General features: G+C 34.0%; 1 protein-coding gene and 1 long non-coding RNA gene across 2 annotated transcripts; one reads left to right on the top strand and one right to left on the bottom strand.

Annotated features, from left to right (window-relative positions):
* Positions 1 to 42,479: 42,479 nt before the first annotated feature.
* LOC141456130 (hemocyte protein-glutamine gamma-glutamyltransferase-like) lies at positions 42,480 to 133,596 on the bottom strand. Its single transcript, XM_074131806.1, has 15 exons — positions 133,341 to 133,596; positions 124,831 to 124,940; positions 106,430 to 106,639; positions 96,672 to 96,805; positions 95,041 to 95,176; positions 85,885 to 86,111; positions 59,781 to 59,958; positions 59,426 to 59,680; positions 49,654 to 49,822; positions 47,447 to 47,544; positions 47,159 to 47,325; positions 46,581 to 46,704; positions 46,143 to 46,303; positions 44,756 to 44,892; positions 42,480 to 42,983 (listed from the first exon to the last, which is right to left on the bottom strand). Coding segments are annotated over exons 1-15 (2,250 nt in total). The 5' UTR covers positions 133,343 to 133,596; the 3' UTR covers positions 42,480 to 42,841.
* LOC141456131 (uncharacterized) lies at positions 95,301 to 98,123 on the top strand. Its single transcript, XR_012459620.1, has 2 exons — positions 95,301 to 95,441; positions 97,939 to 98,123. It is a non-coding gene; the product is annotated as an uncharacterized lncRNA (long non-coding RNA).
* Positions 133,597 to 144,179: the final 10,583 nt, after the last annotated feature.

Below are 144,179 nucleotides of genomic sequence, written 5' to 3'. Positions count from 1 at the left end.
GACCATTATTTGATTAGACTCCTCCGTTAACTGACAAGAAATACACCATAAGTGTTGTATCATTTCTTCTTCATCCTGACAAAACCTTCTCAGGCTACCCGTTCACTGATCCATACGTTGGGTTTCCTCATCCTGCGGTGCCGATTGCTTTCCAAATTGATTCCTTGCCTTTATTCTGTTGGTAAAGAGTAACTGCAACATAGACCTCCCATTAGACAACGTAACAGTCCACACGTGAGCCTCAAGACTTGTAAAACCAAAGGAATCTTCCTTTAAAGAAACATACAGATAATTTATTTTTAAATGCTGAGACTTTATAAATAAACATTTTCAGAACTACATTCATACAGCTAGTGCAAAAAGATGTTTACAGAAAATCACAGGAGCAGTTTTCGAAAATATCGTCAACAATAAATGGGAAATTGTTGCAGTAGAACGGCACTTCTGGCTTACCAAAAATTTATTGTAAGCATCCTCTGTTGGCACTTCAGCGAAATATAAAATTTGAATTTTGGGGATTTTTTTTTTGTTTTTGGGTTACCTTGGTTACCTTACATGCTCACATATCAATTTGTAAAAACTTCTTTTTTGAACTCAGCGAATCTTAAATTAGATATTTCTGGTGTAATCTTAAAATTAATAAAAGCATGATTACAAAATGTATTCGCCTAGAAAATAAAAAATTAAAACTTAAAAAAAAAATCAAATTTAGACAAACGGTTGACATGGAATCCCCATACTAGACTGAAAAGACAAGAAACTAACCAACGCTACAAACTTCTCGCCAGACTACTTGACAAACGATCGAAACTCAACTTAAGTAACAAAAGACTCTTACACCTTCTGTTACTGCGACCTATTTGGTCATACGGCATCGAAGTATGGGGATCGACTAAGCGTTCCAACTCACTACGCCTCCAGACATTACAGTCCAAAAATACTTCAAAAACTTCTTAACGCTCCGTTCTATGTATCTAACCTCACTATTCATAATGACCTCAAAATCCCTTTCATTACAGATCTTACTAACACTAGTTTTCTCAAATTTCATTCCACTCTACAGCAGCTCATCCTAACCCTCTCATAGAACACCTATTTTCCTCCACATTGAGATCACGTCTACAGTGTGTTGTATTAAAAGAATTTGGAAATACTTCGAAGGAAGTCATTTCCTCTTTATTATACATAAATATACATAACATAAAGCATTAATAACATTAGCTAATTAATGTCATAATATATTATTAGTAACTATTTATAAAATATAATCTAAATAGAATGTAGAATCTGAAGAGAAAATCTAATCCCGGTATTTAGCGGCACAAACGAAAATGATTGGTAAAAAATGTCCTAGTAACAAAGAGATGCCACATCCTAAGCCATTATTGTCCACTCTATCCGTGCCGAAGTGTACACATATTGCACTCGCACACTCAGGGCCGCATGCTCCAACGGAATATCTTTTGTCACTCGCTCTCAACTGTTTCTATCTACCTTCTAAAACTGGCTTGACTAAATTCTTTTCAACTTTTAGTTAGAAAATATTATATATATACACGATAATTCTTTACGTATTTTAATTAGGTTTTTGTTTTTATTGCGGAAGATTACTCTGTCCGCTTCAGCAATTACTATAATTAAACATTTTAATGGTTTCTAAATTAATTACAGCACTCGCTTTAAAATTTTAATCGTTTATAAAATACAAAGAAGACAGACAAATACAATATTTACTTTTATAAAACCTAATATAACCTAAAAGCGGTCTCTTTTGTCTCCTAATTTAAATATCTCTTTTTTTGCTACATGAAATTAATTTTATTTCTCAAACATAAAATCTGTTCCGCTGCCACTTTTCCAATTAGTTAATTCTCTTTCTTCTGAAGAAATTTTAAGTCTACCATTTGGGTAAAATTTTCAATTGTGTTGAAAGCTTCTAAATAGGAAAGAGAAAATTATTCGTCAAATATTCACCAGCTCTTCTGCATATCGTGCATTTTTACTTTTTTGCAACACTATAAGCATTTTAATAGTTTTATCGCCCAGTTCATATAAAGTTTTTTTTTATTTATTAATTTATTTGCTAATCACAATCTTCAGAATGTACACGAGGTGTGGCTATTAAATAACGAGACTATTGCTGTAAAACATTTTATTTTAAATTTATACATATTTAGTTATTATCACCTTTAATATACACCCCTCCCCTATCCCTACAACGCTCCATGCGAATTTACCATTGTTCAGAAACAGTGCTGGAAGTCTTTTTCTGTCAGCTCCTGCATGACGCGTACCGCTTTTTCTTTCACAGATTCAATGGACTGAAATCGTGTTCCTTTTAATGCAGATTTGACTTTGGGAAACAGATAAAAGTCACATGGGGCCAGGTCAGGCGAATAATAAGGGGTTGGCCTAAAACTGGGATGTTGTACTTGGCTAGAAATGCAGTGTTAGCCGGCGCGCTGTCTTGATGGAAAACCCATGACTTGTTCTTCCACCAATGTCGTTTTTTCCTTACTCTTTCACTGAATTGAGCAAACACCTCACGGTAGTAATGTTGATTAATTATAATCGATATTTTCATCTGTTTTGGACGTGGAAGGGCGACCCAGGCGGCAATCATCTCCGACTTCTTCTCGGCCATCTTGGAAACGCTTGAATCACTCAAAAACTTCCGCATTTGATAAACATTCATCGCCATAAACTTCTTTTAATAAAAGATAAGTTTTAGTAGCGGTTTTACCTAGCTTCATGTGAAATTTCACGACAATTCGTTGCTCTACTACATGTGTAGTATCATGTTTTCGGCAAAACGAAACTAACACCTCTTATTACACAAACGACGGTTCCGGTCAGACAGATTTCTCTACAAACACGTGAGATGCTGCAATCGAAAGAGAAGGCTTTACGCTGCACAGCTGTCGGTCGTTAGGATTTGGCGCATGCATAGTTTTTCTGTAGCAGCATCAGTCACGTTATTTAATAGCCACACCTCATATTTGCACAATTTCCTTATCTCTTATTTATTTTGTTTGTTGTACTCGTACATTTTACAGTCGCAAAATAAATAATCAAGTGAAGATTAAAAAGTCTAACCTCGAAACCTACCTGAGATAAAACTTTGCACAGGAACTGAAGAGGAGTATAGGTTAATACAGTTGGAAAGCAATTAGTTTCGTTTTGTATCAATTATGATATAAAACAACGCAAGTTAGCCATCGGGCAATCGGTAGCTTTGGCCAAAATATTAAGGAAATGCGCAAAACACATCATTTGCGCTGGAACACGTATTTGTGTTTACCACTTTTCTAGAGATTAAGTAACATAATTGTTTTATCCTAATTTAACCTTTACAAACTCATATTGCAGGCCAATGTTATTTTTGTAAGCAAAAGTGCCACTAGCAAATTTTCTGAAATGTTAGCGGGGCTTCATCATTGGTGAGTCAGAAAAATTACTTATTATACATTATATTAAGTATATTACATTATAACACGAACGAATACGAAATTGCTTCATTTTTTTTTTCAATACCTTCCTAAATGTATGATACAGTCGGAAGTTTTAGGTTAAAACTGTATTATATAATTATTTCTATTAAAGAAATCATTTTATGAAAGAGAATAATTCAATTAACTTGGTTTTAATAGGATTTTAATTTAATTTCGTTCCACAGGCTGCGGGTTACAGAAACTTGCTATTCTGTTGTTAATTCGTTTTCTTTAAATTCACTTATTCTGTAATTTCTAAATTTTAAGCACTATTATTATTTTTTTTAATTACATTATTATTTTATATTTATTGTGATTACTTTATTTTTATTATATTATTGTTTTATTTTGATTATTTTTGATGAGGTAGAGGAACAATCAGATGATAGCATTAATAGAAATATTAAATCTGTTTAATAAAACATCCAGAGCAATTGAATGAAATTCAACATTATTTGATGTGCAAAAATAGCTCTTTGATGAGAAATTGGTGGTCCAATTGATAACAATAACTGATCGAAAACACTGAGATGATGTAATATTGGGAAGGTTTTTTACAGGCAAAAGGCAAAAGTGTGTTAATTAACTTAAACCGCTGTTCTGTTCTCTTCTCAAATATAATTTTGGCGTCCATCAATAAAGTGGCTTATTTTTATTATTTTGTAAGGAATAATGAAATAGCAAGACTGTGGTGTGCTCATGGCTGATGGTTTTTTTGAACATGATTCTGGCAAAAAGACGTGTATCGCATAGGACTTTGCACTGCCGTATCAAGCAAAATAGTTCATTATACATGAGAAATCTAATAAATGGAGACTAACGGCCTTCAGTTTTATCATGGGAATGATGTGATACGGTGATATCCACCTAACAAGTGGCTTTTGATAAAGACTTGAAACAGGCCAGTTCATTCCGGTTGCGGCTGGCAAGAAACCAAAACATTTCTCTTTCTGCAGCCTGATGGCCCGTAATGTAAGGTTTTCATGCATCCAATAATCCGTCCAAATTTTTAGAAAACTTGTGAGATATAATTGTGATGAGATTAAAATGATTTAAAAGTTCAACTTCAGTTATTGTTTTATTATAAATTGTATTTTGCTTTAATGCAATACAGTGGGGCTGGAATTAATTCAGAACGTCATTGTTTGTGTTGTGGAAATTATATTATGATTAGAAGAGTGAAAATAAATTAAGTACACCGCAGATTTAATTCTAAAAATCGTTGATTAAATGAAAACAAAGAATTAATAGATTAATGAAAAACAATTGCGAAAATAATAAGGTGTCGGCAGTAATGTTGGTTATACTGTGTGAAGGCAGTTTGAAGTGGAGACCCGTGGACGAGTAATTGGACAGTTGTACAGCCAGCAAAGTAGACAAAGATAGACTGATGTGGAATGCAAAGTGCTACGGAGGTGACCCAGAATGGAGGCGCTTGTCACTACAACTATAATTACATTCAACTTTACTCATTAATAGTTGCAGCCATCAACCTCGTCCTCGCAGACTATTGTGTGAATTCTCGGCACTCTCTCTGGAGTCTTCAAACTGCTTCAAACATTTCTTATTTGCACCTGAGCCACTAACAGATCTTCCTTAGCAATCAAACTGTTTTCTAGCCAAACTCATTTAACCAATAAAAAAAAAAAGTAATATTATTAGAGAATAATTAATTTAGAATTTTAACATCAATACTTTGTAGTAATTGAGTAAAAATAGTAATTATTTTTCGATATATTTTATATTTCGACCTAGTCGAAACCTAGGTGTAGGCGCGCTAATACGTCTACACCCAGAAGCGGAAAACGCGAGAGTTTTAGAGAGGGTTAATCTCTAGTGCCCTTAGTGCGTAAGCCCCACCACTTCGACAAGGTTGGACACCAAGTGGGGTCAAGGCCTGAAGAGCCAGGGCCGTAAAGAGGGCAAACAAAAGACACCGAGACACCTCTGCAGATGAAGATGGAGAAAAACTGATGCTGGAGAGAAGTATATGTAATGTAAAGGATACAGGAAGGCGGTTGTTGCTCCTTCTTCTTGCCGATGAACGAGGTGCACTGGTAGCCTGGAAAGAAGAGAATGTGAAAACACAATGGAGGTTATAATATGCGAGGCCACAGAAGTTTGGCGGGAACCAAAACGCGGGAAAAGCATGGCGGGAAATTTAAAAAGAGGGGGCGCCGAAAAAAAATGGTGTTCGACTTAGTCATTTTCAGGATTATGGAAATTATTTGTCAGAAAAGATTACAGTTTACATAATTTGATGATGTAAATCAGAGCATAATTTTTGTTTAACGTTATACCGACTATCGATTTCACACTTCTTTCATGATGACTGTGTTTTACCCTCAAAGATTAACTGTTCGATGATCTTTTGGGAGCGACAGCTTCTGCGTATCAGCGCGGGTAGCTAGAAGAGATTCAAGTCTGAGTTTCTATATGCAAAGGAGACTGGGGCTTTCGCTGGTGAATACCTCTAAACACCATTTCAGTTTTTACGAATGATTTATTAATGGAAAGGTCAGAGACACTATGGTGTAATGTTAATTGTCACTTTCAGCTCTAAAGATGGCCCGAGGTAGTTTCTGCAAATAAAGACAGATTAATTTCATTTTTTAAAAGCAATAACTTCTTTTTTTTCTCGAATGAATCTGCTAGTTACCAAAAAAATATGAGTAGTTTACTCTATTTTATAGTTATTAAGTAAAGTAATCGCCTATTTTTTCAGGCGGGGCTTAGCGTCCAACTACCAATTAGGTGTCGTGGACGGAGGCGACTAGCAAACATACTTTACTGTAAATTTATTTTATTAACCATTAAATAAAATCCAAGCCCTAAGACCGGGAATCGAACCCAGTACCACAATACATATTAGCTTCGCAGGTCTCTTATAGTTATTAGTTATGAAACTAGTTGAGATATAGTTGAAGCAGATCTGAAGTAATTCAGTTTTAAAGTTGTTACTTGACTTTTACTTTATTTCTCTCTCTTCATTTGAAATGATGACTCCAATAGTTTTTTTATTTTCAATTTAATTTTAGTGAAAAAAGAAGTATAAATTATCAAAGGAGGAATTTATTTAAATTTGAAGGTATGTGTTGGAGGCTAATATCGGTGAAAGATAAGTAGCACTGAAAGAATAAAATAAAAAAGAAGATTACAAACCGCAGTGTGGAACCACAGACTGTGGTGGCAACGGGAGCTGTAATCCGACAAACGAGCGGCAAATGAGTCAAAGAAGGGGGGTTGAGTTTTGTAGAATTGGCTCAGAAGCTTCTAGTATTATTGATTCTGACATTGTGTGTTGTAGAGAGGATTGTGATGGCAGAGGGAGGTTAGAGGGAGGTGATTCTGTTCTTTTGGTGAAAGCAGAATATATATAGTGAGAGAGGAGATGGCAACCACAGCAATACACGAGGAAAAGTGGAGAAAACGTTTGGAATGAGCGTGAACACTGTAATGGAGGAAGATTACCAGAGGTATGAGGTGCCGGAAGAAGTATGGCAGTTTAGAAATAGGTTCAGCCTCACTCCACCAGAGGTCTTCTTCGCTCGTACAGAACTAAGTTTGGCTAGAGTTTGATTGAGTTTTTGTATGCTAATGAGTGAAAGACGAACAGCGCTGGCCCATCCACCACCAAGATAGAGTCTTCAAAAAGTTTAATCTCTATAAACACTTCTTACGTCATTCATATGGATGCGTTCCACATTTCCTTATATTCCAGTAGCGCTAAACCAGGTGTTACTCATTTTCCAAACTACTGTTGCACAATAGGAAATTTTCTCACTAATTGTTGAATTAGAAAAACGTTCTACTTGGCAATACAAAGTAATTCTGCAAAATTTCACAGTTCGTAATATTGGAATAGAGTAAATATATTTTTGTATATACAGGGTGTATGCGGAGAAGTGGTCGAAACTTCGGGAGGTGATTCAGCAGCTCAAATTAAACAAAAAATATTCCCTTCTCTTTGGCCTGATTCTCAAAAGTGTCCAAGATATTTGCATTTTTAACTTTTCCGACCATACTCGCGTTTTTCACCATAAAAACTGCCGTAACTTTTCTATCCTTTATCCTACAACAAATCTGCTTATTCCAAACGAAAGAGCATTAAATTTCCTATAAACCTGCTTAATCCAGAGCCTCAAAACGTTTCTCATAACAATGAAATTTTTACTTTAATGTCTAAAAAATTCGTTCTCGATGATTTTTGTTAAAATTTTCAACTGTATTTTTTCAATGATTACTGAATCAAGGAGTCACATAATTTCAGAAAAAGTTGCGCATTTATTGAGCTTCAAGACCATATGGATTTTTTTGGGGGTTTTAATAAAACCCTACCCCGAACAGAGGGTTGTAAATGCAGAAAACTGGGATTTTGCGTAACCGACTTTTCACTACTAATCTAATCAAATGTCAATTTTTGGTGAAGGAACAAAAAGCAAAGTAACCATTTCTGTTTTTAACTATCATTATTTGATATTTGGGACTTGGAATTAAAAAATAAAGTAGCAATAAAACGCAGTAGTTGAACACAATTGTTTGTGCAACTTATTTTAATGTCATGGGAAGGTATTTCCACGTTATTAAAATAACGTGGAAATACCTTCGAGCCTAAAGCCAACTTGCTATGGTGTCTAATTTTTGGGCAGTGTTGATTTAATCATTTCCTGAACCTCATTTAGCAAATATCTATCCCATTGTGGGTAATAAACTGGCAGGTCTGCAGTTAAAAATAATTGTTGAGCTATTTTTTTTTATGGAAGAGAATCTTTTCTTGAACGATAATGCTGATGAAAAGACAATCTGAATTGGTGTGATAATGTAAATTGGCAATTTTGATAATGCATTTGAGGTTTGATGCCATCTTGGTGCTTTCTCATTCATTAAATTACTTATTACTTGTCTGACTTTCCTCTTTTAGGAATGACGCAAAAACTTGTTAATTTCCAACTTCTTGGTATACCTTAAATTCTTTATCGTTTTTAATATATTCATTAGTTGCTGTACGAGTTGCTCGTATAAAGCTGTTCATAGCATTCAGTGGCAATATTTTTAATTTCGATAACTCTCCCAGTCAATACTTATTTTTCACCCAATCCAAGCAAAATACCTTTTTTTGTATTTTCTTTACAAAATAATACACCTTTGCCACTTGTTCTTTGGATTCTGTTTCCACTTTTACAATTGTTTGGAGTAAAAGTGTTTGTTACTTTATAAGTTTGTTCTTGAATATCATTCTTCATTTCACTTCTAAACTAAACTACCTAATCGTTCTGACTCCTTAAGATCGGTTCGAATTTTCTGTTTTAAAGCTGAAAGGTCCAGAAATTGATTTTCCTTGAGGGTTCCACACAATTGCCAGAATTTTCAATTTTAGAAGAAAATTCAGAATTCAAAGGTTTCACAATGAAAAATATATTTCAATACTATTATCTAAAATTTTGTTTTTAATAATTTTTTGAATCGGTTCTGCTTTTTTTTTCTTATTTCTCGATTTTCGAGTGTCGATTAAGAGGTCACTGGTGCCCGAAACACTAGAAATTATAAAACCACACTAATTAATCGTAAAGGTAATCGTTAAATTTTCGGGCCAAAGATTTATTGATTGAGTTGCATGGTGAAAAAGCGTACTCTATCCTGTCCAACCCTAGCTTAACTTGTTGAACAAGTTAAAAGTTTTTTAAACGTCATTTTAAATCGTTAGAAGCTTTAGGGATGGTTTGGTTGGATGATGCTGCGATCCCCCATTAATTGTTTCGGGTTTTATTTGGATGTTTAATATGTTTTGGATTGCGAAGAATATCTGAAATAAACAGTGTCTAGGAGTAGCCTGGCTAAGAACATGCACATAGTGTACTGTTACTGGTGATTATTTAAACTTAAAAGTTACCAATTACTTGTTACACTAATATTATGATAAAACTAGTAACTAAATTAACATAAAACTATTTAAACAGTTAAACTAAGCAAAAGGCTTAATAAAGATCTAACACGTGACTAAACAAAAATAAACAAATCATGAAATCAGTACAGAAAAAGAGGCAATACATTGTACTATTGCCCGACTTCAACTGATCTTTTAATGTCTGTTCTATCTGTAATACTAATACATTCCACACTAGTGGAATGGTGTGACATCTGCTATGACGTATTGACATCTATTCTGACCTGGAGATGTGCCTTTACATTTCTCTCGCCTATTTTCTGCACATTTATCTACATCCCAATATGTATCTTAGCTTATCTGATGATATGTATTTGGCACACTTATTTTTATTTAAGGCGGCGCGTCAACATCTGAGGTTATTGGTGCCCAGAGATTTTTTTCAGTGCATAGCCGACTGCTAGACGGTGAGCTATAAGAAACTCCTGGGAAGAGAAAATCTGAAGGCCAACAGCTGGATTCGAACCCGTGAGCTTCACTTTGGAATTCAATATTCGCCAACCACCTCAGCTAATTCCTTCCTTCACACAACTTATTACTAACATTTTTGAGGCTGAAAGAAATGTCAAGTCTAAAAATTTGCTAGTTGGTGACTAAACAAAAGGAACTTCACGACCCATGTGTGCTTTAAAAGAATTCAGATGTCAGTAGGTGTTGTGGCACAAGATCTAGATTGAACAAGATAAGAAATCCTATCTAGAAAATATAAGCCAAATTAATTTTAAGGCCACAATTTAATATATCTTCTTTATATTTTAGTATACAAAATATATTAAGTTTTATGCTTACATTAATTCTAGTTCACTTACAAAAAGGTTGTGGTAAGGACGTTACTGATAAACCATGTAATTTTAGAATTTATTGCTTGACATTGCTTCTTCGCTAGCTGTCTGCAATACTGTGAGAATTTTCGAAAAGTACATTACTAAAGCATAAGAGGTTGCTGAAACTAATTCGGAAGTTCTTGGTTATAAGATTTGCCAACTTAGACTGACCTTACTATGTTTCTATCTTAAGTTCCATTTTGTAATATTTATTTTCAAATTCTTACAACTAGGTAGCTTACCCTATCTGTTGAGTGAAGAAAAATAGTATTTCGTGTAACAGCACTCGACTGAGTCGTTAGGCAGCGATTTCTGTAGGGACACTTCCCCAATCCCAGTAAAAGAAGAAGGTTCCCGTCTCTAAATTGAATGAGCAAAGCAATTGTGTACGTATTGGAAACTTAATATAGAGATTGCAATTTAGAGTAAATTTAATCGCTTCCGCTTCTTAGAACAGTCTTAAAATTAATTTCCTACAGCTAAAAGGTTTTTTGAAAGAGATATTTAGCATTTGAAATATAAGACTATTCATTCACAAAAATGTAGAAATATAGGTTTATGATAGAATGTAAGAACATCTGAAGAAAACGTGTTTGCTTAGACTGACTAAATATGAATTTAGGACCTCTAAAAAAAAAAAAAAAAAAAAAAAACCTATGAAAGTATGCCCGTTAACGCTATAAAGAAAATGAGGAATCGGAATCTTTCGTCCACAGCAGCAATAGCCACGGCACTGGATTGCTGTTATTGATTCAATTACTCTTCTTCTTACAGAATGAAGATCATTGACCGGCTGGTGGTCCAGTTATAGAGCTTACTTCTCTCTACAATTTGGTAATGGAATCGTTGAAATCGGAACAATACAAACGGAGATAGAAAGGATTGAAATTTGAAGGAATTTGAAAACCACCAAAATTTAACCTTTTCTATCTCAAGAAGTATTATAACCATTTATTCCAGTTACAGAGCTAACCTTTCTCTTGATTTGATTAAAGTATTCATTCAATTCTCATCAATGCATTATTTGCTGCAAACAAAAACCTAACCTAATCTTAATTAACTTACCCATTACTTAATCCATCCTAACCTAACCTAGCCTAACATAATCTAATCTAATCTAACCTATCATAACATAACCAAGCCTCACCTAACCAATCCAAACCTAATCTAATCTAACCTAACCTAACCTAACTAACCAAACCTAACCTAACCCAACCCAACCAAACCTAATACAACCTAACCTAACCTAACCTAACCCAACCTAAATTAACATAACCCAACCTAACCTAACCTAACCCAACCCAACCTAACCTAACCTAATCTAATCTAACCCAACCTAACCTAGCCTAACCTAACCTAACTCAACCCAACCTAACCAAACCTAACCTGACCCAACCTAACCTAACCCAACCTAACCTAACCTAACCTAATCCAACCTAACCTAATTCAACCTAACCTAACCTAATCTAACCTAACCTAACCCAACCCAACCCAACCTAACCTTAACCCTAAACTAATCTAAGCTAACATAACTTAATCTACCCTAAGCTAAAACAACTTATCTTACCTTACATAGTTTAACCTAACTGAAGTACACATATATTTAATAAAAAAAAGTACTGTAGGGTGTTATGCTGCCCGAAGATATTCATGTTAGTTGTGGTAAAGGAAGCTACGCTGCCCGAAATGGTAGCATATTTTAGTATTGTGGAGCAGAAATGCTGTGTCTATATGAAATGGCTCTTCGGACAGACGAAGAGTGCAATCTTTAGATGCAACTTTATCTAAGTGTTTTCATGTGAAATAAGTTCTCCTATAATAGTTGACAAAAATCAAATTTTCTCCTAAAATCATTGACAAAAATGATTATATTTTTAATGAATCATTATTTCAAAATATATTTACATTTACTTCTTGATATGCTTTTCAATTATTTCATCTCTTTTCAATGAACGCACACCTCACGATGCTTCTTTCGAGAAGTCTTCAGTAATGCAATAATTAATTATTGAAAATTAATTACTTTTAATATTTTATAGGACTACACACCTCAAAATTACATTGCCTCTTTCACAAAGAGATTTTAGAATTTTGTGCGATAATAATAAACCGGTAATCAGAAAGTCCATTTGTTTAATCAAGTACTATTCAAACCGTCACATTGAATTTTCAAAAATGAAACAATAATTTTTTTTTTGCCATTAACCAAAGGAGAATAATTTAAGCAATTATTCAAACTAGCTAGTTGGTCATTTCTTAAAAAAAAAAATTAATAAATTAATCATTCCTAAATACCTATACTAATTAATTTTGCAATTCTCCGTAAATGTAGTTTATGTGTTTGGGACCAGCAAATGAAAAGGACCATCATAACAGTGGATATACAAGCAAATAAACTGTAGTTTGAGAGGTTATTGCATTATTTCTATGTCCTTCAATTTGTGTTTCTACTCTGAAAGGCAAGATCCTCTTTGAACTGTGACAACATTAATTACTGTACACGGCTTTAATATCGGTCCTCTATTGCCCTTTTTGAGGGGATTTAATTGTGTAGAATAGTATGTAAAGTAATATAATGCCTATTTTTTGTAAGGCAGGTTTTACGTTGAACTATCGAATTGTTGTGGCGGACGGAGGCAACTAGTAAACATAATTTATTATAAATTCCTATTATTAAGCATTAAATAAAATCCAAAAGCTAGACCGGTAATCGAACCGAATACCTGTAATACATCTTAGCTTTGAGGACCTCTTCTAACCGCTCGGCTACATGGCGTCTCAGAATGTTGAGTAAATTTCGAATTTGTACAGAAATTAAGAAGTAGAGTGCTTTTACAAGTACACTTAGTAATGCCCAGCTACCTATACAAGTGTCATGGGCAATGGAATAAGCAGATACCATTAAGACATCGTTAACAAATAAAAATAACTTCTAGAGGTTTCCGAGTTTGGGATTTATATAAGTTGAAGAAAAGTTTTGGCAAAAACGTCATAAATTGTGCTATAATCACTTATTGCTTCAACCTGCGAATTTAGACATGTAGATAAGCCTTACAACTTCGTTGAAGTCATCCCCAAATAGACAAATACATTGCATTATTTGAAACCAGAGATCCAGTTGCTGAATTAATAGATAACTGTTAAAAGTTTTCTTGTTAATATTTTAATTGTGAGGTTTCTGCTGCAGCTGCTACGAACAAACAACACTTATATGTTTTATAGTTTTTATTTTAATTGTACTTTATTACACAAGGTACTATATACACTTGACGCTAACTCACAGTACACAACAACAATGACGCAGTACAGGCGCTACAAGGCGCATTACTGACGCTCCAATGCCGCCAACCCACAAAGACAAAATTATCAATGTATTAATTAAACATTATTTAACAATAACTACTGTCTGTATGTTCCTTGCGGTCTACTGTTTTATTTCTCGGACTTTTTCCTATCAAAATTAAGATTAAATCAGATTTCAATCAAAAGATATCTAATCTATCTTATTTACTTCTGTCTAACAGGTTCGAACAAGTAATCGCAAACTGCAGTTTGCAGGTTATTCATTGTATTATTGAAGATGTTTTATTCATTTCAATTTAATATAGTTTCTTATTTCTGGAAGGTAAAGTTTTATTTACTGTTTACCTTTTTGTTTTGAATTTAATGAATTATTTTCTCTATTCTTTTGTGAATTTATTATTGTACACTTTTAACTTATAAATGATGTGTTTTTTTTTCTATCTTATGTGTCAAACTTTAGTTTGATTTTGTTTATTTAATACTTTAGCTTTTTCCACTTTGTTCACATTGGAGAATAGCTTATTTTCCTTAGATTCAAGTTTATATTATTTGATTATTCCCATTGCCTCCGGCAGACGGATATTGTATACACTTTCATTTGTAAATAAATTAATCTTAGTTTTACTACTGCATTAATAGTTAATAATAATATTGCTATGTAACAAAGTTATTAGTTTTTGTTTTAACAAAATTCCTCTGTTGGGATTGACGGAAGTTCATTTTTGAGTGAAGTAAACAAAAAGATACTCCTGAATTTTTGTGTAAGTTACATGAACCAATCCCTTGTCTCTTATTTTTCTGTAATCTGTTAAAAAAGTATTTCCATTTGGATATTAGGAAAAGGCACTAATGAAAAAGAGACTTTACCAAAAGAACATCAGTTGGAAAGAATCGAAGGAGAAGAAGCTTTTCTTGCTGGCCTTAGGCAGGAGGGTGAACATAGCCGACCCAGGACGTTTTCTCTCTTTTTTCTACTCTTTATATCGAAATGGAAATCGCCTTTGAATAAAAAAGGAAAGAAGGATGGTCATGGTGAGAAATTGTTACGGACAGGATGGTAAGTAGCGGAGTACCTAGCTGGCAAGTCCCTTTGTACAACAGAATGGAAAAGGCAGTAGAACGTCTCCACCCTTCTGCCGCAGTAGACTTCTCTAATCCGTTATGAAAGTCAATAAGTTATAAAGAGAAAGGTGGGTCGTGCCAACTGTACAAAGGGGAGTCCCACGAACCATGGTATAGTGCGCACAGTTAGGCCAGTCGCACAGATAAGGTGAGTCCATTCAGTGGAGCTAGATCTCCTTTGGACCAAGTCCAGGTCCGGGGGTCGCTAATGTACTATGACTAAAGTGATGACTAACGAGTCCTGCCACTGTCACCCCCTAAGCAACCGGCATCCCCTGCGTTCTCTCCATAATCCTCTTTTACTGTTGGGATGTCTCCACTACCCTTCTAAATGCACAGGACCACCACCAGCTCAGTCTACAACACAATCCGTATACATATATTATAATGGAGAGGCGTTAAGGTGGAATAACCTGGCTAACCTCAAACCTCTTGTTTATCGCACCGTTTACTGTATTGTGACCGTCTCACCCTCATAGATCTTCCTTTGGTTCCATTTATTATCTCAGCTTCCTTCTAATATTTTCACAGTTTCCTATTCAAATAAAATATATATCTCAGGAAAAAAAAATGACCACTAATTAAATGCCTCGTACACTATCTGATCAGTTCTCACTCGCGCATGTCGACGTATGAATTACTTAAATGATAGACGGATACGATCGTTATGGCAAAACACACTTTAAATATTGAATTACAAACGCGAAATATTAAATTCCCACATTAAAGGAATTATATTTTTACTGCTTAAAATTAAAGGTTTACTGGGAGTAAGAGAACATTTAAAGGCAGAGCAACAGTTTCATTGCAAGAAATGAGATTTAGTAAAACAGCACTATCAATTAGCTGGTAATTGTAGATGATAATAATTTTATCTAAAGAATTTAGTTTTGTTTGAACTCTGTAATTTTCAATACTGTAAGTAATTATTAATAAAAGTTATTTAATAATTATGAAACGATTGTGTTTCAGACAGTAATATTTTGCTCTCAGAAATAATTTAACATTATTTTCTTTATTTGATTTCTATTGTATTTTATCAAATAATATTCCTTTTGTAAATTCTCTTGTCCTATGTCGGTTTTATTCCAGGCTGACTTTATTAGTGCATTCAGGTAAATAATTCGTTGAGAGAATTTTATTAATAAAGACAGATTAATTTCTACTGTTGTTACAAATATTAAAGATATGGATGTATTCGCAATACTGGACAATGTTCATCGATTTACGAATTTACGAATAAAATCATTGATATCATCAAACCATTGATTGATTCGAATTATATATATTTTAATTAAGGCTGCACTGTCGGTCTTATCGGTGCTCTGATGAAAACAGGACAGTTTTTGTTCGTGATATCTTTTTTACAGACAACACTGTCACCTCTAAGTTGATCAGTATGAAAATATCAAAAAAATTAATCAATTTTGCTTGCCAGGCAACGAATAACTTGTAGTACAAACAACATTATACCACTTTCCCAAACCAGAATATATTTGCAAATATTTAAAGTACAAACAAGTACACTCTATTTAACTTAGAAGTTTATATTGCTATAAGTTTCAACTGATTCTTCTCTCTAAGTTCGATCGATATAAGAAGAGTGGCCAGATTCGTTGCCCAGATAGTCCAGAAATATATATATATAGTCAACCATTTCTAATCATAGGTTTAACAAGTGTATGCATTTCTCGACTTACAATTAAAAATCTTTTGTTTACTTCTCTATTAAGGTTACTCCTCAAACTTGTTTATTGCCAGAAACCATATTTGCAGCTACAATTCGATGCCTTTCTTAAACAGTATTTAATTTTGGAGGAAAAACTGCAAAACTACTCACCTTATCTAATATGAATTTGTTATCCTGTAAAACGTGAGGCCGTGAAGCAAAAAAAGTGATCATAAAAGAGTGTCAAAATCAGGCTGCTGATTCGGTGAGGGTAATGAACAAGATTCAAATATTTATTTATTTTTTAAGATGAGTGAATATGCGACATACATTCTTGACTTGTGGCTTAACATTCTTTTACGATGAGTGTACGCCCACTGAGCAGATTAAACTAACAGTGAATAGTGCATAAAAGCAATGATGGCCTCTTACAGTCTACGAATTGAAAAATCATGCATCCATAAATAGCAGCAAGTGAATGAACATATGATTGATTATTCAGTTCCCGAATTGATCAGTTCTAATCATTGAATAAATCGCGAGTATTAGAAAGAAAACATAACAGTCTCGAATAATAAACAAAGCGCTAATAAAATACTCGAAGGCAGAGACTCCATTTTAATGAACTTCCATCTGCACTATAACTTACGTTCTACCATCTTTCATCAGCTGAAAACAAATTTCCGACCAAACAAGCACCCGACGATCCTTTTATCTTGTTAAAGAAGGTCTCAAAACAACATGTACAGTCCTGTGAAAAAGTATAACTCAAGACGAAAAAATCTTCTCTAACTGTTTTTAAGCTTCTATTCTGAATGTATTTAACAAAATATACTTTGAAATATAGTTTGCATGATTTGTGACAATTTTATTTTTAGTCAGAATACATTGCCTGGATTAGCTAGAAAATGTAACAGCCTTCTGGGAACACTTATTACTAACTTTATCAAAATGTTCTATGGGATGTTTTCCCAAGCTTTTGTGATCCTTTCTTTGAGTTCTTTGACATTTTGGATCTCTGGTTTCTGAAAGTCATAGACCTCGCTTGCCATGAGCCCTCACAAATTTCCAATAGGGTTAAGATCTGGAATAACAGCCGACCACTTCAAAATATTGGGCCCGAAATCCTCAAACCACTGTTTTGTGGTCCTTGCTTTGTGAATCGGTGCATTATCTTGTTGGAAAATTATCTCTTATTCTTCTAATAATGTAATATAAGGCAAAAGGAATTCTTCCAACACTTTTTGATAACTTACTGCATTCATTTTGCCTGTGATGAATGCAATTTGAGACTTGCCCTTTTCATTGAAAGCAGCCCAAACCATCACTCCACCAACCCAATGTGACCTTCGAGAAAATTTTTTTTTTCCTTTCTTATGTCGTGCCAGTAACAGTTGAAACCGTAGTGGCCATCAAGATTAAACATTTCTTCGTCACTGAAAATCACCCTGGACCAAATTTCGGTTTCCTGGATCTGTTTTTCAGCAAAGTGCAAGCGCCGTTTTAAATTATGTTTTTTGAGCGGCAGTTTTCTTGTAATTTTACGATATTTTAAATACCTGGTTTAAGTTATCCACTTCCGTGTTAAGCTGGCATCGCACCCTAGGTTGAATCGCTTCACAATTGGAGCAGAAGAAGCACCAGTTTTTGAAATTTCTCTTAAAACGGCGCGTTTCACATAACTGGAAAATCTTGGAGGCCTTCCAGTTCTTTTATATTTTCCCACAATTTTCTTGGCCTAACTTTAAAAAGTTTTAATCACACATTGGGAGCGGTTTAGATCACTAGCGATTTGCCTTTGTGTCATGCCGACTCTTTTTAAGACGATTATTCTTTGTTGCTCAGTTTCACATAATTGAATCCCGCCCGGCATATTTTAAATTAAGAAAATCAACACGAATACTTTCTTTTTTATATAAAAAGGTGGACTGAATTGATATTCTTTCAAAAACATAAAATTAAGTTAAAAATAAACCTTGATCAAAACATTGAGTTTATATTTATTCACAGCTTCAGCGTACATAAAATATGTTTTCATGATACGGTTTTCTTATTGTTAGATTATCAACTAGAATAATGATCTTTGAGTGCTTTCTGACATACGAGGGTTGTTTGAAAAGTCCGTGCAAAGTCAGAGAGATAGCACCACTGGCGCGTGTCGAGGTTATGTTTAGTTAGTAGCATCTCTTGGAAGAACACACACCAAGTTTCAGCCAGATCGGTCTATTTCTTTGTGTTTGGCATTCGTTTGAATCGAGGAAGTCGAGTGATTTTCAAAAAATGGACGAAAAAGAATTTCGTGTGTTGATTAAACACTACTTTATGAAAGGCAAAACGCCTCAGGAGACTAAAGAGAAGCTTGATAAACATTATGGTGACTGTGCACCTTCGATTAGAACAGTTTATAAGTGGTTTCAAAATTTTCGGAGTGACGCTGAACGTTCTGGAAGCCCTGTTGAGGTTACTACTCCAGAAATCATTGATAAAATCCATGATATGGTGATGGATGACAGAAGAGTGAAGGTGCGTGAGATTGCTAGTGCTGTGGGCATCTCGAATGAACGGGTACATAATATTTTGCATTTTTATATATGCTATTTAAAAAAGGAGATAGAAATTTGCCGGATAATTATAGATCAATAGGTTTAGTTAATTGTATTACAAAAATTTTCACAAAAGTAATTTTATTTAGATTGGAAGAGTTGGATCAAATTTACAATATTATCCCACAGAGCCAAAGTGGCTTTAGGAAAAATAGGGGTTATATTGACAACATTTTTATATTAAATTCAGTTATACAAATTCACTTTGGAATAAAAAATAAGCAATTCTACTGTCTTTTTATTGATTTTGAAAAGGCTTTTGACTCCATACCTCACGATCTACTTTGGAAAAAATTACGTTCCATAGGCTTATATGGGAAAATGTTTAGAATAATGCAGTGTCTTTATGAAAATATGAGGGTAAGCATAAGGGGCAATACGTTCAGAACTGGAGAGATGGTCCTTTCCAGAGGTGTCATACAGGGCGAGATATTAAGTCCGATGCTTTTCAACTTATATTTGGTGGATATTGAGACTTTTTTCAGAGAAAAGAACGTTGGTGGAATTAGAATAAATAACCAATCGGATGTAATATTGTTATCATACGCAGATGATTTGGTAATTTTTGGTGATAGTTTCACTGACTTACAACAAAAAATTAAGATTTTAGAGGAATATTGTTCTATTAATAGGCTTGTTGTGAATGTAAATAAATCGAAAATATTAAAGTTTGGTAAAGGTAGAAGTCCGGCCAGACATAGACAGTTTTATTATAATAATACTAAAATAGAATTGGTAAATCGGTTTACATATCTTGGTATACCATTTTTTAAATCTGCTTTGTACAATCAAACTTCTCAGGCGTTTATTTGTAAGTGTAACGCAGTAACCAGTGTAGTAATGCAAATATTATGTAGAGGTAAATGCAAATCGTGGGATTCCCAGGTGTATCTGTTTGACTCTCTGGTGAGAAATACATTGATATATTGTTCACCGGTATGGGCACTCAGGCATTTAGAGGACTTGGAAAGGGTGCAATTAAATTTTTATAAAAGACTATTCCAAATTCCTCGTAACACACCAGGTTATCTTGTTCGTTTGGAGACTGGACGGTTAAAGATTAATTATGCTATAGTTAAATCTGCTCTTAATCTGTTGTTAAAAATTGTAAACCTTAATACTCAGAACTATTCTAAATTGTGTCTTTCTCAGTTAGTTTTATTTAACGATAAATCTAATAATAAACTAAAGTATAATTGGTATTCGCAACTGTCAAATTTATTGCTGAATGTACTCGTAAATCTAGAAAATGTAAACGATTTGGTATCCTTTATAAAAGATAAGTCCCATGTTCGCACGCTGTTAGAGAAGTATAAAGAAAGTTTAATTTCCATGGACTATGACAAAATGATAAATTCTAGTTTTCTTACTTTTACTAAAAACTCTTATCTTAATAAACAAATAATACAACCATATCTTAATAACAAATTATCATTTCATATTATTAAATTATTCTTTCAATTCAGAATGTCAGGACCTTATGTACTGAAGTTTACTGTCAAAAATATTATATATACAATAGATTCAAATAAATTTTGTATGGTTTGTAATGGAGGTCAGCGTGAAAATATCGCTCATTTGTTTTTAGAATGTCCTGCATATAGCATTTATAGGCAAAGTTTAAACCTTGATAACAACAATTTAGCGAGAGAAATGGAAATATTAGCGAATGATTATTCTCAATCAAACATTCACAACGTGTACAAATATGTTAAAAATATACTAATGTTACGGTCATTTCTGTTGAATGAGTAAAGTTTGAATTTGGTTGTATGTTAGATTCTTATTATTTTGTTTGTATTTTTTGTACCAAGTTGTATTCATTGTTGTTAAGGATAAAACCAACTCCTTTTGTTACAGGTTTATAACCTATAAAACAAATAAAATAAAATAATAATAATAAATAAAATATTTTGCATCAACATTTGGACATGACAAAGCTATCCACAAGATGGGTGCCGCGATTGCTCACGCTTGACCAAAAACGAAATCGTGTGAAGTGTTGCAAGGACGGTTTGCAGCTGTTCCAGAAGAATCCGCAGGACTTTAAGCGTCGTTTCGTCACTGTGGATGAAACATGGATACATCACTACACTCCTGAGACCAAAGAACAATCTAAACAATGGGTTACCAAGGGGGAATCTGCGCCAAAAAAGGCGAAGACCGTTCCTTCGGCCGGTTCCTTGGGATTCGCAAGGAATAATCCTCATCGACTTTCTGGAAAAGGGCAAAACTATTACAGGTGCATATTATTCATCGTTATTGGACCGTTTGAAAACCGAGCTGCAAGAAAAACGCTCACGATTGGCCCACAAAAAAAGTCCTTTTCCATCACGACAACGCACCAGCTCACACCTCAGCAGTTGTGGTCGCAAAATTAATGGAAATAGGGTTCCAACTCGTTTCACATCTTCCCTATTCTCCAGACTTGGCTCCCTCGGACTACTATTTGTTCCCCAATATGAAGAAATGGCTGGCGGGAAAAAGATTTTATTCAAACGAGGAGGTGATTGCAGAAACGAATGGCTATTTTTCAGACTTGGACAAATCCTATTATTCGGAAGGGATCAACAAACTAGAGCAGCGTTGGACGAAGTGTATAAGCCTAAAAGGAGACTATGTTGAAAAATAAAAAAGGTTCACCCCAAAAAATTAAGTAGTTTTTATTTTTGCACGGACTTTTCAAACGACCCTCGTAGTATTAATATGAAATACAGTTTAAATAATAGTATTGTTGTACATTTAAAAATATTTCAATTTTATCTAGTGAGTTTATACTTTTTCACAGGACTGTATAAGCCATAGACGGAGAACTCAGGGCGCTACGACTATGTTGCCAAACTGAAACTCTACAAAAGAGAGAATCCCGAATAAGATGTTACGACTTTCAAACACTCTATTTCCTAGTGAGAACCCGAACACTTGGACAAGTTATTACGACAAGGGCTTTCCAAGGCTCATCTTTTTTAACAAAAGTCAATATTTTCCGAAAAAACCGCTAGATAGCATAGGATTTACCATTTTATTATATATAATTTGTCAAATTTTTAAAAGAGGTGTCATCACTAACTCGAGGTTGAAGATTTACTGTATCAAAAAAGCAACAGATTTCTGACTTGCTCTGTTGGTTAATTTTACCAGCTTCTTTCTGACGGAAATGCAACATATAGAAAAATATATTCAGCTTAACCTCATAAGATTTATCGAAATCAAAAGATAGGAATTTACCAGGAATTGAAAGATATTGTATCCTTCTAGATTTCTGGAACATCTCATCGTAAATGGAAGTTTGCAGTAAGCAGTGCCTATCTCAAATGTTTACTTAATGTTGCTTGTGTTAGTAAATTTCAATACGAGTAACAGGCAAAAAAGTTTCTGAAATAAATTGATGCTGCTTATGAAAGCTTTTTACCTTTAGCTTTTATTCAAATATTGATTAAATTTGCTTTGATATATTGATAATGATGCCAATTAAAAAACTTTCTTATACTTTATTGCCAGTTTTGAATTTACTTTCATTCTGGGACAGTTACAAGTTTCAGTGTTTCATTTTATAAATTAAACAAACATTTTCAAAGTTTGTTTTTTTTTTTTTTGAAAATTCACTAATGATTTCCTCTTCATCACGCATTCGCAATCATGACAATGTATCAAATAAAGCTAATCAAATCATGGTTTAGAAAATATGCCTGTCATTTGGTAATTAATTCTGGAATAAACCTTTATTTAATCTGACGCACATTAGCTGGCTGTAAATTGTAACTGCAACGTAATCAACTGAATTAAATTCATAAACTCTCCAATTTCCAAAGTTCAGTTGGCCCCTGTTAATTTTCAGTTGCATTGTTGATCAAAGCGTAAAAATTGCCGGAAATATGTCTTCTTCTTTTTTTATCTAAGCATGTTTTGTTGCCAACATAAGAAAGAATCCCACAAATTGACAATCATAGTATTGACAACCATTAATTGCGTTACAGGTGAATTGTATTATTTTCAATGGGATTGAAAAAAATAACTGCCATTTCAGTCGAGTAAAATTTATTTTGCCGAGCTTTCGACCTAGGGACTAGGTCATCTTCAGGGCTAGTTTAGAAAGTAAATACTATTACATTTCAGGGTTGGTGTGTCGTTTTACTCAGTATCTCGGGATCTTTTAAAGAAACAGACGTCACTTGTATTTGGGCGTCTTTGGGGACAGAAAAGGTCCCCAAACCTCGCCTAAACCATGTTGTTGATGATGACAACTGGAAGCTTTATATTGAGCAAAGAGCTGGGTAGTATGGCTTTACAACAATTACCCTTCCGCACCACTTGTATTTATTATGCAGGATGGATTCGAGGATCTTTGCTCAGTCTGTTCATGGACTGAGTGATATTCAGTTACTAGACTGAAATGGCAGTTATTTTTTCAATCCCATTGAAACTATGAATCAGTCACCAAAAAGAATGAAGAACAATTATATTATTTTCCACATTCATCAGAATTGCTTTTAATTATCTGGAAAATGATTCAATTCGATGTTTAGAGTGGCCAGCAAGTAGCCTAGATCTAATCCATGTTAAACTTCCATAGGACGAGCTGTCCCACATTAATAAGAGACGACCTGCTTTTTCAAAAACGCTCCAAGACTTGAAGTTTCCAAAGAGATCGTGAGAAAGAAGTTTAGTCTGAGTGAGGAATTTGAAAACATTGTTCTGGAATATATTCAAAAGCATTTGATGACAGAAAATACCGTTCAATTTGAAGAATGCGTGCTCCACATTCACAAAAACGATTCCTAAATTTTGGGGGCCGTCAACCAGAGACTAGGATTTAAGTTTTTGCTCACCTTTGCGTTTTGGGGGCTAATGTGAGTGATGTAATGTAATTTTAGTACGCTATTCTCTATTTAACTTATACCTTTTGAAATAAGTATTTTAAACCCTGTTATTGTTACTTTATATAAATGTAACTCTCTAGTTATAAAATCGATGACCTTTAAAAAGCTTAACTAAAATGGTAGATGTTTATATAAATGAAATTATTAATAAACGGATATTATATATAATAAACTCCATACAAATATAAATAATATTTGATCGATCTGACGCATAGTTTAGCGTGAACTTTACTAATTACTTAGGAGATATAAAATAGGACATTACTGGGTTAAATAATCTCGCTGCAAGTTATAACAATCTCATTTCTAAACTTAGCTCCTCTCTTGAGCATAACTTATATATATATATATATATATCTTTCTCTGCCTTCATTGGGTTAATTCACTTGAATTTAAATGTTTAATTAAATATAAATAAATAAATGTATACATTTAATAAATTTTAATTAATTCAAAATCTTCAATAAGTATGAGGTAACGTTTAATATTATTTAAAAAATATGATCGATTGTGTTGCAAGTTTGTAGAGATATTTTAGGTGTTTTTTATGTGTCCGTTTGTGAAGGATTTTTTTGCTATGAATATAAATAATGTGGCGATTCTACATTCTCAATGACTCCTTTACGTTTATAAACCTAGTTGACTGTCAAAACTAGGGTATTAAGAAATTAATACTATTTGGGCTAGTGCTATTATACTATTTTTTTAAGTTCGCAGCCCTTGGTACACTTTGGGAACTGATCTTCCCATACTGACTGTGAGATCTAATCGGGTGGCAGTTATTAGGATAACCGCTTTCTGAATCAGAATTATGGATCCCATAGAGAGAGTTAGATGTGGTGGTTAAAGTTGAGACTAGTTAGTGACAAATCCTCAATTCGAGTCCAGCATTAAAATCCAGTAATAAAATGGAAAAAGTAAAGTATGAGCTTGCACTCTCTGCACACGATACCTAATTGTTCATAACCCTTCCTGAAAAAATTTGGCGATTACTACAATTACTTTTATAATTACGGGTCTACTCCAAGCACTGATAGTATCATCTAATGTATACAACTAATCTTCCACTTGTCTCAGCTATTTCCTTTACTGAGTTCCCGGTACTTTCATTTTAGATAAACAGTTAACAGAATAAAAGTGTCGGACACCGCAATATTCATGATGCACACAAATTAGGCTGCATTGTTATGAGAAATGATTCCTGGCTAGTACTATGATCCTAATGGTTAATGCTGTGATTTTACTGTAAGAGCTGGAAAACGTGACTCAGTCGACTGTAGAGTTAATCCGTTGTTGGGACTACCACCTCACGGCTTATGAACTTGCCTCACCCTAGTACTATGCTCCCGAGAGCATGCTCCCTGCTGGACCACGGGCTATCCTGTACACTCGAACCAATTCTCCATAGCTGGAGGACTTTCTCTATCCACCATCTTAGAGACGTTTTACTCTGTGTCTCGGGATCTTTTAAAGAAACAGACGTCACTTGTATTTGGGCGTCTTTAGGGACAGAAAAGGCTACCTTGCCTAAACCATGTTGTAGGGCTTACAATACCGAAGTAAAATCTGAATGCCGGTATTTGATATTTGAAATTTGAAATATCGGGATACCGGTATTAAAACCGGTATTATTAATAAAAAATTTACTAGTTATATTTTTACTTACATCAGATATTATATTGACTTGTTAACAAATAATTGCTGAAATCTAATAAATATTGTTCTGAAATGAGTAGATATTATTAATTTTATTACATAGAGAGTAGGAATAGATAGATAAAAAAATCGTGCAAATAAAAAAAGTACATATTAAATTTTATGTTATATTTTACATATAATAGGCTCGCATGGCATTATGTAATTAAAGAAGCGAAAAATATAATTAATTGAAAGTATTTATGAAACAATATTAATATCTTGCGTTTTGTTTATTAAAGTATGCTCTTAAAAAACATAAACAATCAATCGTTTCATCATCAAGCGAGGACCGAATTTTCGTACAAATATAACCAGCCGCTGAAAAAGCTCTTTCTGATTCTACACTTGTCGGCACTATTGTCATTAAGAAATCATACACATTTTGTAAATACGTTCCTTTGGTTCCTGTTTTTTCAAAAAAAGTAATTTCATCTTTTTTGTTCCAGACGGAATTTTTTTAAACGCAGGCACGGGTGAAGTATTTAGTGTTTCGTCTATTGCTGCCTGTAGTTTTCTCTTTAATGCGTTTACGTTTACCTTGTCAGATTCTAATATTGTTTCGTTACTAATTTGAAAAGATATTGGAAGGGATGTTTCTTGCACAACTTCCATATCTTCTGTATCTTCTAGATTTTCATGTGTGAGCCGTTTTGTTAAGCTTACAATTTTTTTAATGATTGTAAATTTGGATATGCGTTTAAATACTTCTACAACATCTTGTGAGCCTTTTTGCAGATACTGAAGGATTTGTGATAATTCAGTTCGTCGCAGTAAAATTCGAGATTTTAATGCTTCCAATAATTCTAATGCAATTGTAGATTTTTGCTGGAAAGAGTATTTAACATAAATGTCAAAGAAGCGTCAGCCGTCAAAAGATTTGCATCTTTTCGGCATAATGCATCTACTGTTAATTTTACAGGAGTAAGAGCAGCAATAATTGAAGATAATAAATTAAATTCTTTATCTGAAAAATGATAAATTGTGTATAAATTCAATTTTTATCAACCAATGTAATACAAAAATACCGGTATTTTTACATAAATACCGGTTTTTAAATACAGACAAAAATCGTCCGGGATTCCGGTATTCGGGATCCCGAGATCCTGGTATTGTAAGGCCTACCATGTTGTTGATGATGATGACAACTGGAAGCCTTATATTGAACAAAGAGCAGGGTGGTATAGTTTTACAACAATTACCCTTCCGCATCACTTGTCCTTATTATGCAGGATGGATTCGAGGATCTTTGCTCAGAAATGACTCATTTTCATCGGGATCCATGACTTTCATACGGTCTTTCTTGCGCAACTATCAAACGGGCTGCTCAATTCCCTTAGACTCAAAAAAGAGCCTGGCCTATTACAGCTACTCGTCTAGTCTGGCTTAGTTTTCGATTTCATCGCGAAAGTTTCTAAACAGTAAGTCCCATGGAACTGTTTAGCCTTCCATATCCTGCAGACCCTTTGCATCTTACAATTACTGTTTTATGAGGTTCAACCAGTTTTACTTGTGTAATTGTAGCATTGTATCAAAAAAATAATTATATTTGGCAACTTCCAATACAAATTAACTATTCTACAACCCAAATACTCTTTCTCAAAATTTAAATAACTACCAAATAATGCTAAATTTGTGCAGTCCTCCAACAGTAAACTGTGGACTACTATAAAGGGTTCCAATTTGCAACGACTCTAAATTATTCAATGAAAAAGTCTTTCACCGGGCTGATCAATGCCCTAAACAATGTTTTTCATCATTTCAATATTCCGTTTGTTCTGAAATCCCTTTACTTTAAATTCCACATCAACTGGTTCGTCTACTAATCTGATTTGCTGATCACCTATCCACTGTTCTCCAATATCTAACAATCCTGAAGTTCGAAATGGCCTAGTTATTTGACCGATTTAAAGCTAAGTAATTAGAGCATTTCGGGATATGGGCTGAGCATTGCATCTCTTCTATCAATGCAATAAACTAATTTGTTTTCATTCGACATTTTTCTCAGAATATGTATTGCACAGATTTGAATCAAAAAATATAAAAGGCAACATCTGAGCTTTTTGTTAAATTTATTTTTAATTTGCTAAGATATGATTTACGTTTTGTTTTTTTTTTTTTACATGTATTTCCATTTATTTATTTATTTTGTTTTAAAATGATATTAACGTAAAAAAGCCATATGTATGAGATCTCTATGGCAGGGACTTTTGCGAAAAGTGTATATCTGGCAACTTTTCAACAATAAGGTTATGGACAAATTCGGTGAACCGATAGAACCATTTAAAAGAACCAATTTGTTCAGTATTTTGGAATTTTTCCCAAAACAGTTCTTTCAATTTTCTTTTAATTAGTTGCATATAGCTCTGTAACTTTTATTCAAACCATTTTTCTATGAAAATTGATTAATGATACTTCTAAGACAGGGATGGCGAACCTCTTTTTGAGATGTGGGTCAAATTTTGTTCACTTTTTTATTTTAGTACTAGCTCTTGGGTTACTAATGTCCATTTGGACAAGAGTTAAGTTTAAAAATGTTAAACTGAATATTTGCAAAACTAAACATCTTTAAAATTCAGTTGGCTTAACGGGTAAAACGGGACGAAACAAGTGCTATGGAAGTCTCTTTTTACAAACATAACTGAACAAAACCTTACAAAAGTGTGTTTTATCTGAAGAAAAATCTAAATATGGTTATTTGCTTTGGGTTGTCGATTTTTTTTAACAAACAAAATATGAGTAAAATTATACATTTTATTTGATATTTTGTAAACATTTTTGCTTTATTTCAAATACTACAAAAGCATTTGTCGTCATTTGCGTTTTAGAACTATAATGATCAAACTAAAGGTTATAGATAGCATTTAAATTGCTTTTGTATCAATGTGTGATTGAAAAAAATACAAATAGAATATAAATTATCCACACAATTAGAAAATCTAAATCAACCCGCTTAAAAAAACAAATGGTTGCCTAGCAATTGTGGGTCAGTGAAAAAGCTTGCGCGGGTCAGTGTGTGACCCGCGGGTCATAGGTTCGCCATCACTGTTCTTAGAGAAAAAATTATAATATTTCTTCTAAGGTTATTAGAAATCAAAATGACTCAAACTTCATGGAGTTGAAAGAAAATTTGGTTTAATACTTTGAGAATAGTAAGTGAGAGAAAGTCTTGCGAGTCTTCAATCCCGATCAATTTTTTAGAAAATAAAAACAGATAGAAACCTACTCAAATTAATTAAATTAAAGGACTTCTTCGTGGTGGAGATTTGAGGAGTCGCATGTTTATTTCTTCTAATTTCCATACTTATTGACTGAGTCTCTTATTCACTTTGATTTTATTAAGAAAGTTTTCGGTAATAGATAATAATAATCTATGGATGGATATAAATTATTGTTTCCATCACTTTATCTGTTGGTGGAGTAATTAATTATTATGTTGGATAAGAGCTTTAAATATGGAGAACAGAAGTGCAGTAAGGGTGGAGAGAGTAAAACATTAATGGTTGACGTAGTTAGACGAGATGTAGAGGGTGGCAAAACTTAGACGATGAAGAAGACAATGTCTGCTTTGGTCGGACTGGATGGGGTCGCACTATATTCTGGGCGCTCCATTACAGAATCAACTACAGTCTGTCCCCTACTACTATACTACTCTAATTGATATTAAGAGAAGCCAGCGAAAAGACATAAAACACTGCTATCTATAGTGCAAGTACCGTATACTAAAAACCAAATCAAACAATCTTTTTGTTATTATTTGCTTCCATCTGTAAGAAGAATGATTATTTTTGTGCGCATATTTCGAAATTATGTTCTAACCAAAAAAGTTGGTGACGTTTTAAAACCTCTTTGGTACAAAAAAAAAAAAAAAGAATGATATTAGGAAATCTTGTGAGGATTTTAATATAGTAACTGCGATAAACCAGGTGAAAGCATTGTGGATCATATTTGTCAGAAACATAGGTCAGGAATGGCACGAAATGTAAAGTTGGGGAAAAATTCAACCATTAACAGTTTCTGCAGGAATTCTTAAGAATTACGAGTTGGCGTAAGTTAAGTTTATTAAGTTATGTATTAAATTATTTATTAGGCATTAGCGTGTTTTTTTTAAAAATTATATTAATTACTTCCTTAACAAAAACGTCCAGTTCAAAAAGTCAAGGACAAGGGCTGATTAAGCGAAGAGGTACACATATCAGCAAGTACCCAACATTTATTTCATAAATCAGTCCGTTATTTCAGCCATTTAGAAATCATTTAGTATTGTTTAGTACTTATTTCATGAGACAGGCCCTTATGTTGGCCATTTTCGTCTATAAAATATTTGTTCATTAAAGTGTAGCACCCATTTAATTATCTTAGATTGATTATAACAGGGGTTTAAGTTCATACTTCGATTAAGCTGATTTGAATTTCACTTTATTTAGTAAATAATAATAATAATAATAATAATAATAAACTTTATTGCTTATAAGGGAATTCCTTGTAGCAAGGAGTAGGGTACAATTTCAAATAACATATAACATAATTTGTTTAAAAACAAAATATAAAATTAATTGAACTCAAATTAGTTATACAAAGCCAATTAAATATCACCAGTCGAAACTAGATTGAACATAATTTTAATATTTTAAATAATAATACAAATACTTTAATTAAATAATATTTAAATCAAATATTTCAATGTTTTAAATTTAATAGCAATTCAATAAACCCAAAATAACCTGTAGTCAATTAAGAGGTTCAGTGAAAAATAGTCTGCCTCAGTCAACCCCTAAACGGAAAATCTAGCCAGAGGGCAGCTCCCAAAGTCAAAAGACACCCCACAACAGCGGCGCCAAGAAGGCAAGATCGTTCGCACCCAACGAATAACCAAAAATTAAAGTAATAAAAAATATGGAACATAAAAATAACTTCATTCGTCGAGCGCGAAGGACCTCAGCCTCATGACGCCCGCAATGCAACAGAAGATGTCATTCAACTTCCGAAGACTGTCCACCTGCAAAACATCAATTAGTGTATTACAATCAACTTCGCCTTGGATATACTTGGATAGGTAATGGCTCCTAACAGGTGCATAAATAGGGCATTTCAAGAGGATGTGTTCTAACGTCTCCAGCTCATGTAGGTTGCAGACAGTGCACAATAATGTGGCATCGATGAAGTAAGAATGACCATTTATATAAAAATGTATTCTCTCAGTCCCGCTTAGTCGTAACTGCAAGATCACCCTAATTTTTTGAATGGGGCCATTTAATTTAAGATAATATTCCCCGGCACCCAGGTTACTAAGACTTTATTTAGTAAAGCTTTAAAAATAAAGGTAATAAAGGTAATAATATGAAAAATTAATGCCAGTTTCAGTCATGATGTATTTTTATTATGCCGAGCTTTCGACCTAGGGACTAGGTCATCTTCACGGCCAATCTCTTCCCACTTCCAACTTCTCCCCACAATGTTATATATATGTAATAAAAAAATATAAATATATCTATTATATTATTATTTATAGATAGTTTCTAATAGAATTGTACATGGAGTGTATAACATGTATTTATTGTATTATGAATATGGTTCATAGAATATTAGGCTTAGGTTTGGGTCTCTAAAGATGCTACAATTAGCAAGTAGTTTACCTTATTTAGTACATAAATTGTGCGATTGGTATTGATAAGATGTATGAAGTTTGTATATGTAAGTACGAATGAGAAGTTTGGGATAGTTTGTAAGAGCACATTTAAGTCTGTAACATCTTGAGTCAAATTACTAGAAAGATGTTAGCTGAATGACTTATAAGGAGTAGTTCAAGGAGTAGTTTTGGCAATCGAGAATCTTTATAAGTGGGTTTATACTGAAAACTGGAACTGAATGTCATCCAGTTCTTATGGCCCAAGGTGAAGTAATGCCTATTTTTACAGGGTACTAGCGAGCATACTTTTTTTATATGTTTCTCCTATTTACCATTAAATGAAATACGAGGCCTGGATCTGCAATCGAACCTAGTACCAGAATACTTCTTAGCTTTGCGGAAGATAGCAGCTCGACTATCTTGGGACCACTTTAATAAGGAGATAGGATTTTGCAATAATAAGACAAGGAATAGTTGTGTTTTTATTAAAGTAAAACTTGTATTGGGCAGGAATGTATTTACTTAGATAATATAATACTTGGATTTGGGTCCAGATGTTGATGCTAAGTAGAAATGTGTGGTTTATTAACAGCATTTTTAAAAATTCGTTCAGGAATAATTTTCTCTTCACCACTGCCCTGACTATGCACCTATTAGTGAAAATGCAAACTCTGAATAAAATTAAAACATAAAAGAGTGCACAATTTGAAGAGATGGGAGGTAGCCACCATATTTGGCGTTGGTTTGCTAAGTCGTGGTCAATTTGAATTACATTGGTTTCAGCAATGTTGTAACATTTTTAAGAGAATTTTTGAGTTACTTTGGATTTTGAATTGTTCCAATAACGCGTTCTAAAATCCTAAAATTTCAATTTTATCAGCTTTTAAGCATGTATAATTTGACTTCTTTTTTTTTTATTAAATAATATGGGCATAAAGATTCATTGGATTGTACTTTCGATAAGGGATGTTCTTGTTCAAAATGGGACGAATTTAACTACTCATGGCTCAATAACATGAGTTAATATTTAAATTTTATTTATGTTAAAATTTAAATTATGTGCCCTTTGTAAATTAATTTAAGACTCTTTTTCAAAGAAGTAACAAAGTAACAAAGAAATTTTGTTATGATTAACTCACTTAGTGAAAAGAGATGTGAAAGGTTGTTAGCATGAATACTCCAGAATGTACCGCTTTCAGAGAAGAGAATTCCCTCAAGATAGGATTAGCGACAGAAATACGGCACAGGAAACCAAATGAACCTTTCTACTAATTAATACACTTAACGTAAATTGTCCCGTTAATCGCGTCTTCTCAACAGTAACACAGTTATCCTGGGTCACGAGAATGCAGGACAGAATTACAAAATAACCTCTTTGTACAAATGTTGCATTTTGTTTATACAAGAAATTTTGAAGTGAAATTAATTTAAACAAATCTGCTTCCAGCTAGCCCCGTTGGATCTTTTTATTTTTAACTGAGTTAAGATTAGCTACTACATCAGAGACTATTTGACTGCAGTGTTTACTTCTTTGCTCTATACCCTTCCGTCTTTCCGGACTTGACGTAAGTAATTGTCCAGCAATTGTGTATTGGGTTTAGAGTAACCTTAACAAATAATTTGTTCCTCATTCAAGTTATCAATTTTTTGTCTAAAGTTTGAGAATATATTAGAGCTCTAAGTTAAGGTAAATAAAATAAGTTGCATAGTAACCGCGGTGAATCGTCCATGGTTCTCAATGGCTATCTCTTTGTAAACACCACTGGGTTTTGATTGTTTGGGTATTAACTATTTCATCAGCGACGATAGAGTCCCTGCGGGTATACCAGTCTAACAATACTTGCTCTGACACTTCCAACAATGCAACAATACTTTAAGAGAGGTTCAGTTGGTGCAATTTTTTAGGTTTAAAAATACTTTTTCTTAGAGGAATTCCCTCATATTTTAATGTTCAAATAATAAGTTCTTGAAAGGCTGATTTTAAAAAAGTGATAACGCACTTCTTCTGACCATCATTCTAACCAAAACCAGTGAATCTTGTAATTTCTAATAGTAAAAAAAATAGCCCCACATTTATTTCTAGCTACTCTGCTTTCTTCATCAAGCTATGACATCAAGTCTTGTGGTCTCCATGATAACAAGGACCAACACTGAGTCTTTAACCTGACGAACCTTCTTGTTCATATGGATTTATCGCCCAACACCTGTTTTTTTGGGGAGCAGATAAGGTTTGCAACTATTCGTTGCGAATGACCATCTTCCCGTTGTTCAATTTATTGGAATGTAATTCATTAAAGAAATCCTTATATTTCCTGTAATGCTCTTTCGCATATCTTGCCAAATACCACTCTATTCCACAGATCTCAACAATCTTCGCAATGTTTCTCTTTCCCGTCCAAGACACCGAAAGTTAGACGAAATGCTCGCCTAAAAAAAGACAGACATTACTTTACTTTCAACCATATTCTGATCCATAAGCCAGGACTGGCCTAACCAGAGTTTTACATAAACTGGCTTTTGTTTCTGTAGTAATTAAATTTGTCTTAAAATGTTCAGTTGTACCATAACGTCCTAGCTTCTAATTACGGCCTAGATTCACTTTTCAAACACTCGGAAGGAGTTAAAACACAATTATTACTTAAGAAGAATAATAATTACTACTTGGGAGCGGGTATTTTTACTGTTACTAACTAGGAACAGACATTGGCTCCTTGAACGTGAAGGTTCGAATCTTGTACAATCTTTAAGTGTAATTCTATAACTGATTGTAAACAACTGTTTGCGTGTGAGTATGCTCAATCCTTAGACAAAGCACCATCAACTGTTTCGGCCCTAAGTAAGAACAAGTTGGCTTGAACAATGGATTCAAAGCCAGTGATATTGCTTTACGTACATTGTAATTCACTTTGTTTTTGTGTTCTAAGATAGAGTTCTAGGATATTTGAGAAGTGTGTATTTTTTCTTGTATTTATTTATTTTTTTTAAAATCTTTTATTGTAATTTACCGCTGCAACAGTTGTTGCAACAAGCAAATTTGGTAAAAGAAAAAAGAAATAGAAGAAAATCATGAGTGGAGAAGGCACCCAGTAACGTGCTTTGCTCTCACGATAAGAGAAGATCACGAGGCCATCTTCTCTTCAATCTCCATAGAGGATTACCTGGTAATGTGGAGGAAGATAGGTGTTCTATGAGAGGGTTAGGATGAGCTGCTGTAGAGGAATGAAATTTGAGAAAACGAGTGTTAGCAGGATCTGTAATGAAAGGGATTTTGAGGTCATTATGGATAGTGAGGTTAGATACATAGTTAAGAAGTTTTCGAAATATTTTTGACTGTAATTCCTGGAGGCGTAGTGAGTTGAAACGCTCAGTCGATCCCCATACTTCGATGCCGTATGTCCAAATAGGTCGCAGTAACAGTAATTATAAGAGTCTTTTGTTATCTAGGTTAAGTTTCGAACGTTTGTCAAGTAGTCTGGCGAAAAGTTTGTAGCGTTGGTTAATTTCTTGTCTTTTTAAAACTTATTTTTTGTCTGTTTGTTTTTTTTTAAAAAAAAAAAAATAAAGAATAATTGAAAGAATTTTAATTAGTTGAACATATAAAAATTGTACTAAAATTTAACCGTTTTAATAAAATACTTGGCTATGTAGTAAAAAGCATAATGTTGAAATGTAATTACTTAAGAAGGCAGTGGTTATTATGAAGAATACAGTTTGGGGGGTTGGAGAGTTGGCTGGTGAGGGGCCGCGGGAGTTTACTGAACGTAGAAACAACAGAATAATAGCTAGGTTATTAAATATGAATCTGCTCTGGTTGGAACAACTATAGAGAAGAAAACAGAGAACGATTAAGGTCTCTGGTTGTTCTCTGTGTCCACATCATTGCTGTCCGCTCCCTTACACTCTTTTTACCCCCGTTTAAACTCTCAGTCTATATCCTTTTTATTTCCACTTTAAATCAGAGTTTTATAATTAAAAAAGAAACACTGCTGGTTTCATCTTCCGCTATATGTCTGTTGATAGTGTTATCATAATTCTTTTATAAATTTGAACTTGAGCTTTTATTTTACAAGTTTTATTGTTTCAAAAAATTATAGAGCGGAATCAAGTCTAGAAGAAAGTAATAAGGACTTGCTGTTCTAACTAGAAAAAGAACGGGTAATCGTAAGGTTTAGCAAGTCCAGAAATCTTCCTCGCACTTTGTAGCTGAAGAGAATTAGGAGTTTCTAGAACTCTATCCACTTGGACAAAGGATCTTGAATGAAATCTTTCTCAGCAGATTGCGAAGTAGCCCCAACATCGTACACATTGATTGAAAAACTAGAAGATCTCTCTCTAGTTTATGATATACAAAATTATCAGATACAATTTAATTGAACTGAGCGATAATCGTTTTGATTGTAGCGGCTGGATTCATCCAATTAACTGAATTGAAGATCCAACTCAGAAGCATCTATCGTTGTTCTGAATGGACACAGAAGAAACAATGTACTGGATATTTACTGATGACAGCAAGGGTAGTAAAAAGAGAGGGTATTGCGTTGTTGACTACAAAAATATAGACAAGATTTATTTCAGTAAATATAGGTTAGGCAATGTCTGCAGCAACTACCAATCAGAAAAGCTTAAGGTGCTCGATTAACCTAATGAAAGGCGCTTCCAGGCAAAAGTAAATTCACAGCAGACTATGCAATGGAATGAGGAAGAAAGTTAACAATCTGAAAGAAAGGATAGTGGAAGAGTTTCTGGTGTCGGTTAAAGCACAGGTAGGTTTGGAGAGAAATTGCTAGAGGATTGGTAAAGAAGGCGGTGGCAAAGGATAAATAATCTGCCTATCATTTATCAAGGGTCCTTAAAACAGAAATTACTGTTTGCAAACTGAAATTACTCTATAGGCAAATAGAGTTATTGAATGCGTAGAACAATGGTAGAATACACCAAACGGAATGAAAACGTAACATTATTGTCCACTAGTGCAAAACCAAATCAAATTAAGTCTACCCAACAACCCTCAGCCTTAACCCAATTTTTTACCAAACATGAGCCTAACGTTAAATATTTTCATAGGTTGCACTTCAACCCTCTACAGTACCTGCATCTAAAATACCGTACAGGATATATTCCATTGAATAGAATCCAGGTGAATTAGTACAGCATCTGACTTAACTTAATAGTCTAATATATTAAGCATCAGTAGTTAACTTGAAATAGTAATTTTAATATATCACTCAGCGAACAGTTTTAGCTCTAAGGTTACTACCAAAGGGGATAAAAAAAAAGGTCTAATTCATGCAAATGGGCGAATCGTATCACTGTTGCTATTATATCAATGGGCAAGCAAACGTTCTTGGTTGTAATCAAAATATCAAGCAACGCAACTCCACGCTAACAGTCGGCTAATCTCCACTCACCTAATGGATATCGCTGTCTTAATGAAGAGTCATTAATGTAATCACATTCACGGGCAAATACCCTAACTTAATATCATCGCTTGTTTGCTTCTGAGCAGTGAGACCGAATTGCGTTAGAACAATCTTAAATTACTATATTAAGTTTTTAATCATTAAAAGTTATGGCATATAAAATGTAATTTATTATTCAATTTCGATTTCATTTTTAACAATGTATTCCTCAGAAAAGAAATAATAATAAAACTTGGATATCTTTCATTGGAAGCACAATGTCGTCTATTGGCGCATTGGATGTTTTACTTACACAGGATCCTTTCATTTTAAGAAAAGAAAAGAAAAACATTATGAGCAAACTGATAAATAAGTTCCTATCAGAGGGCATAGATAAGGTTTTGAAAAGTAAATTTAATGTACTTTACAGACATGTATCTAATTTAGGAAACAGCGAATTGTATTTGGATTTAGGTTGCAATGTAATAAAACTTAGGGTGATTTCTCAAATACGTCTTTGCAGAATAAAATGCACGAAATTTTATTTAAACGGATCCACATATATATTTGACTGTAATGATATTTGCTTAATTTGCTCCTGTTCTTGTGAAGATTCACTAATGCATTTTCTTTTCCAATGTAAAACTCTCCAACAGCTCAGATCTTACTTCCTTTCAAATATTTTATCAACCAATTTTCATGCTCCAAAAGAAATTTGGTTTGAAAAATTATTATCTATAAATTCTAAAGACCAGGTAAATGCTATATATAATTATTGTAAACAGTCGCTTAGAATAAGAAGTTTTGTTTTGGGAGAATAGTTTCCTTTTGTTTATGTTGATTTATCTGCTCATAAGTGCTTTATTTTGAACTTAATATTTTAATTGCAAGAATGTCTGTTTTGGTTCTCATATTTCAAGATATAGGTATGTAGTTATTTTTTAAGAAGTTTTATTACTCTTATTTTATTTTATTTCTTTTGTATCATTTATTTTATTTTATTTTTATATTTTGTCTTTAATACTATTATAATTACTTATGTACTTTTATGGCTGATTCACTTGCTCAAAAGCGTATGTAAGCTTAATAGCAATAAATAAATAAATAAATAAATAAAATAACAATATATTGTCAGTATGTTTTAACTAAACTCTTTCTAATTGTAAAACTATTTCCATCCAACATTCTCTTGTAGCAGTCATTAGGAAAACTTCTTCTTTTGATGTCGAATCCTGATGTACGTATAACTTAAGCAATAAAGCTTAATATAATATATTACTATAATTTGCATTGAGATATTGCTAAATAGAATCAGAGCTGAACACTGAAACCTTGAGTCTCATTGCATTTTATCAAAACTTGGCAGTGATAACCACACTAGGTATTACGTGAAGTTGTTTTTTTTTTTTAACCATTAAAAGAATACTAAGTAGAAGAAGTGATAGTTTGCCGGGAAGTTATAAAAGTGATGAATCTTTTGTTAAAGATAATTCACTACATTTAATAATGCAGGAGAATTATTTAAAAGGAAATTTAAATGTTTAGCAACTAATATATTCTTTAAACAAAACATTTAGTAATATAAACAAAATAAATACACAGAAAATAGAATTAAGGGGATATATATGAAAGTGAAGGGTTAGGACAAGAAGCACGTGTAAAGAAAGCATTAGAACTTTGTATTCAACTCGGGTCTAGTACTACGTTTAACATCCGCTTATAAGCCAGCAAACAAAAGTAAATTTCTTCACCCTAACCTCCCCCCATTCCACTCGTGGAGAATCAATTTTTTCGCCGAACGTTCTCATGGTTAAGTGGCGACAAAAAGTCTCAACTCTGGAAGTAGAAAAAACATTTATATCTAAAAATGCAATAACATGCAAATACAGTGCATTCTCAATGGATAGTAGAAGTTGAAAGTGCACACATATTTCTTGAAAAAAGATTTTCCAGCACCGCAGAGACGTAGGTAAGAAGGTAGCGGGTAGCAACTGGAAGATTGTGTAGTACTCTCTCCATACGGAGGCAGTGCACTTCAGCTGCTCAGACTCTCTTGTATTCTTAGAATTGGATTACGGAAGAAGACCGTCGGGACAAACGAAGCATGCTCGTAAGCACGCTCAAGTCGACTGCCTGAAGTCTATTCTCCACCAATAAGCTCTATCAGTTCATAATAAATGTTTATTATATAATTCTTCAACCTGAACATTCATCATTATTGTATTCTTATTACGATTTATCAATAAATTATTATATAAATCCCATTAATAAATTAAATACTTCAAAATAAATTAAAGAGCTTTGTACGGCTAAATAAGAAATGTACAAAAGGATATTAATCTTTCATTCTAAAGATTTAATATCTTAGAAATACCGTACGTATTATCCTTACTTTTTGCTCCTGATTTCTTCAAAAGCTGTAAGAGTAATGTCTGTAAAAACTCAAGATCCTGCTATATATAAAAAACTGCACTACTACGGGGTATTCGGTATCTATGCGTTTTTTAGAATAACACCCAGACCTGATGTGGCGTTAGCTAAGTTAGTGGCTTCATATCTTTTGATTGAAAGAGATTAAATAATCACATTTCATTTCGTTTGGTATTTACTGTCGCGTTTATTTCTTTTGAATAATATCGTCAGCAGGATACCCACTTTATTTCCTTTGTACTTCAAAAGAAATTTACCCTGGAACCGTAACCTTTTTGTGGTTGAACCATTCTTCGTTGCTGATCATAGTGAAGAGAATTGAAAAATCCTAAATTGTGCTCGTAAATTTTAAGGAAGAAAGAAATTAGATGCGAGAACTAGACCACAGAGTTTATTTATTTCCAAAGAACTAACCCAGCCAGAGTAAAAAATAAAAAATAAATAAATAATTTGAATGAAAAAAAAAGGAATTATAATTGACTAATCTGATTTGAAATGATGTATAATGAGCAGCTATGTTCCAGAGGTAGTTTAGAAAAGAAGTTTATTTTATATTGCTAATCTTGAGCAGTCATGCTTATCATCACCCATTTGATTTACTGCCATGCTTACGATCCACACTGGACTTCATAAGGACTGCCAATATAACCGAACTATTGTACGAGTATGTTGAGAATATTGAGCATAAATAAACATGGCAGGGTTGATAAATATTATGATTTGAGAATACTGGCTAAGCATTGGTGCAGTACTGTAAACCAACCTGGGCGTACAGATACTCGCAAGTTATTCTAATAGAGAATTCTATCATTAAATCTATTCCCACATTATATTTTTCTTTAAACTACCCTCAAATAAGTTCATTTTCCAGTTTGTCCTATGTTTGTCATTCATGTTTTTGTATTAAAAGAAATTCCCAACATCTAATTTACTCTTTTGTTAAACTGAACACTAATTATTCTATTGTATCTGTCCGATCTCTTTATAGTCATTACCAAAATTCCCGTGTAAGTCCTGTTATATTTGTACATATATATTATACACCTGTTCTCCAGTTCTAGCTCTTAGTTTTCTGTAACACAACCAACCCGCATAGCCACGTAAGTTTCAATAACAATAAAAAAATTATTGCATTATATTTATTTTTTTATTACTGAGTTTCAATTCTCTAAATTGTTTGTATTGTTTTATTTGTAATATACAGGCCCTGAAGAAGGCAATATATTTGTCGAAACTTTGGCAAAAAGATGAGTTGTTGTTTTTTATTTGGATCGATTCCTCGCCAATTTGAATCCTTAATTTAATAGTTTGTTTATTTAGTTCCTATTTATTTATTTTTATTTTTTTGAGGCATGTCAACATTGGAGATGATTGGCGCCCGGAGCTTTATACAGTGCACCACCGACCTCCGGACAGTGTTCTCTCTCTCCTTACAGACAATTCTGTCCATCAACGGATAGTGAGCTGTAAGAAGCTCCTAGGAAGAGGAAATCTTAGGGCCTGGACCTATTTATTTTTCTTTTCTTCATTTGCAGTATCTATATTATTCTGTATTATCATTTTTTTGTTTTCTACTTATGTTTCAGTTTACTTTTTCTGTTTTACAAAAAAAAAAAAAAAGGCTTTGAACTCACTATTTTTCCTTTCTGGATTGTCGAGTGTTGACCTTTGGGAACATTTTTAACAGGCCTCAAAATTGTACATTATGCTTTTTAAATTAACGCACCAAACTGTTAGTAGGGTAAATTATGTAATCAAACTGATTACATTATGTTTGTAGAGTATTTACACCTTTCAATTCACGTGCTATTTATGAAAAGATCTATACAGAGGCAGCATAAAGAGATTCAGGAATCAGTTGACTTCTAACTATGTAACCTAGTTAAATTGAATCTAATTTTGTAAAATGACGATACAGTCAGAAACGCTTAGAAAGTATCATTTTGAGGGAACCATTTCAAACAATACTGGACCTAAGTCACTAGGAAGGTGTCTGTGAATGGTTTCCAAAAGCACCCAAGTTCTTTTGAGAACCAAAGGAATTAGTCACAATAAAGGAATATTAATTAATTTAAGGTTTACTAGACCAAAAATATATATATTTTTAAATCAATGTTACAAAATATTAGTCTCCAATAAGTATAGTAGTAATAGCTTTTAATAATAAAATAGCTGAATTGCAGATTTATATTGTAACATAGCGTGCATTGATAAAACATGTTGGCTTTAAAATAATAAACAGCAAAGTATTTTACTTTCTTTTTCTTTTTTTTAATTAAAGTTGGATAAAAAAAGACAGTCAAACATTTTAGAGAGATGTACACAGGAGAATGTCGTTAACCAAATGATAGATTATGGAAATTATTTAACGTATATGTTGGAAATTCCCTCAAGAGCGAATTTAAGTCATCTCAGGGAACTGCAATTATAAACCTAAGAAAATTGGTTACATTTAATGTATTTAAATTAATTAATATTACTTAACATTACTCACAATATCTAAAACAATTAATTTAAGTACTTCCTTAAATAAACCCTTCCAGCACACTAAGTGCAATCCTCTTTAGTTTCCCTAAGCTGGTTGGATAATAAGATGAAAATTAGGAAATAAATATTCAAAATTAAAAAGAATAACACTTTCTACAATATCCATGGGTTTGAAATATAGATAGAAATATAAATGTGAAATATTCAACAATATTAAATTTTGTTTTGAAAATATTTACTATAAATTCATATCTTTTCCTTTTTCCTCCATATCTCAGCTTCTTTTCTTCAATTCTGATTAGTTTCAGATTTATTTTTGGGGTCTAGTTAATTCCAAGTTTGCAACATTGTATTAGATGCTGCCAAACCATTTGAAGTTAGAGCGAAATCCAATGTCTCTTTACGAGTACTTTTGCGCGTCCAAAAGTTTAAATTTTTGTTGATAAAGAAAAAAAGAGACGGCTCATATAGCATGAAATTCAGCAATATTAAATTATCCGTTTCCTGCAACAAAATATTTTGAAAGAACAAAAAACAATTGTAGCGATATATTGAATAATTGGAAAGATTTTCTCTAATAAAAACGGCTCGTTTGATCAAATTTTCCCTTTGATAATGGAATAAAAATAACTAAAATGTCAATCTGCATTTATCTTTCTGGTTCAAAATCTTTTAATTTCGTTAAAAATTCAATTCTAAAAATGCCCTCATAGTTCATTAATATTAACACTCTCAGATAGCTGACAATATCAACAATTAATTACTGTTTTTTGATTTCTTCTTTTTTTTTTTTAGCGGAAGTGGTAATTTATTCATTTAAAAGCTTATTACAACTAAAAGAAAATTAGCTTTTATAGTTTTAAAAGTTGATTGGAAATAGAATTACAAATACAATTATATATTATAATATAAAGGTAACTATTATACTAAAAATATTTACAACTAAATATAATTTTAGAGTTATAATTAGAATATTAATTAACAGCTTTAATTTTATTGGAGGCATTGTTTTTGGATCTAATTTTACAGTTCACTTTGTCACATCAATCTAGTTGAAATAAAGGCAGCAACGTTAATTAATACAAAATGATGGTAACAAGTCTTTTGTAAAACACAATGTGAGAATCACTTTCTGACCTTTATTAAATTTTAAATAAATGATTTTATAATAAATAGAGTAATAATTTAATTTTTTTCTAGTATATTTTTTTGCCTTGAAGACGATGAGCATGATTTTATTATGAAGTGCGCATACAAGTTTACCCTAAATTTTATCAATATATTTGAAGAGTTGAGGTGACCAGATGACAGTTTTTGTAAATGCAAATCCACAGTTTGTTGATTTGGTGTTTCACACATTGTTGATTAGTTGTTTACCATTACTGTAGCAGAACCAATTACATCAACTAGTTGTTTCGATGTGAATGTTGCAACTATTTTTGTTTCTCCAGGCCTTCTTGGGTGGAAACTTTCTGTGTACGAATACACTTCGCCAGGGCTTATGTCTCTGAAATTCAGAAAAATATAAGTACATAAATTTAGGATTTCTCATTTTTAATTTTTATATTGAATAAAATATCAATGGAAGGAAACGATATAATTTTACACCCGAAGAAGTATTAAAGTATATTAAAACAAGTGATGCTACTGCGAAATTGCGATCAGTTGCTACTGATCAACTTTGGCCATAATTTTCACGTTTCAGTTCTATACTATTTCATTAAGTGCGCTTTCGGATTGATCAATGCTTCGAAAAAGATTTTTGATTTGAGTAAAACTGAAAATTGATGACCCAAAAAAAATTATGTTATAGCAGACAAATTTTAAACAGGTGATTAAATCAATTTCTTCCGCGAAGTGAAGGTATAACAACATGCCATCAAAAAGCTGTTTTGGAAACGTCCTTGTTCCCGCAAAAGAAGATCAATTTTATGGTTCTTAATTATTTTACCAAAGAAAAATAAAATTAACAAAACCTTTTTTTAATTATTTTTGTTTTGTACAAACAATACACACCTATTAGCAATGTCTAGTAAAATTAACAGACGAAAGATTTAGAGATAACTATTAAAACATAATTTATAATTAAATGAAGATTGGTTTTTTTTTTTTTGTGATGAAGGTGTAAATTAGCACAACTGTTCTGAACAACCTTTTTCAAAGATTTTGTTCTGCATTGTTGTGAACAACATGGTTTTTCTAACAATACATTTACAGCTTTCATTAAATAAAAAGTACGCAATCATTGTAATGGACTTTAAATGGACCAAATAAATTGTTCACCTTGGGCGATGAACAATGTTTAGAATGCAAAAATAAATTTATTTTTCCCCACGTAAATAATTTTTGAAAAATTGCCTCTCTTTTTATATAATAATGTATATTATGTACACAAATATTAAAAGATTGCCTAATGTTACGGTAACTCATTAAAAAAAAATTTTCAGTACTTTTATTTGAGAGTTATTTAATTTTTGAAAACAAAAATATTATTTTTCTGTTCCGGAACTTGGATAAATGCCATCACGAATAACCCACGCACAACATTTTAAAAATACTTTATCAGAGACAATTTTTTAGGAGGAGTGGGATTTCTTTTTTTTTACAAATTTAATGACAAAGTTAATTTGTATTGTTGTGGTATCACCTCATCCCCTGCCAAATATTTGTAAGAACAGTCTTAAATTCTAAGCTAATTTTTTTTGTTTGGCTTAAAAACTCTTAGTTGCGAACAGTATGAAAAATAAAACGCTTGATTTTTAAAGGGAAGAACAATAATGTTATAATATTAGTCTGCAATAGGGAAGAGATTAGCAGAGTAGTTAAGTATACTGGATTCCATAGCGGAGATCACGGGTTCGAATCCAGCAGCTGGCCCTTAGATTTTCTTTCTATGAGACTTTCACCGGTGAGGGACAGTGCAGTCGGTAAATAGAGAAAACAAGATCTCTCAGGGCTCTTATGGCGTCCAGCAGACCTATTAAGTACAAGATTATTTTTCTGTACACTGTATTTATGTTTTTACTCATCATTGTGGTGCGACCCTTCCTTACTTAAATAACGGTGAATTTATGCTCAAATAAAAGCTCCTCATCACTGTTCTATGCTAAAAAATTATAGCTAAATCATCCTTTATGCTATTTTAAAAACAATTCAATTTTTCAAGTATATTAATATCTGTGAGGAGAAAAACTTATAGAAATAATTCTGTTTAATACTTTTCTTTCCACTTACGTTAAAAATACAAATTTCAATATAATAAAAAAAAAAAATACTTGCCTACACTTAATAACTTTGGGCCATTGTAAACCTGGGCCTTCTATGCTTAGTTTACAATGTGTAAGTTCGCGGCCTATAGTGTTTGTAAAGGAGAAAGTGGCAGTACACCCTTGGCCAACTCGACGTTCACCCCTTATCTAGAACAATATATACATATTTAATGTTTATATATGCAAATTATATATATGTATGGCAAATTATTTGGCTGTGTGGCGAAAGCCAATGCCAACAAAACACATTAAAAAACAATAAATAAATGCATACATTAATTACAAATTTTTAAATTAATGTAATATTATATAATATAGATATTTAGTAGCTTATAATGTCAGAATTTAGGAAGTAAAAAAAAAAAGTGTTTATTAAAAAAACTTCTCAGACGCTGATGGAGCTGTTATTTTATCTGACTTCTGGTTGTTCTTCAAACAGTAATTTTCAAATGTGAACCCATGTAATTTTAGCATTTGTCTCACTAGGACAATAAATTTGTATTTTCCCGTTGAAGCGCCACATTCAAATTCAATTAAATTCGGAATTTATTTCAATGTATTCAGGAAGAAACAATCTGCTTGGCGTTTAGCACTACTTCGTGGAAGGCTTTAAAAGAGTAGGGAAGTGAAGTACATATTTCCAACCAATTCTTTTTGGTAGATACAAAATAATGGTGCTCACGTCTAAAAAAATAATACGTGTCCCAATATTTTGCTAACAGGTAAAGCAGATTGTTTGGGAGATGTTTGTTTCTTCAAGACTTCCCTACTGGTTCGAGGTTAAGTGAAAACTGATGTTTTCAATAGCTAATTAAGAATCACTACAGAACTCTACTGTAGAGTCATCTTCTTCCCAATCCCATTTCCGTAATATTTTCTTAAAGCCAAACTATGTTCAAAGGCTTTATTGATTCCCAGAAGGCGTTATTACCAACGTATGAATCATCAAGTTCTTCAAGTGAGATCCATCCCATTTTTTGCTACTTTGTGGAAGGCTCAATCTCTTCTTTTGCTGGAGTAAGTGGGATAAATTTACTTAACTTCATTTTCCCACGCCTATCTTTTTCCAAATATTAACAAAGAAGCGAAACCTCCTCCATTTCAAAAGATATCACTGTCGTTACACGAAATTATTGCAAGAAGATTTGCACAGAAAATCTCTTCTAACCTTTTTGGTAAGCTCTGAAAGAAACTTTACCTCTATAACAACTTAGTAAATATTTCGTACGAAAGCAGTGCCCTTTAGACTGATTGCTAGGTCATCCGCCTTTAGTGCTTTGAATCACAGATTTGATTTCCTTGAGAACAAAGATGAACTCGCCTAGCTGTGAGCATCACTAAAAGTAAAAGTGAATTGTAAATTTCGCAAAATATAGTAGAAAAAATGTGTTTTGTACCTCAACATTCATGTGCGGTTTCAGCAAAGGAAAATCATCTTCTTCAGACCATGTTTGTCTAGTTTCCAAAACTGAAGCAATCGCATGTATCTTTATCAAGGAATGGTCTACCAGTTTATCTGCATAATCCACCGGACTGACACGTAATCTTAAAGTTTCCTCTGTATAACAAGTATTAATATAATAATATTTTTGTATTAATATTATTGTTATTATTATTATTAAGATGTAGTGTTGTACGTGAGCGAACTAGGATCAAGTCTGGAGTGGGCATTTAAATATATAATACAGCTTAATTGGAAGAAAGCGGACGGAATAAAGTAGTTAACTTTATATCGATAACAAAATGTCCATAACGAAAACATCGATAAGGCAATTTTTTAAATTGCCAATAATATTGTGCACTACAGGTAGATAGGATATTTTTACAATACATACTTCCATGTGGTTGAATTTTAAATTGACCATGTGCTCTTTTCAGCCTGTGAACTGTAGCTCCAGTGTAGAATACTGAGCTGGCGGTCAGTATGGCGTCTATGTTTCGTTCTTTAGCCGATCTATTCTATAACGAATATTGTAAAAAAAAAAGAAGTTATTCTTGGAAAAATTAATAATGGAGAATTGGATATTCATAACATCTTTGCTCTAATTTTGGAACCGGTTATTTAATATTTTTACTAATAAGTAATGTTTTTTAACATTTTTATTTGGATAATAGAATTTCTAAATTTCTATTATTTAATGGATAATGAGAAATGTTAAATACATAACTTAATTGAATTAAATTCTTAAAAATAAATATTTTCTTGTACTTGAAGGGTTCACAGGGAACAATACAGACTTTTCAATAAGAAAATATTTTTCTCTTTTATTTTCTGTCTAAACCCAGAAATGATTAAAAAGAATTGGTATATGGTCTCCTTGATAGCAAAAACATATTTTTAGAAAAATTATCTCTCTCACTTAATTATCTAATTAAGTAACTGTTATCACAAAAATGTTTTTAAACAGCCTACCTCAATATTAACTACAATACTGAATTCCTGGCCGAAATTTTTGGAATCAATCTCAACTAAATCAAAACCAACATCTTGCTGAGCCACTGTCGGAAAATTGTACATTTTTTGAGCTTTATCGACGCCTTTGACGGCATTGAATACTGCCATTCTTTCCTCCCTAGATCCTACAACACAAGTATTTACAAACGATAAATAATTTTAGAAGTGAAGAAGCATTTTCCCCTAACCAGTTTAAACAATAGATACACCAAATAAACAACGATCAGAATTAACTGAAATTCTCACCTTCTGGATTCTTGTAGAAATATGTTACATCCCAAACATCAGCATCTCCTATGTCATCGTCTAAACCAACTCTTTTAGTAACAATCTTTCTTCCGACGCTGAAAATTTTATAATAATTATTAATAAATTTTAATATTTTAAATGTATATTATATTTATGTGCAAATGCAATGAAATTCAATAATAATAATTACAGTAATTAATTTATTTATTGCTTTGAAGTATATTACGCCTTATAAGCAAGGAGTTGTGTTTTAATTCTAGCAATTCACGTTGTTGAGATAATAACATTTCGGAAGACAAACCATATAGGAGCTTTCTTAAGTTAATGATACATTAACTTAAACATGATTTGCTTTTATTTAAACACTTGCTAGTACGTATATAAGAATATATAGTTCAGTTGGGATTCATTTTCAATATTTAATAGGTTACCTAAATAGACATGTTCGCGTTGTATTTTAAAATGTACTAAATTAAATATCTATCTCTGTACAATGAAAATTTTGAACATTGAAAAATAAAATGGTAAAGATCATCATTTAAATCTAGAGAGCGCAATGAACAAATATTATCCAGATTACATTGATGTTTTTCATTTTTAATGATAATTCTATAAAATTTTCAACCCATTAAACGCATTTGAGCTATCAGTCTAATTTTTTCAATGTTGGAGTTAAATGAAAGAATATTTTCTATTGAACTGAAAGAACAAATACTTCTATAAAAGAGACTAAAAGAAGAATTATAAACGAAATTAATATCCTTGCTAAATATATGATTATCAAAAGCTTGAATTATGTCATTTAAATAATACAAAAAAATGAGATACATTACTGTTTAACAATAAATGGTCATAACCTATGATAGATAGTTCAGATTTAGAGTGAGAGAACCAGTTAAAAGGAAGAACCATTTTTTTTTCAATTTCAATTAATCTGTTTAAACATTTCTTGGGTAAAATCTGTCTTCCAACATATTTTGTAGAGAGCAATACCAACCTAGCTTTCTTTTAAACACTTTCAACTTAGTATGCCTTGACTAGTTTCAAATCTGATATTTGTAGGAGTTTGTAGCGGTAAGAGTAAAACTGCCTTAAAGAAAAATATCTGCAGAACAGCCGTGGACTCATATAGAAGACACTTAGCTTCCCAAATCACAGAATGTGTGGCTTTCAAGAGTCCTAAAACTGAAGAATTGACTGCTCTAAATTTAGAAAGATGATATTTTGCAGCAGTTCCAAACTAGCCAGTGGAAGAAAATGGTACGCCCAGGTACGTGTAATTATTACCGACTAATATTTTGGAATTATTAAATAAAAACTCTTTCAGCTTGGGTAAAAGTCCTCCCTTATGAAACAACATGATTACCGTTTTACTGATGTTTACTTTTAAAGAATTAATATTTCAGTATTCATTAAGTATATTTAAATTCTAATGAGTTTCCAACCAACCAGATCGTAGACAGAAGAACGGTATCGTCTACATATAAAATAATACAGAGATCCGTCACAGAATTAATATTTATTCCTCTGGCTCCTCTAGCAACAAAGAAATCAACAAAATCTGAAATAAAAATTGCAAAAAGCAGGTGGTTTAAAATTTCTCCCTGAAGAACCCACTCATTTCATTGGATTGTTCATTTCCTTGAGAAAATACCATAAGGACAATAAATTCACACATTTTCATCAAGAGACGTAATATTTTTTCCACAGATACCTAAGGCGTACAGCTTATGAAACAATTTCTTGTGGACAACGAGGTCGAAGGCTCGTTTAAAATCTATGCAAGTGTATTTTTCCCAAATTGTAAATTTATTACTGATGAAAGTGTAAATATTGCATCACGACGGCCTCTCCCATTCCGAAAACCCATTTGTTCTTCTGGAATAAGGTTTCTCTGCTCTACCCATTCTATAAATAATAAAAGTGAAAATTTTTGAATTAGAATTCAAAATGGCTATAGCCCTGTTATTTTCATGAAGAGTTGGGTCACCTTTCTTGAAAAGTAATTTTGAACGAACTTTATGCCAACTAGAGGGATATTGTTCCTCCTGCCAAATCTTATTAAATAAATTTAACAAATAGTGAGTCCACGATGCTGGCAAATATTAAAAATATTAATTGGGAATATGGTCAGACCTAACACCTTTATTAATTTTCAATAATTACAGTAATTTACTTTCAAATTCAGCGACAAAAATACTTACTGGTATTGGTTCATCTTCAACCTGGTGAATCCCCAAGAAGAACTAGGGTCTTCTTTAAAATGGCACACGTCAGCATTCACCTCAGAGAACACAAAGGGAGTATCGTACGTATAACCAACTTGTCCACTCTTCACTGCCTCCACAGAAGCTGGTCCACATCTCATCATGTCTTTAATTAAAGTTTAAACAATTGGTTATTAATATAATATGCAAATTTGCCCTCAGGCGCCACGGTAGCCGAGCGGGTTAGAGGCGAGACCTGCGACGCTAATATGTATTGTGGTACTGGGTTCGATTCCCGGTCTTAGGCCTTGGATTTTATTTACTGGTTAATAAAAGAAATTTACAGTAAAGTATGTTTGCTAGTCGCCTAATTGGTAGTTGGACGTTAAGCCCCGCCTGAAAAAATAGGCGATTACTTTACTTTACTTTACTTACTTACTTTAATATGCAAATTTGTAGAGAATTGTTAGCATTTATTTTAGTACATACAGAAGGAAGAAAACCAAATCGATCAGATCATTAAGAAAGGTAAGACCACTGGCGTTTGTAGTCGACACAGAGAACTGATTGTCAAGGAAGATAAGTAAAAATAGATTGGAGCAATTAAAGAACGCGTTGAGGCATTTGTGATTTGTAAAAGTACAGAAATTTTAGAGGAACAAATTATTATGTACATTTCTTTAATACAGTATCAATTAGAACCAATCATACATTAAAAAATATATATATATTCCCATATATAGGATAACGTATTTTGACCAAACTCTTCGCTAGATATTTTTCATTAAAAATACATCGCCCTGTTGCAGGGAAAAAAAAAGTAACAAATTACACCAACGAAACAACTGCTGAGTTCCTAAAACGAAGTAATTTATATCACTTAAAACGTTTCTTGGATTTTGATCTTCTAGATAATAGACAAGTCTTAAAGTAAACTGACGTTTCTCTATTTGTCACAAATTGACAAAGACTCTAACCTTCTAGAAACTCCGGCTGTCTCAAGATCTTATATTTTTCATTTTATTGTTTGTCAGATTATTTAGAGCTGGATTAACTAGTGAACAATATTTATCTGCAAGTAACAAATAATAAACAAGGATAGATTGGGAACAGCATTTCATTCTCTTCTATTGCACATTAAATAGTGTGTTTTTCTTTTATTATTTATTTATTTATTTTTTGTAATATACTTTCATGGATTTTTTTTTTTTTCTAATATGGAATAGTAATTAAAACATTTTTGACCAACTTTGCAATCTTAAGATAGATTTTTTAATTTAAAAAAATTTGGAGATATATTTTTCATTTATCTGTATTTCTATGTTCTCATTATTATCTGAATTTAACATATAATTTAGGCGAAAGGATTCTTGATAAGCAAGTGCCCTTTAGAAAGGAATTTCATTCACATTCCATTGCATCTCCAGAACTATTACCTTATTATCTCTAAGAATTACAAACAATGTTCATCCAGTTAGTTTCAAAACTATTCACTTCTTAAAAAGAATGATTGCAATTTATTTTATTCCTTTTTAATCTTCTTTATATTATTCAAAATGATTCATTGAAAATGAATTCATTACAAATTTCCTTCAAATGAAACTTACATTTTTTCCCCTTTAATATTCAATTAGAATGCCACAGACGTACGAGGTGTGTTCAAAAAGTAACGGGAATTTTCGTTTTTTGAAAAAAATATTTATTTATTCATCTACATTAATATTGTCGCCTTCAAAGTAGTCCCCTTCGCATACAATACACTTGTGCCAGCGCTTTTTCCAATCCTCGAAACACTTCTGAAACTCGATCTTTGTGATAGCTTTCAGCTCTTTCATCGATTCGCTTTTAATGCCATCTATGCTTGTAAAACGACGGCCTTTTAATGTTCTCTTTATGTTTGGAAATAGAAAAAAGTCACATGGAGCCATGTCTGGCGAATATGGAGGCTGGGGCATCGTTAAAGTTTTGTTTTTGGCCAAAAATTCACGAACAAGCAATGAAGTGTGAGCAGGTGCATTATCGTGGTGCAAAACCCATGAATTGTTTTGCCACAAATCCGGGCGTTTTTTTCGGATTGCTTCACGCAAACGGCGTTGAACTTGTAGGTAGTACTCCTTATTGATTGTTTGACCTTGTGGCAAGAATTCATGATGCACTATGCCATTAAAATCGAAGAACACAGTGAGCATAACCTTCACATTCGACCGCACTTGTCGAGCCTTTTTCGGTCTTGGCGATCCAGAATGCCTCCACTGGGACGATTGAGCCTTAGTTTCGACATCATATCGGTAAACCCATGTTTCGTCACCTGTTATAACACGTTTCAGTAGATCCGCATCGTTGTCGACTTCATTGAGTGACTCTTGAGCAACTTCCATTCTCCGCTGTTTTTGTTCGAAATTCAACAATTTTGGAACAAATTTTGCTGCCACACGTTTCATACCCAAAACATCCGAAAAAATTTCATGGCATGAGCCAATTGATATGGCAGCCATCAGCGACTTCTCTGATTGTGATTTGGCGATCGTTCATAACCATTTCTTTCACTTTTTTCACGTTTTCATCGGTTGTTGATGTGCTTGGACGTCCAGGTCGTTCGTCATCTTCAACGTTTTCGCGGCCATCTTGGAAACGCTTATACCACTCGTAAATCCTTGTTTTACTCATAGCAGACTCACCATATGCCTTTATTAACATTTCACACACTTTATTTCATTTTTTACGCAAAATTTAATACAAATTCTTTGATCCATTTTTTTTAACAAACAAAAATCGCCAAGCTCGAAAAACACGTCTAACCTTAACGGCTGCTACTTAAGAAGTAAACAATGAATATTACTGAAAATTTTATCGTACTTCAGGGGCATGTGTACCAACATAATAAAAAAAAAAAATTTACAATCAGACTCTCCAAACCCGCGAAATTTAAAAATTCCCGTTACTTTTTGAACACACCTCGTACTTGTTTTTTTTTTTAGCACAATCTTTTAGATTGTAGAAACTCTACCTCAACTTTGACCTACCATCACTCTTCACTTGACAAAAAATGTTTATAATGCCTTTCTACTCTACGGACTATCTAAAATAGAGTTTTTTTCCCAACTAAAAACAATTTAACGTATAAAGTCATTTTTAACAATATTGTAATCTTAATTTAAAAGGATCTACCCTGAATCTCACTTCTGACAACATTCCTGACATTCCGCCATCATGTCGTTCGTGCCCGATGAAACTTATGGGTAATTTCAGATCATATCAGAATCACTTCTTTTATTCAGAATTATTAAAAAAAAAAACAAATGAAAATAATTTCACGAACAGCAACAAGTACCATAATCAGTTCTCCAGAACTTTGCAATTACATTACATGGAAAACCTAAGTATCAAAGAGAAGTTTAATTATACTTTCAAAAAGAGAATTCTTTTTTTCTTTTATTTTTAGACATGATTTTAATTTAATAGAGGCAATAAGGCGAACTGTAATTATAAAATGCTTTTCATTCAATTACATTTCAACAAAAGAGATTTTCACTCTCTTTGTTTTGAGTCCTTTAATTTTCATTTACTAAATAACATTTATGCAAATTCTATTATTTTTATTTCTAATATTGTTTCAGAAAGCTACATTTACGTTTCTTGCAGAACTTGTTACGGCTGTGTATTTTAGTTTTAATTCTTCAAGATTAATTGTAATTACGGTGACTAATGGGTAAAGAAAGTAATTAAGAAGACAGAGATGATGGCACCACATAAATATTTATGTAGCAGTAAAATGTTGAACAATACTCCGAGGAACTCAAAATTAGTTACAAAGAAAGATGTGCCAAGGCTAGAATATTTATAAAACGTATTTGCCAGCTTTATATCATGCTATACTCTCTCGGATTAAGATGAAACTAAGATTTTGCCAGTTGTAAGGATGATCGTGGCGGGCGGTCTTAGTTCCATCTGTTTCCTGACCTCTTTGTGTTCCTGGCCATTCAGGTCTTGACCCTGACCAGTGTTTACACTGTTAGGGTGTTTACTCGCTAGCAGGCAAACAGGTTGTAAGAGCGTTTTCACAAGATAAGAAGTAAACTCTGTCCTCAGTGTTAGGATTGAGGCGAGGCGGATGGGTTTATCGCTACCTAAGGTCAATGTACCCGTTTTTTTTGTGTGCTTACGTTTTAGGTAGGAGAATATTTTGAAGAATGTGCTCAGAAGATTGGGTGCTCACGATAAGGAAATATATCTTACGACATTTTAGTGGAAGATGCCCTAAGGTCAGTTACTTGGTTTATAGGCATGGGTGTCATCAGGTTGGGGAACTTGCCCCCTCTCTAAAGCTCTACATAAGTCTTATAATATTAAAAATAAATAAATAAGTAAAATAAAGAACTTATTCCAAAAAAATAAATTGATTACACATTAAAATAAAAATCTGTCCTTTTTGATGTTGAAGGAAACGGGCTGCAAGAATTTACGATTACATTCGATACTGCAATATACTCAAACGAATCATACTCGCACTGAACCTAAACTGCAAGTGAAAAGAATGCAGTACCCTGAAATTTATTGACAAGAAGCATGCTGGAATCGGAAGAAACTGTACAGAATAGATCAGAAAGGCACCGACTCATTGAGGCCAGGATCCTTCGCGGAATTAACCCAGCACCTAGTTAGTTAGTTTAGTAAAAGACGACGTTTTTGATGAAAAAGTTATTTGGCTAAAAATTATATTTTTATAAAGATTTTATTTAATAAAATAATTATCTTTGTCTAGTGCAGTATTTTGTGAGAAAGTAGAATACTGAACTTCCGCCGAAACAACGATTTCGAAAGAGGAAGAATCGTCTATCTGTTTGAGCGGATATTACCTTCCGAGTTTGCGTAACGTTTAGATAGGAACCATTCTTTCTTGCTTCGAGCACAGAAATCGTGACCTTAAAGATAACATTTCATATGATGATTAGATAAAGAAAGACTTCTAACTCCGTTCTGGGATGTAAGAAGTGATCAGCGCGGAGATCGTAAGACCAGAATTGATTCCCATACACGTAGAACAAAGCAAGGAAAGACAAGAAATTTAATGGCAAAAAAGTACAAGATATTGTCGCCTTCCAAATCTTAAAGGAGACTGAAATCTTCTTTTCCGGAGAAAAAGGCTTTACTTAATGCTCTTCTAATCGTACAGGCCATGGGCCACCTGTAAATTAGGATGCCCTTTCAGCAGATTGCGTAGGATGGCATTCTCGAAGAGAGACATTTCAGAGAAAAGTATGGGTTTTGCTATCTGTATAATGTTTGTAAGAAATAAATATTACTTAAATATTCAGACTTGGATTCTTTTTTTCTTTTCATTTTATTTTTTCACTCTTTTCATCATTTTTTTATTTTGTACCCACAGATCAGCCTTTATTATAGGTGTTGAGAAAAGCTAGAACCTTGAGAATACTAGCAAGAAAAAGTGAAAACACCAGATTTTTATCTTTGGTTAAAACAAAAAAAAATATTTAATTAAAAGTGATAGGTTTAAAAGTGACAGGTGCATGAAAGCATGTTCTACTCCTCACACAATCTCTGTACTTTCTCATACTCCAGCAAGAGAAAGTAAAATTAGTTTATTCTCCCTTTTTTTTTATATATAAAGTTATGAGAAAAGAGAAAATTCATTATTTTCTGGTAATTAAGCCGGAAATATCTACAAGATTCCTTTGTGGTAACAGATGGTGTGTTTTGGTTTTAGTTTTTGCGAACTGAAATGTGTTAGTGAGTATCAAAAGTGCACCAACTTTTAAAAAAAAATAATGGAGAATCACCACTGGAAGATAATTCTTTCACGTCACTCTTGGACACACTATACTTGTACAGGAGATCTATTCTTGTAATTTTAAATTTAAAATAATTAATAATTAATTATATTGAAGTTCACAGCACTTAAAGAATAATAGCTGGTTTTCTCTTAAATAAAAGTGCAAACAAATGCAACGTAAAACAAATGTATATGAACGTTGAAATGATCTCTCTTTGTAAAAGAAAAAGTCAATCTATCAAAGTGCTGTAGAAGAGCTTCAAAATGAAAAAGCGAAATCGTTATAGCTACCTTTACTCAGGCTTAATTCCTGATCTACCCTCCTTGTATATTTGTGCACACGTATTATGGTGCTTTATGTTTGATGGATACTACTTAAAAGTTCCCAGTGAATGGATATTATGTGTTTACAAACTCAGTTGTGATAGTAGTATAGGCTGCAGAGTTCATTGCTTGTAGTTAGTTACTTGAACATCTCTTCATCTTAGATTTCCATTATAAAATTGTATCTATAGATATTGAAAGCAAGAATAGAAAATCGGGAACCAACCTTGTCTTTCATTCTTGGAAAAAAGTTTTGTACAAAATCTTCAATACAAAAAAAAACATCATCGAAAATTAAAGAACGAGGCTAAGACATGATCGAAATATGGTCCCAGTATCTTGAGTAAAAAAAGATGATTTTAGGATGGTTGAATTATCTACAGTAAAAAAAAGGTGTAGAGAACAGAACAGTGGATCATTCACTTCCTTAAATAAGTTTGATACAAGAGCAAATATTTGAAAAATGAAAAATCTGGAAGAACCAAAGCGGATCTAGAAGGATTTAGATGCACCATTTCGCTACGAAGACATAATATTCTCCACCAACATCTATGTGCTTAAATCTATAGCTGAGCTAGCAAAGAAATATGAATGTATTTAAAAGTTATAGCCGATTAGAATGAATGGAAGAAAATGATTAGAGAAGGATTACGTGATTTTAATTTGGTTAAGCTATAAGGATGGCAGGAATATAGAGTACTGGTCCATCCATTACCTGTAGTTTATGTAAATAGTTGTATATAGTAGAGGGATGAATGTGTGAAGCGAATGTATTTATAAGTAAGAATGGAGAGTGAGTGATATTTTTTTTTTTTTTTTGGCGCATCGACTGCTGAGGTCATTAGCGCCCCTAATCATTTTAATCTTCTCTCATCTTTTATCCACTCGAGCTGGGTCGGCACGCGTCACCTTCGGGCTTCCACATACTGCACCTTGCTGAGCAAGGTAGGGTGGAGCCCAGGTATATTGGAGTATATATCCCACTCATCCCCTCTTGTCCATCGATCCAGTCGACGAGGGGGAGAGCGGAATATATTCGTGCCTTCCCCTATTTACATTAACTTAAGATATTAACGCAAGACCAAAAGTGTTTTATTACCGAATATAAATAAACCTAATCTACCATAAGGAGGCTATTTCCTTAGAACTATGATAATGTGCAGTACTTTTAACAAATTTTCCTGCACATTCTAAAATAAACTTAGTCTAAAATTAACCTAATTATAAAATTTCTTTCAACCCCGTACTGTGATCTATCCTAAACATTCATGTCAATAAATACATTCATGCCAATAAATACATTCACGCCAATAAATACATTCACGCCAATAAATACATTCACGCCAATAAATACATTCACGCCAATAAATACATTCACGCTAATAAATACATTCACGCCAATAAACACATTCACGCTAATAAATACATTCACGCCAATAAATACATTCACACCACATTTCACACAAGGGGAAAGTACTCGATATTCCTTTCCCCTTTAAAAGAACTAAACTATAAACTAACCTAAATGCTAACCTAAATGCTAACCTAAATTTTACAATATAAATTAATATGTCTTAAATATGTAAATAGCCTCCTTATGTAAGGAGAACCCTCTTCAAGAATAGCGCACTTGTCATGTGGCAGGCCTGCTCTTTCTCTTTGGCTACGCAGTGCCTGACACCCTTCCAACACGTGCGACACTGTCAGCCTTTCTCGACATCGGGGGCACCTCGGCCTTCTTTCGGCAATGAGGAGGTACCCATGTGTCACACGTGTATGTCCAATCCTTAGCCTTGTCAAAATCACAGATTCGTGCCGCGGGTAGTTCTCGACTGTAGCGCCCCAAACACGTGGTTTAATTTCTTTTAATTTTTCGTTTGTGCGATCCCACTGCCCTTGCCATTTATTTCTTATTAGAAGTTTCATATATACTTTTAGGTCAGTGGGACGCACAGGGATGACTTCATCAGTAGTTGTAGAGGCGGCACGTTTGGCCGCCTCGTCCGCTTGTTCATTACCGGACACACCAATGTGGCCCGGGACCCAAGCGAACGTCACCCTTTGTCCACGTGAACGCAATTCCGATAAATAATAAAATATTCTGGAGACCAATGGGTCCGTCGAGAACTTATCCCGGAGAGCCATGACTGCACTTAGTGAGTCGGTTAACACCAACGCTTTATTATAATTTCTGTTTTTTATGAACGTTATGGCCTGGCTAATAGCAAACAACTCGGCCGTGTACACCGATGCATAATGAGGGAGTGTCTAACTAAGGGTAACTCCCTCTGTGTACACAGCGCTACCCACACCGTTGCCCATCTTCGACCCGTCCGTAAAGACAGGTCGGAAGTCATAGTGAAAATTCATAATTTCTAATAATTTTTGTCTATAGACAACGGGGGGAGTTTCTTCTTTTTTGTGGATTGCCAGGTCCATGCGGACTTTTGCAGAGGGCAATAGCCAGGGAGGGTCAGGAGCAAAACCCCAATTCATAACTTCTCCCAAAGTGAGTGATATTCTAGTGATAAACACCTAGACCAGTGATGGGCAAAGTACGGCCCGCGGGCCAACTCCGGCCCGCGAAAGTATTTAATCCGGCCCGCCGAGGGTCCATCGACATGGATAGTATATGGCCTGCTATAATTACGAGTACGTTTTGACGGTCGAGAAGTATAAAGTAGATTCTACTTAGTAGAATAATAGATGCATAACCTATAGGTGAAGCTAAACTAGCCGCGTAGTTACACAAGTGTGAATGCTGTAATGTTTTTATAATATTATGATTAAAAGCTTTAACACAAAATGCATTTTTTCTATAATTCTGGCCCTCCTCTAGAATTTCTTAAAATTTGTGGCCCCCCATTAAAAAAGTTTGCCCACCACTGACCTAGACGATGCTGGCTGTATGGCGAAAGCCAATGCCAAAAAAGAAAACAAAAAAAAATCTAGAAGGTACGGTCAGATAAGGATGTGAAGATTAGGTAATGTGTAAAGGAAAGGGCGCTCTTAAGCTGTGCAGCTTAAGCAGCTGAGGGAACCATACGAGATCAAACGCCAGGGTGAAATAACCAGTATCTTTTAGCACTATTTCTCCTCAAGAGTAGAGAAGATGGCGACCGCAATGCAATGTTAGAACAGTAAAATGGGTAGATCAGAAGTCGTACTGGATTTACGGGAGGTAATCCTCTTGGAAGAAGCCATGGTAAGTCCATGTAAAAGCCAATCGCAGATTTTTCACATGAAAGTAAGAGACTTATTGAAAGATAGGATGATTAGTAAGGTGGGTGTGGCTTCTTAGGTTTTTTGAACAACTGTAGCGGTGATTTTCCAAAAGGAGCGGAAATAGTTGCTCCTTAGGATGGCATTCTAGAGATATTTTAGGAAAAATGTCGAAGGTGAATGTGTTAGGAGGAGAGGAATTTCAAGGCTTTTTAACACCATTTCCTTGAGATAAGAATTTTCATTGTCAGGATGAGAGAAAAATTTAAAGAAAGATGTTCTTCATAGTGCATTTTCCCGGAGCGTTAATTGTATAAACGTTTTATTTATTCAATTAAAACTAATAAACAGTAAAATCAATAAAGCACAACTAGTTTAAAACAATTATTCTTAAAATAATTGATTAAATGATTAAAATCAAGATATTCTTACTTCCACTCATTTCTTGAGGAGTTGCATCAATTATTTGCCAACCTCCATAGCCTTGTGGTAAATCTGGACGAGACATCCATACGTCATTCCAGACGTGAAAATTCCAGCATGAATCGTGGCATTCACCATCTGGCCCACCAATTATTTCTTCACCATTTGCATCAAAGTATTTATCCACTGTCAACGATGAATTTGTATCGTGGGCACTGACATAATTAGTAACAGAGCGACAGGGCATACCAATGGCTCGGCAGGCTGTTAACAGCAAATAGTGGAATAATAATTATAAAAAAAAAAAAAAATACTTTAACCTGAGTGTCTGCACTAATTGCAGGTAAAAGTGAATCGATAGAACCTGTGACAACAAGTGCGGAGAAGACCCAGCATTGTCCGTATGGTACTGGTGTAGCACCACTTCTCAGATACTGTTCCATAATTTGTGCTGAACCTGTCCAAGCATGAGGTGAAGTACCATCTCTATAATCACCATCCCATCTTCCAATAACAAGACCACCTTCATCTGCAGCGTTTATCTAAACAAAAAAAGAAGAGCAACATCCCATTATATTGGATTAATTCCAAAGTTAACCTAACTTAACATTATAAATATTCGCCACATTGACAATTAAAATGCTTTCATTTCGACAAACACCAAATAAAATAGACTGGATCAAAACTTTTATATCGACAAACTACTGGTAATTAGCTTCTAAAGAAACTTAATGCAAAGTGTGCAGCGAACTTGTTTCTTGATGTAATGACATTGTAATGAAATGGAACTCCTCATTCTACGACTTCCATACTTGATCACCGGTTTATATCTGTCTTTCAAGTTAGAAAACATCAAACAGATTTAATATTTCTATCCAGAATACTCCAGAACAAACCAATAGAACTTATTTACTAGAATAGTTATGATTCCGAATTCCTGCAGCCCACACCAGATTGTTCCTTGTGCAACTTTCCTTATTATTCGAAAACCCTTTATCTCCAAAATAGATCTGCTTACTAATAAATTAAGTATTCATTAACGATATTCACAAACATTTAAAACATTGATCATCTGAATAAAAGGGAAACAAAATGTATTTAAATAATTAATGAAAGATCTATCTTTTATTCTATTTGGATTCATCTCTTATTTACCTATTGTATAATTTTATATTCTATAGAATTTTATACACTTCCAACGTCCGGTCGAAAGAATTTGTAACAACGAAAGGCTGTAGCCTTAGCCCATTGTTGTTCATAGTTGCCTTAGACGAAGCTCTGCGGCAGTGTCAGCAAAAAAAAAAAAATGCGCAGCTTTAATGTTGGATTATTGTAGAATGACTCCTGTGCGTTTGAGCCTCCTCGCGTTTGCAGACAATATCGTCGTGTTTGCAAATAATGATATAGACTTACAATACAATATGAATATATTGCAGAAAGAATTAGGGAAAATTAACGTCCATAAATCTAAAACTATGGAGATTAGCTATTAGATATATTAGATGGACCGCTAAATGTTAACATCAGGAATGTTATGTTGGAGCAAGTCGCTGATTTTAAATATTTGGAAGTAAATATTAATGAACAAGGCCGAATCCAGGGAGAAATTAATGGAAGAGTGGCTACGGCAGGTAGAATGTTCAATGCCCTTAAGAAAGGATTTATTACTTAAGAGGGAAGTAACGAAGGGCGAAAATAACGGTTTTTAAAAATATACCTATCTCCCAATTTTAACCTACGGCAGCGAATCGTGGGCTCTAACTTCCAAACACAGCAATCAGGTACAGGCAGCCGAAATGCGTTTCCTCCGAAAAATAGAGGGAAAGACGAGGAGAGATAGAATAAGAAATTCTACTAAAAGGTCTAATCTCGATGACAGGCCGGCGGAAGAGCTGCTGAGAGGACACAGGCTAAGAAGGTTTGGGCACAAGGATGAGGATGGACACTAGCCGTATAGCAAGACTTTGTTATGAGGCTAAGATGCAGGGTCAAAGAGACAGGGGCAGACCACGCACAACATGGGAAGGGATAGCGTTAGAGGATTTCAGAAATAGAGACATTGGATTGGAGAAGAACTAGAAATTTGACTGAGGAAAGGGATAGCTGGAAAGTTTTAGTGAAGGCACCTCGACACTGAAAGGTAAACGAGCAATGATTAAGAAGAAGAAGGCTGAATTTTATAATTTTTATTCTCCTTTATTGAGGTATTATTTTGCTGTTTTTTGACTAAAAATTGCAAAAAATTGTAGAAAGGGCTGGTGCCCATTTATAAAAACAAAGAAATAACTAGTTTAAACGGCATAATTTTCTTCTTTTTTTTATTTTGTTTACGTTTTCAATGTGGTCTATGCCGTTTATTTCTAATAATTTTCATGAGAAATTTTAACGACTCTTATAGGAAAGGAAATGGAAAACTACCCTGTTTTCCTTTACAGCCTAGATCAGTATAACGTACGGTCCTGTTTACTGAAAATAAAGTATCACTTAACTGAATGGAAATTCACTTTTCTGAAAATTTTTCCTACCATTTTGTCTATACTTGTAGTAAACACTACATTATTTAAATAATTTTCTTAAGAGTTAGTTATGAGGAGCCGGTTAAAGGTTTCACTTCAGTTTTACTATGTGGTTAATGTTCGTAAAAATGAAGTATGTTTCTGAAATTTGGAAGTTTGAAAAACTGCAGAAGTTAGAGCCTTGGGAATAATAAGTAGAGGAAGTCGCGTTTTCATGCAGAATTCTTTTATTCTCTTGTTCGTTTCGGATTGTGCCAATCTTCGTCTTGACAGTGTATGATTACATTAGCATATAAACCAACTCAGAACTTATCTCTCTGTTATATAATAACATTTTCAGAGAAAAATAGATGAAATAATCTCAAAAGTATAGAATAATAAATAATCTAAAGATAGAATATAAATAATTAAATCCATTTACTCCATAATACTTCTTAGGCATATATTTAAGTGCATTACGTGGATATGCGCCACCTACCGCAATATAATATATCAATGGCAAATATTTTTTGCACTCTAGCCAAAGTTGACGCCTCTGGCGCCCCACAAGAAATAGAGAGTTTTAGTTAGAGGTTGAAGTTTATAGGTAAGCGTCGTTAGAGCGCCACCTTTCTGCAAGATGCCAGACTGACAAATTACCCTACACACTACGACAAGGGCCTTTACAGCCACCCACTAAGTTGGAATGCTACCAAAACTCAAATAATCTGATTTAACTCGGTAAATGTCTGGCGTTAAGTAAAATCTATTATTTCATCTGTGTCATTTTAACTAAATTGCTATAGGCGTAATTAGTTCTTCAGAATGTGGAACATGTTAGTGAAAATGTCACGAATGAAGAGTGGTAAGACGCAAATGACTATGAATTCATTGCATTAAGTGTGGTAATAATAACATTAGGATCTTGAACTGGACCGTTAAATGATTATTTTTTCTTGTTAAATAATAAATGCTTATAAATATTCCCGTGTGTTTCTATTTTAAATGGACTTGCCAGCACAGTGTTCAAAAGGAAATAAATCTGTATCTATTGTAGCAAATTGCAGCAATTCTCATTTTTATTCAAAATCTCCAGTTGGGCACAATGCCACTTCTCATATATCATCATAAATTAATATTCATATCGAATGTAGAAATTATTCAATAGCACATAACTGACCAAGTTTGATTTTGTTTTGTATTTTTTACTTTCCTAGCGCTGCTATTATAAATTTACATAAAACATTGTTACAAAATTAACAACGTGAAATGATAAAACTGAAATAATAATACAAAGTACCTAAAAGATGTTAATATATTTAGATAAACAATAATATTATATTTAATAATTAGAAGCTTTATTCTGGCGAGCTACACCAGTTTACATTGTAAAGTCATTGCGAATAATTAATATTTAGATAATTGAATTTGTTTAACATTAAGAAACAAAACTGGTTACGGGTGCTAATATTCCAAGATGTTTCACTTATTGACTTTATCTCTATTTTTGTTTTATACTTTATGACAGAAATTAATTAAAAATGCATTAGTCCGTCCGCACTTTGCTTTAATAATGACTTCCAAGTTTTACTGCAAACTGCAGGTGTCGATTGAGTTGAGACTTGAAATTGTGGTTCAGTTTTTAAAAGTAAGGTAATGCTATTTATTTATTTCAGGTAGGCTTAAAATCCAACTACCGATTAGGTGACGTAGAAGAAAATAATGGCCGTACACAATTATGATAAATGAAAAGTCGGATAGTGGCAGATGCCCAGTGTAAACAAATGAACATGGAATATGACAGAAACGATTTATTAAATAGACTTAAAATATACAATAAAAGAAAGTAATATAAATATATAAAAGGAACGCAACACATCAGCACATCACTAACTTGAACACATAGGATGGTAACCCGCCGCTATGGTTATATTTTCCTTAAACGGTGATGGCCACTAATCAAGTTGAATACTCATCCCATCTAGCGGCGGGGTGACTAGGCTCGAGTCGTACTTTGCTATGAATGCAATACTTGACACGCCCCCTCGAGGCGAGCCGGGCAGATTCCGGACATCTTAAGCCCTTGGATGCACGAGAGGTGTTTAGCTCTAGGGAGTCCTTTCGTCATAACATCGGCCAGCATGTCTTCGGAGCTCACATGATGGATTGTCAGCTTCTTTTCCTTCAGTGCGTCTCTGACGAAATGGAACCTAATGTCGATATGCTTGCTTCGATTATGAAAAGTCGGGTTCTGAGCTAACTTCAACGCACTCGCATTGTCCATATGCAGGTTGACATTTGCTACATCCTCATAGCCTGATTCCGTTAGAAAACGTCGTAGGTAAATGGCCTCTTTGACCGCCTCTGACAGTGCCATATACTCGGCCTCTGTTGTCGATAAGGCTACAGTTTTTTGTTTCCTGGAGTCCCATGTTACCGGTCCTCCTCCAAGCAGGAAAACATATCCAGTGTACGATCGGCGATCCACGCCGCAGTTTCCCCAATCGGCGTCCACGTACCCTTTAAGAGGTTCTTGATTACTATAGTAGGAGATGCCACAATCAGGGGTTCCCTTCAAATAACGAAGAACTCGTTTGGCTGCAGTCCAGTGTGTTCTGTTGTAGCAATTGTTAAACTGCCCCAAGTAGCTGACCGCAAAACTCAGGTCTGGCCTGGTAGTTACTGACAGGTATGTTAACGCACCAACAAGCTCCCTGTAAGGTAAATGTGTGAATTCTACCTGATTGTGATCTTCGGTCGGCTTTGTCAGCTTTGTGTGCTGATCCACCGGTGTGGACACAGGTTTACAATCGGTCATTTCGAACCGATTCAAGATTTCGGAGATATACCCCCTTTGATGCAGATTGATCTTGCTTCCATCTTTCGAGAATTCCATCCCTAGGCAACTTTTCACATCACCCAACTCCTTGACTTCAAAGTTTTTCGCCAGCTCCTTTTTAATGTACTTAATAGTTTCGCGGCTTTTAGAAATCAATAAGATGTCGTCCACATACACGATTACTAGTGTCAAGTCTTTTGCGTCTTTCATCCGATAAAGGCAGGGGTCAGACGTCAAAGGTACAGCCCCTATCGAGGTTAAAGCCTTGTTTAACACCTTGTTCCAAGCTCTTCCGGCCTGCTTCAGGCCATATAACGCCTTTTTTAATAGGCATACTTGATTCTCTTTACTTAGGTTGCGAAGCATTGCGGCGGATTTCTCTCTAATGGATGCGTCACTATCCTCCAGTAACATTTCCAATAATCGTCTTAGCTGTTGAGGAGGTTCCATGTATATGGTTTCCTCTAGGTTTCCCTGTAGGTAAGCGGAGGTGACGTCAAGTTGCTCCATGAACATGTTATCTCGAGCGGCTAAAGCGACTGCCAACCGGATGGTGCTGAGGCGGGCGACCGGAGCGAATGTCTCGTTAAAATGTATTCCTGGTTCTTGGGTAAACCCCTGAGCAACCAGTCTAGCTTTCATTTTATCAAAACTGCCGTCTGCTTTGAATTTGTTCCGTAGGATCATTCGGCTCCCAATGACTACAGCGTTACTAGGTCGATCGACAATAGTCCAGGTGTCATTTTTTACTATGGACCTTACCTCTCTCTTCATGGCTTGGTACCATTGATCAGCATCGGGACTCGATAGAGCACGATTCATAGGTATTTCGCAGGTCATGCTGAATTCATCGGGCTCGGTGTTATCCGCCTCTTCTCCCTTCATGTGATATATCTTTTTGGGTCTTCCGCGTCTTCCGGTTTTGAGAAGTGTGGGCCTTCCAGGGCCTCTGAATGAAGCTCCTGTTTCTTCTATTTCCTTGTTGCCTTTCGATGTTTTTTCTTTATCTTCTTTCGCAGGTTGTATTCCCGCTTGAGAGTCACCTTCTTCATTTTTCTCCGCAGGATTATTTAAAATTATGACTGTTTCCCTGGGTGCTTTCCCGACCTCTCTGTCCTCGACTTCAAGGATCTTGTCATTTTCGACTTCTCTACAAGAGTTAGTCAACTGTTCCACAAATTTAACGTCCCGACTAATCTCAACCTTTTTTTCATCGGATAACCATATTCGGTATCCTTTACACTTATCTGAGTACCCGATAAATCTACCTTCCCTGCTGCGAGGCTCTAGTTTTCCTTGACCAGGATTTCTGTTCAAGCAATAGACTTTTGACCCAAAAATGCGCAGGTGATTGATATTGGGTTTATTCCCTTTCCATAATTCGTAAGGTGTCTTTCCGTGTAAACTATTTGAAGGACATAGGTTTCGTAAGTAATTCGCAGTGTTAACTGCTTCGGCCCAGAAACTCGGAGGAAGTCCAGACTCTATCAGCAGACATCTTGCCATGTCCATAAGTGTCCTGTTTTTCCTTTCGGCCACTCCGTTCTGTTGCGGGTTGTGAGGTACGGTTAGTCGCCTGGCAATGCCACGCTCACTAAGCATCTTGTCGTATTCCTTGTTGACGTACTCGGACCCGTTGTCAGATTGAATACATTTGACCCTTTTTCCCTTTTGATTTTCCATCAGGGCTATAACTTCACGAGTCTTCTCGGTGACTTCATCTTTTGATCTGATAAATCTGACTTCGCACCATTTGGACTTGTCGTCGATGAACACTACGAAATATTTGGCCTTTCCATTGGATTCTGTTCGGATGGGTCCACATACGTCGGTATGTATAATTTCCAGAAAATCACTTTTTCGGTTTGAAAACTTCGGAAATGGAGCACGAGTCATTTTTCCCTTGCAGCAGACATCGCATGTGGGGTTTTCTGTAGTTTTTACGATGTTTGGGCCTTGGATAACCCCGTTCTTCACACTCTCAACTAGGTCCTTGAAGTTAAGATGACCTAGGCGACGATGCCATGTTTCAAGTGATGTGTCATGTCTCGAATTATATGCGGATGCACCTGGTAAAGGCTTCAATTCACGGACGAAAAACAAATTCCCAACGCGGTCAGCCAATAATTTCACATGTCCATTCGGGTCAATTATCTTGGCCTTCTCCCGCTGAAATAGCACTTGATAGCCTTTGTCTGTCATCTTACTTACGGATAGTAAGTTTGTGCGGAGTTCAGGCACATGTAGAGTGTCGTTCAACGTGATCTTTTTGACTTCACCGAAAACATCAGATGTAAAGGTTGCTGTGCCTGCGGACACAATTTTTGACGAGCCGTAATTAGCTAACTTCAATTCGGATTCATGGGCGGTTCCTAAACTTATGAAGTCTTTTGGTTCGTTGCTCAAATGTGAGGTTGCCCCGCTGTCGAGGCACCATCTGTAACTAGTATTCATTCCTACGTTTTCCGAACCAATCCAGGCGCACAACGACAGGTCTTCTTCTACCTGTTTTGCAACATTGTTGACGTCCCTCTTCTTATAGTCTTTACTTCTGCACTCAGAAGCCTTGTGGCCAAACCTTCGGCATTTATGGCATTGAAATTTAAATGGCTCCTTGGTATTATTTTTGCAAGGTGAAGCTTGATGGGGATTCGCACTTTTATCTCTGTTTCTGTACTTGAACTTCTGGTGTTTATTGTACGAGTACATGGCGTTTTGTGGAGTTTCCGCCCTACTATTATTTCTTGCATCGCTCTCTTCAATTATTTTAATTCTTAACGATTCCGGGTCTGGCAGTTGATCCCTCGATTCGATTGCACATCTGAAGTTCTCAAAACTTATGGGGAGACTATAAATTAATAAGATCGCAAGTAAGTCAGGGTTGATGGTTACTTCCATATCATTTAATTTGTCAACAGCATCAAAAAACTTTCTTAGATGCTCACGAATATCTTCACCTTCCTGCATTTTTTGCAGTATTAATTGTTTTAACAAGGTGGCCTTTCTAGCTGGCCCCTTAGACTGATATATGTCTTGCAACTTAAGCCAGACATCTCTAGAAGTAGAACAATTTTTAATTTGTTTAAGTTCAGGTGGGCTAATATTTAAGATTATATCTGATGTAGCTTTACTGTCATTTCTTACCCAGTTCTCAATAGCTTCCTTGTTCGAGTCGGCTGGTTCCGGTTTCTTATTTTCTCCATTGACATAGCACCAATAATCATTTTTAATAAGAAGGGCTTTCATCTGCAACTTCCACGTATCATAATTGTCCTTTGATAAGGTTTCAAAACGTGAGAAATTAGCGATACTCATATTGTTACAATAAGACAAAACCGTAGTAAATTATTACAACCGAGGTTATTTTTCGGAACAAGTAAAAACACAAAAAAATATACGAAATAAAAATGCAACCAAGTAGAACTGTTTTTATCACTTATAATAGTCTGGGCCCATAACCTGATAAATGAAAAGTCGGATAGTGGCAGATGCCCAGTGTAAACAAATGAACATGGAATATGACAGAAACGATTTATTAAATAGACTTAAAATATACAATAAAAGAAAGTAATATAAATATATAAAAGGAACGCAACACATCAGCACATCACTAACTTGAACACATAGGATGGTAACCCGCCGCTATGGTTATATTTTCCTTAAACGGTGATGGCCACTAATCAAGTTGAATACTCATCCCATCTAGCGGCGGGGTGACTAGGCTCGAGTCGTACTTTGCTATGAATGCAATACTTGACAAATTAAAAGTTATTTCACACAGAAACATAAAATAATAAATCAAATACGTGCTTCGAAAAACCTCCATAAACTATAATAAGAAATGTACTCATTAACATAAAAAATTGTTTAGCTTTTTGTTGACACATTACCTTTATAAATACTATCTAACGATAAATTCGGTAATGTTAATGATGAATAAAAAAGAGCAACCATTTTTTTCTCAAAAAAAGGTGTTTGGTCTACCACAGCACGCTCCCATTTTTATTTGAAATGTCTTATAGTCGAATTGTAAATAGGTTGGTCTTGGCAATGATTGAAACTAAGTTGGGATGGTTTAATAATTGGTTAGATCTTCTGAGAAAGCACAATATTGTAGACAATGAACGAAGCCTAACAGATCAGTTTGGTGATCTTTCTGAGATACTTTAGAAAACTATGATTGCCTCAGAGAACAAAAATGTTATTATAAAAGCAAATAATAGTACCTCTCGTCCTCTCTATCAGTTTCTAACCTTTAATTTCAAAAATAATTATCTCTTCTCTCAAACTCCTAAAAACGCTAAATATATTAGCAAAACAAGGTCTGAAGTGCTAAATTTAACCTAAAAAATTTAGCCAGACTGTTCCGTATGTCATTTAGAATGTATTGAGGGACTTGCATCTCTTCATGACTGTGTGCCCTAAGTATAATGACTTGCGTCTAAGGTATTTTGGCAGTATGCAGCTTCTTACCTCTGACTGTTTGGAGATAATGAATGGTAGGGATTGGTCGGCTTTTGCTGTCTATGTTCGGGAAGCGTATCACCGTAGATCGAGCATTATTAACCCTTAACTGGTATCCTCAAAATCTCAACTTCAACTGGTATCGTCTGGTCAGCTTTCACCCGAAACTTTAAAAGCACATTACTCTTAAAAGGTCATTGATATAATTAAAGTCGAATTAGTTTTTCTTAGATTTATTTAGCAAACGAAAATGATGAATATCTTGTTAAATTTGTTTCATAAGATTAAGAAAAACAAATAGTGCTGCACGAGACCGAGACGAGGCGAGACTTTATGCAGTCTCGATCTCGGTCTCGGTCTCGGTCGCTCAAGTCTCGGTCTCGGTCTCGGTCTCGTCGAGATATCTCGGTCTCGGTTTTTTGAATTTTTGTTTAAGTATTAAAAGCGGTTTGCTATTAATAATCTTTTCAAAAAATGTTATTATTTTCTAATTATTTTAATTTATATATTGGTAATGAAAATGTGTGTAAAAGAAGACAACTACTTACACTTCAATGCATCATATATTACTATTACTGTTATATATCTTTATATAATTTCAAAAAGATGTTAAAAACGCGCCAAATGAAAGACCCAAATAACATATCTGCCTGCTATAACAAGTCGATTCGTGAAATGAAAAATACACCTCCCAACAAACTTCCCGCTCCATTAGTTATGGCTGTTGGTGAAGATAAAGAATCTGATGATTTACCTTTTGACGACGACGACGACTGCATCAATATTTTTGCACCATTTGCTCAAAAATCAGCAAATATAACCGAAGCATGGAAGACAGAAATAATTAATTACACCAAATTAGACCAAGTACCAGTAGACGTTGACATTTTAGAATGGTGGAAAACACTTGAGAATTCCTTCAAAAATTTGTCTAGAATGGCGAAAGATATTTTTAGTATCTGTGCAACTTCAGTGCCATCGGAAAGATTATTTTCGCAAGCTGCGATGATAATGACCAATAGAAGATCTTCTCTAACTTCTGACTCAGTAAAAGCTCTTTTATGTATCAATGCTTGGGCAAAGTGTATCTTAAAAACGAAAATTTGTGGCAATATTTTTTAGGTGCATAGATAGTCTTTTTTTTCAAATTCACTAATTCCTAAATTCTAAAATATAATTCAAATAATATCAAAGTTCAAAGTATTAGATTATTAATAGTGAAATTTATGAATTTGAATGAATGAATGATATGAATAGTGAAATTTAGTGAATTTATGTAAAAAATTATGTAATTCGAAGGGGGCCGCCACGGTAGCCGAGCGGTGCGAGATCTGCGAAGCTAATGTGTATTGTGGTATTGGGTTCGATTCCCGGTCTTAGGCCTTGGATTTTATTTAATGGTTAATATGAGAAATTTACAGTAAAGTATGTTTGCTAGTCGCCTCCGTCCGCGACACCTAATTGGTAGTTGGACGTAAAGCCCCGCCTGAAAAAATAGGCGATTACTTTACTTTGCTTACTTTACTTATGTAATTCGAAGTCAAATAGATGTAGTAATATTGAACATATATAATAAAATCGTATCTTTTAATAATTAATTCAATACCCGTAATGATTATTTATTAATAAAGAACACAATTTTATAATTTTGTAGTTAAAAATTAATATTTGAAAAACCGAGACGAGACCGAGATTTCTCGACGAGATATATATCATGTCTCGATCTCGGTTGCTCAAGTCTCGTCTCGTTTCTCGTGCAGCACTAAAAACAAATAAGTTAAAAAAATGCAAAAGTTGCAATTTTTTTTTAAGTTACAAAAAAAGATGAACAAAAATAATATTTACTGAAAAACGTTATTTTCTTAAAGTTAGATGTTCATTCCAAGAAAAGAAAAGTCCTAAAGAAAAAAAAAAAATTTCCCCCATAATTTTGCAAGTACCGAATTATCATGATGCGAGAATAACATACTTGTTTTGTATTGATACAAAAAACCAACGTTTTGTTGCCAGTAAAAACAAACAATGAAGTTCCGACGGTAGTTTTTTTTATATGGAATTATTGGAGTAAGACAAATTTAGCTTTCCTAGTTCATGGACCAGCTTAACTGAACAGAACCAGTTATCAGCAATAATATTAAATATTATGTAATATTTACTATATAATATTTAATATTATAGAATAATATCAAAAAATAGAACAGAAAACAAACTCCAAAACTTAAAAATAAAAAATTATTAAGAAAAAAAGTAATAACGTAAATGGTATTGTCGGGTCAAATTTGGCCCCAAAACCTATATTTTATTCACTTGCAGTGCTCAAGAACGACTGATTTGTCTGGTCGATTGTTGGTGAGGATGAAAGAGGAGAATTCAGAGAAGGGGAGATGTTTATAGTTAATTCCTACAAAATGCCACACATAAGAAAAACGTGCGGGTCAAATTTGACCCGACGATACTAGTTGAGGGTTAAAGAGATTACTTTATAATTTTATTACTATTCTTTTTTTTTTTTGGCGCATCAACAGCTGAGGTTATTAGCGCCCGGAGCTTTTTCCAGTGCACTGCCGGCCTCCGGACAGTGTTCTCTCGTTACAGACAACACTGTCCCATCACCGGACAGTGAGCTGTAAGAAGCTCCTAGGAAGAGAAAATCTAAGGGTCAGCTGCTGGATTCGAACCCGGGACCTCCGCGTGGGAGTCCAGTATGCTAACCTCATAGCTAATCCCTTCCCTCTTTATTACTATTATTATTTACTGATTCTGTTTCTGTAAAATTGAAATTTAGTTTGTTTATTTTTATATAACCTTATTGTCACTCATTATTATTCTTCTTTTTGTATTAAATTTGGTAACTCGCCAGGCGGTCTTAGACCTAGGCTATACATTTTGATAACAATTTGTCATTGTTAATAAATATGTAAATAAAAAATGTTTGTAGTAATAATTATAAAAAGCTTAAAATGAAAGGAAATCAGTATGTAAGGAAATGCTCAAGGAAAGCCGGATGAGGTAGTAAAGTACGCGACATCTCGCCGGGTTAATAGATTTTTCAGTGCAATATTAGAGAAGTTTCAATTTAGTAAAACCGTCAAAGAAGTACAAAATCTTCTAAAATGCGCAATAAATGTGAAGGGCGTTAACATATTGATTGTAATGTCAAGTCATTTTATTTATATAATCTCAACTTCTAAGAAAGTAAAGTTTACAGGTAGACATTTCAATCCAATTAAAAGTTTGCGCAAGTGTGAATATTGTTAAGTCCTCCTTATTCGCTTTACTGTCTCGCCAACAATCCGTCCTCGCTTTCTATTGGTATAAATACAAGTTCAATACTGAGGCTCAAATGTAGACAAGCCTCAGAGTTGTAATGTTTCCAACTTCACAACTCAAAACTCTTTCTCTTTCTGTGTAAATAACCAATTTAATATTGAAATTGAAAAATGGATTTTCTCATTTTAAAAGTTGTCAATCACTAAACCGATTTGCTTTTTCTTTTTTTTTTTAATCGTCAATTTGACAACTGGCATATAACAAAAGCTGACATCTAGAAAATTAAATGATTTTAATCTTCCAATTTTTTTAATTACGGTATTAATTACTGTAATCAAGTTTTCCACTTCTAAAATCCTAATCTGAAATTTGTTTTTAATCATCTTCATGTGTTCATCGGGTGTTCACCCACCTTGAGGATGTTTAGAACATGTATCAATTAGTCTTCTTCTCAAATCACACTTCATTTTAAACTATTCTTACTGTTAATGGTACAGCTTTAGAGCAAAAGTTGCTTTAAATGGTTTAGTTAAATTCTGTCTCTTTAGAGAGCAGATAAATTGGCTAACGAAGGCTCCTTTCTGTCGCAGAAGAACTTTAATTCTATGTGCAGTGCTAAAACCATCTTAATCGCTAAACAGGTGGTTCTAGGAGGCGAAGGGAAAAAAATTAGAACCTACTGAGACGTAAGTTGTGTCCCAAACCTTTAAAATTAAAAGCTTCCTTCAGGATGGCAATCACCCACAATTACCTGCAAAAAAAAGCAGGTGGGCAGAATTGACTCAGACTGCAAATTAAGTTAAGTTTACTGTGATACAGGAGCTTCGTTAAGGCTTTTAGGTTAACATAAGTGAACTCTAATAGTTTCAATTTCATTCAAATAATCCTGATGAACCTAATAATGTAAGGCGCTTTAAGATTCACACTTGGATAACTTTAATAGTTTATTTGTACCTTGCAATGGTTTTTTTTTAAAAAAAAAAATTATTTGTTAAGTTACATCAGCGCTAGATACAACTATAAGTAACAGTGACAATAACAGACACCACTATTTGAGGGCAGAAGTTACCCAGTGATAACACTCCCTAAGTGGTCTCCAGTATTAGCTACTCTCTTCAGAAGAGAGAAAATCGCGAGGCTACTGGCGTTTTAATCGTCTGGGAGGATGATCTGGTAGAAGATGAGATGATAAATGGCGGACAAGAGGATTGGAACGAGAGTACAAGTTCTGTTGAAAACTTTTATAACCTTGCAATGGTTAGTTTCAAGGATTTCGGATTATTTCAAAATTAAGGTTATTCATTTCTACCAAGAGTTCAATATCTCTTCGTTATTGTCGCCATTCTTTTAGGATCTTCACGATATTCATTCAATGTTGTCTTCATCCGTTCTTACGCCAACAACCACAACATTCTTTGATCATCTCCTTTCCTTCATCCTTTACATGCACACCCAGCATTCTTTCTTTTCCAAGTTTTTATTGTGAAATGCCCACTTTAACCTATTTGTTTATTTCTTAAATTATTACTCCATCTAACTTAGTTTTTCTAATGGATTTTCTCCAGAACTTTATCTGGACCCCGTTTTCAGAATGTTGATCTAGGATATCGGCAATGCAGAGTACAATATCCTGAACAATATTTTCTTTTCAGTCACCTTGTAGGGGGAGCTGGTCTCTGTCTTTACATCTTTGCTGTTTTCTTCGGCTTTCCCCTTCTACTTCTTCTTGTTTCAGTTCAGAAGCCTTTTTCACTTTCCAACCTAGTTCCCAATTACATAACAAAGTTAACTTCTTTTATCACTTCGATTCATTTTCAATCACTTTATCCTTTATCTTCTTGACATCCTCAAACTACAGTTTTATGAAATAAAAGAGAATGGAATTTTTGGTTGAAACAAGTAAATAAAAATCTTTTAGAATTTATTGGCCACAAAAATCAATTTAAAATTAAAAAAAATGAAAGTAATAAATAAAGTCTATTATTTATTAAAAGATGAGGAAACTGTGAACTAATTTCTTGCAACAAAAAATTAGTAACATTGAAATCTACTTAAAAAGCGCTATAACTAGATAGCCTAGCGTGTAAAGAGTATGTCCCATTAGAGTGAAGAAAAACAGTGTCTTGAATGAAATAAAGAGAACTGTGGAAGAGTAAAAGAAGAGAGAGAGGAGAGAGGCTGCAGGTTCAGGAAGTTGGCTTGCAAGGAGAAATGTTTGAAGTAAGTAGGGGTAAAGGCCGATGTCAATTTGTCTGAGTTAGTGGCCAGACAGAGTACATTAAACATTAAACAGAACGGGGAGGTGGAATAGCCTAGTGCTGAAGATGAAGTAACGGGTTCGATGAAGCTTCGAGCGGCGTGAGGAGGGGGCTTTTGCTCAACAGGTGGGAGAATGAACACAGGAAACCTTGCTGGTACCGGTAACTGCAGAGGAAAACTTGGTGGACCGCGAGGGAAGGTGTAGTTTCTCCCCTTAGCTAGCCGCCTCCAGCACAGCTCCTAGCCACCCCATTTGTGCTAACATACACACAAACGACATTGCCACACTAACACGACTTCATCTCTCAAGTAAACATCAACAAACTGTCCTACAATAATCGTCTAACAATCTTTTACCACTTTAAACGACCATTACTTCAAACTTTTAAAACAATGTTTTGGAAAAGAACTAGATTATCATAATACTCTTTCTGTTAGTAACATCAAATTATTACTTACATTTTCGAAATATTATATTAATAAACCGTACTCAAATTTACAAATAGATAGTTCAAGGACGCGAGTACAATAATAATAATAATAAAAACTCAAAGTAAAAATGTGTAGTTAATAATTAACACCTAACTCTCACTTATTAATACAACACTAATTATTATAGCGACAATTAAATTTTACTGAGTTCTTTGTTAACCTGATAGTATTTATTCCGAATTAGACACTTTCTTAATATAAGCTGGTCGGTTACAGCCGTTTGAATGTTTTTGACTGTCTCAAAATGAGTTCCCTTGAGTTCATTTTTCAACTTCGGGAAGAGAAAAAAGTCACAAGGACTCAAGTCAGGCGAATAAGGAGGCTGAGGAGCCACAGGAATGTTTTTACTGGCCAAAAACTCGTTTATTGAAATTGCTGTGTGACAAGGAGCATTATCTTGATGCAACACCCACTTGTTCTTGATGTTTGGTCTCACACGAATGACCCTTTTTCGAAGTTTTTCAAGAACATCTCGGTAAAAGTGACCGTTTGACCTTGAGGTAGAAACTGTTTGTGGACGATCCCGTGGATATCGAAAAAACAAATCAACATGCTCCTTGTCACACAGCAATTTCAATAAACGATTTTTTGGCCAGTAAAAACATTCCTGTGGCTCCTCAGCCTTCTTATTCGCCTGACTTGAGTCCTTGTGACTTTTTTCTCTTCCCGAAATTGAAAGATCACCTCAAGAGAACTCATTTTGGGACAGTCGAAAACATTCAAACGGCTGTAACCGACCAGCTGAAGGCTATTCCAGTATCGGAGTTCGAACACTGCTATGAGGAGTGGAAGAAACGTCTCCAGCGCTGTGTGGCTTCAGAAGGAAGTTATTTTGAAGGTGACAATATAGAATTGTATTTTTTTTTTTAATAAAAAATCAGTCTTATTACTTAATTTACAGATACAGTCGAACCTCGCTTAACGAGCATAATTCGTTCCAGAACCTTACTCGTTATGCGAAATACTCGTTAAGCGAAACAATTTTTTTATATAAATTAAAATAAAAGGGGATAATTGCTAGATCAGCCACACTTACACCATTTTCTCGTTTCTCAATGATTTTACGTTTCAATTCTAACGTTATTTTAATTCTTTTCGAAGCCATTTTGTTAGAGGGATAACAAAATAAACACAATAATATTTAAACACAAATATCATTATATGGACTTCCCCTATACACCACTCATTCGGTGAAGTTCGGTTTCGACTGAATCACTGCATTAGATACGTGGAGAATATGAAACGCATATGCGTAAACAGGAATGACTAATCGAAGAATGCGCAGTTTTCGATGAGTCAGCGAAAACTGCGCTGTCAGCGAAATGTCATTGGAAAACTATCGTTATGCGAAACATCGCTCGCTATAAGAATCAATTTGTTTTACTCGTTATGCGAATTACTCGTTAAGAGAGGTGCTCGTTATGCGAGGTTCCACTGTATTTGGTTTGTTACGTCCTTTTAAGTGGCCTTAAAAATGAGTTATTACCAACCTTAGAATTTAATAGCCACTACAATCACTTTAAAACAGTTAAAATTTAAAATAAGTTGGACCACCTTAAACCCAAAAAATAGTGCTTCCATTTTTTAAAACAAACTTCAAGGTTCCCATAACTCCCTGAATACGTTTTCTAGATAATATTTCAAATAAAAATTGTAGTTTGTTTTCATGTCTCATGCTGGAAGAAGTTCTGAATGTCATGGGTTTTTGTTTTATATATTTACGTTGGGTTGTTCGCTAGCTAATTCTGTGGTATTGTGGAATACCTTTGGCGCTGGGCGATGCACCTGAAACCAACTGGCTGCTGTTCCAAAGGGAAGATCCCCTTCCACCTGACAGCTATTAAGCTGGAAAACTGTTTATTTAGTCCAATAACTTGCCCAAAATCTTGAACACTTGTCGTTCTTACAACAGTTTAGAAAAAATAAAAAAATTATTTAGCTGTGTAAGGTTAAACAGGAGTTGAAGATAGAATTACTGATTAATAGTTTAATGACTGGCATCAACACTAACCTAAAAACGAGAGATAGTTACTTCACTAAACTAGAGACCATCACTACTATAAATTTAAATATAAGAATTTGCTAATGAGACATGATGACTGGCAGAATTAAGGGGTATATACTGAGAGTAGAATGCGTTAAATGATGCAGAGTGGTGAACTATACTCTGATGGTTAGCCAACTGGTATTGTTCAAAGCCTATCTGACTTTTAAATCTTACATGCATCTTTAACTTTTATCTTTGGTGTAGAGCTAAAATTGCTTTTCTGGGGCGGGTGTTGGTCTAGTTGGGTGTAGGTCATGAGCGTGGCTATGTAAGTGGGAGATCCTCAGTTCGAATCGCGCTTATGGCTACTTTTTATTAGTTAGATAAAATTGTTTGTACGAGGGTCGTTTGAAAAGTCCGTGCAAAGTCAGAGAGATAGCACTACTGGCGCGTATCGAGGTTATGTTTAGTTAGTAGCTTCTCTTGGAAGAACACACACCAAGTTTCAGCCAGATCGGTCTATTTCTTTGTGTTTGGCATTCGTTTGAATCGAGGAAGTCGAATGATTTTCAAAAAATGGACGAAAAAGAATTTCGTGTGTTGATTAAACACTACTTTATGAAAGGCAAAACGCCTCAGGAGACTAAAGAGAAGCTTGATAAACATTATGGTGACTCTGCACCTTCGATTAGAACAGTTTATAAGTGGTTTCAAAATTTTCGGAGTGGCCATATGGGCACAAGTGACGCTGAACGTTCTGGACGCCCTGTTGAGGTTACTACTCCAGAAATCATTGATAAAATCCATGATATGGTGATGGAGGCATCTCGAATGAACGGGTACATAATATTTTGCATCAACATTTGGACATGACAAAGCTATCCGCAAGATGGGTGCCGCGATTGCTCACGCTTGACCAAAAACGAAATCGTGTAAGGACGGTTTGCAGCTGTTCCAGAAGAATCCGCAGGACTTTAAGCGTCGTTTCGTCACTGTGGATGAAACATGGATACATCACTACACTCCTGAGACCAAAGAACAATCTAAAGAATGGGTTACCAAGGGGGAATCGTAGTAATGTATGAGCTTCCGCTTCTATCCACGACAATTAATTGGTAGTTGGAGGTTCAGCCCCGCTTGAGAAATTTGAGATTACATTGAAATTACATCGATTTTGGAAGTGAGAGGTTCTTCACTACGATGGGAGCAGAATGTTGAATTAACAAAGCGAAATGAACGCAAATATATGAAGACATATAGGCTAATGTAGGAGACAATAGCGCAGATGATATTAATTATTAAATATGAGTTCATAAATTAAATTTTTAATTGTAAAAAGTTAATTTTAATTTAAATAAACATGTTTAGTTTTTCTTTTTTTACCTAGTTTTTCAAATTTTTAAAAGCATGACAATCAATACTAATATTTTATTTGACTTTTTAAAATCGTGAAAATGGCTGGAAAGAGAGAGAGTGAAGTCAGAGTAAAACAGAGAGGCTCCAATTTCCGAGTGAATTTGTCAGCAGAGCTTACTCCACTGCTAACTCAATTTCCAAGAATAACTGGGATAACAAAGGGTTCTCTCATAGATGTAAAAAAAGGCATTTGATTCAATAGCTGGTCTAGGAATTGTATGGAACTCACAGTTATTTGAGAAAGACAATGACATTTTATGAAATATGAATGGCATTTTTCCCAACTCCGTGGCCTTTAATATCCGAGGGTCGTTGAAAAGTCCGTGCAAAGTCAGAGAGATAGCACCACTGGCGCGTATCGAGGTTATGTTTAGTTAGTAGCTTCTCTTGGAAGAACACACACCAAGTTTCAACCAGATCGGTCTATTTCTTTGTGTTTGGCATTCGTTTGAATCGAGGAAGTCGAATGATTTTCAAAAAATGGACGAAAAAGAATTTCGTGTGTTGATTAAACACTACTTTATGAAAGGCAAAACGCCTCAGGAGACTAAAGAGAAGCTTGATAAACATTATGGTGACTCTGCACCTTCGATTAGAACAGTTTATAAGTGGTTTCAAAATTTTCGGAGTGACCATATGGGCACAAGTGACGCTGAACGTTCTGGACGCCCTGTTGAGGTTACTACTCCAGAAATCATTGATAAAATCCATGATATGGTGATGGATGACAGAAGAGTGAAGGTGCGTGAGATTGCTAGTGCTGTGGGCATCTCGAATGAACGGGTACATAATATTTTGCATCAACATTTGGACATGACAAAGCTATCCGCAAGATGGGTGCCGCGATTGCTCACGCTTGACCAAAAACGAAATCGTGTGAAGTGTTGCAAGGACGGTTTGCAGCTGTTCCAGAAGAATCCGCAGGACTTTAAGCGTCGTTTCGTCACTGTGGATGAAACATGGATACATCATTACACTCCTGAGACCAAAGAACAATCTAAACAATGGGTTACCAAGGGGGAATCTGCGCCAAAAAAAGGCGAAGACCGTTCCATCGGCCGGAAAGATTATGGCGACTGTCTTTTGGGATTCGCAAGGAATAATCCTCATGGACTATCTGGAAAAGGGTAAAACTATTACAGGTGCATATTATTCATCGTTATTGGGCCGTTTGAAAACCGAGCTGCTAGAAAAACGCCCACGATTGGCCCAGAAAAAAGTCCTTTTCCATCACGCACAACGCACCAGCTCACACCTCAGCAGTTGTGGTCGCAAAATTAATGGAAATAGGGTTCCAACTCGTTTCACATCCCCCCTATTCTCCAGACTTGGCTCCCTCGGACTACTATTTGTTCCCCAATATGAAGAAATGGCTGGCGGGAAAAAGATTTTATTCAAACGAGGAGGTGATTGCAGAAACGAATGGCTATTTTTCAGACTTGGACAAATCCTATTATTCGGAAGGGATCAACAAACTAGAGCAGCGTTGGACGAAGTGTATAAGCCTAAAAGGAGACTATGTTGAAAAATAAAAAAGGTTTACCCCAAAAAATTAAGTAGTTTTTATTTTTGCACGCACTTTTCAAACGACCCTCGTAAGTCTTGGACAATACAGAAACAACCGCATTATTGTTACATATTGCAAATGCCCTTTTTAAGCTATTATCAATTATCAAATAGCTGATACATATTACTGATCTTCTTCGTTAAAAACTAATTTTAATTATCTTCATTTGCACTGTTTTGTATTTATAAGAAAAGAAGTTCATTTTTATGGCCGAACAGAGTCCTTAATTGATCCAGTAATAAATATGTCACAGCGATTAAATATATTTGGCTCACAGCCTACTGGTGCGTGTTTATGAAGTTTACAACTTATCATTAAGAATCTATTTCTGCTAGGTGAGGCATTCAAATGGTTATAAAGTGCCCAGATGATCCTTCGGTCGATATCTCAAAATAATATAAAAATTAGAGCCAACTTCTCTTTTATAGATATAACCAATTGATTAGAGATATAAAAACTATAAAACACACATCTTATAAATTACTATATGTTTTTAAAAAAAGTGTCATTCAAATAAGAACGAATATTTCATTCATAAAACTAGAAGCGAATATGATCTACAGCATCCTGTCCTAGCACTCTTTCATTTTTCCTTATTAAGTCAGGAACTTTTTACAATTATAAAAAAATAAATCTCGGACTTCAGTTTTCATAGAAGAAAATGTCTTGATATTTCCTAAATTTCCTGAACAAGATGAAACGCAAGGACTGAAAGAATAGGTAGGTTTTTTGTAAAGAGACGAAAAGTGAGAAAGTGCGAAAATGAACACGATACCAAAAAATAGAAAAACTTAAACTCGGTTTTCTTTTTAGTATTAAGAGCGCTTTTGTTATCTTTTTCAGTAGAAACTGAAAAACTCCGAAAATGACACACTGCACTACACACAACTACTTTACTACTACACTAAGAACATACATAAAGGCCTATCACTTTTATTTGAAACTTTTCCTAGAAAAGAATGATTTTTTGAGAGTTCCTGGGAGAGTTGTACGTTAAACTTCCCTTTTAAGTAACTTTTTAAAACAGTTGATTCCTCCACAATTCCTCTACAATATCAATACACTTAAAGTTCTGCTAGAACCGGTCTAAAAAAAAAAATAAGTAATACAGAAGCGTAATTATTTTTGTTTTCTTTTTTTGGAATTTGCTTGAAAACAACCGTTTTTTTCTCTAATTGTTTCACTGTAAATGTAGAAAACTAAAAGCGTGTTTAGTAATAAACATAAAGTTTTTTTTTAATCTAAAACAACTGTAAAAGTTATTTTAGAAAGTTTTGAGAAAACCATAAAGTTTACAAACTACACTACAAAGACGTTACGAAAAAATAAAGAATAAAGTATTCTTTGAAATTACTATTTTATAAATTGCAGTTCTATCAGTTCTATCAATCAGTTCTTTTTTCATCCAATCCTACAGAATGGTAATCTATTTTATAAAACAAATATAAAATCATTCATATTTCTTTCAACAAAATTATCCCCTCTCTCTCTAAATATTATTTTTTTAGATTTAGTTGTGAAACAAATAAAAGTATTAGGCAACAGCATTCTTTGTTTTGTGTGTTTCGTTTTATATTGTTTTTGTTCTTTTCTTTTGTTTTGACTTTAATAATTGCAAACTATTTCACTTGTTTGTACATCTTTTAAGCAAATATTGTTGTCATTAAAAAAAAATGTATATATACAGTGACTCCCATTAATATTGGGACAGTACATACAGAAGTTAAAAATTGACGAAAATTAAAAGTGGCACCCATTTATTCAAATTTTTATAAATTCATTTCATTTTATAATTACTATTAATTAAATAAAAACTATTTAAATAAGTAAATAAAAATGTTTTGGCAGATTAAAAAAAATATATATAATAATAAGAGCAAATTCTACCTCTCATAAATATTGGGACACTATTATAATTTATAGTTTGTCCAAGGTTTTGCCCGAATATCTATACAATTTGTAAATATATAATTAGGTATATTAGTTTATATAAATCAAGCCAGGTGTAACATGTCGCGCAAAAATACAAATACAACGATTGAACAAAGAAATATTGTAATTTCTTTGCACAAAGACAATAAAAAGTGTTAGAGAGACAGAAAAATTGATCGGACCTAAAACATCTACTGTGTGGAACATCATTCAGTGTTACCAAAAAGAAAAAAGAATTGTTTCAACCCCACAAAAAGGCCGTCCTCAACTGCTCTCTGAGAGAGAACAGCAGAGAGCAGCGTTATATATTAAAAGAATTAAAAAAGATCACCGACTTAGTGCTCCAAAACTTCAATGTGAAATTTTTGAGACATGTTCAGAGAGCAAAAAAGGAGAAGAAACAGTTCGGAGAGTGCTAAGAAAACTCGACTATCATGGTAGAGTAGCCTGGAAGAATCCTTTTGTCAGTAAGATAAATCGTGTTAAGAGAGTGAAATTTGCCGAAAAATATTTCAATGTAAATAGTGACTTTTAGAATGATATACTCTAGCGATGAATCAAAATTTAATGTTTTCAGTCAGATGGAAGGGTTATGGTCTGGAGGAAAGCGAATGCTGAACTCGAAAAGAAGAATTTACAGCCAACTTTAAAGGGTTTTAAAGCTGCACCTCCGGGTGGAGGTGGGTCAGTTCTGGTTTGGGGCTGGATGTCCGCATCAGGATTTCGAGAATTAGTGTTTATTGATGGAATGATGCACAAAATGGTTTATAGTAATATATTAAAATATAATTTGAAAAAAGTGCCCAAACATTTGGTATTTTAGGGTCTTCTAAATTCTACCAAGACAACGACCCCAAACCTACGGCTTGGGTGATACGTCAGTGACTGTTATATAAACCTCTCCGCAGTCACCGGATCTTAATCCCATTGAACATTTATGGCAATATTTAGCCAGTGCTTTAAGTAAACGAATAATATCTAACAAAAATGAATTAAAACGATGTTTCCTGGAAGAATGGGAAAAAAACACCACCTGAATTAACCAAAAACTTGTTTCACCTATGCCTGATCGTTAGAGGGCTATTGTAAGTCAAAAAGCAATTATTAAATTATTACCAACCAATTATTAAATAGTAGAAGATTTTAAATATTGAACATTTAAACACTAGCACTTCTGGTGTCCCAATATTTTTTGAGAGCCTTATTTTACACTTTTTCAAAAAGTGCTACCTAACAGTTTGGAATTTCATCGATTTATACTTATATATAATTTGTACAGATGTTGCTAATGTAATTTAAAAAAAAAAAAATTCCAAACTTTTGTATGTTGTTTTCATTTTCCTTTTAAATCATTTTGTAATAGGTGTCCCAATATTAATGGGAGTCACTGTATGTTAACTTATTTCAACTTACTAAAAGTTTGACTAAAATCAAATCAGTACTTCGGAATGTGGAAATTAACTAGGATTATCTGTTAATGGGTTCAAAGCACCCTTAACCACCGTTAAGGCTTATTCACATTCTCATCTTTCTCAACAGAGCAGTTATGTGTGAAATTGTAATTTGGAGTAAATACAAACTATATGAATTTTTGTTTAAGTACTTGTTTAAAATATTTCCTGACATTTTCTCAAAAATTTCAGAGAGATCAGCAGTAAATGTTCAACCTTTGACTTCCTTATTTTAAGACAACCTACTTTAAAAATTGACTACTAGTCCATCTAAAAGAGTTTTCAATGAATTAAACAACTTGATAAACTAACACTGTTGAGTGCTCGTAAATACGTTTTCTTGCAAAACAAACGTAATTTCTCGTACGAAGATAAAAGGAATCCTGGAAAATTATATACCGTTTGAAAGCCCACATTAGACAAGGAAACTTTTATAAAAAGTGCCAGCACCTAGGTCTGATAATGATCACATGAGGGCCTAAAGAGTTTTCTTAAAAATTTCTTAATTTTTTGTTTTTCCAGCATTCGGAGGAAGATTGAGGCTGTTTGGAGAATAACTTATGCTTCGAAATGGTGTCAATTTTTAGAAAATTTAACTGTCTTTCTAACCGTGTTATCAGAATCGAATTCAGACTAAAACTTTCTGAGTAATAACATTTTTATTGCAAAAAAGTAATGATTTTTTAAAAAAAATTAAAGTGACGTCACTCAAGAACAGTGGAAAATATGAAGTTGGCTAATACGTCATTGAACTCCACTTTAGATGTACGACTACATACAGTAGACTATGGACATTAGTTACTGGTTCACCCTGTATAGTTATGTAATGATAAATAAAAAGTAAAGCTGTATTTTGTTTTTAGAATGTTAATTTATTAATATGGCTGATAGCATTGGTTTCATGATGGGAGAGAAACTATTTATTTATAAAATTTACTTTAGAGTAAATAAATAAAGGATGGTAACTAACTGTGTATGGTTGCTGATCATCACAACATTCTAATCAACCAAACTAGGTATTTATTTATATAACTTTGCCCACCACTTGTAAGCTAATTCCAAAAAGAAATCAATAAACAGAACTCCCAAGCTACGTTTTATTTAAAATCACTAGATCTTTTTTTAAACAAAGTAAGATTTGCTTCTCTTGATCTATGAGTTGATAATATTAAATTCAAAGGCAAATATATACAAATCAGTTCAAGTAGGACATACGTACGTATTTATTACACAACAATATCATGCTCTATTTGGAGTACATATAAGTTTGTTTTTTAATTTTTTTATTTAAGGTGCTTTAACATTTTAAGATCTTTGAAGACGGAGCTTGTTCCATTGCATTGCCGGCTACTAGTCAGTTTTTCCGTCGCTACAGACAATATTATCCATCATCTGTTCCTAGGAAGACAGGCCAACACTGCTGGACACCAATCCGAAGCCTCCGTGAGGATGTCCAGTACGCTAACCTCTGAGGTGACCTCATCACTATTATCTTCTTTTATGAATCGTGCTTTACATGACCTAGGCCAGAGATCACTCTAGAAATTTGTGATGAACACGGGCCCATTGTCTTTGTACTTAGTGTACGCCCAATAACTCTCTTATCTCAATTGGACATTTAAATGAAAAACCGGATAGAAGATACACCAACCTTTAATGTTTACAATGTTAATCAAATTACTTGTTAATAAGTACAAGCAGGGAAGGGATTAGCTCAGAGGCTAGCGTATCGCATACTGGATTCAGACCCGCAGAAATCAATTGGGTTCGAATCCCACTTCTGGACCTAGCATTTCCTCTTCTTGGGCTGTGATAGACAGTGTTGCCTATAACGAGAACTCATTGCCATGAGGCTGGCAGTGTGCAATAAAAAAAGTACTGGGCGCCAATGACTTCAGATGTGATGCGCCTTCAATTTGAAAATTAATAAATAAATAAAATACAAACCCTAAAGGTGACTAAGTCTCTAAGTTGAAATCTTGACAATACAAAAATTAAGGCTGAAACTAGCAATAATCTTTCTTCCCTTCTAATTAATGAATCAATCATAAAAAAAAGAAGAACAATACTCTGAAATTACGATGTATTATGATGTTTAAATTATGCTTGATAACAGAAAATAAACTGATCCGATCCAATTATTTATGAAAAGAATTTGAACAGCTAGGAATTGGTTCTTGGATTATTGCACCCAGAAACATGAAAAAGAACAGACCTTGCCCAATTCGCAACCCTACAACTAAAAAAAAAATGTTGCTTTATTAATAAAAAGGATTTAATTATTTTTGTGACTCACCACGGCGCTGATAGCCCTAGATATAAGGACTGGTGATCCTCTATCTTCATGCGGCAGATCGGCTAATTCTAATAAGTACATCACCGTTGGTAACACTACATCTTCATACTGGCCAAATATCCATCGTCTCCCTCTGGGTTGGCGATAGGATCCCATCCATACTTTGCCAGTGTCATTCTCCACGTATTCGCGTATTTCACTTTCTTGGCTTAAGTACACACTGTCACCTGTAAAACATCCAATATCAAGTGTTTTAATTCAGTAAATATGGTTTTATATATACATCACCATGAATAAAATGATTTCTTTATTTTTATACAGGGTGGAACCGGATAAGTGACGAAATTTTTTTTCTGTAAAACTACATTCAAAATGTAGTAGAACGCCGCCTGAACGAGTGTCCTATCTCTATCTATTAGAGAGTTATGATTTTTTCAGTTTTTTTTTTCGACTAAGCCCGACCTTACGTCATAAAAACACTATTTCTCATCTTGTGCCTCACTTATTTACATTTTTCACCTCATTTTCGGATTCAGCATTAAATTTCCTATAATAATAGATCATTTTCGTAGTTATTTAACTTTAATCAGATTCATTTATTACAATAAGAACGTTAATTTTTTTAGGAATTTAGAATTTTCATGAATTTTCAAAAATTAGCCTCCTCGAAAAAATTGGTCTTAGAGGCTGTCAAATTTCACAAAAACTGCTCCTTTTAATACTCTTTCCAATGGTATAATAATCAGTTTCAATAATAGCTGTTTTCTTTGGTCTATTACTGAGAAAGTGCTGAAAAACACGGTGTTAGCGAAGGAAGCAAAGGGGACTGGATGAAGCGTACTCGCATATCAATACTATTATTTATTAACAAAATCATTTCTTTAAGCATGTAAAATACATAATTACTTAGTAATTATTGATGCATCATGTTCTCAAAATGCCGTCCTCGATTCTTGACGCATAACCGAGCGCGTTTTCGCATTGCTCCCACTGTTGCTGAAAATGTTCTTTCAGTTTTTCTGAAGTAGCAATTACCCGTCTTCTCACCTCTTCTTCACTGTTACCTCAACCTTGTAGACCTCACTCTTAAGAAAACCCCATACGAAGTGGTCCATAGGGTTGAGGTCAGGAGATCTCGGTGGCCACGCGGTAGTTCCACCTCGCCCTATCCACTCAGGAAAACGTTGTAACAACCATCTTCTGACGTTCACCGAATAATGAGGTGGAGCTCCGTCTTGTTGATAAATTAAATTTATGCTAACGTTGTGAGGAAGATTCAGCAACAGTGGGAGCAATGCGAAAACGCGCTCGGTTATGCGTCAAGAATCGAGGACGGCATTTTGAGAACATGATGCATCAATAATTACTAAGTAATTATGTATTTTACATGCTTAAAGAAATGATTTTGTTAATAAATAATAGTATTGATATGCGAGTACGCTTCATCCAGTCCCCTTTGCTTCCTTCGCTAACACCGTGTTTTTCAGCACTTTCTCAGTAATAGACCAAAGAAAACAGCTATTATTGAAACTGATTATTATACCATTGGAAAGAGTATTAAAAGGAGCAGTTTTTGTGAAATTTGACAGCCTCTAAGACCAATTTTGTCGAGGAGGCTAATTTTTGAAAATTCATGAAAATTCTAAATTCCTAAAAAAATTAACGTTCTTATTGTAATAAATGAATCTGATTAAAGTTAAATAACTACGAAAATGATCTATTATTATAGGAAATTTAATGCTGAATCCGAAAATGAGGTGAAAAATGTAAATAAGTGAGGCACAAGATGAGAAATAGTGTTTTTATGACGTAAGGTCGGGTTTAGTCGAAAAAAACCTGAAAAAATCATAACTTTCTAACAGATAGAGATAGGACACTCGTTCAGGCGGCGTTCTACTACATTTTGAATGTAGTTTTACAGAAAAAAAATTTCGTCACTTATCCGGTTCCACCCTGTATATGGTATGGTAATCAATAAATTTCTGCTTTTGGAGATTTCTCGATTGAGTAAACTCACAAACGATTTTCTACTACAATTCTCAAGACTTAAATTTAAAAAATAATTCACGCTGGTCATAAATATCAACAACTTTTTATTACAATACATTATGTCCAGTTTCATAACTGGACTCATGACTTTTTTAAGAATAAAAATATCTTTAGTTTTCTGCCTCACAAAATTTTCTGTTTGCCAAATTTTGAAGTACATCCTGTGGTAGATTAGGTTTTAGCCAAGGTGAGTTTTCCCTCTAAACCAGTGGTATTGTCCAGCCTCTGTATTCATAGGTTTTCTAGAAATGTTGGTGTTGCCCTGTCCAAAAAGGCTTTAATTGAGGTTATTTCCAGCTCCCTGTGGAGTTGTATTCATTTCCTTTGAATTACAGTGCGACCATTGCGATACGCAGAATTTTAGTTCGGAAAACATGCAGTTTGTTCAATGCATTCTCATTAGCCTGCATCCATAAAAGGCAAAAGTAAAAAGTAAGTCGGTAACGGTTTGAGTATAGATGAATTTTAGGGTCTGAGGTATCCTTCAGAGATGGATGTTCTTAGGTTAATCAGAAGATAGATCTGTCTGCAAGTATGGTAGGCCTGCCTTACTTTCAGCGTATGTCTATAGTTCTCGCGTAATGAATGGGATTGAGATTATTACTACAAAATTGTAGCTATTAGACTTTTTCAATTATAGTCATAGCGTAGGAGTTGTTAATTTCTGTCTTCAACAAATTCTAGAAGTTGTTCCGGTATAAGAAAAAATATTATAAGCCTGAGATTGTTAACACGAGTTTTGCTTCTTACAACTACGCCAATAATGTAATTTTAAACATGAAAAAAAACCCTTAGGTATGTTTTGTTATATTAAAAATGACAGTATACTCACGTATCATCAGTTTGCGATCTAACAATAGCCAAGGTGGACCAACTAGTATCACGTAGCCCCAAAGGACAAATATGCCTACTTTGCGCTAAATAAAGATCATGTAGTAGGCACAGTTCCCCTACAGTAGTTTTGTCACTACTTTGGCAACAACATTATACTCGAATTCATTAGCTTCACTTTCCTCTCAAATATTTAAAATTCTGTTCTCTAAGTGTCTGACGTTTATTTCCTAAGCTAATTATTTTTCTTTAAATTGTCTGTTTAATATCAAAGTTCTGATTCTATCTTCAGTGAATATTGGGCAATTGAAAGTTTTGTTGAGGAATATCTTTTATTTCAAATTTTCGTTGAGTATGCCGGAAATAATTTTTCAAAATTTAAACTCAAATGATTAGATAGAGACAAGCAACTTCAATATTACATCAGGCTGAGCATGAAACAGATTTTGACCAAAAAACATACAATGAAATTGGATAGATCTGTAAATGCAGCACAGAGGTTAGCCCTTATCATAAAAAACAGTACTGGTTAAGAATCAAATCAATTTAGAAAAATGAGACTGAATAAACTTAACCAGCGAAAATGAGGAAATGAAGTAACACGGATGTAGCTTTGCTGAAGTATTAGTTATGAAGGACAAATCTACCCAGGACCTTAATGATGGCGTCAATAAACTCTGTTCCTGAAATTTATCAAAGCCAAACCAAAAAGCTGAACATACTAAACAAGTGCACTTTCCAATGCTGATTGTCCAATCGGGAAAAGGCCGTCTGGGGCGTGCATTTACGGAGACTCGGACTCAGATGACGCCTTGCACACTTTTTTTGAATGTACACAAGGGGTACAGGAAAGAAGATTGCAGGAGGTTACCGGTCCGATAACTCCGGACAGCATCGTCGGACGGATGCTGGAAGATGAGGAAGCTTGGGCGAGGGTCTCTTCCTTGGTAAGGAGGATCCTAATAAGAAAAAGAAAGGACTTGGAATAATTGCAGGTGTAATTGAAGAGCAATAAAAGGAAGGAAAGCCAAGTTTACGAGGCGCCATCCCGAAGTAATGCTGTTTGGCGGTTCCGGGATGGACATTTTACGCCTGAAGTGGAGGGGTATTTTTAGTGGGTTGAGCCCCACACACCCGACAGATCGTCGGAAGGTGCCTTTGTTTGGTATTTTCCCCCTCGCAAAAAAAAAAAAAAAAAAAAAAAATGCTGATTGGCCAGCTGCAGACTGCTCCTCTGACTAAGCTTAGTCCATTATTATTAGTCATAGTGTAAAAGCCTTGTAGGAGCTACCAGCGAATAAATTCAACTCAATTATACAGGAAATTTACAGGTTTGGGTTAGTAGAAAAAAGAATGGAATCCGCCGTTGCAAAAGTATTAGTCGGGAGCGAGTGCAGGGCCCACAGTTTCAGAGATTTTTGCCCTGATGTTGAAGAAAGTCAATGGGTGGATCGATTTAGTATCGGAAGTATAAAGGATAGCATCCTTGTAAAAATAAATCTGCTAGAATTTGAAAGATGAGTCCTTTGATGAATGAAGGAAACGTAAATGGAAAGAAATAGATGCCTGTCACTTTAGAGTGAGACACCTAAATTCAATAACTATTGAAGCGACAAGCAATTGCTTTCGAGCTCAGTGTGGGGCAACTTCCTGAAATTGAATATGCAAAGTTCCTCTAAAAAGTGCCCCCTAATCGGCCAATAGTGGTAGAGGAAACGAAATGCCGGCCCATTTTTCCAGAAACTATCCAAACATGTTCCTTCGAACTAAAAACCATCATGAGGGATAGCACGTCATCACAGAGACACTTAGGCACCTCAACTAGACATGCTTTAAAAAGTGTAAGCACTAAATATTGCAAATTTTGCGAACCTAGTTGCGGACTTACTTAAAATTAAAGGTCGATAACGAAGATTTTTCAGTCAATGAGATAGAGGTGAAAAAGGAGTTCCACTACCCTTTAAAAAATGTCAACATCATTAATGTCAGTTAATGGGCTGTACTAAATATTGTTTTATATTTTTCGTATTGAAACTAAGAATAAGTAGAGGCAACCAATCTCTATCTCTTTATGTTGTCCCCGGACAACTGCCTCTTTCAGATCTACAGGGACGAAGAGAATACGTCCCACAGTCAAACTTTAGATGATAGCGTCTTAGATGTTAATAGGGACACAAACAAATAAATAGTCTCAAAAGTCTCTTTCTTAATACCGTGAAATAGTCCACTGAGTGAATAATATTATAAGCAGAGCGTTAGTGTTACATTTTTCTACAATTTTATTTATTTTCTCATTCAATCATAAACTAAAAATCACTTTTGCTAAATAGTAAAATATTATTAAAACACACACAATCATAAATTAGAATAGGAGACGATTAAAACAATAAAATAGAATAAAATCAAGCTTAAGAATTCTCAAAATTGAATTTCAACGGCAATTGTGTAACAGGATGTCCAATTAAAGATATTAGAACAGTTGCAGAAAGCCATAAATTATAAATATTCAAAAATACCAAAAATAAATAAACATCAAGCATGAAAATAGAACTTGACGATGAAGTAACCCGTAACCTGAATATAACCGACTGAAGATGAGGTAACTGATTTACCAGACTTATCCTAATTGAAGTGCATTAGTTTGAGAGCAAAAGTCTCTCTCTCTCTCTGGAACGTTCTAAGGATGTAAACCTGACAAACTATAACAGTTATTTGGGGTTGTATTTAGTCTGCTAAGAAAAAAAAAAAAACAAAAATGCCAACAGCCAACATTTAAACTTGTAAAGAACACAACTGCAACACTAACAGATCTAAATTTAAATAAACAGCAGAAAATAAAAATGAAAACAAATTAGTTACAAATCTACAATAAAATATTAAGCGTACACCAGCTGAATATTTCAAACAAAATCTATGAACCCCCCCAAAAAAAAATTCTGGCAAACTAACAAGAAGTTCTTTTTAGTTACAAATGTATTTATAATTTAGCTGTTATCAAATTCTATTATACAAATATTTCAACCAGACTTTCAACCAATTTGTTTTTAAAAATACTTAGTTCGAAATTTTTTCGTTTAAGGATGTTTATGTGTATATTAGCCGGTCTGTTGCTTGTGATGCTGTTTTTCTCTGTGCAGCAGAAATAAACTGGGAGCCCATCTCATTTTGTGGCAATGTTCCTTATCCCATGTTAAAGGAATACAAGAAGAGAAACGTAAAAGAACTTTTTAATTTTAATGAACTAACTATAAAACATTAACAATACGTTAAAATCGTAAAAGTCACTTTAGTGAAATGCAGTGTCACAGATCGTGATATAGATTGGCACAACTCAATCCCTAGGCACGTTACAAAACGTTTTCGAGCCCAGAATGGAGTTCTAAGTTAGGTTGTTTTCCAACTAGATAAAACCTCTTGTAATTAAACTGTTTGAAAAGTGTCTAAAAACATCAGTAAGCATGAACATCAATTAAAACTTGAATGTCTAATACATTTTTTACATATTCCTGATTGTTTTATGCTCCTTCAAATTAACTGAAAAACTAGACCAGGTTACACTTTAATTTTCTTTTTTTTAAACAAAAAAACATGTTTAGTAACAGTTTTGTTTTGGTAGACCGTTCTGGGTCATTCATCGGTAACTTACAATTTCCTAGTTGGACTCCTTGCTGGACACTGTGATTCCATAACTCTAAATAATGGGACTCAAACCATAACTTTATTGTTGAGTTTGTGAGAAAGAAATAGATTACCCAATTGATGTATGTCGGTTTGAGGTGTTAGAAGATCAGTTTCAAGTTATCTGGTCTCAGATAGTTGGATGTTTTTCTTAAAAATACTACCAAGTTTTCGACAAAATATTCGGCAAAAAGTCGGCAAAACAGTGGGAGATCTTCTAATAATGTAGCAATTCAGGTTAATCGAGTTTAATGAAAACCTTAAAAGATTACAGGTAATCGATTGTAACTTCAAAAAAGACGAGGAACATGGTAGCCCTGGTAACTGTGACAAACGCTCAGCAGCCGACGACAATAAGTAGCTCCAGTCGAAGATAGCCTGGTGTTTTAAGCAGCGGCGGTGACAAGCATACTGATCTTTACTTAGTATAATAACCACATGGTAGAACGATGATATATTAGGCTATGATGCTTCAACAGATGGATAAGGCTCCACACAAAAAAAAAGAAAAGCAAATGATTTAAATAAAGGGCTCATTCATCAACGAAAGTGCGATGTCATTTAAATTTGTCAGTGCGATTTCAGGCTTACCGTCCAGAAATCATCTCCTGTTGATTTTAAAGAAGTCGGTAGTACATTCAATAAATATCAACAAGAGATTGTTGAGGAATTTCTTGGATAAGAATGAATACAAACCTTTGACGTTGTAAAAATTATTCAATAAAACTGATCTTGACTTAGAAGGTTTAGAACAAAACTCGTGACAAATCTGTATTTCATCCTTTTACTAGTTCACCCAGACATCAAATAAAGCCTCTATAGGATAATTTGCTTCAAGAATATATTCGCACAAACATATTAACACCAAGTTAAAAAAAAAAAGGCATCCCAACTTAATCCCTAGATAATACTTTCGGTAAAATCTCAGATTCTAAAAAACTAACCCCTTCTTAAATTCTAAAGATTAAAGAGAAAGTAAGAATGTACATATATAAAGTGAAAACATAAATTTTCAAAAATATACATCACTTAGTTTATATTAAATTGTCAGTTGTTTTTATTGTAAAATGTGCTGATAAATTCTGTACACAATATATTTATTGAGCTTACAATAAAAAAAAAATTTAGTACAACTCATTCATAAATCAACCATTATGCAACAGGCGTTACAAAAGAAACATGAATGACCCTAGAAACCATTCTGTTTTTGACCTTGGCCTTGGCACCAGCTCAATAAATTTAATTTAAATTTTATGTGACTACACTTACTAGTTTGTGATAAGTTATTTATAGCAACTAACTTACTTAAAAACTAAATCTTAAATTATGTTCGTCTAGCAAGAAGTAAATTTATGTTATCGTAGAGTACATAAATTTAAATAAGTTGAATAAATTATTTAACGCATTAAATTATACTATCCAGTCTTTTTGAGACAAGATTAAATGAATAGGTTTTGTTTCGACCACAATATCAAGTATTATTTACTTTTAAAATTTAAAGGAACCCGTCATTGTGTAATGAAGTTTAAGTAAGGAAGCTTTATAGTGAGCTTCAATTACGAGGTGTGCAGTGTTTGAGCTTCGCTGTAGCTTTCAATCATGAGTAAATTATGTTACTTTCAAACCTGAATTTTATAGCAAAGCTGTAGAGTTTTGGCCAAAACATTAAGATTTTTTCAGTTTAGGTAGCTTCAATTTCTACTTACTACTGACAGATCAAGAAAAGTAGTACTCGATTCTATATTCTTAAAGTAGTACTGTTACACGATTATCTATATTTCCGGTCTCACAGGACTTGCTCACTCTGAAGATCAGTCTTAGTCTCTGACGTTATCCCTCCTCAAACCATTACATATCTTCCTCCGTAGGACATTCTTTCAGATATGCAGCAATATTCAAATTGCTCCCTTTTCCTTGCCTTATCCACTCTAAACTGGCCATCTGAAGTGAACAATATAAATCTGGACTCGCCAGTAAATATTACACATGCAACAGCATCCTCCGTCCAAGCTCCATGCTCCTGAGCAAACCATAGACGTGCTGTCCATGCGTTGGGGTGAGTTGAACTTCTCCAGCTAGGGACCTAGATGAAAGTGAATTTCAACAAGAAACCCTTTGCACTCTGTGCACAATGAGTGATCCTGGCAATTCTTAGAAGCTGAGTGATCTCCACAGCTGTCTGGAAATGATTTCGGAGAGTTTGCAAGTCAAGTTGTTAGCAGCGGGAACAACTGTCGCTCACGGTCATCTTGAATCCTCCTCTTAAACTAGCCAGTTTGAACAGCCCTCCGAACGGCAAATTCTAGCGGCCCCAACGTTAATTTAAAAAAGGCGACGATCCTGGCAACTGTTATGGTTGTTACTACCCATTCTGACAAGCACTAAATAGCACCGATAGTGACAGATAATGCGAACAAAGCGAATGTAAAAGAAAAGTACGACTAGAGATAAACTGATGCAGAAATCACAAAGTTATTCGCGAATCTTGAAAGGCTAATTGGTGGTAGCTACTGTACCGGTTTGTTGTCATCAAAATCCTATTTACCCATGGACAAAAGTGCGATGTTTATTTATATATTTTCTTTATAAAGTTGTTACCTTTATTGTATGGATTCAATAGAATGTAGATATCTTCTTCAACGCGAAAATCGCGTACCTCGTTGGGACTATTGGTGAGGCCGGTTTGTATTATGAAGTGCCAAATTCCTATAGGACACGTTACTGGGGCTTCAATCTGTAATTATAAATAGTATACATCATTTCTAAGAAATATATTCATTGATACTAGTATTCATGATAAAATTGAGACATAACTAAGAAATAATAGATAACCAAGCCTATAACCTGTCATTAAACATTCCAGACTTAACTCTGTGTTTAAAAACAAACCTGTTGTGGACTTTTCTCTCTGCAGTTATAAACCATTTAAATTAAATTTAATAATACCACGAACTAAACTAGCTTAGCTAACCAACCATCTTAACAGATACTATAATCAGGTAAGAATTTTTTTTTAGTAAGTGTGGAAAAATTTAGTCTACTACAGTACATTTTGTTAGAAGCATTAATTAATCACAGCTAACCAGATTTCAGGTAGTGTTGCCGAACATCAGAGTGATCTAATATGTAATTATATAATAATAGTTCTTTCCACAAAATTACATAATAAGAATTTTAACTTGGAAGGTTATCTTGAATAGAAATCCATATATTAGAGTTCCACAACCATTTTTGGTGAAAGATAATTTTTGAAAATTGACAATTCATTAAAAATATAAAAAATATTTTCAGTTCTGAACAGCAAATTTCGGAATGACATTCATTCCTTGTCTCTTTTCAGAGTTGACTAACTGAGGACTTTAGGACCATTTGTGGAAGACTATATCCACTCTCTTGAGTGGATTGAAGGGAAGGTTGTGTGATCATCCTCAACTGCCGGCACCTCTAGCCCTTCCTGGGGCTTTCTAGGACAAGAAACTGATTTGGATTAGCATCCATCCTGTTTCTTTCTAATTCGGGGTTGTTTTCTTCAGAATACCTTGTAAGAATTAGAGTGGAGTGTTTGTTCCCTGATTCCAGATTGGTAGCTCCCGCTTAGAACTTCTCCCGAGAAACTTTTCAACACTTGGGAGTACTACTGGATGATTATTCACATCAGTTTTATTTTGGTTATAAAGTGATAGATCTTATGAACAAAAAACTGTTAATGAGGGGATTCCTATGCGTGGAAACATCTGTGGTTTAGTGCATTAGACTAGATTGTCCAAGGGTTGGCAAAAAAGCCTGCCCTCCGGCGGGTCTATTGACGCTCTCTGCATTAGTAAGGCAAAATAGAATTCTACGATAGTAATTTGTGAAGAAAATATGTACTAAACTTTTTGAATTTAAGTTCTGCAATTAAAAATGTCTGGTAACAATTGTATAAGGGGGTTGATCGACGAAATTTAAGTTCTGCAATGAAAAGAAAAGTTATTAAATTTGATATTATAATGCGAAGGAATTAATTTGTTTCGAAATAGAACCTTAGAAAAGAGCTTAAATTTGAAGTTAAACGTTCCTGTTGAAGTGATATTTAAAGAACCAATTTCGAAATTAAAAAAAAACAAAACGTTAAATACTTGAAAATGTAAAACTAGAAAACAAAACGGTCTGTAGAGCAAGAAAAAATATTGGAAATATTGTATCCGGTTGCCAGTACATGAAGTAAACATACAGAAACAATTTTTCACCTTTAAAGTGATATCTGATTCTTCAACTCGGGAAATAACTGCATCCCACATCCCAGGTTTGGACACTGTATGAGCTCGTCCTGGTTCCAAAAGCATCACCCCTTTGGTTCCTTTAGTCACATGAGGTGTAGGTCCTTGAATCAGAAAACAAATAAATAATAAAGCACAAAATATGTGAAGCTGAACACATCTGTAAAGAAGGCAAAACTAAAAAGATAAAAACCCCTTTGCAATGCCATAAACCGGTTTCTGGCATGTGTGAAAAACTATTGTTAATAGCTGATCCTTCATTTAAAGTACCATTTCAATTCTTTTATCAATGGTTCTTTCTTAAGAACAAACTATGCCACCTATTGACATCAAAGATTAAAATCTAAGCGTAGCATTACCTCGCCCTCCAACCAAATTACTCCAGAGTCATCGTTGAATACCTTCCATCTTTTGAAAGTTGGTTGCTTAAGCATAAAGCAACCAACATTTGAAATGATATTATGTAGGAATACAGTTTCTAATGATTTTAATGAAATTGGCATTTAAAAGAAAAGAGTCGATTATCGAATGATTAAAAATAGCTATCAAAAGGAAGTCTCGTATCATCATGAATGAACACCATAAATTAAGCCAACGAGTAAAGGCAGATGAGAATGGTGGAATATAGAACAGTTCCAACTTCTAAGGCCACTTTTACACGTAACAAACAAGAGACTAGAACATGAGCAAATAATGTAATTCCAGTTCGTTTGGGGTAAATGGTATTCCCTTAGTTTTTTTTACAATGCTCTTGCTGAGCATGTTCTTTCTCTTGCACACCGTTTAAAATGAAAAGTACATTTTTCTGTACAACTTAAAACATAACCTCCTTCAAACCACTTTTCACAAAACAAAATATTTAAAAAAATCTTTAGATTTACGTGTAAGTCGGATTTACGAGTAGGTAGGATTCGCTGACTGAAGAAAAAATTTGCTTTTCTCGAAAACAAACTTCTTAGACACTATCAGGGGCAACCTTAATTTGAAATGGAAAGAAATCCATCACTTTTTCCTTTTAAAACAATTCTTTCATTTCACTAGATTATCATTTTCTTAATGAGATTTTAACAAAATAATTTACGTAACTTGATCTCTTTAAGTAACGAAATAAACATTAAGAATTGACAATCATTAATAATTACTTAGCCATTAGTAACAACATTAAACTTTGTCGGTTTATCGCATTATTCCAATGGAGAATAAAAGGTAGCCTAATTCCTGAGTCTTTATTTTTCAGATTTACAGGCGGCTTTACTGGTTAAAGAGTCCTCCGAAGATTCAAGAGAATTGTACTTTAAGGAGAGTGAGACTGTAACTTCAAGGATGACCAGTCATTCAAGATAAAAGCTTAATGAGACTACAATTTGCCTGGCCTGAAAACTCTACCCATCAAAGGGCCTTAACCATTTAAGACAAAGAAAATGCCTCAGTAGCAACGACATGCTAAAAATTCCACAAGCCATTGGTATAAGATAATCAGTAATGGCGATTGGAGGGTGAAAACCTCAGGATAAAGGCGAAAAAAATTGTGTTTATGGAAATGGCTATCTATGGGGACGATAGTTAACCAAATTCTCTGTACAGGACTACTAAAAACACCTTGCCAAAATTCAGAATTTATTGTTTATAGATATTATACAACTAAAAGAGATTCAAATTAATAAAATCCCTTCATAATAATAAAGAATAGCGGAATATACAGGGTGTCCCAAGCTATATGGATAACGACTTTTTCTCGGAAACTAAGATAGCTAGAAAAAAACTAAAAAATACGTGTTCCCTTAGTTTTTTGTTAGAAATCCAAATTTAATTTGTAAATTTTTTTCGGTGCTTCCAGAAGCGAGGTACAGGCACCAACTTCATTTTTTCAAATGGGGAGGTGCGGTTTTTAGTTCAGAAATAGATTCCTCTATTTTTTTAAAGAAAAATTTACTTGAACGGTTTTTTTCTGTGAGCGATATTTTAGAAGTTATGAATGAAAACATGATTCTTATAATAAACGTCAACATGACAATATTTTAACGGTTTTTTGATTAAATAAGAAGAAAAGTACTATTTTATTTACTCCTCATTAATATTACAGATCATGCACGAACTGGCCTACACCATTAGAGATGCATAGACACGCTGTTTCTTGCTAATTGTCCCTTGCTGCCAAAGAAATAGATTCGGCTTTAACCGAGTTACAGGCATCTATTATTCTCTGCTTTAGTTCATCTACAGATGCAATCCCGACTTGATTCTGATACACCCAGTTTTAGAAATGCTTTTAGATAAGCAGAAATAAGGAAGGAAAGAAAAAAGTTATGAATAATTACCTTGTTTTTCAGGTATCCCCAAAGGAAGTAGTCCATAGGTGTCTAATTCGGTGAACGAGGTGGCCACTGAATTCTTCCCGTGTCGATATAACACCATCAGGCATGTAAAGAGATATCTCGATAGGCAATTTGATGGGCGTGTTATATCGACACGGGGGGCGATTCAGTGGCCACCTCGTTCACTAGATTTGACACCTATGGACTATATTTCCTTTGGGGATACCTGAAAAACAAGGTAATTATTCATAACTGCTTACCTAAAAGCATTTCTAAATCTGGGTGTATCAGAATCAAGCCGGGATTGCCTCTGTAGATGAACTAAAGCAGAGAATAATAGATGCCTGTAACTCGGTTAAAGCCGAATCTATTTCTTTGGCAGCAAGGGACAATTAGCAAGAAACAGCGTGTCTATGCATCTCTAATGGTGTAGGCCAGTTCGTGCATGATCTGTAATATTAATGAGGAGTAAATAAAATAGTACTTTTCTTCTTATTTAATCAAAAAACCGTTAAAATATTATCATGTTGACGTTTATTATAAGAATCATGTTTTCATTCATAACTTCTAAAATATCGCTCACAGAAAAAAACCGTCTAAGTAAATTTTTCTTTAAAAAAATAGAGGAATCTATTTCTGAAATAAAAACCACACCTTCTCATTTGAAAAGATGAAGTTGGTGCCTGTATCTCGCTTCTGGAAGCACCGAAAAAAATTTACAAATTAAATTTGTATTTCTAACAAAAAACTAAGGGAACACGTATTTTTTAGTTTTTTTCTAGCTATCTTAGTTTCCGAGAAAAAGTTATCCATATAGCTTGGGACACCCTGTGTAGGACTTTAAGGATCCTGGTACAGATGACTTTGTATCAAAGATTAATAATGTTAAACAAATCTATAAACCCAGTTCTTCATGAACAGTCAGAACGTGCTTCTGATTCTTTCTTTGAGAAAAAAGAAAGAAAGAAGTATGAACCACGGGTAAGCAGGACGGTTACGGCCGTCACTTGTACCTTCAAAGCCATCGCTGCCAGGAACCTACAAGAATGGAAGGAACCAGGAATTCTAGGTCATTAATGTAAAAATAATGTAATAACTTGAAGACTTAAAAGTTATATCTTGTTTAAGACTAAGCTTAACAAAAAAAAAAAAAGGGAATACACTTGGACCGAGTTGACGAAAGAGTTCAGAGGCTGGTTTTGAAGTTCAAGTGAAGGAAATTAATTGACCATGAATGTGATACGCTTCGGAGTGACGGAATGTGCTCCTATGCACCTCCTGAAGGAAAAGGATGCAGTTACCTAGAGAAGTACATACCAGGCTCGGCAGTAGGAAATATATTCCTCAGAATCTAAAGAAATCTTCATGAATAAAGCACTTGAAAGAGACGAGGGCCGGTTGAACGATCTCATACCAGGTTCAGGAAGTCTGTAGAATACATTTTTCAAATTCGCACTGTTCCCTACTAAAATAGAAGTAGCATAATTATAGTACAAGAAATATTAATAATAAAATGTTTTAATGGGATTACAAATGTGTGACGAGTTTGAATTTATTATTTACCATGTTGGAACAAAGTAACATTGAAAGTGGGCAACCATCCAACTAAATTATCTTGGCATTATTTCCTTTCCTCACCTACTCATTAATATTAATACCTTCTATAAAAGAAACCACAAATATTTTTGTATAAAAGAAATTCATATTTGAAAAATTTACGTTCTTTCTAATAACCTTACCGAGTCGGTTTTCAAATGTCAACTTAATTCAATGTTATATAAATAAGTGGCCAAGGATAAGCAAAAAAAGCTTTCAGCTTTATTAAGTTCTATTTGCTTTTGCATTTTTGATGCTCTTCAGAATGATTATATTTAGTATTCATTTATTTCTAAAAAAAATATTGGAAATATTATTCAAAATCATTTTGACTTAGGTCAAAAAGGCCTATGGGCTACCTATTCAAAGAAGACCAGAACTTTTACCTTAACCAGAACCTCCAGGCTGCCTACTATTAACTCGAAAACCTGCCTATCCTCTTAAAGTATCTTTTCAAACCAATCAGGGACAAATCCTTGAACCAGTTTCTTAGAAATATTCAATGTAGGAGAGAGGGGGCCCATTTGAACAGGGGGCACCTCTGAACAGTTTCAATTTCTCGCCAAATATTTAAAACATTTATGATTGGTAATTTTCTCCATTATGTTGTGGTAGACCTGTTGTATAATTGACTGAGTTTCCCTTCGTTTTCATTGTTCTGTAAAGTCAGAATTGAGGAATGTTATATTTTGTAAGGTGGAAGTAAAATTTTTGTTGCAGCTTTGTAAGTGTATTGTGAAGATTGTAAATGTACAAGGTGTAAGTATTGTTAGTCCATATTAACATTTAGAATTCGTATTCTTAAATCTAGTATTTACAAAAGTCTACTTGCTTGCAAAAAGTGTTGGATATTATATTTTCTTTTATGGAAGGAGAGGGGGCACATTTCAACATCTCAGTTAAAATGTGCCCTACCGACTCCAGCAAGTTTGTGACTTTTTTTTGTTTAATCGCAGAGAAGGGGAAAGTAGTCCGAACCTACATTAAGAAGCGCAACAAACCGAATATTTTGTTCAAACTTCCTAAACCCATCACTTCGGGTACAACATCCTGAACTGAGTCATTCTTGATTTTTGAACTAGATAACAGTGGTTTAAAAGAGAAGGCAATGTAGTAGTGAGAGAAATAACTAATGGAAGGTAGATTCAGAGTAAAGTAATATCATTTCTTTCTATTTTATATTGTGTTTAAAGCTACCCCACCAGTGGGGCAGATATTAACATTTGACACAACATTTTTAAATTGAAAAAATGTAGATATGTATGTTAAGTACCAACTGTTTATTGATATAGATCTGTTCAGAAGACTTGAAAGTTGTAGAAAACAAAATAAAAAGGTTCAATAATACGATTCTGTGCACTCGGTAACAGAAACTGTAAATTCTGTTCAAATGTGCCCCCTCTCCACTACTCATTCTTGTTGTAGAAATAATAATAATAATAATAATTAGTTAATTAACTGAATTAGTGTTATTATTATTTGATAAGTTGCCAAAAGAATCAGGTAAATAAAAACTATAATAATTTCATGCACTGTATGCATTATACATAATGCATTATAATGAATATACATGGTATAACTAAATGCTAATAAAATTAAGTTGACAATAATTAACTAAGTTTTTAAATGATATAATTTGCAGTAAATTAAGCATAATTAAGAAAGAGATTCCGAAATGAAAACAATGGACTATTTATCGCGACATGAGTAAGCGAGGCAAGCATAGCCCGCCAGACAATGTTATATTTGGCCTACATCCACACTGGGAGAATGTCTCGTTTATTTACCAGTTTCACCTAACATTTTGGCATCGTCGAATTTTTATTATTTTTTTTTTTATGTATTTTTTTCCCAGTAATCTATAAAATTATTAGTAAATAAATGGCTAATAAATTTGTAAACAACTGTAAAAAGTAAATTTATTGAAGTTAAAGAGGGTTAACATAATTTGTTTTTGGTTTTCTCTGTGGTAAACACATGTTCTTGAACATACTCTTCTTTTTATCTGCTTATTTATTACCAGATCAATGCAAATATACGATAAGTAGATAAACACAATATCGCAGAAGTATATATAAAAATAAACTCTCTATCTTATCAGCAGTTGCCGCTAATGATGTTTAGAGATCTTGAACAACTGTATTTGGACCAATGGCAACTATCGCTAATGAGAAGTGTTCCTTTAGCTTTGATCTTATGTAATCTATCAAAGCGTTTATCAGAGTCTACAAAGATCCTCAGTCAGAATTATAACCCTTTAATGTTAATTTACAAACTTTAAAGGTAATTCTACACGGGGACACTAAAACCTTGCTAGACCATTTCTGTTTGCTAGAGCTGTGTCGCAGTTCTGCCCAGACGTGAGAGTTAAAAAGAGCTAGAGTAAGTTACTAGAGTGCTCTAGATGTGACGTCTTGTGTCAAGTTGCGAGAGTAGGGCATGGGCATGGTCTCTCTATTCCCTGTACTGCTCTAGTGCAATTTAGTTGTTCGCTTCTTTAATATGGAAACAGATCTCTTGTCAATTGCTCGTGAAGCTATTGCCATAGCTGTACTTATTAAAAGAAAACGGGCACAGAGAAAGAAACCGCGAGTGTGGGTTACACGAAGACAACGATTGGTCTCAATATCAGGCACCAACACAAAGACTGATGAACCAAAAGACTTTCTTAACTAATATCAAAGAAGTAATGGAGCGCCTGCAGCTAGACTGCACAAATCGAGAGGCCTATACCCGAAAAGCCTCCTAAGATTAGCGCAGGTACAATGTAACCTTCAATTAACTCGAGCTGTCAAGAAAGGAATAACGTCTGAGTGGGAGCTAAGCTAAAGGCAATAGCTCTAGAAACCATTAACAATCGATACCTTTCACCCGATTGGTTCCATGTCTTCACAGACGGTTCAGCCGTAGAAGAAAGACATAATGCGGGAGCCGTTGTGTACTCCGAAGCTTTTCAAATCAGCACCTGTGGAGAAAATATCCACAAATTATGATGGCGAACTTGCCGGAATATCACTAGCTCTTGATAAAGTGAAGCGGGGATCTTGGTGCCGTGGTCTTTGTAGCGTGCGGCGATTCTACCTGTAGCTGGAGCGGGCTTTGCAGAGCAGCAATTGAGGCTGCCAATGAAAGTAATAAGATTAGAGCGCTCCAATAGATTCCAGGGCACTGTGGGCTGCCTGGAAACGAGAAGGCGGATGAATTGGCAAAGAGAGGTGCACAAGTGGATCAAACTGAGCAGCTAATCTCCATGCATGCTTTCAAAAGGGCAACTGCTGCTCTCGTCTTCAGACGAGAATCATTAGTGTATTGGGAAGCCCAACGTCGGATGGCAGAACTGCCGTGACTTACAAGCGGCGTAGATTTAATAAAAAAAAAAAAATTTGCCGAATTCCGACAACAGATTAGCTGAAAAGTTTCTTCGGATGTCAATCAACAATTTTCAAGAACTTCTGCAAAAAAAGTGGTACCACTGATCCAAAAAGAGGACACAGTGATGAGGTGATCCATATCACTTGGGGAAAGATTTGGTCAGCGCCATTTCCGCTCTTCCTCTTCTCTCTAATTTTCCTCAATTCGTTGTTGAATTGAGTCCGAAAATTGTGTAATTTCCTCGTCACTTCCTTGTGATCTACATTAAACGGTCCTTGCGAGTTGGGTTCAGTTGCGGTCCTTGTACAAATCACCAGTCGCATCCCACAACTCTGGTAGGACTTCAAGCCGCGAGATGAGGTGCTCTATTTCCTCTTTCGTCCACCGCCGGATAGAAATTGATGCAAGTAGTGTCATTTTCGTTTGAATAATTTCTGCTCTAGGGAAAAGTTTCACCTGCGTGAAACTAGGAGACACTAATCTCAGTCACTTACTGGTCACTGTCTACACGCGTGTACTCTAGAGAAAAGCCGACACTTCCCGACACTGGTGGTAATACAACTCGGTCTAGGAGGCTGCTCTAGGAACCGTCCACATTGCGACACCTGCTCTGGCTTGTCGCCCTAGCTGCTCTAAGTGTCTCCGTGTAGACCTACCTTAAGAAATAATAATTAGTTTGTCTATGGGCTGGAATAGCTGGGGCCAGTTTGTCCGTTTCTAAGTGTAGTTAGGTGGATAATAGATCTTTATTCAAACTTTTTATGATATATTCATGCATTTTAAATACATAAGAGAATCAGCGTTCTATCAATACATCATAATTTCTGTTAATACTTTAAACTATAATTAACTTTTGGGAAACATTTGCCAAAAAAAAAATCTAAGCTGCAACAATTCTAGGTTAACTGCGTTGGAGAGAGAGAGGACACACTATCAAAGAAATGTTTGGATATTCGGAGCAACGGCATATCTTTTCGATATTAGAAACAGAGCGGAAGGTTGCTTCTGGTTGAGTGCGTTTAGGGTCTTTTTTAACAGGAGATGGATAAGAGCCACATTGGAGATAGTTCACCTCGGCAGTTATTTTTATTATATTTTTTTATAGTTACATAAAATAATATTAAATCATACCAAATTATTATAAACAAACTAACTTATTTTGGGGTATAGTTCCGTGATGAACAGCGTTGTATTGCGTGAGAACAAATATCCTTAAGTATAATGAAAAGGCAAAGTCACAAATGACTTTAGATGTTGATACGTCTTAAATAAAATAAAAACAGATCGTCCAACGGTAACTTCAACTTATCAAAGACATGGGTCTGTTACCAAATTCATAATAAAAAATTATTCATAACCTGTTACTCTTTTTTTCTTTATTTTAATAATTCTTTCAACTGCATATTTAGATCATTTTTTTTTTGCGTTTATTTTTGCTACAATCAGCGCGTTAGCGCTATAAGTAACAATGATAACAGTGAACAGTTGAAGTAAATGAGTGGAGAAGTTACCCAGTGGTAACACTCCAAAACATCATATGGTTAGTCACTCTCTTCACTAGAGAGGAGATCACGAGGCCACTGTCTTTTAAGGCGTCTTGTCCGGGTTATCAGGAAGAGTTCTAGAAGAGAGATTTTGAGCTAGAGGATTTATATGAGATTGCAGGTTGAAGTGGAGTTTTCTGTATTGTGTTTTCAGCGACTTGGGTGACAAAAGGAATGTTAAGGTCAGTGTGTATATTCCAGGTTGGAGACATAAAATGGAGCGTTTACTATAGTTCGAAGTATTTTAGATTGTAGAGATTGAATCCTTAGGAGATAAAAATAATAATGAAGTTCTCCCTTCTCTTGAATTGCCTACATTGTTTCTTTTGCCATTTCTTAATGCGCTAATTCAGGATGATCTTATTGCTTCCAAATGAAGAGGAACAAATCCAGTTAGAAATTGATAGAAATCAAGCAAAAGAATTGGCCCATACGAAGCACTAACCGTCGGATTGCCAAAAGATCTCTTTCTATCGTCGAGTTCTGCACTATACAGGCCCAGAAAGGAAGCGCATAAACTAACTGCGCAAGGATATCGGTCGGTACATTTTGTTTTTTATTCCCATTAGTTATGCAACAGGAATAGGCTGCCCTTCTTCTGTATGTAGGAAATTAAACTAAATTAGATGTCCAAAGCGTGTTTGAATATTTGACTGGCTGTAGGCTGTATACCCACTTCAGCCGACCAGCGTCAACACGCACTACTGTTACTAATTCAAAATAAGATAACTTACCAACATTTAGTTCGAAAACTCAGTTTTGACCGAGAGAGTAAAGAGTAAAAACAGTATGGAAAATTGGAGGTGATTTTTCAACGCTACCTTTTAAAGGAAAAACTGCAATTTCCTTTCACTTATCAATTATTTCAAGTGGAAAAAAAAGTCAATCAAATTCAACTTACCGCATTCTGCAATGAATCTAATTGTGTCCTTTTTCGGTTTGTACTCTCTGTTCAATCTAACAGCTAAGTAAAATGGTTGTCCACGTCTTAACAATAGCGCTTCGCTAGCTAATTCAAATTTTGAAGTGTGGTGTGCTTTAGTATTGTCTTTCAGGTATAGTTCAACCATTTCAACATTTGCGCACACACTTTTGACTTCAGACTCGAGACCTAATAAAAAAAAATTAAATTAGAATTATAAAATGAAACAAAAACATACATTTGGAAAAAAAAAAAAAACATTTTAAAAATATGATCAAAAACTATCTAAAGGTGAAGTGTATATGTTGATAATGCTGACCGCTTAGACTAACTTATTTATGTTAAGTACGAGTAATAACTTAGAAAGTCACCAACATCCCTACTCAAGAGATCCCGGGTTCGCATCCAGTAAAAAATCAGGCACTCCTTCAGTTAAAAATCAGTAACCTTTTACAGCCCACTGTCCGGTAATGTAGCCAGAGAATAGAACCAGAGTTTAGCATTCTATAACCAGAGTATAGACCGACAGTTCACTGGAAAAGGCTTCTGGTGCCTTTATGTTGTTGACATGTCTTAAATTAACAAAAACAAAGTAATTGGGTTCAGTTGACCCGCAATCCGCCAAGCCGATTGAGACGGGTAATTTTCCACAATGCCTTTAAATCGTGATCTTCAGTGCCAGTATGTCAACCGGTACGTGAGCTGTCTTGGAAGTCTAAATCTCTAGACCTAAATTTCAGAAATTAAAAAGAAAAAAGCTTTAAATAGCTCACTTATCAAAACTAGAAAATCGTTTTTTTCTAACAAATAGATGGATAACGATCATGTTAGCCTTATAATTATTGCATTAACAACTACAGGGTCATTGTGCAATGCATTTTAAAGAAGTTGGCAGTTACTAAATATAATATGACACCTAAACACAATGCTAAACTGAATAAAGAAATTACTTCACTATTTAAAACATAAAATAAATATTTGGTGTAAAGATGGTGCCAAGTTAATTCCTTAATTCACATAAACAAAATACTACATTTCTTATTATATTTTTAATAAATTGTGAATGAAAATATAGCTGAACCAGTGAATAGAAAAATATTTATATTACTTAATTAAATTACAATATAAATATAATTATATTCTTGAAAATTTATTTCGGGAGGAAGTTTCCTTGGTCCAATTTGTTCTCAACCCTCTCCCATAATAGACTGAAATTCTATTAAAAGTACCTAAAATAAGAATCTCTAAAAGACATCTTTATTTTTAAATCATAACTTAGATTATTTCTTTATTAAAATTGGAGCTGATGTAAGATCAATTTAAAATGCATAAATTTGTTATTTCATTTCATACTTAACGTACGTACTAATTTTATGTTAATTCATTACACTAAAACTGCATAAAAATAAAACTGCATCAATAACTTTTTAGGAATGTGAAATTATTTTTATTTAATAAAAATCTGAGTCTAACAGTCTGCCTTCCCAGGGGGAATATTACCATTGGGTGTTTTCTCTTCTCAAGAGCATCACGCTAACACTGTATTCAACATATTTCATTACAGTATGTATTACGAGTATATAGATGGTACGAGTATATATTAAATAACAATAAAATAAGAAGGAACGAAAAGAAACTGGGATGAACTCACGATTATCTTTTGCTCTAGGTTAGAAGGGAACGAAAGATTGGTAGGTAAGTCCACAGTCAAATCCAAATTGGTTACTCAAAATTTATAAAATGGCTCAGATCACAAACGCGAGCCCTAAAAAGCTAGGCACACTTTGTAATATTCAATGTCGTGCGATTATCTTTGCCCAATTTGAGAAACCTCAGCGTGCAGAGAGCATGGGGGGGGCCGCTGTTTTCAGCACACAGTCAAGCGAAATCAACAACCGTCATGTCATTGGAGCCAGAGATTCCAGTCAATAATTGCGCCAAGCGCCAGAGACTGCCTTGATTTAAAAAAAATGAAATTAAAAGAATTAATTTTACACTTGTTTTTTTGGCCTGTGGTATTATGATACCAGACTTGGATGTTGCTACACATCCAAGATTTGAAGGCTGATTTTGAAACGCAGTAGAATGTTTTCGAACCCTTGAAAGAAGTAGTAAAACCTAACGAGGCTAAATCATCTGCCTTCTCGTTGCCCACTTGGGCACATAGGTTAGAATGAGCATATTAAAACTCTCCGTAGAACTCTTATAAGCGTTGTATAAATCTAATTGACTAATTTGTTTCCAAACATATGCCTTTTGTTATAATTTTTTTTTTTTTATTTGTTTATTTATTTTGCAACTGTAATAGATACAACAAGCAAACAGGATGAGAGTAAGGAAATGGCGCAAAAGATGCATGAGTGGAGTGAACGACGACCATCCAGTGATGGAAGCCGTTAGTTCGCCACGTTGGCGAGCTTACACAGCAACCATCCTAGGAGGTCGGCGTTGTATCAAGATGGTTGCGTGGCCACCGTCGCTTTAGTCTGCGCTGAGAATTTGAAGGAAGTGTTGTTGTAGACAAGTTTTGGATAAGAGGGTTGTAATGATTGTGTAGATTTGAGTGGAGTTTTGTGTAGCGAGATTATGCTATTTCAGAAACGAGAGGAATATTTAGATCAGAGTGTATAGTATGATTGGAGACGTAGAAGGGAGCGTTAACTATTGTTCTTAGAATTTTTGATTGTAAGGTTTGAAGTCTGTTGATGTTCGATTTTTTGGCGCTTCCGTAGAGTTGTATTCCGTACGTCCATATTGGGGCAAGTAGAGCGGTATACAGGGTGTATACGGAGGAGTCTCGAAACTTCGGGAGGTGATTGAGCAGCTCAAATGCAACAAAAAATATTCTCTTCACTTTGGCCCGATTCTCAATAGTGTCCAAGATATTTGCATTTTTAACTTTTCCGTCGATAATCGCGTTTTCCACCATAAAAACGGCCGTAACTTTTCTATCCTTTATCCTACAACAAATCTGCTTATTCCAAACGAAAGAGCATTAAATTTCCTAAAAATTTGCTTGGTACAGAGCCTCAAAACAATTCTTATAACAATGAAATTTTTACTTGAATGTCTAAAAATTTCGTTCTCGATGATTTTGTTAAAATTTTCAACTGCATTTTCTCAATGGTTAATGAATCAAGGAATCACATAATTTCAGAAAAAGTTGCGCATTTATTGAGCTTCAAGATCATATGGATTTTTTTTGTTTTTAATAAAACCCTACCCCAAACAGAGGGGTGTAAATGCAGAAAAGTGGGATTTTGCGAGCTGACTTTTCATTACTAATTTACTCAAATATCAATTTTTGCCATTTTAGTAACCATTTTAGTTTAGAACAATTATTATTTTATGAAACGGAAGTAAAAAATGAAGTAGCAATAAAACACTGAAGAGAAAAAGTACAATAGGCAGGTGCCTAGTTAAAGTTGTTACAAAAATCGTTCGAACTATTCAAACAAGGAAGTGGGAAAGAATTGTGGCAAATTTTTAGTTTCTTGACTGCAATTGTTTGTGCAACATATTTTAACGACATAATGGAGGTTTTTTTTCATCAAAGTTAATTAATAATAATTCAAAACTAATCAAGTTTTGGTGAATACTATTTGTTATAATTAATACATTTTTACCAGCAAATAATCGCGTTAATTAAATAAACCTAAAAAAATCAAATATAATGAATGAAGAATAAATAGAAAAAGATAATCTTAAAAGATATCAACGTATTAAATAGATTTGGCAACTCGCACAGATATTCTAGGAAATTTTAAATATGATACGCTAAAAAAAATAGCGCTTAACGACTGGCTATTGTTTGGTATTAATCATAGAGCCCAAAATACCACTTAACTTCCTAGGTCTTCTTTGTAGACAAATTATGGCTTCATCCTCAGCTTCCGGCGCATTTTAAAACTAATATGAATCATGTTTCATCCTAGACGTACATTATTAGTGCGTATGTATGCTGGCAAATATGTGAGTGTGGTTGTGAATTTAAACTTCAAGAAGAGGGCTTTGCCCCTTGGCAGAATTGTATCTAAATTTATGTTTTAAATACTCAAGACGCTGCCTTGCCAATTTCAATTATAAGAGTTAACATTTTTATGAATTTATAGTACAATCTGAAAACTAGTTACCATTTTGAAATCTAATTCATTAGCTTGCAGGCGTCACTATAGACGAGCTGTTAGAGACGAGGATCACAAAGCTAAGATGTATTGTGGTACAGTATTATGAGTTCGAATCCTGGTGTAGGCCTTGGATTTTATTCAACGTTTAATATGAGTACTTCATAATAAAGTTTGCTAGTTGCATCCATCCACAACACCTAATTTGGTAGTTGGACGTAAAGCCTGTCTGACAAAATATGATGGGCGTTACTTTACATAATTTTTTTTAACTCATCAGCTTGCAAACAATTGCACCAAGTGGCTCAGTAGGTCATTTTGTAACAACTTAAGCAATTACTATATCTTTGAGTAGTACAGCCACTTCAAGAGGCGGCAAGTGGATGACTAGGCATTGTTGATGGAGCAAATGCCCTAATTTCACCTCCAAATTTATAAGAAGGTACAAAAGTACCGACAGTAGCAAAATAACACATAGTCCAAATTAATTTATATTCAAGGACGAGCGCATTCATTTTCTGAACACATTAGACCTAATTACATAATATTTATTTATTATGCACATTTGAATCTACAGCTTTGGAGAACTATCAAGGCATGTGCATTAATTTGCACATTGCAAAATGACCATAATTTTACGAGCTAGTAATGATTTAAATTTTATAAATGTCTTTTAAGTAAGAAGTTACGCAACTGGTAGTAAAGAAGATTCAAGAAGTTTTTACTGAGTTATTCGTATATTTAAGGAGCACCAACTTACAGCTGAAGTCATCCTCCGTATCCTCTTTCAGGCAATTGTTCGCGGAACATAATGCTACCCATTTCAATGATCTGGAAGAAGTTCCTTGGGGGGGAAAAAAACCATGAGAAGCCAACCAGATTCGAACCCTGGATCTTCTAATTTGAACCCAGTTCTACTAAGCTAATCCTTCCTCACTAACATAATTAAACGCAGATTTCCTGGTGTACTTATGTAAATTGTATTTATTCAAGAAATAGGTTACCCAATTTCACAAACTTTCTTATTCCATTTATCTTTCTCATGACTAAGAACGTGCTACTTTGACAAATATTTACTATCTTATTTTATCTCATTCTCTTTCTCTGCTAAATAAGAAAATATATACTTCCATACTTGCAATTAGCACTCCTGACAGACAGCCAATGGCTATGTCAGCTATTACTTTTATAAAATTTGTTCTTTGTAAATGATCTACGGTTTAAATAAAAGTTTACTTATCTATCTACATATCTATCTAAGAAAAGGTATTGTATTCCTGCAAAATTTGGATTTTGAATTGATTTGCAAATTGGCCTTTTCTTGTCTCATCCACACTCTCTCTAATCTCAAGAATATTGGGAAGAAAAAGTCTTGGTATTCACATCATTTTGTATACCAACGGGAAGGCACATTATTGCCACTACAGTAATAATTGTTTTTTGTTTCTTTAAACGGCAAGCTTTCAATCTAGGGACTAGGTCATCTTCAAGGTTTATACTTATTTACTATTGTAACTTGTTTTTCCTTTTTTACGTGCACTTTTTTGACGATCAAACCTTATACCACTGACCTATCGGACAGTTTTAATGAGAGATTGGTATGCCTTCAGGTCTACGTTTAGGTAAATACGTATTTAGTACCGAAACACTAAACAATCAGGGTAAATATACAGCCTTTATTCGCAAAGTAAAACAAGTTACATATGTTAAGAAGTATACGAGGGGGTACCCAAAAATAACCGGAATTGCGTTGCCGCGCATGGAGCTTATGTAGTACGCATTTCTGCCGCTAGACGTGTATAGCGCAATTCCTTGCCAGTTCAGTCCTGCCTGTGTTGTCTGCCTGGCTTGTTCTGTTCATCTGCAGTGATTGTTTTTACCAGCGCTGTTTTGTTCTTTTTTCGTTTTTTATGATGGCAAGTTTAAGTGAACAACGTGCAGCTCTGAAATTTTGTTTTCTACTCGGCAAAAATGCTGCTGAAAGTGTTTTAATGTTGAAAACAGCTTACAAAGATGACGCTATGGGAAAAACTCAAGTATACGAGTGGTTTACTCGGTTTAAAAATGGCGACATGTCGATTGATGACAAACCTCGTTCTGGACGTCCATCAACTGCCCGAATCGACGAAAATGTTGAAAAAATTGAAAATGTGAACTGGTGTTCACAGACCGTCGACAGACAATTGATCAACTGTCAGAGAGTAGTGGGTTATCTTGGAGCTCGGTTCAGCGAATTTTAATGGAAGATTTGGGGATGAAAAGGGTTGCTGCCAAGTTTGTTCCTCGAGTTCTGACTGACAATCAAAAAGAACATCGAGTTGAAACATGTCGGGCTTTGAAACAACAGCTTGAAACTGATCCAGACTTTCTGTCAAAGGTCATTACTGGTGATGAGTCATGGTGCTATGGTTATGACCCAGAAACAAAGCAACAGTCGAGCCAATGGAAGACGTCATCTTCACCCCGACCAAAAAAATGTCGTCAAGTCAAGTCAAACATCAAAACAATGCTGATTTGCTTTTTTGATGCCAAAGGCGTAGTCCATTCAGAGTTTGTCCCCCCAGGTCAGACCGTCAATCAAACCTTGTATTTGGAAGTTTTGAAAAGATTGCGCAATAGTGTTCGCCAAAAAAGACCCGATTTGTGGCAAACAGGAGACTGGTTCTTCCACCACGACAATGCACCTGCACACACAGCCATCTCTGTTACACAGTTTTTGGCTAAAAATGGCATGGTTCCGCTGCCCCACGCACCTTACTCGCCTGACCTGGCTCCGTGCGACTTTTTCTTATTTCCACGCATGAAAAAGGGCATGAAAGGTCACCGATTTGACAACATTGAAGAGGTCAAGAAAAAAACGAAGAAGGAGCTGTCAGCCATTTCTAAAGATGACTACAAAAAATGTTTCGAACAGTGGAAGCACCGGTGGGACAAATGTATTAGTTGTAATGGAGAGTATTTTGAAGGGGATAAGGTTGTTCTGTAAAAAATTTGTAAATAAATAGCTTTTAAAAAATAATTCCGGTTTTTTTTGGGTACCCCCTCGTATAAGCCCTAAAGATGACCTAATCTGTAGAACAGCGTTTCCCAACCTTTTTTGGCTCGCGTACCACTTGGTTGTACATCATGTTCAGTAAAAATGATTGTATTTCGTGAAATTTGTTATTCCGAGTTTGTTATTTTATTATTATTACCTTTAGTTGAATAGAGTTACAACGTATATGTCACAAAGAAGTTCAAGTTCATCTTCACTTTATAAACTTTGTAAATTGTAAGATCTTAGTTTTAAATTTTTTTTAAATAATTAAAAATTGCGTTAATTTTTTTTCTTTTAAAGACTATTGTACTAAAAATAATTCTATTAAATTTTCTTCATCTTTTATTGATAATGATGTAGCTTTTCCCAAATTTTCCTTATAGAAACGGTTTGAAATCCAATTATCATTTGTATTTTCCGGTTTTGGAAAAAACACTGCATGAAAGACAATTTTAATACTTTTGAATGTGCTACTATATTTTCTCTTATATCTTGAGGCAGACTAACCTTATCTGTACATATTAACAACTTTACTGTATAATATTATTGATTAAAATAATATTTATGTAATAGGAGAAAAAACGTTTCTATGATATTTTTATGCTTTATTTTTTTTTTAAATTTTTATGTCCGCCATTATTGTTTATTTTTCGCGTACCACCAACCAGCAACTCGCGTACCACAGGTTGGGGAACGCTGCTAAAGATCAAAAGCTTGGCATTTAAAAAAATTTTAAAAATAATAATGACTGAAACTGGCAATAATCTATCTTCCCCTGTATTATTCAGTAACCCCCCAAAGAAATAAGATCAACATTACTTAATTGGTTTTTGTTTATACATGTAAAATATAATCTCTGAGTAATTTTCTAATTTTTACATACGAGAATATAATACCAGAAGTGTGGTTAACCTGTCAATGGCGATGAAGTTTTTAATTCATCACCGAAAACAGCAATTAGAATTTGGACTACTGGACATCTCTCAAGCGTGTGAGGGGTGAAAACATGCCGTTGTCGAGATCTTTGAAATGGAGGAGTATTGCTTCATAGTCTATATTTTCTTCAGTTTAAAACTAAATTCATAGTAACTTGATGGCAGTTCTTCATTGACCGTTGTAAGAAATAAATAGCTAGCTATGATGGTTTGGAAGAAGGGCAGAATGTAAAAGATTTATCAAAACAAATTACTCATTCATTAGTCATTACTATCCAATACCAATATCTACTCTAAAAGGAAAAGTTTTGTCGAACTAGAAGGCAAAAGTAATTAGTGGAAGCAAAATAAGTAAACAATTTAGAGTAAGTTACATACCCATATATTTCAACTAGCCAGGAGTTTCTATCTGCCCGTGTTATCCTTTTCAAAAGAATGTTTGTTAAATTACTGTAAGTTCATGTTTAGAAAACTTTTATCGATAATTCAGTGTTTTACGTGCATCAGTACCCAACTGTCTTTAAAAAAAAAGAAGAGAATTGTAATGTAACTTCTTTTGTAACTGCTACCTGAGTGAAGACACACCTTCAACATGAATATTTGTAATTAAGACTATTGTCTTTCACAGTATCGTTTACATGTAAAAAGGTGAAATAGAAATTAGACAAAGTCTTTTAAAGTTATACCAGTTTTAGACCCAAGCAAGAAACAAATTACAGAGTGTTTTGGCCAAGAGTTTGGTTGAAAATATTGACAAGTTCATAAAAGTTTGCCTAGGTATATACACATTACGGGACAATTATGGCGGTCAGTTCCACTTCTACATAATCTAAAATACGAGTGGAACATATTTTAACAGAATTACTCTCAAGAATTCTACAAAAAAAAAAAATTTTTTTAATTTATTTGCTATTCACAATCTACAAAGAATAAAATGTAATAAGTGAATACGATAAACGAACACTTCAGGACAGGATCAGCTTGAGGAGAGAAGCTGCCCACCGGCAACACTCTCGCTGGAGTTTCTTGTACTATTGAAGCTGGTCACGAGGCAACAGCGTTTCAATCGTCGTGGAGGACGATCTGGAATCGTTTTAGAGGCGAGATTTCGAACAAGAGGATTGGTACAGAGTGGAAGAGAGTCAAAGACTTTTCTATATTTAGATTTAGATTCGTCAGTTACGTATGAGATTTTGAGGTCGTTATGGAATGTCGAGTTAGAGACATAAAATGGAGAATTCGTAATCTGACGGAGTATTTTGGATTGGAAGGACTGTATCTTTTTTGAATTAGAAAGTTTGCCTGAACCCCACAGTTCGAGTCCGTAAGTCCAGATCGGTTTGAGTACGCAGTTGTATATTAGTCTTTTATGTTCCAGTGGTAGCTTAGATTGTCTGCCAATTAGTAGCAACAGTAATTTGTTTCGTCGGTTGAGTTCGAGTCTTTCAGTTTAGTGTGTGGATTCCACGTTAGTCTTTTGTCGATGTACATCCCAAGGAAGCGAACTAAATTAGCAGAAGGAAGAGGAATTGAGTTAAAACTTATAGAGGGACAAGAATTACGTCGCAGAGTAAAAGTTATCTGTTCGCATTTTTGAGTATTGAATTTGACTCTCCACAAAAATTAAAAATCTTTTCTTTCTTTTACATAACGACCACTTCATAGGCCATTTCGAATAATCAACGTACCGCAGCCAAGGGCTGAAGTGCGGCTTGTGCCTGGAATAACGATCCCTTGCTAACTACCTTTCATATACTGCGCTGTTCATATTGTGAAATGGTCTTCCTGGCAAAGCGTAGAAGTGAGAAAAACCGATCCTGTCTCAGCCTGTTAAAGTTAGTACTCTACACAATATCACCCAAGGTCTTTTCTCTGAAATTCCCCTTAGATATTCCACACTCAAATTCTTTGCGATGTGAAAGGAAATATTCTTTTTAATGAACTTGGTTTAGCCATCTTGACGGACGACTCATTGCCTGAAATACTAAATGTGTCGCGATTTACTGTGCCACCAAGTCTGAGCATGAAATTGTCTAAATCTTCGCAGTTCTCCACGGTTACATCGTAGCCAATTTGGCAGTTCGCTAACTCCAACCAGCTTTCTTTAGCTACTCCTTTAGAGCGAGCCTAATGGTTATCTCTTCCCCAACAAAGTTCAAAACCAGTCTACCCATACGTGCAGAATGCTGCAATTTCTGGCAATACTCTCTAAACACCGACTTCTCATTTGCAACTGAACCATCATTATATAAATGTGGGTATAACTTTCTAGTTGGTAGTCTTACATGGTCTGAGTAGCGATTTGTTTCGTAGTTACTGAGGGAATCACATCTTTGCGGGTTGTTTCAACCAGTTCCACTATGGAAAGCTGACGAAATATCCATTTATTCTGTAACCTCTCTTGCCGCTTACTAAGGGTAAGGTTACGATCAGACATTCTCTCCTTCTTTTTTCTTTTAATTTTAAACAGGACACTTAATGCACGTTCCGCAGACATTGGGAAATGTTGATAAGGAGGTCTTGTTTCGAATTATTCAGATGATAAGTTAAAGTTACATAATGCTAAGTAATACCTATTTCTTCTCGCAGGATTAACTACCAAATTCGGTGTCGTGAAAGGTGGCGACGAGCAAACGTATTTTACTATAAATTTCTTTTAATAACCATTAAATAAAATCCAAGGCCTAGACCAGGAGAATCGAACCCTATAACCAACAATACAACTTAGCTTTGCAGCGTCACCACTAACGGCTCTGCTATCGTTGCTTGATTCAGATGAAATTATTCAAATATTAAGGAATTAAATTTGCATATAAAAAAGAATTTTATTTTCAAAGAAATAGTAAATTTTAATAATAGCACATCAGGTTACTTAATAGTCAGCTTTAATTTAGAAATTTGTTTAAAAAGCATGTAACAACTGTTTTCATGGCATGAATATCACAAATATTGTAAAATTATGCGGACTATAAACACTTGTGCATATCAAAGTTGTTAACATGTACTGAAATATTTCTAACCCTCGGCAAAATGGTAAAAAACTTGTGAAAAGGAGAAATAAAATATTCAAATTAATCAGCGCTTTATTTTAACTGTGGGCGGTCTCTTAACTTCTCTAGTGTTCAACCTTATACATTGACTTAATTCTTGGCTAAATGTGCTGAATTCTGCAACTATTTAAATAATAAAAAAAGAAAAAGGTGCCCTTGGACTATATATTTTTTTAAAAAAAGAAACAAAATTAGAATTTAAAATATTTTACTTGGTTAATTAATTTAAATTTAAAATAATGTAATTGTCCAACGTTTAAGAAATCTAATGACTTAAACAAATTATTGCAATGTGATAGTAAGCAAATCAAAATTAGAAAATTTGTTGCAAAATATCTGTTTACACTTTACCATTGCAAACTGCTAATAATACAAAATCCTATGATTCAATAAAAATGAAAATATAGCAGCTTTAAAACTATAACAGTCGATCGAATCGAAAAAAGTGTTCCAAATCCTAAATAGAAAGCTACACTGCATTGAAAGCCTCGCGTTCAAAATAAAATGAATCTGGACTAATCTTTAGTTCTGTATCATTATAATATCTTTGAAAATGAAATTTTGACTTAAAAAAAAACAAAAATAATTGAGCGTACAGTGAAATCATAATAAATATTGCTAAAAATATATTAAGAGAAATTGAGGAAATTCCAAAGGTACTAATGAACATTCTGTATTTTCTCATTTTTTTCTAAACCTCTACATCCAAAACTAGCCGACCTAATATGTATAATATACGTTTGGCATAAAAATACAACGTTAGAAACAGAAAATAATGAAATTCCAGCTAAACTAAGGAAGATTTGGTATTTTTCCCTTTTTTCCGAACCTCTACATCCAAAACTAGCCGACCTAATATGTATAATATACGTTTGGCATAAAAATACAACGTTAGAAACAGAAAATAATGAAATTCCAGCTAAACTAAGGAAGATTTGGTATTTTTCCCTTTTTTCTGAACCTCTACATCCAAAACTAGCCGACCTAATATGTATAATATACGTTTGGCATAAAAATACAACGTTAGAAACAGAAAATAATGAAATTCCAGCTAAACTAAGGAAGATTTGGTATTTTTCCCTTTTTTCTGAACCTCTACATCCAAAACTAGCCGACCTAATATGTATAATATACGTTTGGCATAAAAATACAACGTTAGAAACAGAAAATAATGAAATTCCAGCTAAACTAAGGAAGATTTGGTATTTTTCCCTTTTTTCTGAACCTCTACATCCAAAACTAGCCGACCTAATATGTATAATATACGTTTGGCATAAAAATACAACGTTAGAAACAGAAAATAATGAAATTCCAGCTAAACTAAGGAAGATTTGGTATTTTTCCCTTTTTTCTGAACCTCTACATCCAAAACTAGCCGACCTAATATGTATAATATACGTTTGGCATAAAAATACAACGTTAGAAACAGAAAATAATGAAATTCCAGCTAAACTAAGGAAGATTTGGTATTTTTCCCTTTTTTCTGAACCTCTACATCCAAAACTAGCCGACCTAATATGTATAATATACGTTTGGCATAAAAATACAACGTTAGAAACAGAAAATAATGAAATTCCAGCTAAACTAAGGAAGATTTGGTATTTTTCCCTTTTTTCCGAACCTCTACATCCAAAACTAGCCGACCTAATATGTATAATATACGTTTGGCATAAAAATACAACGTTAGAAACAGAAAATAATGAAATTCCAGCTAAACTAAGGAAGATTTGGTATTTTTCCCTTTTTTCCGAACCTCTACATCCAAAACTAGCCGACCTAATATGTATAATATACGTTTGGCATAAAAATACAACGTTAGAAACAGAAAATAATGAAATTCCAGCTAAACTAAGGAAGATTTGGTATTTTTCCCTTTTTTCTGAACCTCTACATCCAAAACTAGCCGACCTAATATGTATAATATACGTTTGGCATAAAAATACAACGTTAGAAACAGAAAATAATGAAATTCCAGCTAAACTAAGGAAGATTTGGTATTTTTCCCTTTTTTCTGAACCTCTACATCCAAAACTAGCCGACCTAATATGTATAATATACGTTTGGCATAAAAATACAACGTTAGAAACAGAAAATAATGAAATTCCAGCTAAACTAAGGAAGATTTGGTATTTTCCCCTTTTTTCTGAACCTCTACATCCAAAACTAGCCGACCCAGTGTGTATAATATACTCTTGACAAAGTACAAAGTTATAAATTATGAAACTTCCAGCAAAATTAATGGTGATTTTGTATTTTCTTCTATTTCTAAACCTCTACTTGCGAGACTAGCCCGCCTATTGTGTGCGCAAAAGTATACTCAGACCTAGTGCCTGTTTCTAACATTGTATATGATAATAACACCCGCAAGTCAAATTCTCTATTGCTGGATGACTTTGGACCGTTCTAAATTAAGAAAGAAGCAATCATCTTGATTGGGATGCACGGTGTACCGTCCGCCTATCGTAGTTTCTTTAAATATGCCAGGTTATTCGTCTACTACTCGCTCTCCTCGTTTGCGTCGTTCAAATGATTTTCTACTCGCATTCCATGTGAAATACGTCGGCAATTAACGTGGAAAAAGCAGCAAACATTGTTGCCAGTGAATTCATGGATATTTGTTGCACATTGAAATATATGAACATTCATTTTATCAATGAAATCGGAAACATTGAAATGGAATCTTAAAATATTTAGTATGGCTAATGTTGTTTTTATGCCTAACAGATGACCTCGTTTTTCAAGAAAAGCATGTTTTTACCTGTCACAGGGGTGGCATCTATATAATAAGTATATAAAAACACGCCCGTATTCAAATGCAGCATTCAAAATTTCAAAGCAAACAGTGAAGAACTTTCGGAAATTTAAGATTTTGATCAAACGAACATTTACATTTTTATTTATATAGATACTTTATATTGATAACTAATAAAATATTGTAACTTTGTTCATAAATTTTGCAGCATTAATAATAGCAAAATAATGCGCCTGTGAAAGTTGATAACTTTAGAAAAAATTACAAGAAAGATTTACAATTTTCTCTCAACTGAATTTATTTTTTTTTTTTTTGCGCATCAACAGCTGAGGATTTATTTAATACCAGTTCTTAAAATTCTTTTCTCTGATTAATTGACTTCTGGTGAATTAAGTAACCAGGTCTTTACAAGAAGCAACAGATTCCACTTAAGGACAGATTATAAAGAAATTTGTTTATAGAGTTTGAAAAAATGTTAGCTGTAAGAATTACTATTTATCAAATTAATGGCATTCACAGATATTTTTATAAACTATGTAACTAAAAAAAGTCTTATTGAATATTATTTTCATTGTAATCATCCTATAAGAAGAGAAATACGGCGTAGGAACTGAATCTATTCGTACATTTTTTTAATTCAGAACGTTAAGAAACTGATTTCAATTAAGTAGCATAAAGTGAATAAAGCACAGGATGCTTTATAGGATGCATAGGATGAAATTTAGAATACAGTTCGGAAAGAAAGAGACAAAACTGATTTTTCTTCATGTTAATTTTTCTCTAGTTAGTGTTTGATTTCATATTTTGAATAATTTTGTAAATAGTTCACTTTTTTAACAACAGATGGTGTTATAGCGTCAATCTGGTGGATCTGGACATGTTGTTTTGGTACTTGTATCGTTTTAGTTTTGCATGTTGTAGTACTGACCATTCCGACTAATATAACTTGACAGTCGTTTCATCTGCTCAAAATGACCGTAAAAATTATGAGCATTTGGATGTTACCGTTAATATTGCAGCATGATTGATTGAAGCAATTGAAATGTAAACATTAGATAGGTTATTATGAGTATGTAGAGAAATGATCTAGTACATTGAGTTCGTTCTAATTTTAATAAACCAGTTAACAATTCAGTATACTTTTAAATGTGAAGGGAAATTGAAATTATATTTATAACTCGAATAAATTATTTTTTGTTTTACACAGACTGTAAATAACCTTTTAAACATGCATTTTTATGAATCCTCTCGAATTAACAATAATAAAAAAAAGAAAACAAAAAGAAAATTATCAACCATAAAACAAAACAAAGGGAAAAAAAATATTAATGAAGTGGTAAAGTGTTTGACCTGGTAAAACAGACAACTAAACACAGGCACTCTTCTAAATATATAACACTGTGTAAGGAATGCAAGAGTGGTTTACCTAGTTTGAAAGTAGAAATAAATGTTGAGCAAGAGAAATAGTGTTCTCATTTAATTGGCCGTTACAAACTTGAGTGATAAGTAGCAGCACGCAATTTTATTTATTGTATTTTATTTAAACATAAATTAATAAAATAAATATATTACTGTAATAATTATACTAATTGGAAAGTTGCCTAAAAATGGAATAAATATGTATATAATAACTAATAAAATAACTGTATTTATTAGATAAGAGAGCTACCGAATTTATTTTAATTTATTTAACTTATTTTTCTGAATCTTGGCTAATATTTCGATGTAAACATAGTTTTAGACAGGAGATCAACAAGTATAGTAAAGCGAGTCTAAAGATGAGAAACATGGTGGCTACTTGTAGAGCATTCAGCGATGATTCATATTCAGTTAAAACGAGATCCTGTTTAGCAATGGTGAGTAATTTGCATCCAATTATTTATCTTATTCCTCCAGTACTTTTATTATTTTAGAAATAGTTGTATAAAATACTGTCGGACTCAATAATTATAATGAAATAGGCCGTGCTGAATCAATTGAAAATTATTCATGTGTAAAGCCTGAAACTAATAAGAATTGCTAAGTTCTAAGCTCGCACAAACTTTATCAAAACTTCTTTATGATGAGCCAACACCAAAAAACTTGGTCAGTCCTGGCTAATGATGCGTGCTATCAAGAGAAACAGTAGTTTTGACGTTTTTTTCGACCACTTCTGGGATGATCCCCTTTTGTAATCGTTACAATTGCACAGATTTTGCGACTTTTTAAGTAATGAATTATAAAAAATTGTTCTTGATTGTATCCAGCGGTTTGATATGTCCTCAAAACGCCTCTAGTGTTTCCTTGTAATTTTTACACATTAATCTTAGTCGGTCACAGTCTGTTTTGGAAGTCAAGTGAAGTTTTACTCGTTTATTATGTTCATTTATACTATAAAGGGTGAACCAGTAAGTATTGGCCATAGGCCTAGTGTGTAGTACATCTAAAGTAGAGTTCAAAGACGTATTGGCCAACTTCATATTTTCCACTGTTCTTGAGTGACGTCACTTTGAATTTTTTTTTCTAAAATCATTACTTTTTTTGCAATAAAAATGTTATTACTCAAAATGTTTTAGTCCAAATTCGATTCTGATGACACGGTTAGAAAGACAGATAAAGCTAAAAATTGACACCATTTCGAAGCATAAGTTATTCTCCAAACAGCCTCAATCTTTCTCCGAATGCTGGAAAAATAAAAGTAATCGAAATTTTTAACAAAACTCATGAGGCTCTTATGTGATCATTATCAGACCTAAGTGCTGGCACTTTTTATATAAGTTTCCTTGTCTAATGGGCTTTCAAACAGTATTTAAAATTTACGACGGACTGAAACCGTGTTTCTTTTAATGCAGATTTGACTTTGGGGGAACAGATAAAAGTCACATGGGGCCAGGTCAGGCGAATAAGGCGGATGGATTAAAACTGGGATGTTGTACTTGGCTAGAAACGTCTTGACAAACAATACAGTGTGAGCCGGCGCGTTGTCTTGATGGAGAACTTGTGACTTGTTCTTCCATAAATCGGGTCATTCTCTTTCACGGAGTTGAGCAAGCACCTCACGGTAGTAATGTTGATTAACATAATTATAATCGATATCGATATAATTATAATCGGATGTGGAAGGGCGACCCGGGCGGTCATCATCTCCGATGTCTTCTAGGCCATCTTGGAAACGCTTGAAGCACTCAAAAACTCGCGCACGTGATAAACATTCATCGCCATAAACTTCTTTTAATAAAAGATAAGTTTCAGTAGCGGTTTTACGAAGTATCATGTGAAATTTCACGACAATTCGTTGCTCTACTACATGTGTAGTATCATGTTTTCGGCAAAACGAAACTAACACCTCTTACACAAACGACGGTTCCGGTCAGACAGATTTCTCTACAAACACGTGAGACGCTGCAATCGAAAGAGAAGGCTTTACGCTGCACAGCTGTCGGTCGTTAGGATTTGGCGCAGGCATAGTTCTTCTGTAGCAGCATCAGTCTCGTTATTTAATAGTCACACCGCGTATTATGTTAATTTCAAGTCCAGCGTTTGTTTATGTGTAATACGAATTATTGTACAGTATTAGAGCGAGAAAGTACAGTCTGGTTGAAGTAAACTGGGGGGTTCTGAGATTTGAGGTTATGTTCTAATATTTCAACGATTGAAACTTTTAAAATTATTAAAATATAGTTTTAAGAAGCACGAATACTGGACTGGGTGGAGATAGTTCGTCGTTTGCATACGTGAAGCTGGTGATATGTGGGTGAGTTGGAAGATCTGCAATGAATATTATGAATAGAATTGGTTCAAGATTACTTCCCAGACAAACCCCAACGAAAACAAAATCGAAAATAAATTACTACTCGTACTTAAGTATGTTAGGCGAAAAATTATAAGGTCGCGCCCTTCGTAACTCAGGACGCCCTTAGTAATTTTAGTTAATTATATTTTACAAGGTTTGTAATATCATTGCACGAAAAGAAATGGCTGCCCTCTTGTAGAATTAATTCTCATCTTGGCAGATTTTTTTTAAAAAATAATTAAAATTATAACTCTTTATGAATCATTTAAATCCAATTTAAAAATCAACCTAAAAATAAAATTCAATATTAAATCAAAAATTAATCTTAATTATATTTAAGAATAGATTTCTGTTAAGAGTCAGGCCAGTTTTTAATACAAACACCTTAGTTATTAATGAACGCTGCCTTAATGAAAATAACTTTTACCCTAACTTTGAAGTTTATAGTTGTATGATCTTACTAACAATATTAATTCAATTTACTGAATTCACAATTAAAACTTCTAGCCTTGTTTCATCCCTTTTAATTCCAATAAAAAGGCTGACTATCCATCTAAAAAAAAGTAGTTCATTCGAATTCAAATTAAAATAGAACTATAATTCCCAATTTAATTGATTGTCATTCAATTCTGTTCTAAATTAATGAAAAAAGTTAATAAAACCCCAGGAATTTAATTAGAAAAGGAATAATAAATGGCCGAATCACTTACCAACATGTCTCCTTCGTCGGACAAAATCTTGTGTAACTCTTGAGCGCAAATTATTAGCATAACTTCGTTGTGGAGCCGACCTCGCCAAATTTCTATTAGCTCCTTGTATCCTGAACAAAATAATTAATTTTATACATTTAGATATTTTTTATTTTTCAAGTATACAATTGTTTAGATTTGAAAATAATGCTAAAATTAATATGATTCAACTTATTTAAATAAAACAATATCAACTCAAAGGCCATTTCAAACGTGCTGCTTTACTGAGTCGATTTTATTGATTTTCTTTAAATTTTATACACGAATTCATAATAACGCTTCGTTTTACATTAATTCAAAAAAAAAAAGAAGGACCAAGCTGGAGAATGCATCTGATGTACATGCACATAATTCTGTAACTTCATTTTTTTAAAAAAGGAAGTTTGATTAGAAGTAATTTTGGAAGAGGGATGGGAATCCCTACAAGATAGATTAGATACATTAGACTAGGGCAGCCTCAAGGCCTACGACCCCTTTGGATCTATTGTGGCTCCCCTCATTTTAAAGCTCACCCTCCAGACCTGTCCTTTTAATCAGACTCTTAATTCTGGGAGAGCGACTCTTGGGTAAAGCTCACAGAACCTTGGTTTTTCCTTCCCGAGAAGTAACATCCTTAGCTACACGAGCCCATCGCACTGGCACAACACGTGCAGTTTCCTCCTCTTCCTGACAGAACTTGCAAAGGCTAACATCTGCCAGGCCCATGCGATGCGTATGTCTTCTGAGCCTGCAGTGGCCTGGTTAATAGGCCTACAATCATCCTTATAGCCCTCCACGGCCTTGACGGATTAATTCTGCAGTCAGCCTCAGAATCCTTACAGGGTACCAATTTTTGTGTAATGACGCTCTAATCCCTGAAGAAGGATTAAATTTGTTCTACAAACGGAAGTATCACTAAACTCAATGGATGTTTCATTCTGAGACTTTCTCAGAAAACATCTTCTACGAAATACTGGAAACCTTGTAAGAATATAATTTACACTTAGATCTAAAACTTTCATTTTAAACTACTAGAATTATATCATCTAAGAATGGTATCTTCTAAAGAGAAAAGGCAACGCTACAAAAATAATGGACTGTAATGGTAAAAAGTGGATAATATTATTGTAAATATAATTACATTGGTAACAAATCTCTGGCTACAATATAAACAAAGATGTTTCAAATAAGACCTGCAATAACTAAACACTATTCCAAATTCACAAAAATTAAAAGCTATAAACAAATCTTTGAATCGTTCAATATTATGTCATAGAAATTGAGACTACCATTTCGGAGGAAACCACTCAGGATTTAAAGACAAATAATCATTCTATAAAACTATTATTAGTTATGAGTTTGTATGTAAATAGTTGTATATAGTAGAGGGATGAATGTGTGAAGCGAATGTATTTATAAGTAAGAATGGAGAGTGAGTGATATTCTAGTGATAAGCACCTAGACGATGCTGGCTGTATGGCGAAATCCAATGCCAAAAAAACAAAAATTATGCCCGATTGCAAAGCATTTTGCATGAATTTTCTAATTCTCCTGCCTTTTTTTACTTCTAAGGAGATCTCCCACTTCCCAGGGAATATTTGAAACCAAATTTTGATACACTAGCAAGCGCCACTGTCCTGACAAGAAAACCAATACACCTCCGAACATTTGTATTCGTATTATTGCAATATTGAAAGAGACGAGGAAATACTGGGCTTCAACTTTATACATTTCCTTTTAGGAAATGTATAAAATAAATTTCTTCTCAATTCTAAGCTGATTTGGTTCAAAAGGGGAATGATACAGTTTGAAGTAATTAATGCAAACTTTGAGGTAATTAGCGAAAAATTTGTAATAAAATAATTAGCGCGGCATTAAAAATAACCAACATAAAGAAGCACCTTTCTTTGCTGTAATGATCAAGGAAGTGAATTCAATGCTACTGAGGCCAACCTTTTAGTTGATATTTGTTGATATTTACAGTGAAAGAAAATTATCATTACGTTATTTCTCTTTCCGTGTTCTTCCTCTTGCTGTTATTATAGAAGAATTATTATGCTTTTTTGAATTTTTTTTTTTTGAGTAGGCCTAGCCTCAAAGACAAATAGAAAGCTGAGCCATTGCATTTACAGTCGAGCCTCCCATAAAGGACACTCTCACTAGCGATCACCTCCATTTACGGACAGTTTTTGGATTTCCCCGTTTTTACCCCTATACACTTTCTATATAAAAGAACCTCCGTCTAACGGACACTCTACATAGCGACCACGGACATTGATTTTGGGATTAAACGGATTAAATGTTTCACCTCCCACCAACGACCACCTTATTCTTAAAAGTTCGTTCAACGCGGTGGCAAAAAGAATTATCCCCTCTCAAGTTTTTGTTTTTTTCTGGTTTTTCCTAAACTTTCCTATATAAGCTCCGTACATCTTGTACCATTTAAATCATTTTTCAACATAACTTTGGACGAACAATATTATTTTTTCCGATATGTCTTTCAAACGAAAGTGGTTAACTCTAGAAGAGAAAATAAATGTGTTGGAAGATTTTGCAAAAACCAAATCGAGCCATCGTCAACTTGCCGAAAGGTTTGTTATATTTTTCTAATATTAGATGATAGTATGATGATAATTTTACCATAAATTATTATTGTTATGAATAAATGTGATGATTATTATAAAAATTATTAATTAAGTCAATAATAAGAAGTTTTTTGATAAATGTTTTGGATAATTAAAAAAAAATTGATGCATATCATATAGCTAAATAATTATGCAATTATGTACGTTTTTAAATCTATTAATAATAAACAATTTTTAAATAGATGTTAGGAAAAAAACCCATATTTTTCATTAAGAAACTTGCCTACCTCCTTCTAACGACCACCTCCAAACAGCGGCCACTTTGCTTTCCCCGCCAGTGTCCGTTATTGAGAGGTTCGACTGTATCTACTTATTTAACTACATTTTAATTTTACCACTAATAAATGTAAATATCAGCCTTATTTGTAAATATCCCAATATTTCAGTCATAGTTAATGCAAATGTAAAACCATACTTTACAGTAAAATAACCTTAAACGAAATTCTGCCTATCCCCTCCCTGAGAATTCTATCTGAAGAAATAAATTTTCCGCAATTAAAAGAAGAAAAAATGTAACTCATTAAGAGAACTCATAATATTTTGAAATGTTAGATAGTAACATAGAGTTCAACACTTTTTTATTTTTTTTTAACTGTTTAAGGCGTGCCAACATTTGAAGTCACTGGCACCAAGATCTTTTTTCAGTGCACTGCCGGCCTCCGCACTGTGTTCTCTCCTTACAGACACCACAATGTCCATCACCGGACAGTGAGCTGTATGAAGCTTCTTATATTAGCGAAGATTGAAAGGGTTGCTAAAATTTCTAGTTCACCGAAAATTGCTTAACCACTGTGAATTAGTGTAAATTTTCTGAAAGATTTATTTACTTTTCTACGTTTCATATCTTTTCAGTGAACTTAGTTGTTTTTGGTGAAATTAAATGTGTAACGGAAATTTTATATTGAGGGGAAGTATTTACATTTAATTATTTCCTGTTATGAAGGAGTTAAGGAAGTTAAAGGAACTAGAAGCTTATAAATATCTTTTACAAAGAAAAATGGATAAAAGAAAGTCAGGAATGTTTTAAACCAGGTTTTAATTTAGACAGCAGAAATTTCCGGAAGACTTTTTTCTTGTGTGTGTGTGTTCACTAATTGAAGATGTGGCAATTAAGTCAAGAAAATAGTGAAACTCTTCGAAAATATTATAAATTAAGTGGAGTCATTCATGGGTGCATCGTTGGTGTACGAATTTTTGGCGGAACTGTTTGATACCATAATGAGAAATTTAAAAAATTTCTAAAAATGCACAAAGTTTTCTTCGAACATGCATTTGTTTTTGCAAAATTTAAGTTCGCAAACTGAATGAATTCAAGAGAATAAAATGGCAAAGTATAAAGTACCAGTATTAATAGTACAAACAATTAAGTTTCCAATCTATGTGGATTCAAAATAAATAAAATAGCATTTATAGCATGCATTAAATCCCAGTCTTAATACTTTACAAAATGTACTATATTAGGATTTACGAAGATAAAATGGCGTTTTTATGAAGCACGAAGCCGCTTAGTGCAGATAACATTCACGAGTAAATTAAACGACACTAATAAATGGGTAGTTACGACAATAAGCAGGCTGAGAGCGAACCACGCGGTGTGTGGATCGGATCTACACAGGATCAACAAAAGGTCCTCTCCTCTTTGTGAGGAGGAGGATTTCAAACATAATAATGATATGTCCACATTATTTAGTAGAAAGGAAACGAATGTTTGACGACTTATACAGGGTATTTAGATGCACCATTTCGCTACGAAGACACAATATTCTCCACCAACATCCATGTGTTTAAATCTGTAGCAGAGAGCTAGCAAAGAAATATGAACATATTTAAAAGTTATAGCCGATTAAAATGAATGGAAGAAAATGATTAGAGAAGGATTACGTGATTTTAATTCCGATTAATCTATAAGGTTGGCAGGAATATAGAGTACTGATCCATCCATTAGCTGTAGTTTATGTAAATAGATAGTATATAGTAGAGGGATGAATGTGTGAAGCGAATGTATTTTATAAGTAAGAATGGAGAGTGAGTGATATTCTAGTGATAAGCACCTAGACGATGCTGGCTGAATGGCGAAAGCAAATGGCAAATAAAAAACGACCGCATTGTTTGCATGCTAATATGTCTAATGCATTATCCTAATGGAAACAAGGCCAGAGTTGAAAATCTCAGCATTACGTGAAAACTAATTTAAAAAAAGATGACATGGAATATGAGAGGAGTTAACATCCATCATTGGCCCTCCAATTTATAACTTATAAATAACTGGCCTCAAGCTCTGGAATAATTCTCGTAGACTCCACCACTTCAATCGTTGTCCGAGATTTTCGGGTAGAGTTAAGGATGAAAGCTAGTAAATCCGAATTTAGGGATGAGCGAAGAGCCGAGAGTAAAGAATTCTCAGCCGAGATTGCATCTTAATCGAATATTACTTTAGACCAGAGTGAACAGTATTATTGAAGATGTAATTGGGAGCTTTGTTTACAAGGGGCGTAGACTGTAATATAGGCGACGATACACATGTTTATAACCTGGTAGAACCCCAGGAGTTCGAGTCCATAAGTCCAAATATGTTTCAAAACAGCTTTAAGTATTGATCACTGTCTGTTTTTATTGTCAAGAAGTATCAAGTAGGCATTAACCTTTTGTAAGTTTGTATTGTTTTTTATGGCGCGGGTGACAAGAAGGAAAAATGGACAATTTCACGAACACTCAAAATGATTGTAGCAAGGTAATTACTTATTAAATTTGAACATTTTCTGTATAGAATGTAATTATTTTATGCACTTCTATAAAATAAAATCAAGGCTGAGTCCGGGAATTGAACTCATATCTTAGTATTGCAGGCCGCGCCTGTAACCGCTAAGCAACCGTGGCGCTTTCCTTATCGATAGTGTTATAAACTTAACATTACACATTAGAGTTAAGCAACAGGTACAGTATAATAGCTATAAAATAAACACCAGTTTGGTTGAAATAGGGCTAATTGATTGACAGTTGAGTTTGAAAGTAAAATTATCTTTAAAAAACAATGCTGAAAATTAGGAAAATTCTGACACTAATATTTCGCTTCACTTTCAAAATAGCCCAGTGACAACACTTCCCCCAAAATGGAACTATTCAATTAAATAAGTGACATATTCATATTACAAAAGTGTCTCAAATGATAGAACCAATTCGACGCCAGTCATCTGTCATTTTATATTGCTAGCAATTTTATTTGGCACCAACCTTTAAATAAATGAGGCATTAAAATTAGTGAAGCATTTGCTATAATTCTTACAGTTTATTTATTTATTTATTTATTATAAATATAAAAAAAATATAAACTCAAGAGGTTACTATGACCCCGGTGAGAGTAGTTGGTTTATCAAATTAGCTGTGGCATCTTTACATTTACTCGGTCAGCCTACCGACAATTATAAACATACTAGTGCAGTCTTGAAATTAAATATAATATTATTATAATTATATTATTTAGGTCAAGTACGAATTTTTTAGAAGAAATTAACTTTAATGAAGTTCAGAGCTTAAAAGTTACAAAAAACATTAATAGCAAAACAAGAAATCTGGGATATAATCTTCTTAATGAAAAGCTCAACAAGATAAATTGCTTATTTTTTCAAATATAAAAATAATCATACGTTTTTAAGTGATTGTTAATGTAAACACTTGAATAAGTAGTGATAATTTTTTATGGTTCGAAAAAATGTAGTCAATGTTTGTATGCTACTACAGGCGATATCGACATTTAATTGTTGAAAAATTAAATTTTTGTTTAATAAGCAAACAAACGCAGTGTCCCAGCTTTTTTTTTTTTATTTATTTATTTATTTTATTTTTTTTTTTTTACGGGTTTCGGGCTTTGATCCATTTTAATAAGTAACATACAATAGCTTAGCAGGTTAAATTGTTTAATTTCCTTAATATACAGGGTATATACGAAGGAGTGGTCGAAACTTCGGGAGGTGATTCAACAGCTCAAATGCCACAGAAAATATTCTCTTCACTTTGGCCCGATTCTCAATAGTGTCCAAGATATCTGCATTTTTAACTTTTCCGTCGATATTCGCGTTTTTCACCATAAAAACTGACCTAACTTTTACATCCTTTATCCTAGAACAAATCTCCTTATTTCAAACGAAAGAGCATTAAATTTCCTATAAATTTGCTCAATACAGAGCCTCAAAACGTTTTCTTATAACAATGAAATTTTTACTTTAATGTCTAAAAAATTCGTTCTCGATGATTTTTGTTAAAAATTTTCAACTGTATTTTTTCAATGATTAATGAATCTTTAGAGTCACATTATTTCAGAAAAAGTGGCGCATTTATTGAGCTTCAAGACCATATGGATTTTTTTGGTTTATAATAAAACCCTACCCCGTACAGAGGGGTGTAATTGCAGAAAACTAGGATTTTGCGTAACCGACTTTTCGCTACTAATTTAATCAAATGTCAATTTTTGGAGAAGGAACAAAAAGATAAGTAACCATTTTAGTTTTTAACAATAATTATTTAATAAAATGAAAGTAAAACATAAACCCTGTATGTAAATCATATAAATAATTAAAACTGTCCCTTAGGACAGTTTATTAAGATTGTTTATTAAGAATTATTAATATAAACAATTGTTTCCACATCAACGTCATCTGATTAAAATCAACTTCTCATAATAGATGAAAAACAAAGTCAGGAAAATTCCAGGAAAAAACAAACAGGAAAGGAAAATTACCCATATTTAATTATTTGTTTATGTTAGAGATTATGGCTTTAATTGAAAACGAAAAGTGAAGATTAAAAGCTTTAAATTTATAATTTATTTTTCCCTGTGGCCGATGGTCGCTGATTAATTTCATTGGGTGATAAAAGTTAAAGAAAAAAAAAAAATCATACGTTCATTAAGATGATAGTGCCAAAATGCCAAATAAACTTTTGAAACCGTTGACTCCTAAGCAACTGAAAAGGAATGCTTTATTCTCTAAACATATCTCATCAATTAGTTGGGACTGATTTTAAAATAATGAACTCCATGAAAACTAGGGATTAGAATTAGTTTTCTTTAGAGTATCTAAAAAAACACTTGTCAACAAAAGCCTTACTGCTGAAACATATTGCACTATGAAAGATAAGTTCATGTATCGAAAACCAAACTGATAAGTTTTCTTGGATGTATTTAATATTTTTATTGCCGATTTAAGAATAAATGAACGAATTGTCTTATAAATTCATCTTATATCTTGTTTGTAATTTTTTTTACTCAGAAAATATTTCAAATCAATTGAATTGATTTCGTTCTGATACAACACAATTTAATGAGCATATCAATGTAATTTATAGGACAATTTAAATTGTTTCTTTTCAAGCAATTGATAATTTTTAAAAGAAAAAGAAACAATCCTTATTTTTGAAAGAACTTTCAGAAATGTGTAAACATAATGTAAATATTTTGGGCGCATTCTAGCTCATAAAGCTACCAAAAAAAAGTTTTCGATAAATTAATGGGTCTTTTATTTTTCTAAAATGTTCCTAACAAGAGGAATGTTGTTTACAACAGTTTGGCACAATTACAACAAACATTCTAAGTTCATTTTTAAACACAAAATGTATTGTTAATTTGTTAAAATATTGTCTCAGAAAACAAACTTTTTTTTTAGCGACACAAAGATTATTATAAAATTAAATGGTTTAATTTTATCAATAAAATAATTTTTAAAAAAGGTGTAATTATTATTTAATTGAAAACCGTATAATTTTTATGATTTCTCAGTTTAGGAAAACTTGAACATTTCTCTTATCAAACAATTTTTCTCTTTGTAAACAAAGTGGTAGTTTTGGAAAACTCACATGTTGTTTTGGATAATGAAGCAGCGTGACACTAGTTGTTGAGAATCCAAAATAGAACTGAGTGATAATGATTTCACGCCACTACTTTATAAGGTTCCCCCGCTCCAGAAAAAAAAAAAAAAAATACGATATCTTTTGCAAGTTTTTGTTAAAAACCTTGGCCTCTAACGATATGACAACCTCATATGTTGGTCTCCACTACGCTACTCTATAGGAGTATCCCGGACATCTCCCCACTAAGTTTAGTAGCCGATTCAAAACTAGCCAGAGAGTGGGGAATCGCGACACTTTACTCTAAAGCCGCACAGATCTTCGCGAAAAGATCTCATTTTCTGTTATAAACGCACAGACCCCCCCGCCAAGGACGCATTGTGCGTGACTAAGCCGCCAGGTGACCTAACTATGTTACGGTAATTTAATAAACGCTATTTTTTTTTTTTTTATTTAATTTTATTTATTTATTTTAGAATCAATCCCCCACTTGGCGGCCGACACTTATTTTTGGACACCTTTGGAGGTTTACTAGTGCCAAGGTTTCACACCATTCCTGGTGCTGCACTGATATTTCCCTTAATAAATTGCTTTTCCCACGTGTCCTCTTCTGTTTTCCGAGATAATTTCTATCCAAAATTTATTCCAATTTAAAAAAATAGAATTCTACGAGGTGTGGCTATTAAATAACGAGACTATTGCTATAAAACATTTTATTTTAAATTTATACACATTTAGTTATTATCACCTTCAATATACACCCCACCCCTATCCCTACAAAGGCTCCATGCGAATTTACCATTGTTCGAAACAGTGCTGGAAGTCTTTTTCTGTCAGCTCCCCTGCATGACACGTGCCGCTTTTGCTTTCACAGCTTCAACGGACTGAAATCTTGTTCCTTTTAATGCAGATTTGACTTTGGGAAACAGATAAAAGTCACATGGGGCCAGGTCAGCCGAATAAGACTAGGATGTTTTACTTGGCTAAAAACGTCTTGACAAACAATGCAGTGTGAGCCGGCGCGTTTTCTTGATGGAGAACCCATGACTTGTTCTACCACAAATCGGATCGTTTTTTTCCTTACTCTTTCACAGAGTTAAGCAAGCACCTCACGGTAGTAATGTTGATTAATTATAATCGATATTTTCATCCGTTTTGGACGTGAAAGGGCTACCCGAGCGGTCATCATCTTCGACGTCTTCTCGGCCATCTTGGAAACGCTTGAACCACTCAAAAACTTGCGCACGTGATTAACATTCATCGCCATAAACTTCTTTCAATAAAAGATAAGTTTCAGTAGCGGTTTTACCAAGTTTCTTGTGAAATTTAACGAAAATTCCTTGCTATTAGTAATTATGAGATCATTGCGGATTTATTAAATTATTGCGGATATTGCCATTAATTCAATCCTTATTTTAAATATCCATCTTAAATTTTGTTGTCATATCTTTTAATAGGGCAATTTTATCCAGTTGTTAAAAAAATAAAATATAATAAAAAAATTAAATAAAATAATAATAAATAGTTTAATGTAATGTATAGTGAGACCCTTCCTTCTCATAGTCTAAGGACTAAGGAGTAGAGATTATCTGAACTAAAAATTATTTTTGTAAATGTATATTTCTGATAAATCTCTATTATTATTATTATTATTATTATTATTATTGTTGTTGTTGTTGTTATTATTATTATTAACACTAAACCTACCGACATTTATGCATACCTATTCCTACCATGACCGGTCAAATGACCGCACTTTAAAATCACTTAAATTTCTTATTTTAGAATGAAGATAATAATTATTTAACAATGAAAAAGCAAAGTTTCTTTTGTTTAAAAATAAATCTCGTAGATTTTACTCTTTTTTGCATCATTTTTTATAATTACAGGCTTCTCAATTGCAAATTTCCCGCATACTTACTTTTTACAGTTTAGACAGCATTTTTTAGTCTTATTGCCTTTGCAGTGTCTTATTTGGCTATTTTCCGACCATTTGTTCGTGTACTAATATTTGTCATGCTTTTGCATTGGTAACACAAATTTTGCCTTGAAATTTCACTTCCGGTAGTTTTTTATACAAAATCCATGCATTTATCCCGGGGCTAAGTCTAGGATATTGAAAACTATTTGTTGAGGCCATCTCCGAGATTTTCCACGGTTATATTTCCTCCACGAGCTGTATACATTTCTGCTAATTTCAGAGCGACAAACTCCCCAAGCGGAACTATAGGTTCTCTGCTTTCACGTTTTCCCAAAAATGGAAAGCCTTTTATTGCATCGAACGCTAGCCAAGATTTGATACCAAATTTGTCCTGTTTGTTTGGCAAGTACTGAGTAAATCTGCATCTTGACTTTGTTGGGAACAAACGTCCTTGGAAGAGATATATGCTCTTGGTTAGAACAGTTTTGACTGTTCTCTACGAATTTGTTCCAAAATTTAGAAATCAAAGCAAATTTATCGGTTTGTAAACGATTATTTCTTTGATCCACTCGAATAAACCTCACAATTTCCGTCTATACAATTCTGCTCACAGTGTTTGAGAAGAATGCTCGTCCCTATTTTTGTTCCAGTGAAAAGGGCAATATCGTACATTTTTCGCCTCATATGCACCACATGCAAACAATAATCCGATAAATGCATTATCAAATTGAGTTTTTGAGAGAATTCTGTTACAAAAATAAATAAATAAATAAAATAAAATATTAAATAATAAGTAAATAAAATGAAAATATTCAGCCGGTAAAATGACCGGTCGCGGTAGTTAAGACGGACTACATATTTTTCTCAAAAATCAAATATTAGGAAAAGAAGTGAATATTAAAAAAACAATTGTATACACATTTTAGGAAAAGTCGTGAAGTTTAATGGCGGTACGATGACGCTGTAATTAGAAAATTTAAATCAAATTTAAAAAACAGTCAATTGACCGGTCGTGGTAGGTTTAGTGTTAATATCCAGATTTATCGGCTAACCATCTTTTACATAAATTATTCTCTTCCAGATTGAAACTAATCTTATCATGGAATGGAAATGAAAGAGAATTTCAACTGTGGCTTGAAATTGCTCATTAATTTCATTATAATATCTTTGAACCGAAGAATGTTTCTCTTTACAGTTTGAAGTGCCAAAATTTTAGGATACCTTTAGCCTGGAAGCGCCAACACTTTCAGAAAACACAATTGCAGTTTCTGTGTAAATAAAGATGTAAGGGTTAATTTAGTTTCTATATCAATAAATGCAGAAGATGTAGAATATGGGAGCTCTACACAATTTTTTTACGAAAAAACACTACCCCTTATTTTTTTAATTTTTTTTAATTTACAATGAGTTTATTATTCATATCTTTCTGTTTTCTATTATTAATATAGATTAATATAGATTATAAAGATTTTATTTTGATTATTGAATTAATCTGTAGATATTTATACGATGTAAAACTGTTACTTTTATTTTTAAATGTGACCTATTGATCTAGTACATTATTAATTAGAGTTAAATATGTTGCTAAATTCCAATTTGGAGGAACTGCCAGATTTATTTTATTTTAATTATTTTTAAATGTATACAATAAACTCGAAATTTTATTATGCCCTTCAAAGATTTGTTGGAATGGTTTACTCAGGCAAAAACTAATTCTTAGAAAGTTAATTATTCATTAAGTAAAAAAGAAAGATATCAGATTCCAAGGAAATATTAACTGTGCTCTACTTAGGTTTAACATTATTTACAGAACGAAGTTCTTTGTCAGCATATCTAGGTCACTTGTATTTTACTTCAATGGTGCTTTTACTTTACCAAACTGCATCATTAATTGCAAGCTTGAAAACGATTAGTTGTTTAGTAAGAAAGACTTTTGAGGCCAATGGAAGTTTCCAATTGCTTATCTGCATATGATTTACGGTTCTGCAGTTTTGTCAAAATGCATTCAGTAGAAATTATATAGTAAGGTTGAGATAGAGGTCCAAAAAAAACAAAACAATAAATATTTGTCCTTAAGTGGCCTCAGTAGAAGCAGTTTGCGAGGTAATACGAGTTTTGATTATTGTTATTTGACAAATTCATAGCTACTGTCCATACTCTTCGTGGACTGGAACTACACAGAGATTACAATTTTGTATTAAGCAAATTACTGATACCGAAAGTTTTGTTATGGATCAAAAACAGTAAAGAATCAAAACATATTGCTAGTAATCATCGGTTACCAAAATCTTATAGATAGAGAAAAAAGAGATTAAAATAGTGAGACATGACAGGAATTTTGACAATATATTGAAGATTTTATACACTAAGTATATTCGAGATATGAGAATTTGTATTATTCGAGATTAAGTACTGTTCAAAAAAGTTCTTTCTTTAAGCACGTAGTTCTATTCATACATTCTGGGATATTAATTCATTAGGGTAATTACTGGTGACGTAATTAGCTAAACATCTTATTCTGTGGTAAATACCACAATTTAACTATTTACCACAATGAATAGTTTATTAATAAACTATTTACAACAATTTATGAAAGGGCATAAATCAATAGTGCTTCTTTGTGCATTGTAATTCTATTCTTGTATATATATTTATTTATTTTCTTTTCAATTACGGGTATCAAAAAACAATTTTGGCCACAAATCATGAAAGGATTCTAAGTAAATAGTGTTCAAAGGAATTAAATTAAATCCATCTAACAAGATTCGTTAGTACTTCCTATTGGATCCAGTTACTGGTTGCGCATCATGAACATGAGTGACAACCGATTGCCTAAACTTGCGTTATGTAGAAAGGGGTTTGAGTCAACAAGCGGGTAACCAAGTTGAGTGGAATTGGTTCTCCCAATTGCAGCAATGGCTTGCTGTTATTGGCGAATCTGACTTCGTTCTTTGCGATAATGAGAGGTGCATAAAACAGAGGGTACCAGATTTGATTGAAAAGTGTACTAACCATGTTCTTTCGCTCGATGTCGATAGAGGCTGTTCATTCTGGCTATAGTCGCTTGGATAGAGATATCAGTTTATTGGGTCTAAATGAGGATTATATTTATTTTACTTGCACTTTAGACAAACTCAGGGTGGTCAGCCAGATTCGAGTATCGAGTTGCAAGGCATTGAGAATCAGATCTAGAAATGGTTATTACCACATAGACACCAACTAAATCTGCACAATATGCAATTTAAATAGAAATGAAACCCTGGAGCACTATCTCTTTGACTGTCCGCTGTATTCACCGCTGAGAAGACATTACTTGGGAGAGTTTCTTCAAAAAGAGTCCCAGCTAATAAATATTCTAAAAGTAAACACATACGAAGGTCGTTTGAAAAGTCCGTGCAAAGTCAGAGAGATAGCACCACTGGCGCGTATCGAGGTTATGTTTAGTTAGTAGCATCTCTTGGAAGAACACACACCAAGTTTCAGCCAGATCGGTCTATTTCTTTGTATTTGACATTCGTTTGAATCGAGGAAGTCGAGTGATTTTCAAAAAATGGACGAAAAAGAATTTCGTGTGTTGATTAAACACTACTTTATGAAAGGCAAAACGCTTCAGGAGACTAAAGAGAAGCTTGATAAAGATTATGGTGACTCTGCACCTTCGATTAGAACAGTTCATAAGTGGTTTCAAAATTTTCGGAGTGGCCATACGGGCACAAGTGACGCTGAACATTCTGGACGCCCAGTTGAGGTTACTACTCCAGAAATCATTGATAAAATCCATGATATGGTGATGGATGACAGAAGAGTGAAGGTGCGTGAGATTGCTAGTGCTGTGGGCATCTCGAATGAACGGGTACATAATATTTTGCATCAACATTTGGACATGACAAAGCTATCCGCAAGATGGGTGCCGCGATTGCTCACGCTTGACCAAAAAACGAAATCGTGTAAGGACGGTTTGCAGCTGTTCCAGAAGAATCCGCAGGACTTTAAGCGTCATTTCGTCACTGTGGATGAAACATGGATACATCACTACACTCCTGAGACCAAAGAACAATCTAAACAATGGGTTACCAAGGGGGAATGTGCGCCAAAAAAGGCGAAAACCGTTCCTTCGGCCGGAAAGATTATGGCGACTGTCTTTTGGGATTCGCAAGGAATAATCCTCATCGACTATCTGGAAAAGGGTAAAACTATTACAGGTGCATATTATTCATCGTTATTGGACCGTTTGAAAACCGAGCTGCAAGAAAAACGCCCACGATTGGCCCACAAAAATGTCCTTTTCCATCACGACAACGCACCAGCTCACACCTCAGCAGTTGTGGTCGCAAAATTAATGGAATTAGGGTTCCAACTCGTTTCACATCCCCCCTATTCTCCAGACTTGGCTCCCTCGGACTACTATTTGTTCCCCAATATGAAGAAATGGCTGGCGGGAAAAAGATTTTATTCAAACGAGGAGGTGATTGCAGAAACGAATGGCTATTTTTCAGACTTGGACAAATCCTATTATTCGGAAGGGATCAACAAACTAGAGCAGCGTTGGACGAAGTGTATAAACCTAAAAGGAGACTACGTTGAAAAATAAAAAAGGTTTACCGCAAAAAATTAAGTAGTTTTTATTTTTGCACGGACTTTTCAAACGACCCTCGTATGATCGCCTAAATAAGATCTACTATTATATAATAGAATCTTTAAAGCTAAGATCATTTGTAAGAAATGTATAAAGAAATAGAATTTATTGCAGCTAAAATGTTTAATTTACATCAGTATGATGATTATTATTTTTTGTTTACAAAGAAATGTTTAATTTTGTTTAATTAATTTTATTACTTTATAACAGTGGTTATTTAAAATTATTGTACATTTCAGAACCCTTGTAATATGTTAATTACATAAAATACAGAAATTTATCTATCTATCTAGTACTTCCTATTACCGGAAACTATTAACCAGCAGAAACTAGAAGAGGAGAAAACACATGAACAAGTAATAGTTCAAAAATGATTCCTAAAAAAGGAAAGCTATTAAATATTTTAAATTAGAGCATAAATTTACCAAATTCACTAGTAATTTAACTCATAATATGATAGTTCTTACAGTTAAGTGCCAACAAATTTGTTACCCTCATAAATTAACAATATCACGATTAATTGCTTTCCCCACGAATCTAGCCAACGCTTTCTAATGAGTTGCGGACATATTCACAAGTATATCTATAACTAGATGTAATTAATCTACAAAATGTGTAAAGAAAGATATATTTCTTTTTTCCAATGAATGTACGATAATTTATTTACACCATTAATAATTTTCAATTTACTGTTAAGGAAGTTAGAGATTAATCATCGCATCATCTTCTAAAATTAATCATTATTATATTAAAAAATGAGATGATTTTTGTGCTCCAAATCAGTTGGAGTCGAATATCCAAGAAAGCATGCACTTCATCCTTAAACTATCTCCAAAAAAAGCAGTCCTTATAAGTATCCACTTCCCTTTCTGATGGTAATCTGCCAATACTTCTTTATATCCAAACCTAATCAGTTCATTATCTTCCTCATCCAACCGACCACAATCAGCTCGTTACCTTTCACGCAAAGGCCTCTTTCAAACGAATTTATCCTCTCCGTGATGTTTAATTTCCAATATCCAATTTTTTGTTTTCAAGACTCCGTTTCAATATTTCGGTCAATATCTTTGAGATGTGGACGACATCTCGTTCTCCATTACTGTAGCAGATCTGATGCCCTTAGATTAGATTAGATTAGACTAAGGCGGCCTCAAGGCCTACGCCACTGCGACCCATTTGGATCTATTGTGGCTCCGCTCATTTTAAAGCTCACCCTCCAGACCTGTCCTTTTAATCAGACTCTTAATTCTGGGAGAGCGACTCTTGGGTAAAGCTCACAGAACCTTGGTTTTTCCTTCCCGAGAAGTAACATCCTTAGCCACACGAGTCCCTCACACTGGACACAACACTTGCAGTGCCGTTTCCTTCCTCTTCTTGACAGAACCTACAGAGGCAATCATCTGCCAGGCCCATGCGATGCATGTGTTTCCTGAGCCTGCAGTGGCCAGTTAATAGGCCTACAATCATCCTTATACCCTACGGCTTTGACGGATCAATTCTGCAGTCAGCCTTGGCGAATAGCCATTAATGAACTCCTTCGCCTGTCTCCGCCCAGTGGTGGCGAGCCACCACTGAGCCCTACCCTGCACCCATAAGTTAATGATCGCAGACTTAACACACTTCGGAACCCCAAAACAGGGCTCCGGGCCAACGAAGTGTACCGCAGAGCCTTCCTGGGCCAATAAATCTGCCACTTCGTTTCCCTTATGTCCTGAATGACCAGGTACCCAAACCAGAAATACCTTATTTTGGTCACTAATCTGATGCCCTAGCTCGAAGTCCTAGGCTGTACTTTTCTCAATGTGTTATTTGTTTTTTTCTAACATACATTGTATCTTCCTTTTTCTTCGCAGTCTGCTCTGACTCCTACAGGTGCATCCATCTAAATTTTTGATATTTAAGGAAGTCAGGCGATCAACAAACAAAAATTATTTTATCACAGTTTAAGTAGCATTATTCATTAAATGATATGAACTTATTTTGTTTTGGTTTTTTTTAGAGCATCAACTGCTAAGGTTACCTTTAAAGATGCTGTAGCCATCAAGCTGATGTTGTTCCCTTATACTAAGTCCAAAGACTCTACATAATTTTAGTCGACCTAATTGCACACATCATTCTGATAAACACACTCATAATTATTCTCATGAATTCTAATAAAAACTATACTATTAATTGGAAATATACCATCACTATAAATGACAGAACCAGTACGTGAATAAGTCATATGCGAACTCTGACTAATGTTTTTCTTAACGCAATCACAGAATGAGATTTTCGTTTTCTTGTACTTAGAATATAAAAAATTATAAAATTTACCCAGCAAAGAGTCACTTGCTGGTCAAATGATTTTTTATCAAATTTTCTAATTTGTTCGCTAATATTATTCAAGTAATTTGACTGGACACTACACTTTAAATATCAATTTAAAAGGAGCTAATCACCGCCCTTTTCCAAAAGAAGGATTTTCCTAAGCGAATTTAAAAGACCTTCACATACGATTTTTTTAAGAAAACGTCAGAGTTGGGTACATATTAAACAAACAGGAAATTCGACACAGCAAAGTGGCATGTCCTGTATAGCTCACACTGTTGGATATTTCCCACATTGCAATACAGGTTGTAAGAAATATCAACAATGACATTGAACGCCACTGTATTGAGCGCTAGAATCGTGTAAGCGAGACCAAAATCCACAAAAAAAAATAGACCTAATTAAAATAAATAGTTCGAGGGAGAGGAGAAATGGAGGATTTAGTTAGCCAGCCGGCAATTCTTTAAATCTTTGACTTATTATCTTGTTTAATTGTTTTGTTTTCTTGTGACTTTTTACCTGGAACCGGGTACAGAAAGACTGCTCTAAATGTTTCTTCGTTACACATCAAATGAAAACCCAAGGCTAAGACCGTGAACTGGACCCAAACATTATAATAAATAGTAAAAATTGAAAATTGTACCCACACAATCATTTTACGTTTTAAGTTTCTGAGCCACTGCAACCATGTTATTACAAAATAACAAAAGTACTTACAGTTTTATTTACTAACAAATAATAATTATCACATACTTCTAAATTTTGTAAACAATCAATGAGTAGCTCAAATTAATTTTGTCAAATTTTATCTTAACAATTTCAAGGTTTAAAAATTAAACATTGAACATTGAACATAAAAGCCAAGTATCATTCACTCACTGAACACGTAATCATTAATATCTCAAGGCCGACAAATTTTCCGAGCTTTGGAAAATTTTAAATTTAACTGCGAAAACCGCGAAACATAAAACTAATGTTATCCACCAAAAATTAATACCATATTTACTTTCAATGCATGCATGCTCACAGCTTAATAATTTGACAATGTGTTAGCCAATAGGAAATCGCGATGAAACCGCTAAGCGTTAATGAAATATTGCTGATTTCTCTCTGTCATTTAATAACCTCGTTTTGTTTCAATTAAATTATAGGTAGGGCACTCTTGAGAATAATTTTTTGCATTCATGCCTAAGGCTTTAAATATTTTAGCGCTTAATCGCGACAAAAACGTTAAAAATCCTTCAACCTTTGATTTATCTCTGTTCAGGCTTAATGTGCCTTGGAAATTTTTTTATTTCTTAATTTTCCTGTAAACAATTTTGAATTTTATGGTTCAGAAACTTATTTACATTATGCTAGAAGGACCTGAAAGTAGTGATTAAGTCGATTGGAAGCTTTCTGTAGAGCTCCAGAATTATTTTACTACGTTTATCTGCTGTCTCATTTCTGTGAGCCCCTTCCTCAATCCCTGCTATATTCGAAATAATTATACAACTCCAGGAAAAGGAAAACCCTTGAATTTTCCCTTCTTACAGCTCACTGACTGGTCAAGGAGGACATTGTTGCCTGAAACAAAAGAACACCGTAAGCCGGCAGTGCACTGAAAAAGACTCTGGGCGCTAATTATATCAGATATTGATGCGCTTGCAATTTTAAAACACGAGGTGAGGCTATTAAATAACGAGACTATTGCTGTAAAACATTTTATTTTAAAGTTATACACATTTAGTTATTATCACCTTCAATATACACCCCTCCCCTATCCCTACAACGCTCCATGCGAATTTACCATTGTTCGAAACAGTGCTGGAAGTCTTTTTCTGTCAGCTCCTGCATGACGCGTGCCGCTTTTTCTTTCACAGCTATAAACGGACTGAAATCGTGTTCCTTTTAATGCAGATTTGACTTTGGGGAACAGATAAAAGTCATATGGGGCCAGGTCAGGCGAATAAGGCGGATGGCCTAAAACTAGGATGTTGTA

The sequence above is a fragment of the Rhodnius prolixus genome, unplaced genomic scaffold (genome assembly GCF_049639745.1).
Source record: "Rhodnius prolixus isolate KJV_2025 unplaced genomic scaffold, Rpr scaffold_4, whole genome shotgun sequence".
Classification (NCBI taxonomy): Eukaryota; Metazoa; Arthropoda; class Insecta; order Hemiptera; family Reduviidae; genus Rhodnius; species Rhodnius prolixus.
The sequence above is the reverse complement of the archived record's forward strand: the minus strand, read 5'-3'. Positions and strand labels throughout refer to the sequence as shown.

Bases quoted from the DNA above. Each gene is read 5' to 3' on its own strand.
- LOC141456130 (XM_074131806.1), bottom strand. The intron at 59,681-59,780 runs GTTCTATCGATT...TGCTGTTAACAG, and splicing joins CTCCGCACTTGTTGTCACAG to CCTGCCGAGCCATTGGTATG. The intron at 46,304-46,580 runs GTATGTATTGTA...CTTGTTATACAG, and splicing joins TAAAATTCAACCACATGGAA to AGGAAACTTTAAGATTACGT.